Raw genomic sequence first — 103,873 nt, forward strand, 5'->3', positions numbered from 1 at the left:
GTACAGTAGTCAGCTTCCTTATGGCCACAGAAGAAAACAAATTTAAGATCCCGGTAAATGACACTCATTATATTTTGTTTAACTAGTTTGCGTTTTGGATCTCATGATGCTGTTGACAAACTTGAAAAATGATTTATTTTATTCATTGTGCCTGTGAAAACAGCTATAGTGAGCTACATATATGCTTTGTGTCATGTCTTACTTAATTTAAAGACTTTTTACTCACCCAGTTATATAAATGAGATTTTTTTTTTCACTCAAATGACTCGTTTTGATGCAGTGATTCCCGTATGTGCAATAATGCATGCATGCAGGTCTGAGTTTTAGTTCTATCATTCAGCCATCATTAAATTGTTAATCTTAAAATGACTGAGCTTCAGAGTGGTTTACATCCAAGAATCAATTATTTCTCCACCCCTTCCCTACATAGAGAAATTATAAGAATGTCATTAGTTTGAGTGAATTTTGGATAAAGTATTCCGCTTTGTTTTTATCATCTGCTTGTTTGGCAGGTAATGCTGAGGGTGAAGGAATCTGAGGTCCAATACTTAAAACAGGAAATCAACTCCTTGAAAGATGAACTCCAAGCTGCACAACGAGTATATCTTTATTGCTGCCTTCATTTTAGAAACCTTGTTCCGTAAATGTCTTTGTTAGAGTCACTCGTCGCTTGAGCTGCCCAACGTTGTCGTTTCAGGACAAAAAGTATGCGACAGATAAGTACAAAGACATCTACACAGAGCTGAGCATCGTCAAGGCCAAAGCCGAGCGGGACCTGGGTCGGCTCAGAGACCAGCTGCAGCTGGCTCACGAGGCACTTGGTGAACCATCGCTGGAGGAAGTGGACCGTGGAGGAGGATATGGTAGATAGAAACATATCGGCTATTTCGGATATTTAGTTATGGGGCCTTTTGCTGCGACATACTTTAAAAGAGATTTTATTTATAGCACCTCTTAATAGCTAGAGCACTCTCGTGTTTTCCAACCAGAAAATATCAAGAATGTAGCAATGTCTGTTATGGTTTTAGGGGTTCTTAAAGAAATAAATTAACATTATGAGCTAATTGGTGCAGATGATGCCGTACAGTAGGTGTAATGGGCAAAAGTAAAACTGCAAACTGTATTTTTACTTTATTACAAGTCATTATGTCTTAAATCATTCAATGTTTTGGCCAAAATAGACTTTTCTAATGACCATAGTTAAGGATCGACTACACCCAAGTTCCTAATACATATAAGTCCTGTTTTCATTTAATTTATTTCTGTCATTTTCCCTCCCAGACATAATGAAGTCCAAAAGCAACCCTGACATTCTAAAGATGGCGGCTGCTGCGGCCAAACGTTCCGAACGCACCATGAGATCAAAGGTGGGTTTCCTGTTAATGCTGAAGTCACTTCCACATCCCGTAATTGTGTTAATTCAGGATTTCTTCTGAAAGAGCCTCACCCACCCATTGTGTCTACAGTAGTCAATTGCACAAAAGGAATTGACAGTGGGTGATTCCAGCAGTGTCCTACTGCCACCTTTTGGCCAGAGTGGCCGCTTACAATTTGCGGCAGCATCACCAGCTGACCTGTTTTGTTTACTCCTCTTGTGACTATCGAAAATGCGTGGTGCCCAGCTTTCTTCAAAGCAGTGTAACGCACACTTACCGGTCTGTTTTCCCCCCTATGTCCCCAGTCTGTGAGTCGTGACATGCCCTGGGACAGTTAGTGTTGCTGAGGACGTGTAGGCCTCCCTCCCCTCTCCTTAGGTACGACGTGCATTTTGAGCAAATCCTCTCGTTGTCAGCCTTCAAAGCACCAGACAAATCTGAGTCACCCCTGCACATTCCACTGCACAAATAATCACTGCACAGATGCATGGTGGTGAAGGACACTGTTGTGGAGCACTGAATGTGTATCTGTCTGTCTTGTCTGTCGACGATGATGATAAACCTTTGTGGAATGACACCTTAGCAGATGTGCATTTTGTGAATGACTTGCTTGTAGTGCTACTGTGGACCCCAAAATAACTCAACGAGCTTATTATTTGGTTTTGTTCTCCACGTTGGTAGCAAAAAGGCAGGTTTACCAGCGTTTTGACTTACTGGCTTGAGTAGGTTGTAATAATGGCCTAAACCCCAAAAAGACAAGTTGGCTTCCCTTGTATAGTGCTTAGTGCCAGGTCTGTGAAGAATGATCACGAGTTTGATGCGCTTTTAATGTGAGTCTAGTTTAAGTAGCTTTAAAAGCATAGATTTCTCCGAAGATTTTGGACAACCTCCAACTCAATACAGGCTCAACTGTACATTGGAGGCGATTAACCTGGCAAAGACATTTGCAGTAATGCACATCTCTCTAGTCTCAATAATTGATATATTTTATATTAACATCTGCTGCCCTTTCAATCCCAACAGAGTCTAAAGGAAGGACTGACACCTGAGCAAAGACTCCACCTGTTTGAAAATAAGGACACTAAGGAGTTTTGAATGTGACACGTCACCTCCTCCTACCTTGCTGCATGCTTAAAAGTCCCCTATTTTAGCTCTGTAATGGCTTATTTGGTAACACTACACACTGGTCACTAAAGAAACATTTATTATTAAAGGACACATGGTATGAAGTTCGGATTTCATGTTTAGAATTTGCATTCTGTGCACTTCAGTTAACTGTGACAATTTTTGTATCGTTTTTTTTTCTCTCATTGTCTTACTGTAAATATTGTTTTAATTGAGCATTTGCCACGCATACACTAATACTATGACTGTGTAAGCTACTGTTTTAACTCCTAGACTGTTGCGAGCCAAGAATGTGACGTCTAAACGGCCCGGCATTTTCGGCGACTAATACATGCATAAAACGTAGGAATGGTTCAGATGTGCATGTGAAACGCTGGGTCTTTGTCAGCATTCCAGCGCAGATGGAAGTGGGAAGAAAAAGTACAGATTTGGATTATCAGTTACTATGTTGCTCCATCGCTTGACTTCAAAGTAAACATCATAGATGTTCTCTGCCATCCTTGGTTTGATCCCCATGGAAAGACTGCACCTGAATGCACAAGGAATGAGGTTCTCTGACTATAATTTATATATATTAAATTTTATATAGTTTTTTTTTCCTCACTGCAGTCATTGTTCCAGTCGTTTAGAAGTTGGTTGTGTTTTTAGTTCTGTTCAGTGACAGTCTGTATTTATTTAAATGGTTGGGATTTTTCTTTCACATTCCCCTTCCTCTGTACTCTAATTTTGTAAATATAAACCGAATACACATATTCACCAACTGATTACAGGTTATTAGCAATAAATATTTTTGCACCCTCTGACTGTGTTGTTGTTTACTCCAAGATTTACTTTTTCAATCAGCAGCTGACCAGGTTATATTGTATGTATATGCAGTTGACACTCTCTCCTTGGTTTGGCACTTGGCAGTGCTTGAATTTTTACAAAGTTATTGAATGAGTGTAACACTTTTAAATACTGTATCGTACTTTTTGTACACCGCTAATCGTCTTACTACCGCATCTAATCAAATTTCCTTACCACTTCTGTTGTATCTTTTTGTCAACCGTTGTAATAGACACAGTCTGTTAACAAATACGAATTTTACTAAATAAATAAAGGGCACTGTATTGAGTTTAGTAACTAATACAATATCTGAATGGGCTACACGTTATTTCAAGATTCTTCCTGCATTCGGGGTTTCTGCAGAAACGTGCAGTTAAACATATTTTATTGTGGAGGGGTGCGTCAGGAAATTAAAAATGTATGAGACAACTTGACGCTGCGGTCATCAGCGTTCCGGGAAAATCTAAGGGTTTAATTTGGGGCATTTATAATTTTGTTCAAATAGTTGGGATCTTGAAGGAGATGCAGGGTGGAAGTGTCTTTCAGCTGGACGTTTAAAACGCGACGACCCCTGCCTGGGTAAGTTTGAGCTTCCTCGGTTCCGCCTATCCGTCTTTGTTTCAACCAGTCGGGCCTTGCCCTGATACGTTCACTACTCTGAAAACACGTTGCCAAACTCAATGAAAATAAACTCTCAACTTCATAAATAACGCGTTTCGTTGGGTTTGTATACACCCTAGAAGTAACTTTAACAAGCTCATACATATTTACATCCACTTTTTGATTCGGGGTGAGTATTTTAGCTATAACTCTGGTCGAATGAGCCAAACATTTAAAATCGTTTGCCGTCCTTCCTTTAACTAAGTTACTAAGCACAGAGACTTAACGTTAAACTATTGAGCAATAAAAATTGTAATTTTAGAAGAATAGTATATTTCTGGTGTAGGCACACCTCGCCGAATTTAATTTTGGACAATGCAAATCGCTCCATTTTCCAAAACACTCGTGTATACTTCACGATTTTCTGACATAATTTCAAACAAATTAAAACTGATAATTAGTCGTCGTGGTTCAGCGCAGGCCTAGCAAGCTAACGTTAGCGTTGGCTAAGCTGTAGCCATCGAGTTGGCATACCATACCTGACCTGTCAACGTTGTTGGTAAATTGACTGTCGTTTCCAAGAAAACAATCTTTTGAACTTGAGTAGTTCCCTGTAAACATTTGGTGACGTTTATGACAAAAAAAATGTAAAACGTGTACTTGAGGCGATATCGTGTATTTTAAAATGTGAACGTTATCCTCTTACGCGTCAGTTATTATGTCAGCTGAACGTTTATGACTCATTTCTTGCTTTATCTGTATATACGCGTTTGATGTATGGAAACATACTAAGTAATTTAGGTTAAGAGTAAAAAAGTTATATTCTAAGTGGAGACTCAAAAGAGTAGCTTGTAGTATGTGTCAAGGTTACTCCCAAGTTGCGCTTCAGTGACTGGACTACAAAAAATGTAAAACTTTTTTTTTACTTGAAATTCTATCAAAGGTTAATTGATGACACAATCTTTGTGTGTTTTACAGTTGCTATGGAGCAACCACCAGGGAGCTTGGATGATCTTCAACCTCAGGACCTCTCCACCTCGAGTAACCCAAGGGTGGTTGACCTGACCAAGAAAGGTAGCCTGAATGTCATGTCCTGCGATGTCCAGCATCTAGTTCACAGCCCGGACTGGCACCCAAACTCTGGATTACCCTCTTCAGAGACCACCTCCTCTAATGCCTCACACCAACCAGCGGATCAAATTCAACCAGACAATGCCTTGTCCCACACCACAGTGACCCTATCCTATGTGAGCAGGTCTCACATTTATTCAGCATCTCAGCCTCTAACTGCTTTGCCGCCTGTCAGCAAGTTCTCCCTTCTCCCCTCTTGTGAGGCTGACAAAGGGCTTGGGGAGACCCTGAACCAGCTTTACTTGGAACATATTGACACACCAGTGGACCTCGCCACCAAGGCTTTCTCTAAGGCTCCAGAGGTTGATGGAGTTTGTCTACCACAGGAGTTTTGTAAATTAAATGGAGCAGTAAGTCCGAGCTTGACCCTCAAAGAGGAACACAGCATTCCCAGCAGAGAGGAAACGAGTGAAAGGTTGGACAATGGCCAAGATGACAGCTGGTCAACTTTAGGTGTGGTTTCTGAAATGTCTCCAGCGAATGATGAGAGGAAGGTAAGCTCTGAGATGTTGCTACAAGTTTCTAAAATAGAGGAGCCGGCGGTCCTTCAGAACAAAATGGCTGCAATAGAGCTGTGTACACTGACCATGGACTATAAAAGCCCTCTAGAAGACCCAGTTTCTCCCTCTGCTACCTCACTGGGTGATGTCGAGGATGTGTTCATGCTGCCACAGGCTTCCAGCTCACCAAGCGGCGACAACTCTTTTCAAGCATTTGAGGTTGCTTGGGATGACTCAATCACAGAAACTGACATTCAGCTCAGGTCCGGCATTGGGGACACTGCCACAAGTTTCGATTCAAGTGATGAAAATACAAGGAGACCAGAGCTGAAGCCTTTGATTGACTTGACAGATAATGTTTGTTTGTCAGGAATTTCAGAGGACAAACCCAAAATTCTCACCCCTCACATGAACGGCAATGTCGGTGCACTCCAGAGAACTGTAAAGGAAAGGAAGCTGCCTTTGCGTTCAAATAGAGGGGTTCGCTTAGAATCACTTGTTATGAATTTAAAATCAAGCACTTATAAAGTATCTGGATTCATTAACACTAATGTGGATGCTTCCAAAATGAGAGCACAGGCTTCTTATGCAACAAATCCAAAGAGGAATGACATCTCGTTTAATGGAAAAAGGAGAAGCAGAGTGAAAATGAAACAAAAAGTAGTAAATGAGCTTAAAAAAGGTAAAGCCAATAGCATTAAAACTCATCAATGCAAAAATACTACCTCTGATTGTGTTAATAATTCTAAAAAATCATACAGAAAAAGCGTTAGGTTTACAAAGTTTGTGCCAGAGGACGTACCATACCCTGGACATTCACCACAGGTGAGCCCTGTGAGGTCAAAGAGGAGACATCAATTAACATCAAGTCCTCTGTTTAAAAACTCAAAAAAAGAGCCTGAGCCTCCTGTACACTCTGAGCCCTTGTTAGAAAAACAACAAGCAAGATGTCCCCCACCAGCACCTAAAGAAACTCCAAAGAAAAGCCCACGTTCAGCTAAAGCTAAAGGTACGCAAAAATCGTCAGCTGCAAAAACAAAGGTTGCTCGCACTCCCAAGAGGCGGCGGAAGAAGCAAGAACCAAGACCATTTTCTTCCATCTTCGCTCCCAAGGAGCCTGAGATCAAATTGAAGTATGTCCACTACAGGCAGGAAAAAAAGGACTTGAGGATCAATAATTTCTCCCCCATCATCCGCATGCAGCGCCAGCAGTCATCGACGTCACTATGCACTGTAGTCAACCACCCGGAAGATGTCAGGACACAGCCCGAAAAGGGCCAAGGAGAGCTACAGAATTACCACAGTAGCTTTATTTCTGGAACTGTACCCAGCAGTTCCTGTCTCCATCTGGGTCAGGTGTCCACTCAGGGTCAGCATCAGGGCTCCCTCATCTGTTGCCTGTGCGGGCTCTCTGCCAATGCCATTGACTTGGGGGATCTCCACGGTCCCTACTATCCTGAAGGGTACCGGATATCGACCACCAAGGCGTCAGCACGTACGTCCGTTCTCCAAGGTGACAAGGGTGACTTCAGTGATTCAGATTCTTCGTCCTGTAACGTCGGGGCCAGGGGGAGGAAACGGACTACTCTACTCTCGACCAGGAGCCACAGGTCAGTGAATCTGTGGAAGAAGGGCCCCCCGCCAAGCCGCCAGAGGACTGCTGACAACACTGGCAGCCCTGCAGCAAAATGTGCTCGTTCGGAAATGTGGCCAACAGATGTGGAGGACTGGTACAGCCCCCCGGTGTTGTCCATGGAGCCCTGTGAGTACTGGCTCCACGAAGACTGCGGCATCTGGTCTACTGGCGTGTTCTTGGTGAAGGGCAGAGTCTATGGCCTGGAGGAATCTGTCAAAGTGGCCCAGGAGACGGTAAAGCAGCAATTTAAGGCTGTAATGTCAATATACATAAAGTGTCTTTGTTAACGGCTGTGTAATAGTTTTCTGATGTTAGGCTTGTTTGTAAGCATTTCGTTTGATGTGCAGGGTGACTGAGGAGTACACTTACAAAGTCTTAAATTAACCATATATTTCAGACTAAGTTGCTCCAGTCCGGAGTACAAGTCACACCAGTCAAAAAAAATGCATCCTGAAGAACAACTAAATATAAATATTGTTTGTTCTAGAAATCATATTAAACTGTTGCTAGACCATAGTTTCTGTTATACAGTTACATTTCAAACTATTAATATTGGCATTTGGCAGTTTTTGAGGGGTGGGGGTCAATTTCTTTACAATTTGCAGCTAGCGCTATTCCCCACAAATAATGCTGGCTTTCTACAAGTATTGACTATTTGCATCAACGTCACGTGATCACGTGACTGCCCTATGACGGACGGCGGAAGGAAATGATTGTTGCATGGAAGTGGACATGACCCGCAAAAAATGATCGCTGCAACTCAGTGAATACTTTGTGGGCTGCCAGTCCTTTCTGTTGATTGCTGCTGTCAATCTACGTATTTTGTCTTCATTAGTAGTTATGTGATAAAAAGCAACATTTGGTTTACTCCTTTGTCTGTCTGTACAGCCGACTGCTCAGCAAGATATGACCATTTTATAAGATAATCGATTAGATAAAGGACTTTACGCTGTACGAGATTTAATGGTTGCACAGCATGAAGCTTGTATGGTCTTCACCTTGTGTGGGTGCTTTCCACCAAGATGTACAGTCAATTGGTTTTGATGCTAAACAGTTGATCTAGGTTGCATTTGCACTGTTGGTTGTTTAGGCTTACGTCATACCACTGCAGTTTTTCTCTTTTTTTGGCCAATAAAGTGACTGAGTTAATGGATTTTATAGTGCATAAGTGTGTTACACCGAAGTAACGTTTGGATTGTTTTTAGCTCATTGACTTAGAAATGAAACCCGACTAAACCACTTTTAACTAGTATCCATCTTTTATGATAAATGGTGTCAGCATGTATCAGTATAGAATACGAGTATGTTTCAAAAACCCTGAGATGCGCTGAAGTCACTTGTATCTTTGTGCAGATGTGCTCGGCCTGCTCTGCGCCAGGTGCAACACTAGGCTGCGTCTTCAAAGGTTGTCCCAGCAATTACCACTACAGGTGTGCTCTGGAGGCAGGTAAGGTCACACTACACCATATATTATTATTATTATTAGAAATCGGAGCTGAGGGACTCAAGTCATATGACTTGTCTCATGTCACAAATCAGCATAATTTCCTAGCGTCAAAAATTAGGGAACCTGTGAAAACAGCAACCTCAATATAATTTGCTATTGCTTAGTTATATATCCAATTCTCTTTGACAAGCAGAAAATAAACATGTACATTTTGCAAGAAAAATCTGTTTTCTCTTATCTGTCATTGCGACTTGCACTCAAGTTGACTTGAGTCACTTGTGACTTGGCATAAATTAAAATACTTGAGGTTTGTCTTGGATTTGGGAGGTTACGTTTAAGACTTGACTGGAGAATGGTTGTCTTGACAGACTTGATTGTTCATTTTCTACATTTGGCTTCAATTATATGTATATATTTTTTACTTTATACGTTTTGTGTCAATAGCCCTTTTTTTGGGGGGGGGGGGACACAGCTCATCTAGTGGGTTGCACCGATAGCTCGTCAGATTTTGATGTCACAGCAAAATGTGCATATTTGTGAAAATGTTTCAAGCTCTAAAGGTGTTAAACTACAGCTTTTTATTCATGTCAACATACCTTTACATGTTGCCACTTTTGTCAAGACTGTGTTTGTGATCTACTTGAGCTAAACATGTACATAGCTCATATTGGGACAAAATGTTTGCTTACGCCCACTTAATGTTCCATGGGTGCTTTTGTTTGCTGTTGGCACTGTCCACGTGTGGGGTGACTTACCTTCTCTTCTTATTTTTGCAGACTGTGTTCTAATTGAAGAAAACTTTTCCATGAAGTGTAAAAAGCACAAGGTGAGTGCAAAACACCTTTTAATGTACTGACAGGTACTTGTCTGCTCAGTAGATACCGGTGCTCTCGGCATTCACGTCAAACTTTCCATTCTATCCTAGAATAAGACATTCAAAACCCCAGTGGGGCTGTACAGTGATCCCAGGAGAAAAAGACCCTCTTGGTGAGTAAAATTCATGTGTATGTGGCGAAACCACGTGGAGAAATCAATTTAGATAGCAATCAAATGGCCGGTTTCATCTTTACACAAATTTAAGAGTTCCTTAGTGTCTTAATATTTCTCCAGTATGCTTTGCTTTCATCAAAATATCCATGTTCAAATATCAGCTTATTGTAATATTAAAAAATTAAACCAAGATAAATAATTTTCAAAACGTTCTCCACCATTAATGTAACTTATAACCTGTGCAACTTAATTACCCCAGCATGCACGTCATAAGTGGTATGCAGGCCAATGTTATTTTAGTTAACGAAATAACTAAAACTAAAATAAAAAATCATTAACAAATAAAAATACAAATGAAAATGCTTTTTAAAAAAAAACGAAAACTAACAAAATACATTTACACTATAATTAGAGTGAAAATGCCCTTCGTTTTAGTCTTTGGTAATTCATGTAATACATGATCATTTGAGGTTGATTTTAATGTGACTTCAAGTATATTTATTTCAATATTAACCGGAATAAGGAAGTTTGAAAGTGTGTCACTCTGAAGTGACGTCATCTAGCAGCAGCCAATAGAAAAGTACATTCAGATGACGTCGTTCGTAGCCGACAATTTTGCGTGCTTGACTTTTGGCTTCAATTGCTTGGCTCGCCTGCTTTTTCATTTAACACAGCCAAAATGCGACACTGGGTAAGAAATGCGTAACTTTTTTTCATTTTACTACGGTGTTTATTGCACAAGAGTAATACACTTTAAAAAAACAAAACAAATGAAAACTAATACTGATACTAAACCAAAACTAAGCATTTTTTAAAACCGAAAACTAATTAAAAAAAAAAAAACTGACAGAGTCGCTGAGAAAACTAATTAAAATTAACCAAATTTCAAAAAAGGGGCATTCATTTTGTAAATTAGGATGTCTTTCTGAAATTGTAATGGCTCAAAAATGGGCAGATTTGAATGTTTACTTTCAAACTTTATGGGGGGGAGATCTATTTCTATACAGTTAAAAAATATATATATATAAAAAAAGAAATTGGAAAAAAATCCACCTCCAAGCATTATTTGGATACTGTATTGATCACACAAGGGTAATTATTGTGAACAAAATGAAATATGTAGGCTTGCTCTTGATGAGATGGCAGATGGCTGGCACAGACCGCCCTCGCCGAGGGCGTGATTTTTTAAAATTTATTTTTTATGACAGTTTGGGCAGAAACAGGCAGTGGTCCTGCTGGAAGGTTATAGCGTTGAATTTCAACTACTGCATTGTTACGTGTCTTGCAGTGTCTACTCCACACTGTTGACACTGCTGTGTGAGAGCGCAAACATTCTGGCCGCAGCTATACATTAACAGTATGGGCCAACGTGGAGGAACGGCACCACTTGAGCACCTTCTGTGAGGTGCAGATACCACCTCATACTACCACTAGTCACACTGCAATGCAAAAATAGCCAATATGTTATTTTTAACACAAAGATAGTCCAAAACATTGAATATATTGAAAGACAAAAATATTGTACTGAAACTGTACCGAATCTGTGTTTACAGTTTTACAAAAATATATTTTTTTTTTTTTCCAAGCCTACAGACCTAACTTAAAAGCTTATTATAGGCACCATTCTCCCGTCACGTGTGTAACATTATCACAATAATACTGTTGTTCATCCGGTCTTCAAACTCAGGCCATAATTGAAATCTCATAAATTTTAGTATTTGTCAACATAGCAGTTAAACTTTTCCACTTCCCTTATCAGAGATGTTGAGGCGTCCTGTGTGTGACGTGATGTCATGTGTGTTTGTGAGTCACACATGTGACTATCCTATAATTTATAAGGTCTCAATTATTACCTAAGCTTGAAGCCCGGAAGAAAAACAGTATATATTCTGTGAGAATGTCGCACACGTTGACAGGAGTATGGTGCATTCATATTGATCAATAATCTTGCCCAAAAATGTAGATTATAAAATGAACCAGCAGCCGTTGTTTTCTGAATGCCTAAAATGCAGGTTGGGAGAGGATTGAGGCATTTAATAATCTCTTTCTAAAAATCTGTCAATAAAAAATGAGGCTGATACTTCCTGATTTCTTCTTCCAAATTTACACAACAGAAGTACAGTGGTTCTTTTCTGATTCGGTTGTAGTGGTGAACACTGTGCTTAAATCTTTAAGCGGCTCCTCTCCGCCCATCACTGACACAGAGTGACATGATGAAATAGTGTTTTAAATCATTAAACAGTTTGCATCATGATTAAATGCTTCAATTCAATTTGTTGTGCATGGCCACCGGGAGGCAGTATAATACTATCAAGAAGACTCTTTGAGTTGAAAGGCGTTGACCGTAAACTCCATCACAGTGGCTCAGTTTCCCCATGCCTTTTTATGAACTATTTTTGCCTGCCAAGCATGAAGACCACCTGTTATGTGTAAGTTTTCGACATGTTTTGGTACCAGTAGCCTTCAATGCTTTTGCTTCACAGCAGCACTCTCAACCTCCCTTTCTTTCTACAAGCTTCAATATTATTCAGCTTTTCATATAAGATTAAGAATATATGCATGTTAGTTGTTTTAAATAAACATGTACTGCCAACACCACAGCATAGGATAATCTTTCAGAGACATCCAATAATTGTAGGTTTTGATCAGAAGTATGTTCAGCTCAATTATCACTATTTGGCTCAACTATTTTGTCATTTTGTCTCTCTTCTTTTCTGCAGACATTCACCTGCCAACTGGTGCGGGGGCTGACTGGCCCTCTGGACTTTGTGGACATCTAGCACCCTTAAACCTTAACTCGTCTTTTCTGGTTAGACTTATAAATTGCCAGTTTGTAGAAATTATTTATATGGATAATTTTTTTTTTAACAACAATCAAGATATTTAATTTAAAGAAATCATTGATTATATTTGGTTTTATTTATTCCAGAAGCATAGAATTTTGCTTCTCTTGTCAAAAAGTGCTTTTAAGTTATTGGCGAAGCCAGTTCAGGTTTGAACAAAGTAGCTGCAGCAGAGGAAATGGTGAAGAGTGGAGCCACAGAAGGTACCTTTTCTGCTAAGAAATATATGCATTAGATTTTTTTCTTTAAACAACAGAATATGATTTCCAGCTCACGTTTGTAGAGGCAAGTAAGTAATCACGGTGTGCTTGAATGTATCCTCATGTTTGTCTGTATGTGTTGGCGGTGGGGGGGTTCACAGGGAGCACTTTACAGTGGCTGCAGTATTAGTTGACCACGCCCCCTCCTCATCTTCTACACGTTAGACGGGAAGAAGCAGTTCTTAGGCTGGATTTACACTGCATGGTATATGTGACACAAGTACAGTGAAATCATACAGTATGAAAAATGATCCAAGTATGCTACTTTCCCACACGTGTCCAAAAGGCAGGAAGAGGCCAGCTAAATAGTATAGAGCATTTAATATTTGTATTATTTATAAAATATAGTCTACTTCTGTGTTGTTGCTGTCCAGTGCTGAAGTGTCCAGTGGCGTTACAATTTGGTCGTCTGTGCATGCAGGTTGTTCAATATGTTCCGTCATATTAGTTATTTGTCACTAAGTTGAAATGTACATGAAATAGACAGTCAAAAAATGCAAACACTGTCATAATTAAATCGGAAACAAGCACTTAATTGGACCTGCAGTGTAATTCCAGCCTTAGCAAAATAATGTGTTTTGATATATATTTAGTTTTTTACTCTCATCTAGCTAAAAGCACCTTGGGAGCGTGGCAAAGCTTCTTGTATTGTGTTGTCATGGATTGTGAATCAGCAGAACATTAAACGCCCTGTTTTACAAGTTCAGCCACTCTCCACAAACTGCAAAAATAAAATATCAGTTAACATTGATTACAATTTCAAAAGGCCGCTCTTATCCACTATAGTTTGTCATTGATTTACAAGATGCAGCGTGGTACCTCATAAGCCTTATCTGTCGTAAGAGGGGCGCACACACTGTTTGCAGTGCAGAGACAAATCGGATCTGCTAGGGGCAGCATTGTGCTGTGAGAGACGTTTGAACAGTTCACCGAAAGACACAACTGGCCATAAAGAGACATGAACGTTCATTCGTGTCATGTCTCACTTGGGTTTGCATACTTTTAACTGTTTTCCAAGGGTCACACAACTGCGCAAAATGCATTTTTCATTTGTTTGTGTTGTACAATACAACTTTTTAATGATGTGTGATTATTATGAAATATTTTTAATTTGTTGTGTGTTATCTCAGGGATAAATTTACTTGTTTTTGTTGGGTTAATGGACAGGAATTATAAAAGCCTTTTGTTTCTGGTCCGGACATTCCAGCACCACCTAGTATCTGTCGTTGTTTGGGTTTAACAAGTGACTGCGAGTCGTGCCACGTTTATTTTATTTTTCATTGTCACATTTATTTTATTTTTATTTTTTACATCCCTGCTCTCCTCTTGTAGCATTGAAGTTATTTGAGTGTCCAAATAAAAATATTTTGTTTGAAAATCAAACACATCTGTGCTTTGTTTTTATATTTATATATAGATATATATATATATATATATATATATATATATAGATATATATATATATATATATAGATATATATATATATATATAGATATATATATATCTATATCTATATATATATATCTATATATATATATATATATATATATAGATATATATATAGATATATATATATATATATATATATATATAATGTATATAATCTGCATTAATTCATGATTAATGTGATATTTTTTTGTGATTAATCAGTTAACGCTTTAACTTTGACAGCACTAATATATATATATATATATATATATATATATATATTAATCACAATTAATCGCTTAATAAAAAAGACTTTTTCATCAACATTTTTTCCCTGACAAATTTGAAGAGCACCAGTACAACGTGGACTTTTGCGTGCTTATTTCCATCAATTTAGCCCTTTTATAAGCGTTGTTTTATGCTACTGACTATCAAATTATATATGTGTAATGTGACTGCCCAATAATGGCAGCGATGTACTGTATATGCAGCGATATACTGTATATCGTGACACATTTATTGTCTAGGGCGCATTAATCTTTTACCAATTGACTCTTGTTAAAAGTTTCACATGCAGTAGTAGTTCCTTTTTAAATCGATAGAAAGGACCAAATTGGGGCGCAGCGCTCCTATGTTGCCATGGCAACTTGACGTCTCATTGTATTGCAATTTTAAAGTTAAGTTGGCTAACATTGGTTGCTACCTTATGCTCATGCTGATTTGTTTTGTTGTTTGGCAAAGATACCAGTAACCATTGTTGAGTATATTCATAGCTAGAGAATTGCTCTTGAACTATTTGTAAAATGTAAGTCAGGCAGGACTAAATTGGATTTATAGTGTTTTTGAATATTTCATATCAAATCAATTAGAATGAAGCTAAAAAATTGAAACAAAATAGATGACTTCAACGAGAATTCTCAATTTTATTGACTAAATCTGATTTAACAGGAAGACAGTTGTATTGCAGAGACACAACAAAGTTGGAGACAGTGCTTGTGGCCATCTACTCACAAAAAGTCACAAAAATGATAAAGTTGGGAAATTTGCCACTGGACACAGACACCGAAGCTCAGCTACCACGCGTGAATGAAAATGGTGAGATGATGAAAACAGGAGGATGGCCAGAGGCAAACTGTTTGGATCTTTTATTTCCAGTTTGAATCAAGTCTCCTCCCACCTCGAACCTTTAAATGTTTCAGGCAAGTTGAAAAATAAAATAAACACAATAATTGTTTATTTTTCTTCCAATAATAATTTTAATGTTGGATTAAGATTTCCATTCAAGTAGCTATTGTTTACACCATTGATTCCCAACCAGTTATCCAATATCACTTAATTAGTCAGAATTCTTTATGTATTTTCTACAACAAAAAATAGATCTCCACTATCTATGCCAGTGACATAAAGTGACAGGCAGAACAATTAAATGCGCTTCCGCTAGATGATGGCACCAGGTACATCACCCAAGTATGCACTTTTAGTGGTGACAGTCTAAAGCTTAACGAAAAAAAAATCTCAATCAAAACACATTCATATCTTGGATTTTATGGAAGTGTTTTCCTCTCCTTGGAAATCAAGCGTCACCAAAATGTATTTGGGCATCTCTACTTATGCCCACTTCAACATCTGAAACTATCAGAACTGTTCTGACAGAACAGAACGATTTGCCCAATATTTTTATGGGCGTTAAGCCTTTTTCTCTTTATAGACGCTCAGTATAGAGAAAAACTAACGTCAGAAATCTGCAATCAATCGTCACCGAAATGAATGTGTACATCTTGTGCTTATGCTTACTTCAATCTCTAAATTATTAGAAAAACCGGCCCAATATGTTGCTTGTTATGGTTGTTAAGCATTTTCCTTATTTTGTTAAGAGGTGGATAACATTTTGCTGGTCCGTCATTTGTCAGCACCCTTCCGTCATCGTTAGTCTGGCTTTTTTTTTCAAGCCTAACCGAACTGTTATCGTCAGGCCGTCATTCTATTTTACTTTGTCACCACCATTTTAGGACCGACAGAAAGAAGGTGGGCATTCCATCATTACTTCCGTCATTTGTCAACAAAACGGGCGTCTGGGCAGTGGCGGACTGAAGGGTCCGTCGGTACTTGACCCGGTTAGTGACGATTACACTGGTGGACTGAAATCCACTTATGTCAGTGCTTAGTTCGTCATTTTTTTGTCAAGTTGATCATCATTCATCAGAAAAACGGGCAACCGACAGTGAAGGACTGACAGTCCGTCAGTACTGATGACATATCCACCTCTGTTAACAAGTCTCTATGGAGAGTAAATAAACTGCAAAAATACTGGGGGTGGCTGTTGTAATATTTGCAGCTGTTAACGATAGATTGCCGTTTTCTGACATTAAATGATGTAAAGCTTTTTGTATGGAGAGGAAGAAATTTAGTCTATAAAATGCCCCAAAAAGATGCAATTGCTTTAATTCTGCCAGAGGTTGGTGTGGGCATGAATTGCGATGTTAAACTTTTAAAGGGGAAGTCAACCATTTATTTTATTTTTTTTGGACAATATTTTCTATGCAGCCCCACTGTTCTAAATACGTTTGTATGCATCTCAGGGGTGGGGGGGCTATTTTGCTACTTGTTGTCGACTGAAGATGACATCAATGTTGCTTAGGTCTCAAGCAACCAATCACAGGTCAGCTTCAGAAAACAGGTGAGCTGTGATTGGTCGTTATCTGAGCCCTGAGCAACTGTGATGTCATGTTCAGTAGACAGCAAGTGGCAAAATGGCCGCCCACTGAGATGGATGGACAAAAACGGGTGTATTTTGCTGCATAACTCATGTTCCACAAATGTAATATTAATCAGAATGACAAGTTTAGACTAGTGAGGTCACCTATAACATATTATTGTCCAAAAATGTTTAAGTTTGACTTCCACTTCAAGCAATTTTGACTGTCCCATTATTGTGACATATTTGTTTGATGATTTTTCTAATGTAACGTATGCGCCTTGGCTCAATAAAGGTTGGTCACCACTGATTTACAGGCCTGTAATAAATTGTCTCTTTGCGGTAGCCTGGATAACTTGTTAATACTCATTTGAAGTCACTGTCAGAACTCAAAATGTGAGGCTTACTACAGTGGATTGTTAGCAAACGGTGCTGGTTCTGATGATGAGGTAATGCTCTTCTTAATGCGGTCATGTGAGCGAGTCTAAAGTGCTGCAGCGGCAGTAAACAACGTACAGCTGCATGATGGGGAAAACAGCGCGTCCACAGTGTCCGCGTCCCTCCTTTGTCCTTTTGTTCAGAGTCCGATGAGGTCAGAGATTGTCACAAGATGGACATTTTTGCATACTCGCTGGCTGATCTGGGAGCAGCTGGGATGATGACGAAGATGATACTCCAAGCGGGTCGTAATGTACACAACCATGTTGCTTGCGTCTACTCAGCTTGTTTTTACGGTTAGCTTTAGCGTTTAGTACACACATGCAAATTTGTGAGGAAAGACAACAGGCTCAATCCAAATGCAGGATCCAGTGTTTTTTCTTCTTTCAAATGGTTGAGTTTGAGAAAGGATGTTTGTTTGTTTTTTTGCTGTTTAAAAACAAATTCCATGCCACTGTTACCTAAAAGTGACCATTTAGAAGCTCCTAAAGTTTTTATTCCCTACCCTTATGAGCACTATCTAGTCATGCTTTGCTTTTTTTTTTTGTTACAGTTCCTGAAAGTGGTGATGTGAATACAAGACATTAATACAAACACACTAAAACACACAGAATAGAAACTAATTTTGAGATTTTTTTGTTTGTTTTAGTTTTTTGTGTTTTTTTGTTTGTTTTAGCCCTGAAACGTCAAGAGATCGTACCTTTTGAACGTAATGCGAAAGTTGTGTGACATCAAAAGATTCCACAACATTTTTTCTTTGTATGTAGTCGCTGAGCTACTCATCATGCATTATTTACTTGAAATTTTTTTTTTTTTTTTTGAAGGGGCAGAGTGAATATAAAGAAAGATGTGTATTTTGAGTAACACAATAGTGAGTAGAAAATTGTGTGAAGTCGATATGTTAAAAGCAGACAGTTCTAAACCATCACACGACAGCCAATAAGTAGTTGAATTTGAGTCCGAATCATCTCACAGAAAATCACCCCCTGAATGCATTTGTTACAAAAAATGGACCCAGTTAATGAAACACACTTGATGTATTTAAAAGCATTTCCTCTTTCAAATGTGTCTTTTTTTATGTGAGTTTCACACTTGGCGGTGCCGCTTCAAGCCCCTGAAGACGTCATGTTCCTACCTGACTTCTTTTTTTTTTTTTGCTTTTTTGGAAATATTGCTTTAGGAAGGACGTTTTGGTCTTCTGTTGTACTTTCCCGCTTTGTAGAGCTCGTCTGTCATGTGCTCCTACCACAACGACGACGGTATTCAGTGTCTCGTTCTCCGTTGCATGCACATCAACTGTACGTGGGTGGATGAGTGGTAGAAGAAGAGCACACCGGTGAGACGGAATTAACATAGAAAATTTCGACGAGGTGCTCAGACACATATCTCGATGGGCGTGGCCACGAGCATGCGGCCTCCCGGCGAGCTTTTCTCCCGCGGCATCCGGTCGTAGCTATTGGTGGACGACACCGAGCTGTTGGTGGAGACGGACACAAAATGGTGGCCCCCGCCCAGTTCCATCGTAGCACCCTTGGCCGCACCACCGCCTCGCTCGGCGGCAATGGGTGACACCGGTGAGAGGGGGGACAGAGTCTGCTGCTTCATCCGCTCCACTAGGACTTCCTCGTCTTCCTCCCCAGATGAAGATGAGGACATATTGTCGTTCACCTCTGCTCGCCCGTTACCGCCGCCGCCACTTCCCCCGTTGCCGTTGTTGTTGTTGTTTTCGCCGTCAAGCATCCACGAATGGCTGAAATATCCAAACACCTCTTTAACGGAGCAGCGGCGCTCCTGCTCCACCGAAAGCAAGCGGCGGAACATGCGCAGGGCCTGCTCGGTGAAGCGTCTCCACTGTGAAGGCACCGTGTTGGTCCTCCTCCTCTGCCAGCGGATAAACTCCTGGTAGAAAGAGTCGGTGGCCAGCGCCTTCTCCCACGGGAAGTTGCCGGTCAGCATGCAGAAGAGGAGCACGCCAAAGGCCCACACGTCGGTACTATAGTCTACGCAGAAACCCTCGTGACGAGACACGTCGCACAACTCGGGGGCCGTGTACGGGATGGTGCCGCTGACCTGGAGACACGCGGCAAAATGGATCATTCGCAAACAGAGTGGGGGGTAATTTTTCAGACTGGAGAATTTTCTTACTCGTTTCACTGGCGATCCGGCGCGACGGGTCATGCCGAAGTCAGACAGTTTGACTTTACGGCACTCCCGGTCAAAAATGAGAATATTTTCAGGCTTGATGTCCCTGTGGACCAGCTTCTTACAGTGCAGGTAGTCCAGTGCAATGGCTACTTGGTGTACACATCGCTTCGCCACTGCTTCTGGAAGACCAACCTGAAAGAGCAGAAAGGGGGAAATCAGGAGGAAAAAAAGGAAAGGGTGGGGGGGAATCGTTGAGTACATATAGCACATAAACCATGCTGTCAAGTAAGGAGTCATGTTCGTCTTCCTATGCTCCACTTAGATATTTACTGGTCATTTGCTTTATAATTCTGAATTCAAATCACTGCTAAACAAAACAAACCTAAAAAAAACATGTGTTTTAATTTTAGCAGCTAGCTAACAAAGTTAGCTCAGAGCAACAGCAGATGTGTAGACGCTGGTTCAATGTCAGTTATATTCAGTGTTGGAAATAACGGCGTTCGTTTTTTTCATAAACTGACTAATGTAATTATTCTCCCCGTATTTAAAACGCCGTTATTGTATGTAAAATGCGTTGCGTTACAATTCATTTATTAGTTTTCAAGGCTCGAAATAAGCTGCAAGACGTGCAGTCGTGTGTTGCGCTTTGGCTGAAATTTTGCTATGTCATTTGCGCACAATTAGAGGCACTGTTGTTGTCGGACCTTGTCACAATAAAAGTGTCTTGACAGCTGAAAGGTATAGTGACTTATTTTGGAGGTGCGGCGGGAAGCGTGTCACGGCGTGACGGACATGTCTTCCTTTTGGAGCTTAGCTCGCATTGATCAAAATAACAGTAGAGGTTTGCCGAAAAACGGCCGCCATAAGGAGCGATTTGTTGACAATTCTGTTCAACAAGGACCATTAACATCGCGACTCTACAAGCAAGCACCATAACAGCACTAAAGAAAATATACCGGTGTTTGGTAAGTCATAGCGAGATGCTCGCCTAGTGTAATTAATAGCGTCAACAATTGTATTTCTCTTATTTCATGAGTGCTTAAAGTGTTGAAAGAAATATCCAGTCTCGGCAAATCACACTGATAGAGGCCATGGAGTCAAGGTCACAAAATACTTTTTACTTTTACTTGAGTAGATGTGTGAAGAAACACTACTCTTTATTGCGCAATATTGGGCTACACTTTACTACAGCATACAGATAGCTTTAATACAGCTTCTGATATGAGAAGGTCACTTAAACAATGGTAGTTATTGCAAAAAGCGGCCAACAGGCGGCAGCAGAGTATAAGAGATCAGCCGGCGGCCATGTTGCAATAAGCTCTTTTTGCCAGTGTTTTCAACAGGTTTGTGAATAATGATAATGCTTAGCTATATTCCAATGCTAATTGCTGCAAAATGGAAACAGATACAAATATATTTTTTTTCCTGATGAAAGAATAGACTCTAATCTTTCTTTTGGTAGGTCCCATGTTTTTATAGCAATAGAACAGAATATTCTTGGGCCTTGCAAAAAGTTATACTAGCAACAACTACCAACACCAGCCATGTTTATTTTTTCCGTACATTAAAATAAGACACCTTTCTCAGAGTTATTTTTGCGAATGAATTCAGACTTACACTAGGAATGAGCAAATAATTGATTGCTGCCGTTTGTTTCTATTTGATCGGATTTTTGTAATCTTTTTTTTTGTGGCTTCCGTAGTTTAAAGTTTACTGACTGTGCTGCTTCCACTCAGAGCTGGCTTGCCCATTAGGCAGTACAGTTCCTTAGGTTGCGATGATTCAATTCACTTTTACATTGTTGTGTGACAAGAAAGGATCCTAGAACGCAATCACGGAGTCGTCGCTCTGACCACTGCAACAAACATGCTCCCCATGAATAACATTTGACTTTCACTAATCCTAATAATGTGCTCATTAGTAATTAGAAACAACATGATGAAGCACCTGCGGAGGTATGATGTCGAAGAGGTCCCCTGCAAGTGCGTACTCTTGTGCGAAGACGTAGTACTCGTCCGTCTCGAATGCGATGCCAAACATGTTGATGATGAAAGGGCAAGGAGAAAGATAGAGCGAGATGCTGTACTCGCGCAGGAACGACTTCAGCTTGGTGGTCTTTTTCTTCAAGAACTTCAGTGCCATTTTTGTACCTTTGAGGTGAGAAAACAATCATGATTTATCAGAATGTATATTTTTGATTATTTCTGTGTTTGAAGTGAGTTCCTCACCTCTGATCTTGTGTATGACCAGATCCACCTTGCCATAGGTGCCCTTGCCCAGCTCTCTGATGACTTCGTAATACTTGTTGACTTCCACCTTCTCCAGGTTCTGGGCTGCGATCAGCTGCAACTCGTCCAGGATGTCCATGTTAGCTCGTGATGTCAGCGGAGAAGAACTCAGGCCGAGGACTGTGGGTCACGGAGGACGCAGCGAGAGGACGGAGTGAGGAAGGGATGGATGCCGAGGCGGGACAAGAGCAGCAGCAGCTAACCGTTGACGTTACTGGAGAAACACACGAGTTGAGGCACGAATTAAGTCAAGGTACCACTGTAGGTGACAAAGTGGATTTACAGTCCACCAGGAGAGAAGCATCAAGTGTATTTTTAGCTCAAGCCTGTCGGATGGGCCACCATTTTGAGTGTTACAAACAACTGGAATCCAACCAATAAAAAGTCAACAAAAACCAAGAGACCTTTATCTAAGTTGGATGTTCTTGCTAATGCACCTGGAAACTTTGTAAGTAAACAACTTTGGAGTTTTTTTGTTTTATCTCAACACCATTCAGAGTCACAGTACAGTAACTGCCACTGTCAAACTTGTAAATGACTACACTGGACTACAAAAAGCAGTGATTTAAAATCATCCAAAGCCAAATACAGTGGACCATGGTCTTTATCCTGTCGGACCTAAATATATTTATGTTGGTCCTCCAATTACTTGTCTGGAAGATAATTATGTATCAAAATTGCTCTTGTGTCCTTTCTGTGTAGAAAGGTGTGCCTCAGGGCTCAATGTTGGGGCCTCTGTTGTTCTGCTCGTATGTAAACAGTCCCTGTAACAATCATTCTAATGCTGCTTTTCATTTTTACACTGATAATGCAGTTATACAGGATCTCTCTACAAACTAGGGGCCACTGCAGGGCATGCGAGCTGCTGATTGTCTATTTTGATTGTTAATCATTCTCACAAGACAATGAACAGTGTGCTTCCTTACGTAATAGAATAAACTTTATATATTATTATTTAGTCTTAAACTACATTAAACATTACATTAAATTATTATTTAGTCATTGAACTGAAGCAATTGGTCGTGAATATTAAGTTTTTGTGTGGCCCAAAAAATTTTTTCCAATATGCCCTACATATTGGTTACTACACTGTAAAAAAACAGAATTTCGATATTTTATTTTATTTACAGATTTTTACCATACTTGTAAAATATCATGTAATTTAAAAAATAGACTGTAATCTCATATGCTGAATGTAAAATAACATTAAGTCCTGTAACTGTAAAAACACAATATTTTTGTTCTTTTATTGAGAAATGCATTAGAAATGTGTATATTTACTGCCAAAAATCCATTCACAAACGCATCCTAATTTCACAAATATTTGTTTGTTATTTAAGGGAATAAACTATAAAATGCAACCTTAAAAATCTTAAGAATAAAAGGAGAAAAGCATTTAAAATTACTGGAAAATTAATAGTAAAAAAATATATATTTTACGATAAATTCTTAGTTATTTGACAATTTTTTATTTTTTTTATTGAAAATAACAATTACTGTCATTTCCTTGATGTAACATTCATTGTATTAACATTTCTTTTGAAAGGACATCCAACACAAATTATTATACAACCTCTTTCCATAAAATTGTGTCATTAAAAGCAACACATTTCTGTAATTTTAAGCATTACTATTTGTGATACGACTACAATATTTCTAGGTAATTTCTTAAAAGATTTGATGTTTCTAATTAAACATTACAAACATCCTGTAAATAAGGCAAAGATATTGTTGAAATTACAAATACAAACTGTATTTTTATTATTTTTGTTTTTTATTTTTATGAGAAGTAAGTAAAAAATAAGTTTCTGTTATTTCACTTTTTTTTCTTCTTTTTTTGTGTGAAAATAACTACAGTTACTGTCATGTCCTAGATGGTAACATTCATTGACATTGTACTAAATTTTATTTTAAAAGGATATTGAACACAAATTATTATGCAACCTCATTCCATAAAATCGTGTCACTAAAAGCAACACATTTCTGCAGTTTTAAATATTACTATTCATAATACAACGTTTACTATATTTATAGGTCATTTCTTTTAAAATGTGATAATGTTTCTAATTAAACATTACGAACATGCTGTAAATTAGGCAAAATCTTGTTGAACTTAGAAATACAAAGTGTATTTAAATTATGGGGGGAAAAAAATTATGAGAAGAATAGGTTTCTGTTATTTCACTGTATTTTTTTTGTGCCCCAGGCTGCCGGAAAATTATCAATTTTTTAAACGTTTATTTATTTATTTTTACAGTGTACTCTTATGGAAATAGAATTCATCAATGAAGTCAATATTCCTCTCCAGCTACAGTGCGTCAATGTCCTTTTACGACGATAATGGCTTGTCACAATGTGGACCCCTAGAAGGCAATGCTTGAGCACTTTTGACTCTTTTACAGCATGGCAAGATGCTGACATCCACTTGATACTGGCCTCCGAGTAGCTTGGCTTTAAATAATTAGCCCGTTTGGAGAGATTAGTGTAGCTTTTAAGGAACAGAAAATACCTCCTTAATATACTGACATTGTAGTGTAATGTGTGCACACTGCATTCAACTCCAGTGACCTTAACGCTGGTTGCACCTTGCACAGGAAATAAATCTATTATCGTAAACTGCATGAGTGCATCGGAATCATGAGAAGTTCGAAAAGTATGAAAGCCTCAGGGCGCAGTCACACTGGGCCAGTTCAATCATACAGCGCTTCGGCGGGCTTACTCATCCCCCCCTGGCCTGCGCGCTCACTGCGCCGCACTCATCCGGGCTCCAGCATGCTTAAGTGCTACAGGGAGAGACAAATGCGGCACTACGATCATTGTTTTACAAAAGCAGATGTTTTATTTTGATTCAGAACAAAGCTAATCAGTCTGCTTTCATGGAAGACTACAGAATATATATATATATATATATATATATATATATATATATATATATATATATTAATGATAGATAACTTGCAAAACTCAATGTTATAACTTATGACACATCATGACAGTTTTAAATTCTTGTACAGATTTGATCAGGGATCATAGAAGTTGACACAAGATTTGCTTTTGTGGGCCGCATGAAATGATGTAGCGGGCCAGATTTGGCCCCCGGGTCTTGAGTTTGACACCTGTACATTATCACATTAGTTTTTGCATTTGGGAGGGAAAATAAAACCTTTTGTAATCCATGAACAACAATTCTATTTAATAGTTATGCTTGTATTTTGAAGGTTATCAAATGCCAACAAATTTTGCAAATGCTATCACCTGCAGCGTTGCTTGTCAACAAAACATTAGTCACTAATTAGCTGACGTGACGGCTGAAGATGTTGAAAATGCCACTTGCCCGGGGACTACATTACAAACACACGCACACACATTTATTGCATAACCCAAAGCACCAGAGAACAGCTTCTAAACAGGCACTCAATATTCATACTGCTATCCAATGATTCATCAGCGCACACGTTCAACATCCAACTATTCTCTCATCCTTTCCAATAATACACAAAGACACGGGCAGAGCAGCTGCAAATCGCACACTAAGGTAACAACTTTGTGAACAAACACACTGGCGTAAGTACCTTGCCATCACCTTCCAATGGTTCTGAAAGATATTATAACATTTTTAATACCTAATTTCATATATCAACTATTGTTACACATTATGAACATTCCAATTCTTTATATTAGCCTTGTCGAAATATTTTGTGTGCTGTGCAGAGCAGATGGTGTTGATTTCGGTATAATCTGACCTAAACTGGGTCATACTATTTAGTCTAAAAAAGTTCCTTCTCAGCGCTTTGTGCGAAAACACATTTGGTCCTTGAGAACAGAATCTGTTTAGAACACCCACATCTGACTCTGTTTTCGCCACTGCCCACGGAAAAGTACCAGAGAGTATGTTTTGTCTACAAATGAAAGAGAGGAGGTCTTTTTAACTATAAGAAACCGTTGTACACGTAGAAGAGCACATTTGACGCTCTAAATCCCACGATGTTTAAGTGATGATAGAGGTGTTATTTGTCCAGAGATTCTCTGTTTTTTATTAAATCATTTTTGCAAAGGTGTATTTTTCTTACATTAAATCTATCTTCATTTTTGGAACACGCAAAGAGGACAAAATTCTTTTATTCCTCTTCAAAATGGTGACACCCGACGTAGCGACGTTTTACAACGGGGCGTTCAAAGACGGGCAGAATTCCCCGGCCACATATTAATTATGGTAAGTGGACACTTTATCCACGTTTTAGGAATTCTGTCTGTTTCAGAACGCTGCGGCTGATAAATTCGTCTTGCAAAATTATATTGAGGATGGAATTTGTGTAAGAAAAATAGTGATACATTTTGAAATCGTGTGTTTGGACGCGAAGTCACAGATTTCGGATTTTACCACGGTGTTTGAACTGTACACGTGGTGACGTAGCATTGTATACGGAAATGCTGTCACGCATTTTTGTTTTTACAAACGTTGGATATTTGGAAAATTGGTTTGAAGTCCATATATATGTGTTGAAGTTGAGGGGAAGTCAGCTTGAAAAGCATTTTGTCTTTACAAGAAAAGCATTTTGTTTTTACAAGCGATAGATTCTTAATTAGTAATTCGTAATTAGAAATGATCCTTGAATAAAATAAAGTCAGTGGATAGACACAGCAGACAGTACGGCTGCTGTTATGTAATCGTGACAAGATATTTGCTCAACTTATGGAAGTCAGATTGACATAAAACGGACTTAATACGCCGCTTTAAGATCAATCGATAGGTCTTTTGAATAATTGGTTATTAATATTCTTAGACAAGATATATTTGCTCAACTTGGGGAAGTCAGTTTGACATAAAGCACATTTGATACGCCGCTTTTAGATCATACGATAGGTCTATGAATATTCGTTATTAAAATTCTTAGACAAGACTGTTTAGCTGAGGAAAGCACAGTTATCCGGATTTTATATGTTTTGGTATGTCGCACAAAAGCGACATATCTTGTCTGTCCCTTGTAAGTGTTTGTTTGTATGCCGTCTTGTGCTGATAAAGAAAAATCTTACGTCACGGTAAAATCTTAAAGTGACCGCGATGAAATAAGGTGTTGACTAATTCTGTTATAAGTGAGACGTCACTGCATTTATAAATATTAATACGACGTAACGTCAATATAATATAATATAATATAATATAATAAGTTATAAAATACGGGCAATAATTAATAGAAAGTATGGACACTATTTGAGAACTACAAAAATGGTTGGAGCCGAATGCCGCGTCATGAGGCGACAGGGAGTTGCGAGCGCATGCGCATCTGCGATCGGGGAAATGCCCACTATACATATCCAGGGTTTGAAAAACTAATAAAATGGATATACGATTGCGGTGGAATAAATCTTATGGCGCCGTTATAAACTACGGTAAATTAATTTTATTAATGGGGGACGTTGAGGCTTGCGCCACCGGGCGTTCGAAGTAAAATACGAGATATAAAAACGCGTTTACGAGTGGAATAAAAAAGACACATAATCGTGTAGTTTTGGATAAGATGATGATGAATAATGCTAGAATACTAGCTTTAGGTATTTTTGTGAAGTTATAACCATTTATATAACTTTAAATAATGACTTAAAATGTTGGGGCTACGGTACGCTTTTATTCTGAAGGACTAAATGATTTGACCTGATATTGCGTCCGCTAGTCGTAACTAAAGCTTCTGGATTAAATATTACCGTAAAATAATGACATAAAATCAATTTAATACTGAACGACGGGACTTGATTATATTGTGGAAAAGGTTAGTTTATTCTAATAAGATATGGCATTTGTTTGATGGTTTTAGTGACGGCAATTTAACTTTGAATGTGCGTAGAAGACGAGCGCTCGTTAATAATGTTATGAGTGTATGTAATTTTTATATAGAGGAGAGTCCCGGACGTAGCCTTAAGAAAAGTGTATTAAATAATGATTAATGCTGAAATGTTGCTTTGCAAATAAAATAACTGTATAATACAAATTTACGTAATAAAACAGATGAAACAGTTTACTAAACGCTAAACGGGATAAATTAATTAGAATTTTTATATAGAGGAGAGTCCCGGACGTAGCCTTAAGAAAAGTGTATTAAATAATGATTAATGCTGAAATGTTGCTTTGCAAATAAAATAACTGTATAATACAAATTTACGTAATAAAACAGATGAAACAGTTTAATAAACGCTAAACGGGATAAATTAATTAGACGGTAAAATTACTAAGATTTTCACTCTAAAACGACGAGCTTCAGGGTCTGCGTCAAATAATTAAGCGACATTACATGAACTATTAGCGTAACTAATTTTATGAGCCCTCATTTAAATCTCCTAGCTGACCGCTAGGTGTCACCCTTTAATAAATTGATGACGTGAGGTCAATTTGAAAATTATAGTTGTTGTGACTCATTTTGACCACCAGATGTCCCCCTTTTTCAAATTAAAAATGCCAACAGCCATCAACCTTTGTAATGAGGTCAAATAAAATGTTTTTATAAAAGGTAATGTTAATTGTGTGATTGTTAATCTGCTTTTAAAGTTTAATGAGAAAATATATATTAATTTTTTCTGGGATTGAATTAGATTAATTAGTTTAGTCTCTACTCTCCTATTTTAATAATAATAATAACTAAAAACGAATAATTTGGATGGCAACTAATGTGGAATATTTTGTTATAAGATGATTGTTTCTTCTATTATGATTTTTCTCGTACGCGAGAACATGATTTAACCTTGAAATATTTTTTCAGAAGCGGCTATCACCCATTAGAAGGAGTGGAGACGACAAATTCCTTATCTCCCGTCCTGGGGATGAAGTAATGTGTTAATTATAATTTAAAATGGAGTTTTTTCCCATGTTTATAAATAGAAAAATAATTTTAATCTCTCCTGAATATATTTAACCTTTGAATTCGACATTTGAAGTGCCATTCCAGAATTGGAGTCCATGCGAGTCCTGGAAGAATCAACAGACCGTTCCATGAGGAGCCATTTGGGAGAATCACATTTTTGACATAATTTGAGGTGCTATGTAATTAAAAAATCATTCCTGCTTTGATGTTTGACCAAAGGCTGACTTTACGGGCTGCGGCCTTCATTGAGAAAACATTAATTGAAAACTACACACTTATTAATTGACTATATTTGTAAATTGTTAGAGTATAGCTGTCCTATCTCATACTAAGTATTATTTATGAAGGTATGCAAAACATATTAAATTAAATATTGTAAACCATAACAAATATTGATATATAATTAGCAATTATTTAAAATTGTAAACTTTCATTGTTTTAATTATTTTATTTTTTATTTCTTTAAATTATTTTTTATTTTTTAAATTATTATTTTTTTTTCTCTCTTCCCCCTCCTCAAAATTTTTTGAATTTTTTTTAATAAAGGAAGTTTTTGTTTTTAATATTTACTGACATGTTATAACCTAAATACTGTTGGGGCAGATTTTAATGTTTTCAGTCGAGTGAGGGTCATTGGTCGGGGTCATTATTTCAAAACAAAGTCAACGAGCGGGACACAGATCTCTTCAAAACAAAACTCCCACCAACAAAGACCACCAGAGGGGCGTGATGCAGCCATCATCACAAAATATACCTGACTCCACCTGCTCGGCCATGCCACTAACTGATGGACAACAGAAGTTCCTAGCGCCACCTGATGCCACAATGACTGTGCCGTCATATACAAATGTGATAAAAGAAAACTGCAAAAGTCTTAAATGAAAAACTGCTCCAATGCTTCCTTAATGCATTCCTGCGTCCAGAACTGTCCTGTGAAAAACTGCTTCACTACGACGGTGACTCCGCCCACACCAACAATGATCCCTTGAGTTAGTGATACCAGACCATATGATGTGATACTGACTGTTTACACTGCACTCTACATTTTTTTGACAGATATAAGGTGATAACATTTACAGTAAAACATTTCGTAAAAATAACGAACTGATTGACAACACTATATACGCACAGATTTATTACATTTTAAAAACGTTTGATGTCTATTTTGATTTGATCTGATTTGTTTATCTCTGTCTATTTTAAAACAGTCAGCTTTTTGGACAAACATCAACAAGGGGGACTAGCAAGCTTAATGATAACATTAAAACTAAGGGCAACTTTATGTATTAATAATATTTGATGGATTGGCTGAAAACTGAGATTCTTTGTAAAATTCATTAAGGTTAGGCTACAATATTTTTATAGTACAAAAGATAATACTGGTAAATTTCGTCTGGTTTCAGAAATTGAAAACAGCTAATATGAATACAGATAAGATACAATTTATTTCAATCTCAATTATTATATTTTACTTTGGTTAAATTTGGTCTTTTAATATTTTCCAAAATTTCTTTTGAAATTTGAATAGTTGCTTAGGGCGCATTGTCGAAGTTACTGGTTAAATGTAAAATTTTCCCCTCTTTCTAAACAAAAAGCAAGCAAAATTTATTTACTGCAGAACTTGTATATTATTAGAGTCTGAAAAATTCTCTAAGTCGATTTTTTCAGATGGGGAATTATTGGTCGGTCTGGGTATATCGTTGCGAAGGACACAAACAGTCCATGTTGAATTTAATAAATATAAAATTAAAAGTTAGTCTTAATGTGATAATTATAGATAGACCTTGAGAATGAATTTTACAGGAGGACAATTGGGGATTTCCTTGACCATGGAGAAGGAGTAAGTTTTGGCAGGGACGGCGAAAATGAGGTGAATATGTTCCATTTCTATTTTCCCCTGGGGCCCTGGGGTTAGATGTTATTTTTTGATTTTATTTGTTGGCGAAAGTTGCATTTATTTAATGGCTGGGAGCACATCCATGCTATATCTATAACAATAAATATTATAATAAAACATTCCAATAATTATTACATTCTGTAAACAAAATTGGCCTCGTCAGATTTGAACTGGCTAAAGATTTTCATTTTTTGCATTTAAGAATGTGCTCAGGTCATTAAAGTCAGCCAAAGGCTGGATCCTAATTGAATGTCACAACAAACAGAATTTTTTCCCACAGGACAGGCCTACAGAACTTTACTAACATTTACTAACTCCTAACTTATAACACTACCAAAATGCTCTTTCAAAAAGAAGGGATGTGAATAAATGTTTATTAGTGACTAATGAAAATATTTTGCACCCAGATGAGGTGATGAAAAGGTCAATCTAGTCCAGTCCACGGGGCACCTGGTTCCACATCTTGCCTATTAGACCAGCCGGAGGTCCGCCTTCTGCTCAACCCCCACCTTCAGGAGCGAGCCACCAGACGTGCCAGCTGAGAGGCCATTCAACTGCTTCCAGTTCCCACCAGACGACCTGAGGATTACCCAATGGAGAGAGGAGGAATGTGTCCCTTTTCCGGGGCGTTCCACAAAGAATGAGTCACACCTTGGGCCCGGTGATCATCTCTGGCAGTTGATGTGGGTTCTAAAAAAGCTGAAGGATCCATCCATTCCCTTGACCGCTTGTCCTCACAAGGATTGTGAGGGTACTGGAGCCTATCCCAACTGGCTTCGGGCAGTAGGCGGGGTGCAACCTGAATAGGTTGCCAGCCAATCGTAAAGCTGAAGGATTCGGTTTGAAAAAACAAACGCAAGAATGAAAACGGAACTGACAAACGTCAACAAAAACTTCCCTAGCCCAAACGACAACAAGTCTTCAATCGCGTCTCCAATTGCACGTACATAATGACACTCCTTCTCATACTGACTGCCATGCCAATTTTCTATTTCTGGGATCCCCCAACACAAATTTTGAACATAATCACAACACACTGTCTTCATATATGATATGCTTATTTTACTGAGAAAAAAAACAAAAAAATATTTTAATGAATTTGACATATGACTGACCTCCTCTCCTGCTAAAAAGAATGTTTCCTCTTCCTATGTTGCAACTGCCATTGCGATGATGAAGATCCCGCGGGAATCCTTTGGTAAAAATGTTTAAATATTTAGTTATTGGGCTTTATTTTAAATAAGCCCAAAGGACGGACGGAAAGATATTATAACATTTTTAATACCTAATTTCATATATCAACTATTGTTACACATTATGAACATTCCAATTCTTTATATTAGCCTTGTCGAAATATTTTGTGTGCTGTGCAGAGCAGATGGTGTTGATTTCGGTATAATCTGACCTAAACTGGGTCATACTATTTAGTCTAAAAAAGTTCCTTCTCAGCGCTTTGTGCGAAAACACATTTGGTCCTTGAGAACAGAATCTGTTTAGAACACCCACATCTGACTCTGTTTTCGCCACTGCCCACGGAAAAGTACCAGAGAGTATGTTTTGTCTACAAATGAAAGAGAGGAGGTCTTTTTAACTATAAGAAACCGTTGTACACGTAGAAGAGCACATTTGACGCTCAGAATCCCACGATGTTTAAGTGATTATAGAGGCGTTATTTGTCCAGAGATTCTCTGTTTTTTATTAAATCATTTTTGCAAAGGTGTATTTTTCTTACATTAAATCTATCTTCATTTTTGGAACACGCAAAGAGGACAAATTCCTTTATTCCTCTTCAGTTCCAATGTCGGAGTGTACCGGTAACCGTTTTAGTGTGATGTACAGAGGAAGAGCATGTGACACAGCAGCAGGTACTGAGAAATGACTCCGTTAGGGTGACAAATGGCCACGCAGGGAGGATCGCAACCGTCTTGCTCCAAAATAAAAGTGTGTAATAAAGGCGCACATCCACAGGGTTCCCGGCCGTTTGTTTCTGTCCGGGATTTGAAGTGCTTTCTGTAGCATTATGCTGCTGCACCATGTGTGGCAACATTGAGTGTGCTGGTAATTAATGCAGGGACATTAAAGTTTAAGCTACTGAACGCTAAAAATTGAATTTTGAATCGCTACTGCCATCCGTGGCTGAAAAATGAAACAGTATTTTTCCCCCCTTTTTTATTGTTTATTTTCAATATTTTTATTAGTATTTTTTTTAAACATTTATCGACCCTTGTGAGGAAAAGCGGTTAAGAAAATGGATGGATGGATATTGAACATAGAGGAATAATACAAATACCAGTCAATCCATGAATTCACGAATTACATGAATCACATAATAAAATCAAATTAAAAGTAAAAGTAAAAATGGAAAAAAGAAAAAAAGAGAGAGAAAAAAAACCATAAACAATAACATGCAAGAGTTTTTTTTAAATAATAATAATAATTCTGCATGGATATTAATTATCAAATGACATTTCTTGTTTGATACAAATTTAAAAGACTTAAAATAATTTTCAATTTTAATCAAAAATAATTTGGTTTGAAGTTTAGAAATTTACATTTATGGATATAAAATGTTCCCAATAAAACAACAAATTAACCAAAGTTGACAATTGAAACATGCATTTTTTCTTCCTCACGTACACAAAGCGCACATTAGCACGCAGATATAGGGCGTGAAAATCAAACCCGAATCCAGTCTGAAAACGATTGGCCAGAGGCTTGCAGGAGTTCCCATTGTGAAAAAATTAAAAAATTTAAAAATGTTTCAGTTATAAATGCTCACATAAAAAGGCTATTGTAAAGATATTTATGAATAAATTGTTACAAAATGCATCGTTAAATGAATCACTAATGTCCTCCATATTGTCTAAATTAAGACAGGGTGCCATCAAAATGGTTGTAAAAAAATTACTGTATCCTTTAGTATTAATCGTTTTAACAAATGAACACCTCTCCTCCAAAACATCTTTATTCCGCTCACGTTCTCCAATTACAAGTTGGAAAATATTTACGTGTCAAAATTGCTGCAGCTTCTCCTTCTGTCCTTTCTGTGGAGAGAGGTGTGCCTCAGGGTTCAATGATGGGGCCTCTTTTGTTTTGCTGGTATGTAAACAACACTGCCCCGTGACATTAGTTCTAATGCTGACTCATCAGGATCTCTTTACAAACTGCTGGCCGCTAGAGGGCGAGTGAGCTCCCGCTTGTTGTCTTAATCATTCCCACTAGGCAATGAATCAATAATGAATCATCTGATTAGAGAAAAGACTTGATTGTCTCATTTTATGTGAAGAAAGGCCACTAAGAATTCATTTTGCCATCAGGCAGCTGAATGATTGGTTGGAATGCACAATGGTAATTGACCGGCCACACCTATCAGAGACATACTGTAAATAGAGAGATTCCATACCTTGAAATGTATTAACTTTCTGGATGAAATGTGAAACAACAAAGTGTCCAATAAGAGTACAGTCGCAGACTACAAATGAAAAATATTACTGTGAGGAATTGATTACGTCTTTCTGTTTTAACAAGGCTTTTTTTCACTGCAACATCAGAGATGGTGAATTTAATCATCTGGCTTGTGTCTGTGACAAAAGTGAGTCACGGCGTAAGAATCAATTTCACACAATATATTATTGAGCTATAAACATGACTCAAATTCATATCCATCTGTGTTACTGAAATGACATTTAAAGCGTGAATTGGCAATTTAAAAACAACAAATTTTTAATCATATTTTTTTAATAACTTAATCCGGCAATATTTTTGTGCTCATTTTTGCTTATCATACCATCAGAAATTAATATCAGTTCATGCCTATGAGATGTCAAGCGCAAGATGAGAAGTCAATAATACTGCAAATTTTCTCTGTAACATCATTTATAACAGAACGATCTAACATACCAAATGATTGACTTTTTTTTCCCTTCTACAAATAGTTACGGCTAGAAAATGGCTGGAGTATGATTACGTCTCTGACAAAATTCTGCCAATTCCAATTTTTAATTTTGTGACTAATCTGAGTTAAATAAGCGGCCAAGCAACTATAATAGGATTGTAGTAATGTCAAAAAAAAAAAAGAAAAAAAAAAGGATTGTAGTAATGTCATAAGAGCTCTTATATATCTATATACAAAGGTGGAAAATCCAGGTCCAGAAAGTAAAAACCCTGCCACAGTTTGGCTTTAGTTCCTGATGCTAGCTAGCTAGCTCCCTATCAGGTAAACAAGCACCATCGGAGCTAGCTAGGGTGCTAGCTAGCTAGCACCTGGGGCTAAAGCCAAATTGTGGCAGGGGTTTTACTATATATATATATATATATATATATATATATATATATATATATATTTTTTTTTTTAATTTTTTTTTAACCAGTATTTTAAATTGATGAAGCAAATACACACAGCGCTGTGGCTTCAGCTTGCTAAACCCCCTGGACCTCGAACCCTTATGCAAGCAGAGCCGATCAGCATATTCATTGAGCCAGGTCACCCACCCACATCCATTTCGAGCAACGCCATCTTCAGTCTCCGAAAGCCTTTTTCCATTGCACTGACCTTTGAGTTTGAGTTTTGAGAGGCTTGCAGGAGTACCCATTGTGAACAGCTAAAGTGTTAATCTACTAATTAGAAGCCATTTCAGTCATAAATGGTCAAATAAAAACCTTATTGCGAAATTATTTTTGCAAAAAAAGTTCCATATTGCAACTTTAACTAATTTAAAATATCATAAATGATGCTGTTTCTACCAAGTACTGTCTCAAATGTTCATATAATTTAGCTTTAGCTTTCATGTCAACGTTTCCATTGCCACTTGTTAGGCAGAGTTGATAGGTCTCAATCAGCGTCCCCATTGGCATAATAATAATAATAATAATAATAATAATAAAATCACGCCTGTTATGATGCTTAGGCCAAAGAAACAGCAGTGCAATGAAAAAAATATAAATTACCCATTGGAGAGAAAGAAAAACAGTGCTGTGATCGGGCACTGCAACCGTGTCCATAATGCAGAACTCAAATATCACCTGGTAGTACCTTAACTACCCTTATGCAGTGCTAATGTGTACGGTAAGCGTTCTCACCCCACCCCAAAAAAAGAGAAAAGAAATCCAAACAGGTGAATCCGCTAGTCCACTGAATAGAGCAGCCAAATTGTTAGTCTCATAGATGTTGCTAAATATTGTCAGTCCTATTCACCACAGCAGATCCTTTAAACACACACACACAAACATACATCATGTTCACAGCTGCTCAGTCCACAAGTAGATCGTGATGACGTGTGTGTGTGTGTGTGTATTTTGAGAGGAGTGGCAACAAAAGCGAGCGCTGCCAGCCAACATGGCCGCCGGCGTCATCTTGCCGTTTGTGTTTGTGTCCCGCCGTGTGAGCTGTGACTCATCACGCTGGAGTCGATCAGCTTTTTCATATCCACCAAGTGGCACATTTTAATCCCACTTTGATCAGATGTCTCTCACGCACATGCGCACAGACGAGGACGCACGGGCACACACACGTGACCTGCCTCAATCAATGCCTCCATACATGAAGCATTGACATTAATCAGACAAGAATTAATTTCAATTCACTTGTGCGTGCTTGGTGATTTATCATTTTATTCTGGTGGTTAAAACCAAGAAGAAACAATAAAGAAACAGTTTTAACATTTTGTTTTTGTTTTTCTGATTTAGAAAAGGACGTAAAAATATTAACATCTAGGGATTTTTTATACCATTTTTTTTCAAGTTTAGTCTACACAACTCTTGAGGATGTCACTGATACCAATACCACTAGTAATTTTGATACATACAATTTTTGAGAAACAAAAGACCCATATATTCCAATATAGCCTTTTTCCCTTAAAATTTTATTAAAAATAAATACATTTTCTAGTCTTCTAATTTGTAGTTCTTGATCGTAAAACAGCCACCAGTTTCGACCGCACACATTTTTTAAATTAAATTTTATGTCTTCTTCTTCTTTTTCTTCTTATCATTATTATTATTATTATTATATTAAACTTCTGCAGAAGTGCAGAAATGTAAGAATATGTGTTAAGAGGCTGACATTCGGCAATTTCAAATTAAATGATTAGTTATTTCAAATTAAATGACGATGATCAAAATAGTTGTCAATTAATTTTACAATCAATACAATAGATATTTTTCTTTTTTCAATTAACAACAATTTTAAGTTGAACTCTAAATTATCCAAATAGATACTTGTCAAATAATGACTTGAATAAATAAATAAAAGCAAATTAAACATAATAAAACACATGTAGCTGTGACTATTGTTATTTCATCTGTCTGCATGTGTTGCTCCAGCACTTCTGTTCATAAATATTAAGAGACTTAAATTGCATGGATTTTTTTTCAGAATTTTTGGGGGGAACAATGGTTCTAAATTATTAATTATTAATCAAAATTCAAATCAGTTAATTTGATAATCAATTGCACCTCCCACCATTATACTTGCCCCTTTATTTTTTAATTAATATTTTTTAAATCAAAAAATTGTAATATATATATATATGCCCCTCAGCATTCACAATGCTCCCCCACCTGCAGTGTCCTCAGACTGCACTGACTCAGAGGAAACACAGCTGAGTGACACACAGACACACGCACACGCACGCACACGCACACAAACACACACAATGCTGCAGACACCTGGCTACCCCCACATTCAAAGGGATGGAGCGCTTGATACCAATGACAAAAGAGGACAATATCTTTTGTGCATTGATGTCTGCTTGGAGATGCTGTTGATGCTCGTATTCAAACAAACACACCCTAACGCAAAAATGCCAATTTGTCATGTAAACAGGCATGTCATGTCATGCAACGTTATAGAGGATGCCGGTGAAAGCAAAACCGCTCACCATTGATGAGATGCTCATAACGGGGCTGAGGAGTCCGCCCTGCTGACTGTGCGTCCAAGCGGCTACTAAACAAAGCGGACGGCGGTGAGGGGCCGGGCGCATACTAGAGGCGGGTGAGGCGAGGAAAAGGGCGAGTCCGAGCGCATGTCGACGTCCACCGGGCGGCTCTGACCGTCAGCATCCACGGCAGCCTCCTCCACCAGCTTCCTGTGGCTTTCTATTGTCTCCGCATCGCTCTGTCCTCCAGGAGGGGAGGAGAATGGAGGGAGGCGGGCAGCAGGAGAAGCGGCGTGCCTGACTGGTGGAAGAAGGAAGAAAGCCCCGCCTCCTCGCCCGAACGCTAGCCAATGGCAGCGAGGCTCCGCTGGAGAGCCGCGGCTGCTCGCTGTCTCCGTACAGAAAAACGCCGCCATCGTGCTATAAATCTTGCTTTTATTGTCACAGCAAGTGAAGCTATATGGATCATTCAGCAACATGACCTGACGTGGAAATTAGGAGGAAAAAAACAAACAAAAACAAAACCTTAAATAAAAACATCGCTGTTTTTCCGATTTTTTTGTTGTTGAAAAAATAATAATAAAAAAAATAAAAAATATATATATATATATATATATAGCGCTGCACGGTGGCTGACTGGTTAGCACGTCCGCCTCCCAGCAACACATAAAAATCTGACAGAAAATATTCAGAAAAAGAAGAATATTCAGAAAAATAAAAGGCAATTAAAAAAAAAAGACTAAAAACAGAGCATCAGTATAGATGCATATTGCATTCATCTGAAAAAAAATCCCTATTTTTTAAATAATAATTTAAAAAAAATACCCCCCCCCCCTTCCTCCAAAAAACAAATAAACTAAAAAATCCTCAGGAAAAACTAGAGAACTACCCATTATTAATATGCACATTTGTTTTGAATCCAGCGGTGAGCAGGTCAGGCCTTCTCTGATGGCCTAAACATACGCTTACAACTTAAATTCTAGCATTTGTTCAATGAAATTAATATTAATCATGTGTCCTCTTCATTTTGTAGTGTTTCTATCAGCTACACTGCTTTCTCTATACTTATTTTTGTCCAATCAGATTTTATCCTCAATATCCTGCCACATGACAAACAAGATTAAAAATGGGATGTTTCTTTGACCAATCAGAACTCGCCTCACAGGAGGTCCATATAAACCTCAGCATTTTTCTGTCCTCTGATTGGTTGGTCAGAGTAAGCCAAATTTGACTAGCAAAACACATTATTATTATATATATTATTATACATTATTATTCAGCATTTATAGTGGATCTTTTTTATTTATTTAACAGTTTGTTGTTTTTGTTTTTTTGTATAATACTGATAGTTTCTATGAAGGATGTTCAATAACACTTTTTTTTAGAACCATATGAAACTGATATTGAGTATTGTTGCCTCTAGTATGAGTTTGATAAATACGATTTTATTTCATAAAATGACAAAAATATTGTGAACAAAGACTGCCGTAGTATAGCGCCACCTACTGCTGAGGAGGAATTACTCAATGTCAGTTTTTTTGCCTTAAGTATTGGTGGTTGGTATCGGCGGCCTCCATGAGTACCAATACCTTCAAATAAGACCTGTATCGCACCAACACTCAAACCTGATGTTAATATTATTATTGTATTCTCAAATATTACACCATAAAAAGTCTCACGTGCTGCCAATAAAGCACTCGCTTTCATTTGAACTTAAATCTACTGTTGCCATGGTATTGCATCAGAACAAAAAGTCTCACAAGGCCTTTTCCTGCCCGTGCATCACCTCCCTAGCTCCTCGTGTGCGTGCCTGGAGAGATGGCGGAGGATGTCTAATAGGTGAAAGGCAAGTGACGGGATTGTGCCGTGTAATTACCAAAGAAAATGAACACCTGCAAGGAAGTCTTCAGCTCTGTTTCCACTTGGCTTGACTCAGCAAAAATCACTTCATCTGTCAGTTAGACTCTTGTCACACTGCACATTATGGCGTAGGCTTAAAAAAAAAAACTAGGAGAAATCGTAGTAACATGGAAATGATTTTATCTAAAAGGTGTACAGATTGAAAAGGTGAGATCCGAATTGGGTTAAAACATCAATGTGCCCTAGCGTCATCTCATAAAATAATACATAAAAAAATGAAACATTGTAAAAAAGAAGAGAGAAAAAAGAAGTGATTTATCAAGAACAAGGAACCAGAGGTGGCCAATCCAGGTCCAAGTAAAAAAAAAAACTGCTACAGTTTGGCTTTAGGAGAAGCTAGCTAGCTAGCTAGCTCCCATGGTGCTCGTTTACCTGCTAAGGAGATAGCTAGCTAGCTAGCACCAGAAGCTAAAGCCAAACTGTGGCAGGGTTTTTACTTTCTGGACCTGGATTTGCCACCTGTGCAAGGAACATTATTAGTAAAATCCCACACAGTAGATTAAAATAGTCTATCAAATACGCATAATAAAAGTGCATGAAGTTGCAATCAGTGCAGTAAGAGTGAAATTCCAAAGGCAGTATTTTCCTCACACAAAGAGAAAGAGTTCAAGCTTCTTGGTGTGAAGATGCTGCGCCAGGTTGTGAATGCGACACAGGCGCACGTTCTCCGCGTCTCCCGCGCTGTATATGCGGAAGATCTGGTAGTGCTCTTTCCTGGTCAGCGCAAAGTGCAGCTCGTTGGCCGACAGCACGATGAACGACCTCTCTTTCTTGGTGGTGGACTTCACCTCCACGTACACCACCTCCTCCCCCGTCGGCCCGAAGGTCAGCTCAAAGTCGTACGGCTGCCCGCTCTCGCCGCTCTGATTGCACCACACCACCCGCGTGGGCCGGCTTGGGTCGGCGCCGTCTCTCCAGTGGCAGAGGAAGGAGTTGACCATGCGCTCGCCCCATTCACCGATGGCTGTCAAGTCCATGTGGCCTTCACTTAGCACCACCTGGGTGAGAAAGTGCCACATGTAGTTAGTAAGCTAAACCTTCTGACATGATTTTGAGCTTCCTGGTGTTAGTCACATGACACTGGGCAAGGAAAATGACTAACTATGCTCAATTTGGGCATTTTCACTTAGGGGTCTACTCACTTTTGTTGCTATTAATGGCTGTATTTTTGAGTTATTTTAAGAGAACAATAACTTAATTTGTATTAAATAAGCTGTACACTGACAACATTTTATTGTGTCATTTCTTCAGAGTTGTCTCATTAAAAAATGTAAAATTAAATATCTGCAGAAATGTGAGGGGTGCATTCACTTTTCACACTACCACTGCCAATGTTTGCTCTGTGCATTTGACTATCTTTAAATTAAACCTACAGTGACACCATACGATAAAAGGTAAATTTGTTCCGTGATGGAGATTAACTCGAAAACACTCGTACTTCATGCATTTTTCTTTATCACAACACATATGAACTGGGCTAGCCCGCAAATACTTATAATCTGCGTATAATTGGCGCCCAATTTAAATGCATTGAAAACTTTTTTTCCCTTCAAAAAGGAGATAAACCTCTGGTTATTGTTTTGCATTAAAGAAAAAAAAAACGGGGGTTGGCTGACATTAAAAAAAACTAACAAAAAAGGGGAAAAAACTAATAAACAAATGAAAAAAACTATAATCTGCAAGATTTCTTTCGGTTTCTTAGTATGGCATTAATATTAGTTGCTCTTCACAGAGGATTAAGAATATATGCCCGTGAGTATAGTGAAACTCCACGATTTGTATTTGTATTCCCGCATAATTGACACCCATTACACTGGGGAACACAATTTCTGTTGAGTAAGCTGTTTCATTACATTTTTGGTGCGGAATCCAAAACTGATTTTAGTCTTTCACTATCACGTCAAGTTTTTAACTATAGGATTTTTGTTTTCTAAAAATTGTAGTTATCATGAAATTTTAAACCCATATCTCATTGGGGGCAAACAAATGTGGATTTCACGTCAGGGTTCATTCAAGGTCACAACACTTTTTAAGCATTCTCTAAACAGTTTTAAAGGTTTTCCTTATTTTGTCTACTTACAGAATAACGCTGCCATGGTGCTATAAATCTTGCTTCTATTGAAACAGCAAGTAAAGCTAAGCTAAGCACCAGAATACTCAGGTCATTTAACCTAACGTGAAAATATATTTAAAAAAAAAAACATCACTGCTGTTTTTCAGATTTTTTTGGGGTGTGGGGGTTGAGTTATTATTATTATTATTATTATTTTCATTTTATTTTTCCGGTTTTATTGTTTTGTATACTGTATATTCTGAAAAGCAACACAAAAACAAATCAGAAAAAAATACTCAGAAAACAGACAACATTCAGAAAAACAAAAGGAAATAAAATATAAAACAAACAAACAGAATAAGACAAAAGAAAAAACGAGAGCATGTTCAAAAGTTCCTTACGAGCTGAGTCGGGGCAAGAGTGTAAAATGAGCAAGAGCATCACATCTAATGAAGCATTGAAAAGTACTGACAGTGGAGGGTTTCTGGCAGGTGACATCCAAGTCCTCAAGCGTGGCCTGTGGGGGCTGGAGTTCGTTCCAAAGTGGAAAGTTCAGGTTCAAAAGGGGTCTCTGGGTCTCCGCAGCCGCTTGTGAGCCTTTGAACACGCTGGGCATCACCACCGCCTCTGGCACAACACTGGAGGAAACACAAATAGAGGATGACTGGAATCAAGTGGACGTGAATATGGACTTTTGAGGACTTGAAGCGTACAGGCTGTCTGAAGTGGCTTGCTCGCCCGCCGCCTCGATGGGCTGCACACATGGAGCACTTGGAGCCGGTTCGGGATCAGTGAGGCTCTCCTCTCTCGTCTCCTTTCCGCTCTCTTTGTGGCCAGATGTCGATGTTTCGCTTGGTTGATGGCGTCCTGCACATGACGGTGGAGACCACATGGAGAATGAACATCGAAATCTATTGTTTTTTGTTTGTTTTGGTGTTTAGATTATTACTATTAATAGTAGACATACATCACACTTGCGTATCATCATACTCCTCCCTTCCACCGATCCATCCATCCATCCTCAGTGGCTCTCTTGCCTAGCTATTTTCTTTCCTCTCTCTTATCAATGGAGGCAGATGGCGACTCCACAACAAGTCTTTTTTTTGTTTTTAAGTTTCTCACCAAGATGGAAGTTTTACATTTGTCGCTACCATACTCACTCATATGGGGTTGTGGCTTGAGATGATTTTTCTTGTCAAGAGATCCTATTAAAATAAATACAAACTATTTTTTAAGGGCATTTTTTTAACCTATTTTCAGCTTGCAGTGTGCAGCTTTCAAACAGCCACATCTTTCTTTTTCTTTTAAGAAGGCCAGAATGGTGGATGGTAATGTGTTAACCCCGTTCAATTGTTGAGTCCCGCACTGCCCCACTCTCTTTGGGTGTTCCACAGGGTTCAATTCTGGGGCCTCTGATGTTTTCAAGTAAGTGCCTCGATATATATATAAAAATGTAATATAATGTTCATAATAGTTTTATATTTTTCATTGCTGTAATGTACAAAACGCAATATTGTGTGTTTATTTTAATATGAGCTTATTGTTTTTACAATATTGTGACCGTTTTTTATATCGCTAGCCTCCCCACAATATCGTGATAATTATCGTATCGTGATGTTTCGATATCGTTACTTCCCTACTAATAATCGGTATCGTATCGGTCTTGAAAAAAACATATCGTCTATCTCTACTTTGAATCTCACTTGATTGGACTTTAATTTTGTGTTCTCTCTCTCTCTCTCTCTCTCTCTCTCTCTCTCTCTCTCTCTCTCGCTCTCTCTGTAGCACTGACATAGTAAGAGAAGTGAACATTATTATAGCAGTAATTTTCTTCCTAATGTAAAATATGTGCCTTAGCTCAATCAAGTGTTGGGAAACGTGTTAGCCTGATGCAAGTATAACCTGCAGGTTTTGTTGTGCAGCTAGCAGCAGCAGCATTAGACTGGCTAATAGTTCTCGGAGGTCCTGGTTGTTCTGCTGTTCTGCTGTTGGCTTTATCACCCTCAATGTTGCCGTCGTCAGATTTCCGTGGAACAAATTGGCCGCTCCCTTTGGCGGAGACATCTTTCTCCGGGTCTTTGTCCTTGGGCGTGGCAGGAGGTGGCCACATCTTCAAGGCAGCTTCTACTGCGGATTCATCGGCACGGCCTGTTGCAAAAATGTGAAAAAATGTGAGGATGTAGTTTCTGCTGAATGGAAATATTACACCAATCCCTTACAGAGTGTGCCTCACACCTGAGTTTTGGCTTCCTGTATTGACAACGGATGCTCGTGGAGGCCAGGAAATTAACGTCAGCTCTCCGTCTTGTTGTTCAGGGCGTGATAATGCTAATGGATAACTCGTGGAAGGAGGATATCTAGGTGGTGCTGGAAAAAAACAACACTTTCATGATAAAGATCAAATCTAATCAATTTCCTCTCTTCCTGAACTTTGAGGTCTGTGAACAGTTGCTCTTTTGAGCCGCCGTGCTGAAAATGTGAACAAAGCCACAATTTACATTTGTAAGGAACAAGCCAGGTAAACGCGGCATCTGTGTGTGTGTGTGGTGTTTTGTTGCTGAAAATGCAGATATGGGATTATGCTGGCAATCAAGGGAACAGGATACACTACAGACAGAAGAGAAATGAGCCGTATGTTGCTACAATTGGATTTCATGCTCCAGTTGCCATGCAAAAGTTACATGCAAGTGATCTCGCACAATTCTTCTGCGTCACATCGACAGACACTTTTAGAACATCTTCTAAAATTAATTCATATGATTAATTTACGCTAAGGATGAAGTGAAATACAGTTGTGTGCCTTGAGATACAAGTTGGTTTCATTTTAATGAGAAGAATAGCACCTGATAAAATAAAAACATACAGTAGTGACACAATTAGAATGAAAAAGAATAAAAACTCAGGTAACCATATTGCAGTGGCCTAAAACTGAAGTGAGATTCATAATTTAATAGTGCAAAGTGGCAACATTCTTTGCCGAGGATAAAGAATAGTATATGATCCGTTACTGTTATACTGCATTGTCTGGCAAAATGTGTTAATGCACTCTTCGTGTTCAAATATAATGGAGGTGCAAGGTTTTGGTCCGACGCCAGTGATAGGTAAATGCGCAATTCTCTTTGTTTGGTTGAGTTTGAGAGTTAATTGAAAGGGACTCTGTTGAATGGGCTGAATGTTGGCAAAATTTATGTTAGCACTAAAATCCCCGCCCCCAGAGAATCTCAATAGTGATTTAAGGTTTTTTTTTTGTATGGAGAAACTGGATGACATAAATTGTCAGAATTATTCAGCAGAAAACAAGGAAAACCCTTTCTTATTCTAAGTACTTTTATTTTCTCATTTGTAGTAAATAGTGGCCTATCATCGCCAACTACAACATCAATCAGATTGAGGAAAGGTGTTTTCATTACATTTTGGTGAATATTTTTGTCACTTAAATGTCACCTATTTCCAGGGGCGTAGCCAGAAATTTTTCATTGGAGTGGCCAGAGTGAAACCATGACTCATATAGGGGTGGCCATAAGTTCATACCTGAAATGTAAAAGTGGTTCTTAACCATGCAGCCATACTGTTTGGATACTGACCTTGGGCTGCGAGCACCGACTAGTGGGCAGCATAAAATAATTTTTGTGTTATGAATTCATTGCATTGGAGCTGTTACAATTGTCAATGAGTTGCTCAGTTACAATAGAGCTTTCTGCCACTTTATGGCAATAAGGCAAATGTCAGAAAAGGAAACCGAACAGCAAAATTCATGACTAAGTATTAAAAAAACACCCCTGGCCACCACGTGCCTCCGCCATTGCCTATTTCTCCATAATGACAAATACCAAGAAATATTGAACTGTAGTAAGCAATGCCCTATCATTGCCAGGCGTTAAAATAGATTTCTGGTGAACATTTTTGACAATATATTTCATCCAGTTTCTCCATAATGAGAAATATCAGCATGTCATATTCCAGAGCAGAAAGAGGTGTTACAATTTAGCTATCTATTGATTTTTCCAAAACTAATTGATTCAATATCCCGATCAAAAAAATACATAGAAACAGTTTTGAGTGAAAAATGGGCCATCCTGGCAAAATAGTTCCTTTAAACTCAGAGTTGCAATCAAAAGTTTGAGGCCTCTTTTTTTTTAAGAAAAGAAAAAGAAAACACCCTAATGATGGATTAATCTAAAAAAACAAAACAAAAAAACCCCACAACATTAGAGGTGCCTTTACTGCACAATTTGAGGGTTCCAAGGCTGTGAATACGTCCTTACGTTTTTCCAGGGTGACCTCTGGCCGAGGAGGCTCTGGGACTTCCCACTGCTCCTCTTCACTGGGCAGCTCTCTGATGTCCTCCTTCACTAAGAACCTCTTCAGGGATGCTGGGTCCTATTTTGGTTAGAATGCATTGTTAGAATCGTGCAACTACATAAGGTTACCCACCTATCAAGCTACCAAGCACTTACTCACCTACCTACCATTAATTTATGAATTTAACATCATAGTCATCATTTCAGTCATCCGTTTGCAGATTATGAACCAAGAAGAAGAGTCAACATTAAACTAAAGTATAGTAATATATTCTATGTCACAGCTGCATTTAACTTCCGAATCCCATTATAGGGACTTTGAAGTTTCTTATGCTGGCACATCTACTGTAGAGCGAAGGCTCAATTATTTTAATCAAACATCCAGCTGGGTCTTCGCCAAAGTGGATTATCATTGATTATAATGCGACCCAATTGCGCCACACATGTCTGCAGCTGCTGCACAAACGGTCCACACAAGGGTATTCAAGGATGTTGGATGGTGTAAGACCGATGATTAATGTCTAACTTTCACACTTGGCAAAGCCTCTTGCTACTGCATCGTCCTCATGGGAATGTCAACAAGTCGCCATGTAATGTGACCAAGCCCCCTCTACGGAAATCTCACATTAGTTCTACTTAGGCTTGTGTGTGTGTGTGTGTGTGTGTGTGTGTGTGTGTGTGTGTGTGTGTGTGTGTGTGTGTGTGAGAGAGAGAGAGAGAGAGCGAGAGAGAGAGAGAGAGAGAAAGAGAGAGAGAGAGAGAGAGAGGTTAACAGGCTGAAAGAGCGTGAGCAAGCAAAGTCTCATTTCCCTGAATATGGATTACTGGTCAATGCGTGAATAGGTCACATATCACTTACATTGAGGGACGTGATCAGGCCACTCAGGAAATTCATCAGCTCTTTTCTGTGTCCGCTCTCGGTGCAGAACAGTTTCACCAGCTCCCTGAAAGACACATGCACAAACAAAGAGATGGAAATTTGACTTGTATATAAAAATGTGGGTCTCTTGGGGTGGTTGCCTTTGGTCATTTTATTGTGGCTTAGCATGCTACATTTCTCTGGTGGGAAGCGTCACTTGATTTTGAAGTCAACCCAAAACATTTATTTTCAATATGTCCTGCGCAGCCCCACTAGTCTAAACCCGGTAGTCTGATTAATATTTCACTCTAAAAACAGTTGGGTCAAAAATAATCCAATTAAAAAATGGACAGGTCCTCTATTTAGGGTCAATTTGACCAAACATTAGGTCAAAAATTGGGTCATATTGTATAAAACAACCCAGAGTGCTGGGTGCAAAAAACAACAAAAAAAATCCAGAAAGTTGGGCAAGATCCTTTACTTGGGTCAACTTTCAGTTTGTTCGTTTTTTTCTTTAAAAAAAAAAAGGATCATTTTGTATAAAACAACCCAGAAAGTTGGGTCTGATCCTCTACTTGGGTCAATTTGACCAAACATTAGGTCAAAAATTGGGTTATATTGTATACAACAACCCAGAAAGTTGGGTCATCTACTTGGATCAGTTTGAGCCACCTTTGGGTCAAAAATGGGGTCATATTGTATAAAACAACCCAGACTGCTGGGTGCAAAAAAAAATAAAAAATAAAATAAAATCCAGAAAGTTGGGCAAGATCCTTTACTTGGGTCAATTTGGCCCAACTTTAAGTTTGTTGTTTTTTTTTCATTAAAAGAAAAAGGTTCATTCTGTATAAAACAACCCAGAAAGTTGGGTCAGATCCTCTACTTCGGTCAATTTGACCAAACATTAGGTCAAAAATTGGGTTATATTGCATAAAACAACCCAGAAAGTTGGGTCCTCTACTTGGATCAGTTTGAGCCACCTTTGGGTCAAAAATGGGGTCATATTGTATAAAACAACCCAGACTGCTGGGTGCAAAAAAAATAAAAATAAAAAATAAAATCCAGAAAGTTGGGCAAGATCCTTTACTTGGGTCAATTTACTTTCAGTTTGTTGTTTTTTTTCATTAAAAGAAAAAGGATCATTCTGTATAAAACAACCCAGAAAGTTGGGTCTGATCCTCTACTTGGGTCAATTTGACCAAACATTAGGTCAAAAATTGGGTTATATTGTATACAACAACCCAGAAAGTTGGGTCATCTACTTGGATCAGTTTGAGCCACCTTTGGGTCAAAAATGGGGTCATATTGTATAAAACAACCCAGACTGCTGGGTGCAAAAAAAGTAAAATAAAAAATAATCCAGAAAGTTTGGTAAGATCCTTTTCTTTGGTCAATTTGACCCAACCTTCAGTTTTGTTTTGTTTTTTTCATTAAAAAAAGGATCATTCTGTATAAAACAACCCAGAAAGTAGGATCAGATCCTCTACTAGGGTCAATTTCACCCATAAAGAGGATCGGCCCATTTTTTAATTTATTTTTTAACCATAATAGGGTTAAAATACTTAAAACTCAAAATAGCATCCCAGTTGCTCAGGTAACGACCAATCATCTGTTTTCTTGAATTTGGTCATGTGATGTTTGCAAGCTTAGCCGTAATTAGTTGTTACCTGAGACCTGAGCAACTGGGATGCTATTTTGAGTCAACAGTAAGTGGCAAAATGGCCGCCGATGGATAAAACTAAGTCCATTTGGCTGCTTTATTCATATAAGACAATATTAACCAGAATGTCGTGCTTAGACTAGTGGGTGTAGTTGGGAAACATTATTGCAAAGAAAAAATTTGGGATGACTTTCCTTTTATTTAAAATAACTTTATTCGACTGTTCAAGCTGTGGCCCCTCGTTAACTGGGCCACTGGTAGATGGGGAGAGTAAACAGTTGCTCATTTCCATTAGCGAGAGTTCCTTTAAATGGACTAAGAGAAGAAAAGAGGGTGCGTAAAAAGTGCGGTAATTCTTCAACTTTTGTTTTTAAACCACATTGCAGACATGCTATTAAAAAAAGTGGGAACTCTTATTATATGTGAAAAAAAAACACCTTTAATTTTCTTTCGTCTGTTACTGACTGTATAATACTTTGTCATCAATTCACGAGGTAAGAAGGAAGGTGTAGTAGTGTATGAATCTATAATCACCTCCATTGGGGCAGGAATAATAAATGAAGCATCACACACAAACCTGCAGATGTCCAACTTGGCTGTGAGATGATCTTTTTGGATGTACAATTCCTTCTTATCCTTTAACAGACAAATGACGTCTGTGGACTCCACCACAGCACCCTCGTAGTTATCCAAATCCAGCTGGTAGTGTATGTACAGTTTACCCACCTGTAAATAAGCATCAAGAAAATCAAAACCCAACTCGCAATTTAGATTTCAATTTGAGCCCTTTGTATTTTCAAGAACTCTGACTGACTTGTGCAAATTTAAGTCGCTTGATCTTTTCTGCAATGTTGTCCTCAATCAGCTCTGAATAAATGTCCGCCAGCTCCTCATGGTGGTAGAGGAACTTCTGGACATAAGGGATGAGTGATCGCACCATGGCCTGCATGGGGGCACAGGGCCTCCAGCTCTCAGTGACGGCCTCCATCTTGACACACTGAGATAGCAGACGGATACCGCAGATGTTCATGAATGCCAATCTGTCATTCTCATTGAAGGCGGGAATGGCTGCTTCGCTTGGCGCTGTCCTCCCTGGCAATCAAAACATGAAGGTCACATGTACAGTACTCCCATAATGTGTGTTGGTTTAGTAATACAGTAATATATTAGTTGTAGGTGACCACAATGTATCCCTCCATGAATCCTTAAATTAGGATAATCTCCATGCAATCAGAGTTTTTTTTGCCTATTGCTTTGTTGTGTGTTCTTTTTTCTTTTCTTTTTCTTAGCGTTTCAATGGAAACCACATGTATTAATGTGATTGTTATTCAATAGGAAGTAAAAATTACATCACTGAAAGGCGTTTTATAAAACCAAAAATCTTAGCTTTAGCACCATAAATAAGAATGTAATTTTTCACAGTGCCACAGTGTAATTTAGGGGAGACTATGGCTTGTTGTCACATGGGTATGTTGTCACATTGCAATGTTCTTATGTTCTCCACCAGAAAGCGCAACTAAAACGTGGACTACTGGTTTTCTTCCTTTATATGATCAGGGGTCGTGTTGTGTCTGAGAAGAGAATCGCACGTTGAAATATGAGATGAGCACCAATTAACCATTTTGCACAAATCAATGTAAAAAATGTTACCTGTATATTTTGAATCCTAGCAGCTATTCATGTGCAATTATTAGAGGAGAGATTCAGGCATCTTGTTATACTTCAGTCATTGCTCTGTTTAAGTTAAACTAGAGCTATAATATGTCTTTGTCATTTAAGGGTTAGTTGTCACGTGACATAGCAGAGAATAGGCCAATGGAAATGCTTCCCTGGCAAATTGGTTTTACGCGTGTGGCAGAATTGTTATTCGGCTGATGAGTCTGACTAGTGAGCACATTCGTTTGTCAGATTTTGTGTTTAAGAATAGGTCTTCCGGTTGTTGATAGATCTATGTCCACATTTCGGGACTGATAAGAGTCTGGTCTCTTCTTTTTTGGATGCCAATTTAATCTTGACATTTTAGTTTAAGGAAGGTAAACGAGGCAGTTGAGACTGAGAGCCATGGTCTCAGCCAACAATTCCAAAGGACTTTAATACAGGGCATTATTATTTTTGTTTATGTTAATTCAACGGGGATGTTCAACAAATTTTTCAAGCTCAATGATAAAAAATTTCTTTGGCTGACTTTAATGTTCACTTATGAGAAGAAAAAAAAGAACAACAATAAATGTGTCCTTGTTTTATTACAAAATCCAGTGTGACATCTTACCGCGTGTAGTGAGACAACTTACCTGATGCTGGGGCACGTGCAAGAGAATGTTTAGAATTTGTTATAGAATCAGTCAATAAAGCCCATCTAGACAGTATATCAGTGCTTTTATCATTACTGTGCTTTACTGTTGGCCTCTGACACTGAGTGTGCAAACTTGGACGCCGGACCTGAGGGACAAACCCTCCCAGGTTAGCTTTGCGCTAGCTAACTGGTATGATAGAACACGGATGGCTTTAAAACGTTACCAAAAGCGAAATACCACACTGGAGTCTGCAGTTGCAAGTAAGTTGCTTTAAGCTAAAAAAGACGCAGCTGTGTTAGCGCGTGGGACTCTTGATCTTACTAAAGTGCTTTGGACAACATACACATATACACGTGCATTTTTTGGACTGTGACGTGTTTTACAATATTTAATAACCCATTCAAATTGATTTGCGATTCGCTGCTTAAATGGTAAACGAATAGCGAAAGCGGATTTTGGGTGCAAGTCCGAGCTTTATTTATAACTCTGCACCACACAAAATATTAAAATGAAATTAATACAAAATGCATACCCGAGACTATAATCTTTCATCTTGTGTATATGTTGTTTTTATATGATGTATTCAAGAAATGTATGTATCTAGCCTCGGTCTCCACAACATGTTGATTTTGTTGGTTAATGGCTTCCAATAGAGAACGTGACGTTTAAAGTGGAAGTCAACCTTAAACATTTCTTGACAATAATATGTTATATGTGACCTCACTAGTCTAAACATGACATTCTGATTAAGACTACATTTGTTGAATATATATTAAGCAGCAAAATCCAGGTGTTTTTAGCGATCTCAGGGGGTGGCCATTTTGCCACTTGTTGTCGACTGAAGATGACATTACAGTTGCTCAGGGCTCAGGCAACGACCAATCACAGCTCCCCTGTTTTCTGAAGCTGAGCTGTGATTGGTTGTTACCCGAGACCTGAGCAACATTGATGTAATCTTCAGTCGACAGCAAGTGGTAAAATGGCCGCCCCCTGAGATGGATAAAAACGGCTGGATTTTGCTGCTTAATTCATATTCCACTAACACAATATCAACCATAAAACCATATTTAGACTTGTGGGACTGAAATATAACATATTATTGTCCCCAAAAAATTGGGTTGACTTCCCTTTAAAGTTAGCAGGGACAGCTAACAATGGAACACTCAACTCAACACATTATCAAATCACCACATTAATGTTTTACAATAAAATCAGCATCATGCAGGTAAAATGGTTAATTTAGCCAAAAATTATTTTTTTAACTTAGCTCAAAACTCTAAAGAGTTTGGACAGTTGATGTATTACTACAGAGTAAGGCTGCCTTCTTTTATTCTGAAATTATGCTCGGTGCTCATACTTTGCTGCTTCGACCACGGATGGGCGACTGCGAACCAATGTACTGACCTTTGACCTCAATTACATGTGTCATCTGGCTTCAGATTAAAATCAATATAACTGGTGCAGCAAAGCAGAGCGGAAAAAAATGAGGAAATGGAACGGCCAATTTGACTTAACTTCTGTGTTCAAATCTCTTCAAGATATCAAATACTTAATGATAGATCAAATACTTCGTAAACATTGAAAGAATCAGCAGCATACCGGAGAACCCAGTATTTTTCCGTAGCGTTGTCTTCTTCTCTGCTGGCGGTAGATTGAGGAGGCAGATTTCCTTGTGAGATTTAAAGATCTTCTCCAGCTCTTTACTGTCCGCTATCATGGGTTTACATGCCAGGCTCACCCAGTTCTTATCCTTGGAGGGGAAGACCCTCTTGTCAAACACCATACCTAAATGGAAGGAATAAGTGTGAATCAGCAACTAAGAAGATTTCTCTGTCCTATCTATCAACAGGCGGTCAAATAAAACGTAATACTGCATCTGAACAGATCATGCCTTGTTACAGTTTCCTGTATTACCAATTTATGGGAAATATTTTTCAAAGGGTGTAAGAGAGTGACTGGGAGAAAACATCAACAATATGAAGGCTTCACTCACCTTTCAAAGTGGAGGAGTAATTGCCATCGAGTATGGTCTGAGGCGCGTCCTCATGTTCGCCAGACACTTGAATTTTACACTTGTCAGCTGTCAGACATGCAGATAAATGATTGTATATGAGGCCAGGTGGAAGAAATTGCCTACGAGACAAATTCCATCGCAGCGGTCTTACCAAGTGTAGCGTAGAGCACAGACACATCCTGAAGCACTTCAGCAGTTGGGATGGGAGATGATGAAGCGATGATTTCCAAAAGAGCGACATATTGCCTCATGTTGGGGCTGCCATCCACATTCAGTAGCTGTTTTAATAAAAATAAAAAATCTTCAGAATACTGTTACAGATTTATCTCATGGTGATCCGGCACTGTGCACATTATTGAGTGTAAGCTGATGTGAGCTAAAAACAGTGGCACCTTTGTTTGAACACCCCAATAGTTGTATTTGTATTTTTGTGGAAAAATAGTTCAAAGAAGTTCAAAACGTCATCATACATGAAGTGAATATCACCTGAGTTGACCTCATTTTATTCAACATCAAGGAGGAACTTTTGCCTTTTCTTCTGTCTTTTGAGATATTTTCAGAAACAATTTACAATGGTTTTGAATTGGTAGTGTTTGTTTCTCCTTTTTTTTGTTTAATTCATGTTGAATCTAGTATCAAGCAATTGTGTTCTTGTAATTTTAGCTATATATTTTATTAGGGGTGTCAGGTGATTACAATTTTTAATCGTTATTAATCATGACTTGAATAGTTAACTCATGATTAATTACAAATTGTATATCTGTACAGTAAAATACTCATACTCATACTCTTGTTAACATAAAAGTGGAAAAAAAAATGTTAAACTGATAGAAATATGGCCGCATCTTTTAGTAATTGATACAGTAATTTCATAATAATTAATAAAAATTGAGTTACCATTAAAAAGATGTGCTATACTGTAAAAACTAAGTGTGATATTGATTTGTGTTGAGGTAATCCTTCTGCCACTAGATGGCATAATTGCATTTTTAAGACTTTGGTGACAGCTCAGTGCATTTTTCTTTTCATATTAAGTGCAATCTAATCTTTAACATGAAGTAACTTGTGAAATTGTGCATTTGTAAAATACAACTTGACCCCAGTCTCCACAAATGTATGCATTATTAATTAATTATTAAATGTATTACTGCTAAATTTTGACGTGGACACATCTGCTGCGTTGAGACGGGATTTCCCCCAGTACAGACTTTCCAAATAAGGGCCGGCCATTAATCGTGTGTTAAAACAATTATTGGCATTAAAGGAACTTTAAATTAACTCAAAATGAACGCACTAATTTTGACACCCATAATGTTTGTGCATTTCAGTCCTGCTTATATGCCGTTTAACAAGAAGGAGCACCAAGTAAGGATGTAGATTAGGCTTTACAACGTTCAGATCAGCTTAATCGTAGCTCTGCAACAATAATGGCAATATTGTGATATCGCAATATTAAAATGCCACAATATATCAACGTTGTCATGTCACGATATTAAAAGCAGCACATCTGTTAATACGGCCAGGCTGTATTCCATTTGTGTAGTTCTAGCACCCTCTGGTGGCTAGTTTATTAGTGCAGTATAAGAAATATTGCTGCATCTTGTAGTCATCGATACAGTAATATCATAATTCATAAAATTGAGATAAAATTAAAAAGATGTACTGTACTGTCAAAAACGAGTGTGATATTGATTTGTGGTGAGGTCATATCTCTGCCACTAGATGGCATAAGTGTATTTGTAAGACATGACAGCTCAGTGCATTTTTCTTGTCATATTAAGAGCTTTCTAATCCTTAACGCGAAGTAACTTATAAAATTCTGCACATTTTAAAATTGTAAAATGGAACTTGGCCCCATTCTCCACAAATATATGCATTATTATAAAATTTATTACTGCTAAATTTTGACGTGGTCATGTCCGCTGCGTTATGACTGGAATTCCCCCAGTACAGGCTTTCCAAGAAAGCAGCGGTTATTAATCGCGCATTAAAAAAATCAGTGGCGTTAAAGGAACTTTAACTCAAAATGAACACAATAATTTTGACACTAGCTATTTCATTAGTTTCTGGTATTTATAATAACCTTGATTGTGAGTGTACCAAAAGTCACCTGTTATAGACTCCACCTCACCTGCTACCCTGATGTGAAAAATTTACTCCAAAAATGACAAATCTTAATATTGTGCATATTGCCTGTGCAGTTAAAGGATGTGTGGCAGGTGCCAGTTTGGACTCTGTGAATAAACATATCAAGTATTTCATCTCTATCACAAATTTTGTTATCACAGTCAATCAAATCAAAGTTGCACCAGCATCACGGTCATCATTGTTGAACTTTACAGTACCACTGAAATTAGACATCAGCTAAAGATGTGATATTAAAGTCCAAGCTTACTCTGATGAAAAAGTCTTTCATGCCTCCCAATTTGCTGTAAAAAGCAGCCAGGACTTTGGGCTCCTCAATGGGGCTCTCTGGTCCACGCACCAGTGGCTTGTAGCGCAGGAACATGTTAGTGGGGTCACTCCAGCACACCTCCCTCAGGTGGTAGAAGCGTCCTGAACACCACTCATTACTTTGCTTGCGGAAAGCCAAAATGTGATTAGTGACAGTCAATGGATACAAACAATCAATATATATTGATCCTACCAGTGGCATACCTACGGCACTCCATTGGTATAAAAACAGCTGGATTATGTTGGAAGAGCTCCTTTAGGCTGCTCTGGGGACAGTTTGTGTGCAGGTAGGCGTAGATGTTGTGGATGTGCGGAATTGTGGATGTGAAATTTGCCCCTCCTGGCACATCAAGGAACTCTTGTTTATCGGCTGCGGGTTTGGTACACCACTCCTTCAGATAGGTAATCAGATCATCCACTGACACATTTTGTCTTATTCCTAAAAAAAAAGAAAAGAAAGGCAAACGTGTTAGAATGACTAGTGAATTTGTCATGTACATTGACTTTGAAAATTTGAGTAGAAGGACCTAACCTATCAAGAATGTAGCTCCAGAATAGAGTGTTTTTATTTTTTTTTTAAGGCAATATTCCACAACAGATTCTTACCCAGGGCTTTGCTGAACTCGCTTGGATCCATGTTCACATAATAGACATGCGTCCCAAGCAATCTGGTGATTTCAGGTGCGTTCAAGTAGATTATGTTTGGACACAGGTACTTAATCTCGTGTTTTTCATCTTCCTGTGGGCAGAAGGCTGGCACCCATTTGAGACGACACAACAAGTGGTAAAAGGAAGACTTGGTGGTTCTGATGGGCCGAGCATCTCTGTCCAGCACCTGAGCGGTGAGGTACTGAGAGTAGCAATGCCTGGAACAATATGTCATGAGTTTAAAACAATGTCAATTAAATCTAAAAACATACACATATGACACATTCCAACAAAGTTTCTTATTTGAGCGGTCAGATTCAAAATGTTGGTTCAGTGATGTTGTCACTTTGCATTGCTCAGCAAAGTGGCAGACCTGTGAGATCAGATTATTTTGCAGCATGGGGCATTCCGAGTCAAATGCACAAAGAAAACGCTTCAGTGAAAAATTATATCATGTGCAATTAACCACAAGTTAAATCGTGTATCCTGACAAGGTCCATTGTTTTCAAAGGAAACTTTTACAATTAACTAATTCAAACCCAACAACTTATAAATACGTTATTTAATATGTTCTCCTTCACTGCCAAAAATGTATTAATATGTTTTTCTGTGTGTGTTTTTTATGCTAGAGCATACAGAAGGCTTTGATACAGCTTCTGACATGAAGAGGTCACTTAAAGCAATAGTAATTATTACAATAAAACAGCCAACAGGTGGCAGCAGAGTATAAGAGATCGGCCAGGGTCATGTGGCAACAAGCTTTTTGTGAATAATGATGAAACTTAGCTAAATTCTAATGCTAATTACTGCAAAACGGAAACAGATACAAATATTTTTTTTCAATAATAATATTTTTTGTCCTGATAAAAGAAGAGACTCTAATCATTATTTTTGTAGGTTCAGGAACAGAATATTCTGTGGACCTTGAAAAATCAGTCAAAATCCAGTAAAACAACCGGGAGCGAAGGGTGTTGCTTCAGTGAAAATGGCTGGGAGTGAATGAGTTAATGGGCTAAACTTTGCTTGCCCTGTCAGGTCCATTAGTCAGTTTCCTTGACACCTGTTATCTAGCAACAGACTTCACTGTATTGGCTATGCTCAGCTCTACTTGGCGTGGGCTGTCTATTTCAAATTGTACAGACTTGGTAGCTATTAAACTGTTAAAAAAACACAAACCCAATTAATCACAATAAGATACACTAAAAGGTCTCTTGGAGTTATGACGATTCCAGCTGACATGAGCGATATACTAACAAACAGCAAGAGCTGCGTGGCTCAGGGAGTAGATCGGCTGTATCCCAAGCTGAAGGTCGTGAGTTTGTTCCTCAACTCTTGAGTGACTTTTATTTATATTTTCCAATTCTTTGTTTTACTTTCTTCCAAGTGTAAATACTCCAAAACTGAGTCTATTTGGTCCCACTCTAAATGGAGTAAAATTTACTCTACAGAATCTAATATGTAGCCGATTCTAGTAGTTGCATCCCTCTTTTGCATTAAAATCAAGGCAATCGGATCACACGCCATGCTAGACATTGCAGAAGCAAATTGACTCGCCGGGCCCTGAGAGATTAGATTGGCATGCGCATAGTGCGTTTATTCAGGCAAACTGAGGCATCTGATGTGGGCAATTGGAGATTGCAACCCTAGATCGTGCATCCATGTGTGACCGCCCTCCCTGTTGTGTCGTGCGGCCAGGGGGGTGCTATTCAAATATTTTAAGATGATATTTTATTCAATTAATTAATTTCTACAACGATTCAGAGGAATTGTCCCATGCTGTTGTCATATATACATGAATGAAATACGTTGGCATCCACGACACGCGTCCGGAGCTCAGAATCTATTCTGCCTGCACCTCCATCTGATCCACTAAAATCGCGTTACACAAGCCAGCGCCAGAAGTTAGACGTGCTTTTACTGAGTCTAAAATCTTATTTACTTTTGGTCACCAAATAGTAAGATGCGTCGGCAGGTGGAGTGTAATAGAAAATGCACTTTGTGATGCGTAGTGCGTAGGGCTGCGCGATTACGGAAAAAATAATAATCCCGATTATTATGGCAATAATTGAAATCACGATTATTCAAACGATTATTTTTTGGTACAATAAGCAATAAAATGTTTACACATGTAAAAATATTAAGACCAATAACCAAAATAGAAACACTATAATTATATAAGTTCCTTTTGGACCAAACACAATTTATAATAATATATATTTATAATAATATTTATTTATTTATGTTGGCAAAATCTTGAAGTTGGAGTGCAGCATGTAGACTGTGCAGTAGGACAATCATTTAGCTTTTGGTACAAAACAAGAAAATGTTTAAAAAATAAAAAATAAATATTAACCAAATACAATTCCTTAAAACACTATAATTATTCAAGTTTCCTTTTGGATGAAACTAAATTTATTAAGTTAGGTATTTTAAATTTAAAAAAGGTGCAAATGTCAATTTTTTTCATGATTATGCTGATTTTGTAATTGTAGAGTGTAATAATTGAAATTGTAATTGAATTTCAATTATTGGCACAGCCCTAGTAGCGCGGTCTACCAAGTTCACTAAACTAGAAGATGCACCCATTGTTACGTTAAGCCCAGTGTACTTTCTGTGAGCAAAATATCAGGTGCGTTGGGGACGTGACAGTGGAATGCCTAGAGAGGCGCAACCCCAAACCTGCTCGTATTTACACCAAGCGCACAGGCACCAGTCTATAAAAATAGGGCCCCAAGAGTAATAAAGAATTAGACCGCCAAAACAAAGTGGAATCTGCAGAGTGTATTGCCTTGATCTAGGCCACAGCAACACACTAAGCTAACACTTGTTACAAGTGTATCCAGCGCACGTGTGGATTTTTCCAAAGGACAAAAACGAGCCCGAACAACACTTCATAATTGTTCCAGTAATCGCCAAATGGCCACATTAGAGAGGATTACAACCTACTCATTAGAACCATTATCTTGTTCAGTCTAGACACTATCGTGAAGTATTACTTCTTTAAAACTGTCAAGTAGAATGCATCTGTTCTTCATGGAACAATATTCATTTAACGGAATGTGACACAGAGGGACAAACGTGTTACCCTGTGTTCCAGTTGGTCGCCAGCAGATTTAGCAAAGCCTCTCTCTGTGCCAGAAGGCAGGGAGCAGTCAGCTGGGCCGTGGCCAGGGCATGGAACTCTTCGCATGGGTAGTCGTCAAGCACACAGTCCTCCCCAGGAGTTTGGTGCCACATTGTGCTTTCCACTGACCACGGACTGCAATTCTGGAAGTGTGCATGAGAAACGGAAAATGTATCATTACAGGTTCAAAATGGATTTTGATATTTATCCGCCATATCCCATGTATGAAAGCAGCACAATAAATCTACAAACAATGAGTTGTGGTGGCAGTCCAAGCTAAAACAGGCATCTGGAATTACATCCTGCTGACGTGTCTCTTTTGTCACCTGCTCTTCCTGCTCACTCTCAAAACAGCTTGTGATCTCAGGAGTTTTCGTGTACCCCCTGCCCTCATATATGGACACTTACTTTTAAAACCATACCACTGTGAGTTAAGAAATATTCCTCATCAACACTCAGGTTGGGAATAAGAGTAACATCCATTCATCCCAGCTGACTTTTGGATATGTGGTAGGGCACACCATGGATTGGTCGCCAAACAATCATTGAGACTCACATTCACACCTATAGACAATTCTCCTGCTTCCAATAACCTAACATTAATGTTATTGGAATGCGCGAAGCAGCCTGAGTACAATGGGGAAACTAACGAAAGCACGGTGTGATAACCATTAGCCCACCATGCTGCCCTTAGGAACATGTGATGCAATGTAAATAAAGTCACAGTATTTTTTTTTTTTTTTGGTCATTGATACAGCAATGTTATGCGCTAATTAGGGATGGGCAAGTACTGATACCAGGTATTAGTATCGGGATGATACCTGGCCTTATTTCAAGGTATTGGTACTCGCGTTTATGATCAGGCACTGGATTATTATCCATCCAATTTCGGAACTGCTTGGTCCTCACAAGGGTCGTGAGGGTGCAGGAGCCTATCCCAGCTGTCTACGGGCAGTAGGCGGGGTACACCCTGAACTGGTTGCTTGTCAATCGCAGGGCGCTCATAGACGAGCAACTATCCACACACAATCACACCTAGGGACAATTTAGACACTTCGATTAACTCATTCAAACCCAAAAACATGTAAACACGTTTTTTTAATACTTTGTCCTGCACTCCCAAAAACGTATATTTATAAGTTTGTTCAATGTTTTTTTTATGCTAGAACATACAGAAGGCTTTGATGCAGCTTCTGACATGAAGAGGTGGCTTAAAGCAATTGTAGTTACGGCCAGCAGGTGGCAGCAGAGTATAAGAGATCAGCCAGGGCCATGTTGCAACAAGCTCTTTTTGCCAGTGTTTTCACCAGGAAAGTGAATAATGATGAAACTTAGCTATACAGGGAGTCCACAAGTTATGTCGTTTCACCTCGTCTGTAGCACATTCTTTTTCGTTAATTTTCCACAGTAATCACGCGATTGTAAAGTTATTTAAACAGATACCAATATACTTTTTCTCCTGATGAAAGAAGAGACTCTAATGTTTTGGTAGGTTCCATGTTTTTATAGCAATAGAACACAGTATTCTGTGGGCCTTGCAAAATCAGTAAAAATCCAGTAAAACAACCGGGAGCAAAGTGGGTTGCTTCAGTGAAAGTGGTTGGGAGTGAATGAGTTAGCATACCATGCATGTTTTTGTTATGTGGAAGGAAACCGAAGTACCTGGAGAAAACCCACGCAGGTATGGGGAGAACATGCACTCAGGAGGGCCGGAGCCCGGAGTCGATACGGGATTATTAGTTTAATTAATTAATTAATTAAAATTTATTTTATTGTGTGTACGATATAAAATATGTATTTTATGAACAAATGAAAAAAATATCATAGAAAATTATCATTAATTTCAAGGAAAAATGCTATACAGTATTTGGATAACTACGTCTTTCTTTAAAATTATCTGTCATTGTTTTTTGGGAAATGTTCTGTATCAAAAGTACGAGTGGTATCAGAGCTTGTTATCGGTATGGGTGAGTACTCAAGAGTTGAGTATTCGTACACCCTTATGGTAATCAATACATTGCAAGGAATTAATCTTGAACACATGATATCTATGCCACAGAAGAGCATTTCTGTCATAAAAATAACAAGGCTGATATTTCCAGTCCATTCAGTCCACAGATTTGAACACGAAATGTAGTAATGTACTGTACTATGAGAAATCACGATAGAATAAAGATGAAGTATAACCTGAGTTATTGTGAGCCAGCGTGGTAGCATATTTAGAGCATGACTTGAGAATGATGACAAAACAGATGAAGTGAAAGTTGAACGATGTCATCCTCACCAGTTCTATGGGTGTGAGCGTCTGTCTCTCTTTTCGGATGATGAGGCCATCACTGACACCCAGTCTGCTGAACAGTTGTCTCCAACCTGCCAGGTCATTGTCTTCCTGCAAGTAGTTGCGACTCAGCAGGATCCATTCATAGCCTGGTTGATGAGTAGCAACGTAGATAGTCATGGAAACATTATCCACGAGGATCACAACATGAGAATACACATCATAAAGTGTACAACTAAAGCAATGGATAAAATAACTGTGATGCCAATAGAAATGAAGATCTAAATGTGAATGTCAAAGTCAATTTTATTTGTATAGCGCATTTCATATGGCAATCATACATTCAATGTAATTCAGGATAAAAAGCAAGATGGTCCCCAATCACCGGGATGCTGTTATTTGTTTTTATTTTTTTCTGCGTCAGTCCATCAGTATGTATTTATGTGAAGTGAGCTTTAATTCTTAATCCTTTGGGTATTTATTTGGACAAAAGAAAGCCACAGAAGTGCTATTAACGACACCTGGGAAGTGGAAAATGTTTTAAATTGAGGGGAAGAGTCAAAGTGTTATGGTCTCCTTATCTTTTACTATTATATTAATTTAGAAGACTTAAACTCTACATGCAACAATGTCTTTAGGATGGCAATACTCTGACTCTGTAAATTAATAATTCAGTTTCATTTATTCCAGAGAAAAATTGCTCGTGTCCCAGAACATTTAACTGTAGTTATTCTAAAATTTTAACCATCTTGCAACAATAGCATCATGCAGGGTGAGAGTCTTGAGTGTATACCGGGCAGTGTCTTTGACAGGTCTACGTTGTCATATGCTTCCGAGAAGTGCACCCGGCTTTGCCCCGGGCATAGCAGACCCCTGTTGGTGAGGACGGGTACTGCAATGTCTGCATACTCCTGGCTGGAGATGCAGTGCTGCTTGATGAAAACTAGGTAACTCACAACCACCGCCTCTGGCTTTGACTAAGTGAGATTAAAGGATCAAAGAAGAGAGGCAGTAAGATAGTAATACAATAAGTTTGATTATAAAAAAAACAGACATACGAATCAACATAAAATCACGAAGTGCTTTTCTCAGAACTCTAAGGTGCACACACAGCTGATGCAGTATATAAAATATCTACCTTCCATTTTTCGTTTTGTAACGCAGGGTAGATGTGCTGCTCCAGCAGGTCTTGTGGCTCAAGTTGATGAACTCCCAGTCTTCTCAGTAGCTCCCGCACCTGCTGACTCTCCAAAGGTTCCACACAGCTCAGCAGAGACGGGTGAACTATGCTCACATCTTTATACAATACGGACAAATGTCCTGTCGGTGGAAAAAAAGAAATATGTAAGGAAAACTTCATTTTTTTTGTGCCAGTTACAAGCTGTGGAGCAGCATTCTTAACCAGCTGCAGTTGGGAAAGTGACGTCTGTCCAAGCCCAAAATAAAGTGCACTTCAGTGGTCTAAACGATTGATGATGAAAATCTCAAATTAAAATCGCAAATTGATTCTGAGAGAGGACTGGTGTAACTTCGGCCAGTTGAAAGAAGCTTGACTTGACAACTGAGCATGTCGCAGCATCGACTTTTAGACCATATATCTAAAGCAGCTGTTGAACGACCACAATCATTAAAAACTCTCAGGAGTGTTTTCTTGGTGCCCGTGATTCCTGCACCTGTTGGTGAACACTAGCGGTGCTAGGCTTCCATGCTTAGGTTACCCCTGAGACCAAGCCCGACATAAGCGCAAGATGGATGGATGAATGAATTAAACCATGCAAATGTATTACAGTGAACACTACGGAAGAGGATTAGGGCTGGTGAAGAGAAAAAAGGTTGTCAGGATTCTGACTTTATTCTCAGAATTCTGACTTTTAAGTCAGAATTCTGAGAATTCACAGCACACAATATTCTGTTTGCCTTGAAAGATGAGTTAAAATGCTTGAAATCGGTTGGCACTGTCGGGGTTGTTTTTTGGATAACGTGTGGCAGTAAAAGACTTAAAGTCAGAATCCTGAGAATAAAGTGAGAATCCTGCCAACCCTTTTTTTCCACTTCACTGGCCCAAACCCTCTTCCGTAGAACACAGACGTGCAAACGAAAACCAAATAATGTCGTGATATATGTTTCTCTATGTGCACCTAAAAAGATAGCACTGCCCACACATTTAGAGAAGGCCCATCAGTGGCCTACATTCCAAGGCAGGCACTTTGTCTCCTTACTGCTGAATATTTTAAACGAGTTCACAGTGATTCACTCTGTAGTCTCTCTGCTATCACACTCAACTTTGTACACTTGACTTCCCCTCAAAGCAGGAGAGTTCAACATTCCAAGCGAATACTGCAACTCACTCCACTCGCTGACCTGGAAACAGAACTTCACTCTTATCATTACATGCCTATTGTCATATCCATTCTTCATTCAATGCTGAGTTTATATCTTAAAGAGGGGGATGACAAATCAGCCAACACAAAGCGAGTCCTGGCAATTACATGCGTCCTTAATGTCAAACATGATGTGCCTCTACTATTGCAGTACTTATTTAGAGGCAAAAACGACTCCTCCATGATGTTTGTGACTCATAAGAAATACATAAGGTGAAGTCAAAATGGAAGAATGCTGGAGAGCTCATCTTTCCAAAAGTAAAATGTGTATCCTGTATTTAGGTATGATGACGCACCAGTGTCCAGTGATATTCTTTACTCTGTCTATTCTGAGTGCAATGTAAGTGATTTGAAAAACTGTCATACGCTCACTACCTGCAGCAAAAGTCAATGTGATGACTAATAAATCCGCTAATCTATTTTATTGTCAAAATAAGCCTTTCAGTTAAATTGAAAATAGAAACCTGAGATCAAACTGACCTACATTCTGACAGGTTTTCCTTTTGTGCAAGGCATACACATTTACACACGATGCTTGTACAGCACATTGCAATGTGGTGCCCCTGTTCTTGTTTTGTTTCAGGCTTTCAGCTTTTATTTCCAAATGTTTGCATCTGGATCTGATACACAAGTTAGAGTTACCTTTTGTTTCAATCCACCCAAGTATTGGAACATGTGACTGTATTTGTTGTCCTCATTTGCAGATTTGGATTTTGCCACTGAAGAGTACCTGAGGTTTTTTTGGTTAGAGGCCCTGTCGGGCCATTTTGAGCCAAATTGTGCTGGCCCTGCCCGAGCTGGAAATGGTCCTTAATATAACCTCATTGGTCATTTCATATGTAAGCCTATCTGTGGATACAAATCCAAATATTGAATATCACAAAGCAAGAACATGTTGATTTTATCACCATGTATTTATGAAATTTGTACTGGTTGCCTGGTCGAACCAGCATCAGTAAACTTCCCCATTAATGTCTGACCCTGTACTGTATATTAATCATAGTAAGAGGACCAATACAATGTATCAAAGAAGAAGAAAAAAAGGAGTAGACTCAGAAGTAAACATCAAAGTGGTGAATCAAGGAAAACAAGAACCGTTTAGAACCATTGTGAGAGGTGGAAAGAAAGACCCTATAATAACTGTTAGTTGCCGTCAGCATCAACCTCAACGTGGAGTGACGTTATCTGCAGTTCACTTCATGAATAAAAGTACAGAGCTACACCATTGCTGGATTTTGGCAAAAAGCACAGAGATGAGCCTTACAAATTCTGGAAAAAAAGAAAAGATTAACCTTTACCAAAGTGATGTAAAGGTTAAAGCTTTGAGAACGAACGAGTCTGCACATAATCCTCAACATGCAAGCTCATCTGAAAAACTCATCGCAGGTAATGGTGTCATCTGGAACAAGCTCATTAATCTTTAATGATGAATTACATGAAGGCAGCAGCAAAATGACTGTCTGCAGAAAGACAGATACGCCCCCTACCAAACTGACTGGAAGATAATTGGGCTATTATCTTACACATTTCCAAACAAAAAAAAATGTGTTCATCAGGGGAAGAATCGGAAGGTTTTGGACTGGACAAATTCACCTCCAGACCTAAATCCTATGGAGCATGAATTTTATACCCGCTAAAGGGAAGGAAATGAGCAATGTTATGGAAAAGCATCACGAAAGAAGAATGCATACAGTAAGTTTGGATTGAGCACCACTTTCACTTCAATTGTATGTTTGTTTAGAAGAAAAAAAATGACCAAACAAATTCCTATGAAAAATTATAGAGGGGTGACTAAGTGGGTCAAAAAAACAAAAACATTAATTTGTTTTTTGTTTTTTTTAGGCATTGGATGAAAGTGTAGCTACAGGAGTGTATTTTGAGGTCAATACATGTCTAGTAAGAAGTGTCTGATTAAATCAGAGCTAGGCAGTGTAAAACAACCTATATCAAAAAAGGACATCATGGGTTCACTGTTCCACCACAGGACGGAACACTACTGTTTGGTAGAAATATGGACGGAACACTACTGTTTGGTAGAAATATGGACGGAACACTACTGTTTGGTAGAAATATGGTACTAAGTAAACTTAGAAGTGACAGAAAATAGCAATTAAGCATGATCTTAGTCTGCGAGAACGTCAAACACGGATCAATTACAGTACCCGTTTGGGCTTCTGTTTTCCTTTTCTTCGTCTTGCTTTGCTCCAGTGGGAAGAACACGCCGTCTCCATCTAGTGACACCACGCGTCCATCAGCCAGAGGAATTATGGGTAGAGTCCTAAGAGTTTGCAAAATTGCATCCCCATCCCCATAACCATGTTCCACAGCCCTGAAGTTGCAAACAAGAAGTCTGGCCAACTGACGCAGGCCAGCATCTAGAAGAGTGGAAGAGTTGCTTACAGTATATGCTTTGGTGCAATGATTTACAAATTAGTCCGAAAACAGTTTAAATAAACAACTATGAATGCATATGCATTAATAAATTGATAACTTATTTTTGTTGTAAAATGTAATTAAAAAAACAAAATACTTTTAACAAAGCAGTCGCCAGTGAGTATGGGTAATAAATAAATAAATAAACAAACAAAATGAACAAAATCAAAATAAATAAATAAATAGAAATTACGGTTTAGCAGCTGTACCAATTGCTGCTAATAAAAAAAAAATTGTCTATTTTTTTTTTACATTTTTCATGTCCACTTTTTCACCTTAAATACTCATCATCTGCTCACATGGCAACATATATGCATGGTAATATAATAATTCATTTAAATGTTTTTGATGAAAAAAAAAACATGTTGACAAAAAATCCTCCACTCACCTGTGTGGATAGTCTCTTCTTTCATCAGCTCTTTGGCCATGGCTGTGGTTACCGTGGTAACATCAGAGCCCCTCAGGTTACGAACTCCCAGGTGGGAAAGAAGAGAGGTAGGCGGGGCAGGGCTTAGACTGGGGTGCAGATATGAGAGCAACAGATGCTTTTCCAGCTCATCCTGGTTGATAACCTTGCGAATCACAGCATCCTTACAGACCGCCACTTGGGACGGTAGCTTGTACACAACCTGACCATCTGTAAAGCAAGAACATAATGTAAACAGTAAATGGCACTTGAAACAAATGATAGACAGGACTTTTCAGTCCCAAACAAATGAGATACTCAGCATAGATTGGATGTAATTTTGTGAATGCTGAAATGTTAATTTATATTTTCATTTTTTATTATCCTCACTTTTTTTAATGCATTTTAACTCCCACATAATACAGCCGATTTACGTACACTGTTACAATTTCAAAATGTTCCAAAAATTCATGCCTCCCAGAATATTATTTTTTTCAATCCACATACGTAGTTTTCCCACAATTGAATACTTTACATAAAAAAAAATCCCATTAATTTTCAATAGGACAGAGTTTCAGCATTCCACTTATTTAAATACTATGGCGCAGTTAGTGAAAGTGCATTGTCTATTGACCAAGGGGTCGGGGGTTTAAATCTTCACGCCGACTGTGCATTGCAAATGGATCCATGGGCATGAAGTGATATGCATATATACCTACTGTATTACCTATTAAAGATAGATATCACATAAATGATGATTACCCCCCCCCCACCAATAAAAAAAACACAACAACATTAGTTTTCACTAGCATTCAATTTGGCGATCAGCAACACATCCTACAATACCATTTCACAACATGTCAAGCTTTTTAGCAAGTCACTTATAGCTCAGTGGTTAAAGCAGATCAATTTCATTTCACATCATTAAAGGGACTGTAACATGAAAAATCTACTTTATAGAGCTTTTAGTCATGTTAAAATGCTAATTCCTCACCAAAAACATTACCAAAGTTGTGTTTTCCTCCATTCGTCCATGTATGAAAAATTCGAGGTTATTCTGCTCTCCAAGCACTAGCCCCTCCCAAACTGAGAAAACGAGCTGTTGGCACGGTTTGACGTCATTGCATGCGGCCTCACCCCTGCACCGCCTCTGCGGCCCACTTTCTCTGAGACCTCTCTCCACGGGATAATGACAAAAGTAGCCTTTATCAATAAACATTCTGTCCATATGAATTCAAAGCAATCAATTATTCTTCACATTTGCAATGTCAAAGTGCAATGGAATGACAATTGGCTGTCTTAAAATCCATTGGCTGACACTGGTGTAAACTACAAGTAAAACATTTGCGCTGATGAATTTAAATGAATGGATGGTGTAGTGGATAGTGTGCTTGTCCCATAAGCAACAGGACACAGGTTCGTTATCTGCTGTGGTGCTTTTTTTCCCCACAAGTCGACTGAAACTCGTTTGACAAACAGTAGCAGGTCAACAGTATGTGGGAGAGCAGGGTTCAAATCCCATCTTAGAATGTTTCTATTTTATTTAATATCATTCAATTATATTTAATAATTAATAATGCTCACATAATTTATCTTTTGATATATTTCATAACTATTCCACAAAAATTCAAATATTAGCATTCGGCATTTACATACAATTTTTCCAGAAATTGCACGTCTAGGTCCTATATGGCAATTTACATTTTTATGTAAAACATCTTAAAATTAAGATGTGTTATTTCTATCCACTGGTTTTAATTAAGTAAGGTGATATATATAACAAAATAATCCCAACATGCTTTCCCATGCTGTCCCAATACATACAGTAAATACTGGACTGAAATGTTATATGAGATTGCTGTTGACACAACACCTGAGTTATAGTATCATATTCAGAGATGTGTGGTTGCCATGGTAATGGCAATGATGCTATTCTCCATATCGCAAGCCAGCGTACAATCAAAACATTAGAATTAATCATCATATTAAAGTTGTGTTTGTACAAAGTCGTTTTTTTAAGTGGCCCTAGCATTTACCATTCTATTTAATGTTCAATTAAAATAGGCGGGTGAGTAATACCTGAGTTGAGTGTAGGCAGGAAGGCCTTGCCCTTGAGCAACTGGATAATCTGACTGGCGACGGGTTTAAAGAAGTCCATCACCTCATCAGGCAGGGGGATAAACTGCAGGAACTGGCAGAGACCCCTAAGGCCCGTGAACTCTGGGTGATCCTGGAAAAGCAACAATAAAACATAAGTTAACATCAAAACATGGAAGTTGGACTGCACATTCCAAACAAGATTCTAGTGGTCCTTCTCTATCATGTGATCTATCAGATATGAGAACATTTAAATTCTGCAGATGCTGACTTACATGGAAGGCTTTCATGGCCTCAAGGAAGAGTTGTGGAATCTCAGATCGGAGCCACTGGTTCCATGAGCTGTCTCTGTCAACATCCTCTCGAGAAGAAGGGATGTCAAAATCACCTGAATTGGGGGGGAGGGGAAAACTTGCTTGGCTGATTGTATACAAGAATGCACAGTTGATACCTTTCTTTTGCACTTCCTGTGTTAATTTAATGTCATACAAAAACTTTTATCTATAACTACACACATGCATACAAATAAAGGGAAATACAATTATTATTTATATTATTATAATTATTCATTAGGAGCCATTATTGTAAAAAGGACATTTAATTTTTTTATTTTGATCTCCAGCCATCCATCTATTTATTTTCTGTTATGCTTGTTCTCATTAAGGTCATGAGTAAGGACTTTGAGTGACATGAATTTTTGGAATGTGGGAGAAAGCGGAATATCTGGAGAAAACTAACATAAACATGGTGAGAAGACCATGCAAACTAAAATGGAGGACCTAATGCAAAATTAATAATATGTTTAAATTAGAAATGAGAAATATTTACCATTATTGTGGTACTTCACTGTAAATTACACACATTGTATATTAATGAATAAAAAAATAGTCATTATTATCTAGCTATTTTACTGGTTCTCATTGCAGTACTACATCATGGAAATTCAACTTTCTTCACTTACATTGTGATTTTACATTATTTATTGAAGTGGAATCTTATTTTGTATGTTGTAGTATACAATTTTGCATATTCTACTTTCCCCCCCAATGTTTGACTTTTTTTTTTTTGTCATGATCACAATTTTTGCAAGTCACATAAGGTCATGTGATTTGCCAGTACTGTAATGATTGGCATTGCTGAACCTTACTGGTACACTTGAGTACTGCATGTGTACAATGAAATTACTAGCTTCATATTTTTTTGGTATGGTTTTTACTTAGAAACAAATCATATTTTGAGGGAAAAATGCATACCTGTAATACAAATAACTACATTGGCAGGTCTGTTACTCTACTTGACAGGCGTACTTACCGTTACGGTTACCTTCAAATTTGCTAATATACTTTATTTTTTTTATCTTTGGGGCCAGTTTGAACCGAGATATCAAAAACTCCAGGGAATGATTAAAAACTGATAACAATTTTTTTTAAATCCAAGAATATATGTGAGTGACTTTGTGTTTGTATTGCCTGTTGACTTCATACATCACACATATTGCTTGTGTGTTATATACAGTTAAGATGCTTAAATGGTCAAATTGTGGTTGATTGGTACATTTCTCTCACATTACAAAATGAATAAAGGTTTATTATTGTCACAAAAAATAAGAATAAACCAACCTTGTATGATGAATCGGAAGCCAAAGCTGCGAAGAGGCAGGTAGGCGAAGACGGGCTGTTTCTGTGGTTGGCCTATAATGTCACCTCCGGAGTTGTCACAGTTAAGTTGGAAGGCGAGGGCAAGCTCGGTCAATTCAACATTCTCTTTAAGCTTCAGGAAAAAGAAAAAATATATATTGTCAAGATGGAACAATAATATGGTAATGGAAGAATTGTATACTGTACTGGGAAGTTGGATGACATGGAATCAACCCACACCAATTAAATTGAAAGATGTATTAGTATTAGCCACATATTGACAACATGGACTGTAAACTGCTTAACAACCATACATATCTCTCAGCCGTTAAGTCATATATTTAGAAATAGCCATCGTTAAGTAAATTGCTAGAAAAAAAATCAGATACAAGACTATTTTTCAAGAAATGACCTGATCACAAGTTACCAACATGCATATAGAAAAATAGACATTCCACAAACACAGTACTTGCAGAAATGGCAGACGAGTGGCTGAAAAATGCTGATGACAAGAGGCTTGTGGGGCTGTTAATGCTGGACTTCATTCAGTGCTGCTTTTGGTTTTGATTGATCATAAGCTATTGAGTTTTGGGTTTTCTTTATTGTCATTGCACATGCACAAGTACAGAGCAACGAAAAGGTGTTAACAGGCTCAACCGTCTAAAAAACACAAAAAAAACAATGACAAAACAGGGGATACGAGTTGGAAGGCCCGTTGGCATACGCTGTAAGCGCTCCGAGATCTTAGCTAAGGAAATGGGGAGGGAAAAAAAGGTCAAGCTTTCATCATGTTCCAACAGGGAGCATGTTAAAAAAAATAAAAAAAACGCACATCCAGCATGTGACATCTAGACATAACAGACATGGTGGAATGAGGGAGGGGAGGACGGGGGAAGGGGGGGTGTCCTGCGATAACACAGCAGGGCAGTAGCCCAACGAGAGCGCTCACCAACATCTGTGACCTTCGCGGGGGGAAGATATGAGCACCAACAGAGGTGTTGAAAAGAGGAATGTGTATGTGTGTGTGCGATGTCAGTGTCGTTCGTATCAGAACACCGACTCAAAACAGGGGAAGCGTCCAGCCGTATTTCTTGATTCAGGAGAAAAGTCCAGATAACATGTTTTGGGAGCAGGCTGACATTTATTTGGTTCGGCCTTGAGTCACTTTAGCTGACGACTGTGTCGCGCTTCAATTAGCCAAATTAGCAATCATTTTGTTCAAGACGAGACGCCAACTTTTCATTGGTTAATTTAAAGTTCCTTTAACACCACAATTTTTTTTAAAGCGCGAATAATGACCGGCCCTTACTTGGAAAGCCTGTACTCGGGGAATTCCAACTGCAACGCAGCAGACACGACCATGTCAAAATTTAGCAGTAATAGATTTAATAATAATGCATATATTTGTGGAGACTGGGGTCAAGTTGTATTTTACAATTTTAAATATGTGCAGAATTTCACAAGTTACTTCATGTTAAAGATTTGATAGCTCTTAATATGAAAAGAAAAATGCACTGAGCTGTCACCAATGTCTTACAAATGCAATTATGCCATTTAGTGGCAGAAAAATGACCTAAAAACAAATTAATATCACACTTATTTTTTTACAGTACAGTACACCTTTATAATTTGAATTAAATTTTGTGAATTATTATGAAATTACTGTATCAATGACTAAAAACATGCAGCCATATTTCTATTACTTTTTTTTCACTTTTATGTTAACAAGATTATGAAAACTTAGAAAAAAATATTTCATTCTACATTTAAAACAGATATAAAATTTGCAATTAATCGTGAATTAACTATTGAAGTCATGTGATTAATAACGATTAATAATGTTAATCGACTTACACCCCTAAAAAAATATATAAATATATTATAAAATTTGTTTGGCTGTGGGCATCAAACACAAAGTTAGCAGTGATACACAAGCGCCTTGTTAGTAGTAGCCGTTAGTTGTTGTACCAGATCATGCTGTTAGAGTATTTTATGCATTGTTTATTAGTCAAATGCTTATGCTAAGCTACTTGCGCTACCAGAAGTGGGATACCTTATATTTCAGAATAAGAGCATAATACACAAACATTCTTGATATCGTTCCGAAAGTGTTCATGTATAAATGGTAAAAGGAATACACTTATATAGCATACATGTAATATTGATCCTACGTTAATTTATCAATCTGTATTTGGTTATTATTTCTTACAGTTGAAGTGTTAGGCCCCAATATATATTTTCTTCTTTATTATGATCCTTTGTGTTTAAATTGGGGATTGGATTCATGATGGGGTCAAGTTTTGTTTTATTCACCTACTTATTTTATGTTAAAATGGATAGTACATTTTTGGTTTGTATTTTTGTTGTTTTAAACGAAAATGACTTGAATATGATTGACAAATGTGGTCTAACCAACTTAAATAAATAAACCTTTAAGTACCAGTGCACATTCCTGTAAATCTTAATCTTATTTCCCAAGAGGAATCCCTTCATGAATTTATGCTACCATTTTATTCTACATCAGAGTGTGTCTGTGCACTGCATAACATATGAATGTGTGAGCAGTGTGCAAATCACCATATTGGGCTGCAGTGTAGTCTTGACGACAAGCCAGCGGTCAGTGCCATCTGAGTGATCCACCTCAAGCACATTATGATTTAGGTCTTTACGTGTCATTGTTACAAGGCGGTTCTCAGCCTGCAGGATTACAGATCGAGCAGAAAGCACATCAAGAAAAAACAGGTTAGACTTCAAACAAAAAAACGATGCTCATAAAAACAAGTAGCATGAAAGTGCCGGAGGTACCTGATTGTAGATGGTGATCGAACGTAGCCGGTGCAAAAACAGCAGCAGGGAAGGGTGTACGTCATGGAACAGGTTTCGGGTCTGATGGCTCTCAGAGCGTAGAGGAAGGCAGATCTTGGTTGTCCAGCTGGTAAGAAATCAAATGTAGCGATTCATAAGTGGCTTATTGCAACATTAAGGCTTGAGACAAGTGGTTTCAATATGCTCTATGAAATGGTATGTGAACAAAAAAAGTCAAAAAGGCCGTTTTGTCATGAATATCACTAATGTAAGTTTTTTGTCACTTTATTGTGATATTTATAAAATATTAAGGAAGCCAGTGATACCTTATTGACCAAATAAAAATGCTAACTCAAAAGTTAGGCCACGGTATGAATCATTTGGGCTTCATTCATTAGTGATATGGCAAATAAGTCACAATTATTTTTTATTTATTTTGTCCAATCTTGATTATTAACACGATTTTATATATTGTTTTTAAAATTGGCAGTTTTAATGCATCCATACTGAAAACTACAGTGCTTCAACATTACATTAATAAAATGTACCACTTAATAATAGTCATGGCTGATATCTACATTGTTACCCTCAGCTGCGCGTTTAGCTGCATGATTGGTCTTTGTTTATTTCTTATTATTACTTTCTGTTTACGTCTTTAAGATCAACTCTGATTGGCTGTTGCTATGCACATTTCCACCGCATCTGATCGAGTAAATACGATCACAGCTGATCATCCTGAAATTTAGCATGACCACTTATCAAAGTCAAAGCCTGGTCACCACATCATACCTGTGAAGAAATGGCTCATGTAATTGTGGGTCGAAGGGCCTCTCATCATCCATCCAGTGGGGGAGGATGTATCCCATGGGGCCGCACGTCTTGTCAAAAAATAAATGGAAGCCATTGGAGTGAATCTCTGGACGATCTGTGACCTTGAACACTGACTTAAAGCCAATACCCTTTTGTCCTGCAGAGATCAAAAGGACAGTCTTACACATATAGTAAGCTTATGACTCATTCTTCACGAGTGCTAACCACGTGAAAAGTGTTGAAAGAAAAATCCAGTCTCTGCAAATCACACTCATGGAGGGGAGTCGAGGTCTGTCGGGAGCACCCAACTAATTAAAGTGAGAAACGGCGCAGTTATATAACAATTGTATGATGCAAGAGTTAGGCCGTTTTCTGACGTAATTCAATCAATTAACATGTCTTTAAATGTGTAGAATTATAAACTGAAGATATATCACCATACTCTCTTAATTAAAAGTGTACAAAAGTATGTTTTTCAGAGAAATCAAGTGGAAGCTGATGATTTTGAGGAGGAAATGGAGTAGTAGTTATGACAATTATTTTGGCCATGATATAATTAAGCACTATATTTCATAGCATTGGCAATTTATTTGATATATTATTGATTATTTTAGCCTGCAACAATCATAAAAAATGCCCGTGAAATCCTGGAAGAACTTTGCTAAGACTGTCTACAAATTACCTATCGATGACATAAGTGCCACAAATCACCATATATCCAGTATTTATTTTATTTTTTATTATTATTATGATTGCTGTAGTAATTGCCAGTGGTAGAACATACATCACCACTCCAAATTTAATTTATTATTATTATTATTATTATTATTATTATTATTATTATTATTATTATTATTATATGATATGTCATTTTGGAGTGAGGCATTTGTGTGCTACAAATATTCACAGCAATAAATGAAAAAAACCTATAGCCTGGACATAATTTTAATTCCTTGTATAAAAAAATAATAATAATAATGATAATAATAATAATATAAAAAAATCCAATTTATTTGATGTAAAACTTTTGTTTTTTAATTAGTGAAAATAGTTACTTTGCCTGGTAATGAGTTACTTTTATTATGAAGTTACTAACTCAGTTACTTTTTTAAGCAAGTAATGAGTAACTATAACTACAGTAATTACTTTTTTTAAAGAAACGTTCAAACACTGCCCATGATCTAGCATATTTACAGGTAAATGTTGATTAACCCTTTTAAATAAATCAAATAAAAATATATACATTGCCGTTCAAAAGTTTGGGGTCACCAAGAAATTTGCTTTATATTTACAAGAAATGCACTATTTATCAATGATGATAACTTGAAACTAATCAGAAATGCACCCCATATATTGTAAATGTGGTAAATGACTATTCTAGCTGTAAATGTCTGTTTTTTGGTGTAATATCTACATAGGTGTATAAGAGGCCCATATCTAGCAACTATCACGGCAGTGTTCAAGGTACAAGGTGTTTGCTCATTGCATCAGAAGGCTAATGGATATTAGAAAACATTTGTGCAATAATGTTCACATAGGCTATTACTCCATGCGAGAAATTGCCAAGAAATACAGAATTGCCTGGGTAACCCCAAACTTTTGAACGGTAGGGTATATATTTTTAGATATACAGTAAATAGAAAGTTAATTGACATATTGCTGCATCTAGTGAATTGATCAGTGATTGACTATCATTTTTTGATAAGCGATCAGTAATCGTGTAAAGCCTAATACATACCTATGTATCCATATTTGTGTTTGCCCTTGGTACTTTGGCCCACATCACATATAGCCTTTATGTTTGTCTCCTGGAAGCCAGCTTCATTGTTGAGAACAGTGATGCAGTCTCTCTCAACCACAAAAGCCAATGCTGGAACACCATCAGACTCTGATGGGTAACTGTTGTCATCTGCATTCTGGAAACAGTGTGGTTAGAATCAGTGAGTCATGGTTGCATATGCAATACTGGGTTCTTCTTTAGTCTACCACAGCTACCACATCTAAAGAATGTCTCCTCTGCACACTCGTCAAAGTCATGGAGCGAAAACACAGCTTCATCACGTACATAAGTCAAAACAAGCCTAATTAAAATAAATCATAGCATGTGTATTACATAATCAAACAGTTTAGAAGCTTAATGTGCCATAGCTTGTTTTAATGATGAAATAATTTTTCTTTAAAGTACTATGTAATTGTATGTATTTTTTACAATAAATTAATTTACATTATAATGTTAAGATTAACATTAAAAATGAATAAACCCATCTTAAGTACCCTTTTTCGGGGGTTGATAAATTAATGTAACTCATATTAGAGGATTGTTGATAATGTAAATACTAAGTAGGCTGCATTATAGTTACATATAATGTGCAAGGTTTACCCACACTGGTTTAAGACACATTGCAAATACCACACACCTATAAAAAAAGTTATAATCTTAATGATGGGAAAAGTAAGCTTTATGAAGATTCATGAAGCTTCATGAAGCACATACGATATTTTTTTTTATTCCTCTAGATGGTGCCCTTGGTTAAAAAAAAAAAGGACAGTGCAATGGAAAGTGATTACATTTCCACTGCATCTTTAAACTAAGAATACCATCTAGAGTCAAAAAATGAAATCAAGTACTTCATGAACCTTCATTTAAGGTGTTGTTAGTAGTTAGTATTAAAGGGAACAACACCTGAATGAGTTCCAAAACAAAATGCGTGTCTTTGCTGTACAGCTCAGTTGAGAGTCGGTCCAAGCTTCTGCCAAGTCGGTCCTGGTGGACCTGCATCAACTTCTGACCTTCAGCTGTGAGTTCTACACCAATCCCAAACTCTTTTTTTCTGTCATAAAAAGGGAAAAGAGAAGAAACACACTGATTAAGCTTTACTTTTGGGAAACTGCTACAAAAAAGTAAGGGGAAAAAAGTATGACAACAAACCTTATTTCCTCAATTATGGTTCTGTGGACATCTAAAGGGGGTTGTGGTTGACAGGTGGCCATCTCCTCTTCATTCAAATCCATAAATTCTGGCTTATTGTCACACACACCTTGGAGCTTGTTGCAACTGTCTGACATCTCACTGTCTGACCGTGAAGCAAACAGCTCTTCTTCAGCTGATTCTCCCTCCTCTGGCTCTTCTCCTTCTTGCGCTTCATTACCTTAAGCCAATTAAAATATTATAATAAGTATTTGTATAATATTAGATCTCGTCAATCCAATTAAAAACAATCAATTTAACACACAACACATAATGTATTCCTGTAACACCTTGTTGAGGGCTGTGGTTGAGATGACAGGGGGATAGACTGCTGTCTGTTGCATTGACTTCAAGACCCTCATCTTCACTCATATTCACACCTGACAGACTACTACTGCTCTCAGGCTGAAATCATAAAGCACATCAAATCATAACTTTGTCAAAGCTGAATAGAGAAAAAGGACTGACAATGATTGAATTCAATCATGATAGCAAAACTCAAAATTATTCCAGTCACGCATACTTCATAAAACTGGCATGATTTCCTGTATCAGTCAATTTATATCTATTTTTAATACAAATGTAATTCACAGCCAGTGTGAGTCAAATATATTGTATATGGAGGACCAAAACTTCCCAAAATTAAAAAATAAGTAAATAAAAGTGAAAATAAAAATGAAAATTAAAATTAAATATAATAACAAAATAAATATAAATGGAAATAAAAACAACTAAAAAAATATGTAAATAAAAGTCAAAATGAATACGGAAATAAAAAAAGACAAAAAAATTAAAAATACAAAAATATATATAAAAAGAATTAAATATAAATCAATCAATAAAAACGCTGCACTCTCATATTTATTTATTTCATGCTGCTGTCAGCATTTTAACATTTACATATTTTTTTAATCTTCTTTTTTATTTTTGTATTAGTTTTATTTGTATTTATTTGTGTATATATTTAGCTGTTTTTATTTCCATGTATATTATTATTATTATTTTGTGTTAGATTTTTGAATTATGTTTTTTATATTTGTTTTTATTTTCAATTTTATTTACTTATTTGTTTGCTTTATTTTATTGGCAGATTTGGTCCTCCATACATATATTTGTATTGGTACATATTCAGTGTGTTACTTTTGAGTAATATCAGCATTCACCTGTGTTTGGACTTTGTTCTGATGAAAGGGTCCTGGGGATAAGGTGCCATTTCGGGTCTGTGATGTTGTCAGCTTTTTTTGGTAGTCCTTCACCCACTCTGTGATGCCCAGAAGGATTCCGAGTCGATGCAAACGGTTTATGTGTCTCGGGTTTGACTGGGCTGCGGTGATTAGGACCAATTTTGACTTTGTTTGGCCCAAAACTCTAGACAAAGGCTCTAAAAACACCTGAAGGCCACATTAAGTTTAGAGCAATTACACCACTTTATCAAATGCATACAATGCTTTATTTCATTATTTTTAGGAGACATCAATGTTATTCCGAAATAAGAATTGTTCTACTGAACTAAACTATGAATAGGATTAATCTAATAACACTAATAAACTGACAATTCAACTGGTACATTTACACTACAAAACATTGTGAAATCTCCAAGTCCAACACAATCCAGTTTTTCTGACTTCCAAGTGTTTTAAATATAAGGATAGCTAGACAGTTTGTTTACAGAGTTACAGTATAGTGTGACCTACTGGTAATGCCATTCTATACATATTGCAATTGCAAAAACATTTTCAATTTAACGGACAATCGGCTTTAACGGACGAAGCATCCGCCATATTAGTCAGTTAAATCGATTTCCCACTGTATAAAGACTTCCTACATTCTACTTGTGCAATGCAGTGCAACTAACCTGCTGCAAAAGAGCCTGACATATTCTGTTTGGAATTCGAACCAAACAATCCAAAACAAAATTAGCCACTGTGCAGTAACATGACATGTCCTCTTCAGCTCGAGACAAATCTAAAACACAAAAGCTCATTTTAGCAACACAGCAAGGTTGCATTTTCAAATATAATACAATTGAGACTTCAATATTGCTCTGCTACCTTCTTTAGCCACAGCTGCAGCTAGGGAACTCTGAATATGATTAGCCAGGAGGGCCGTGGGAGCATTTGTGATCCCATCGGCTACAACAATGGACACTAGGTGGCCAGCTGTCCCCACGGGGTCAAGGGTCATTGCGGCATTGGAGAAATACTTGTCTCCTGTGTCTGAAGTGATCTTGAGCATCAAATTCGGTCCCACCTCCAATGCTGCTAAGCCTGTATTTGCTATTATATGTCAAAATGGAAGGTGTCAGGTCATTGTATCCTCCATTGGTTACAGAAATTTCCGACAATATCTGTACAAACACCTACCTGCATTTATTTCAATAAAATCTTTGAGGGAGCCATGCAAAGGTTTGAATATAAGCTCCCATTGACTCCATTCACTTAAATCCTCTAACAGAGGACATGAATTCAAACTGGCCATTGCCTGGACCTTTGACATCTCCCCAAGCCGCCCCACTGCTTCACACTCACTTTCGGCGCTGGTGATAGCGAAGAGAAAAGGCATTGGTAAAACTAGTTCGTCTGTCAGGGGTTCAACAGCAACGGACAAGCTTTTGTGTGGGTTTGAGACCTAACCTTAAAATTCCATGTCTGGCAAACAATGTAGACTCATAAAAGACTTGGCTCAGTCCACCTCCAGCTAGATCTTTCTGGCAATGTACTAGTCTGGCCAGTGTCTGTATCGAGCCATAGCCCAAATCCCGACTGTCCTGCACTCCATAGTGGGACCGCAGTGCCAACTCGATGTGGGACAACTGAGAATATTGAAAGGAGAGCAGTATGTTTCAACTTCAAAATCATGTATAGTAAAGGGGGTCCTCAGTTTACAACAGCGTTCTGTTCCTATATTGGCGACATATATGGATTTGTACATTGAGTACAAGCGCCCTAGTTTATCACTCAATTACCAGAGGTGGGCATCAGTGACGTCAGTGACGGACAACCATTTTGTTGGCGATTAACAAATGACGGAAAACGTTGAAAATTCGACAGACTCAGTGTTGCCTGATGTTTTTCTCTGTCAATGCAACCATTAATAACCAGGTCCGTACCAATAGACCCTCTCAAGTCTGTCAATGACATTTCGCTGACAAATAACGGAAGCACTGATGGTCGCCTATTTCACTACACTGATGAACCGTTGAAAATTCGACAGACTCAGTGTTGCCTGATGTTTTTCTCTGTCAATGCAACCATTAATAACCAGGTCCGTACCAATAGACCCTCTCAAGTCTGTCAATGACATTTCGCTGACAAATAACGGAAGCACTGATGGTCGCCTATTTCACTACACTGATGAACCGTTGAGTACTTACAGTTCTTTCCTGGGACTGCGGCTGAGCCACTCTTTTTCTAATACAGTAAACAAGTAAATATACACTTACCATGTATGCTAACTTCCTCGCTCATCATTCTCCAAGAATTCTCTCTTTTGACTGTGTCCCAATACTGATAACTTGACCGTGTTGTAGAGCTCGGGTGACTACAGACCGTGATGATAATGTTTTACTCCTGTTATAAATTCCTTGTTATTGCTATGTTTATTATGCAAGCATTAGTTTTGTGTTTAGTTTGTTTGTTTTACATCAGGCAGGTTATTGAACAGCTAAGGGGTCCTAAAAAGGTGAAGTGTTGGGTCCGTTGGCCCTGCACGGCAGTATTTCCGGAATCTACGACCATGTGCACATACTATATGTGGCGACATTACTAAAGAAAAGAATTGTAACATAACAAAAAATGTTAAGCGGAAAATAGTGTAGGCAAAATGGAATTGCACGATGAAAGCGTGGTTAAAATAACGTTGACACGTTGGCCATTGACGGACTGCACCCATGAAATTTACTGTCGTTCCGACTTCTAGAATAGCGATTGTAATTTAGCAATGACGGAAGCCCGGTTTAAATAAAGTTGTCGGATTGGCGGACTGACTGTTTGGTTCGGCATGAAATATTGACGGATTGACGATAATGAAAGCATATCCCGGCTATTGACGATTGCCAAATGACGGACTCTCAAAATTCACTGACGCGCCCACCTCTGTAAACTCTGTTAATGCAAAGTTTTAATTATCCTAGGTGCTTGAAAGAAAAACACTTCTAAAATAATCTATTAAAAACGGTAAATTTGGCGGTAACTGAGCGTGCCTTCTTGTGCACTGTGAGAACATATTCTCACGCAATACAAGTACGCATGTAACGAAGTGAGCATTCTTGTGCCGTGTGATAACGTAGTCTTAAGATGAAGCTGTTAGTTACCTTAAAATGTTGCATTTAAACCATCATAAACTGAGGAACAACTGCATAGAAAAAAAGAGTGAGGAGCTTTGTTGTACTTAGATGTGGACTCACTTCATCTTGACCACCAGATGTATTTTGCCCACACTGTTTGATGAACTCAAATATGTCCTGTTTGGTGGGTCTGAAAAAACATCTTTCACATTTCATGCCACTACTTCTCAGAATCAATGCTGAACCAAGCACGTCCTGCAGTAGCTGCATTCAACACAAACATAAATTTGTTTGATCAAGGATTGAAATAGCCAAGATCAACGGCTGGCATCTAAATACACACAGCGAGAGTTAAAAGTGCTCTTGGTACCTGAATGTGTTTAACCAAGAACTCCAAGAAGGTGCCTTGACCCAAGGAATGAAAATTTTTGACCTTGAAGTGCTTGGTCAACTTCCCCTCTAAGATGGCAATATCAGCCAAATGAATGGCTGAGTTCACTGAGGAGAGGCTATCTTTTAGGTACTGCTTCACTTTGGCTGAAAAATTCAATCATAATTAAGGGACTTAGTTGCAAGAATGAGAAGCAAAAATACATCTTATCCTACCCTTTAACCATCTTGAATTAATACCTTGACTGGGATTTGATGTGGCAGGTCTGTCTTCCATTGGGTCTGTTTTTTTAGAGGTTTGAGGAGTTTTCTCCTTTGCCACTTGGTCCTGTGGTATAGCTAGCGAGCCACCACAGATTGCCAACTGAAAGAGAGCTGCTGCCAGCTTGTTGCCTGACACTTGAGTTAGGAATCTCCGGACAACCATCTATAAACAATAAAATAACACAATTAGCAAAATACATGAATAGGGGGTTGAGGTGTGTCTTTGTTCAAAATCTCACATTATGCCATTGTCCCTCGCTTCTGGATAAAATAAGTAACTAAAAACATCACAACTTGGACCAGAGGAATGTGGGGCCCTGAGACTTCTCCACTCTTATATCAGGATTCGCCTGTGATGAGAGGAATCCAGAGAGGAAGTCCCAGAACAGTGGTGAAAGAAACGTGGCGAGGCATGGGGACAAGGCTAGCAGCAAAGATCAACAATAACGCCAAAATATGCTAACTAGACAACACAACGAACCTCATACAGCTTACAAGGTCTGAGAAGCATGATGTTAAGGACTGTTGCGTTTTCATTTTATCGAGACGCGGCTTAACGACAACAACCCAGGCTCGTTAAAAATGGCACAAAGTGCACCTGTCGTTTTGTCACTTAAGATTTAAAGCCGTTTAACAATGCTTGCAAGCTTTAAGGTGTACAGTTACGCAAACACTTTCAGCACTCTAATCTCATTCAAATGAAGGCTACTTTGGTATCCACTTTTTTTTTTTAACTTGATTGTCACGCATGCACAAACGTAAAGCGCACTTCGTTTATTAGAATCTTTGTTGTTATAGCAAAATCAAAGACCATCCCAAAGAGCACAGGCGCTCCGCTAATTTAAGTGCTCAGCCCACTGCTAACCCACGACTGTGCTTAACGCCAGCAACAAACACATCACCAGAATTGCACATGACTGGGGTTGGGCCTTAATACCAATACTAATAAATCCAAGTTCAAAAATGTATGTTACAGCTGTCAGTTGTACTGTAATTTACTGTGAACCGAGCAAGCTAGCAATAGCATGAGCAAGTTTTAACACAGCCACCTCGCACTGATTTGAGTATGGCGAGAATGAAGTGAATTCACGTTTGTTCCGCACACAACTCCTGAGTAACGTGAGGCGGAAGTTATTTAGGAGTTGTGAATGCAGCAGTCACATAAGCATTTTGATATGGCCCTCGACAACTGTTCCACTTGCCCACCGCTACTTTAATAAAAGCACATACCTTTAAATGTCTTCCACCTACCCTTAGCGCTGCAGAGCTGAACACATTTTCTGCATTTGTGAAGACTGCTAGCACTACTTCTGCTGCAGTCAAGGAGGCATATTTTTTTCTGAGGTCCAAGTTCCCTGCAAAGACAGAGCTTGTGCCTTTTACTGGGTCCAGGACACTCTTCTTTATCTTAAACAAATGCTCCCGGGTCTCTTCTTCCAGCTCTTTCTGAATGGTTTCTTTGATCTGGTCCATTACGCTATGCTCACAACGACCCACTTTATTTAATGTCTGCAGGAAACACAGAAAAAAACTTTCATCCACATGCTGTAATATTTGTTTTTAATTTCAATGATTACTGTACAAAGCATCTCACTAAGAAAAAGACTATATTAAGTACATTTAAAAAAAGTCTACTAAATCCTTACCGCTATGGGCAGTCCAAGACTGTGTATCCTGATGCCCAGTTCGTAAGGAGACCCACAGTTATAATGATCAGCGAGATACTTCATAAACTCAGCCAGGTCTACTATGGGTTTGCTTGACTTTCTCCTGTAATTGCGAAGTTGCTAGAAACAACAAAACATTTTAACATGTAGATTGGGCACAGAAACTGGCTTTACATACAAGTGATGGAAAAAATGACTAGACTACCCTTGTTTCTTCAGTTTCTTGTTCATTTTAAACACAACATGGTTTTGTTGATAGTACCCAAAATCACCAAGTTCTTACATTAATTGCTATGGTTAAAGGTTAAAGTACCACTGATTGTCAGACCCACCTAAGTGGGGCGAAATTCGTTCTCCGCATTTGACCCATCCCCTGAGGGAACGGTGAGCAGCAGCAGGGGCCGCGCTGGCATTGTACTGCCAAAAACAGTGCTTTTTAGAATTTTCTTTTTTTTCTTTTCTGTCCGTAAGGTACATTGTGGTTGTCTAGGATAATAAATTTGTTTACATTTGTTTCTGTATGGATGCATTACTTAAATCAAATAAGTTAATTAAAGGCTTAGTCAACCTTGAAAATTTGACAATAATGTATGTGACCTCACTAGTCTAAACATTCTGATTAATACATTTGAGGAATTTGAGTTATGCAGCAAAATCCAGCCATTTTTATCCATCTCAGGGGGCGGCCATTTTGCCACTTGCTGTCGACTGAAGATGATATCACAGTTGCTCAGGGCTCAGACAACAATTAATCACAGCTCATCTGTTTTCTGAAGCTGAGTTGTGATTGTTTTTTACCTGAGACCTGAGCAACTGTGATGTCATTTTTCCTCAGTAAGTGGCAAAATGGCCGCCTTCTGACATTGATAAAAACTGTTGGATTTTGCTGCTTAACTCATATTCCATTAACACAATATTAACCAGAATATCGTATTTGGACTAGTGGGGCTGCATAGAACATATTATAGTCCAAAAATTTTTTTTAGGTTGACTTCCCCCTTAAAATGTTGCCCTAGTAATTTTAAGTATATTTCGTGAGGACATGCATGCGGGGAAAATTCATCTTTGTTGCTGCTATTTACAATTTCTAATTATAAAAGTGTAGATGATTTTGCTGATCAATATTTTGCAATGCTTTCAGAGTGACTGATACAGTAATCATTTCAGTCACTATTTTATTTCTACATGGCATCCATCCACGCCAAGTACAGTAAATGATGCATAGCTTAACAATGTTAGAATGCAAACATGTTTACATGCTGAAAACAGTTTCATCAATGTAATAATTAGGCACACCTTTAAAATATCCACTGTCTCAATCTGCGGGATATCGTCATCCTTGGTGTTACTGTCAATCTTGAACATGCGGTGGATGATGGGGATCTTGCAAAGGGGTCCCAGGTTCAGCTCTTCATAGCGTTTCTTGTTCTTTAGACCAGCCAAAGTCTGTCCCAGCTCATACAGGGTAAGGACAGATGCCACTGCTTCCGTGGACTGACAAAGAAAAATACTTCAAAACAATGGATGAAATAGGAAACTTCTGATTTGATATGAGTGGCTGCTAACCTGTATGTACATTGTTATCTCTTTCACCAAGTAGTGAAGGTCGTTCAGGGCCTGAATACCACGATAATTTAGCCTTTCTGATTCTTTAGAAGTAAGTTGCATTAACCTGCATGTCCTTGAGATCACCTGAGAAGAGTAATAGGGAAAAATGTGCAATATTTCACAGCAATGCTACACAATGTTATGAGACGAACATTTTCGGGACTCTACTACTTTTAAACTAATCCATTCATCCTTCAAGTCTCCAAAACAAAAATCTAAATTTACAACCAACAGTGAGTATACATGTTTGCAGTTTAGTGTTCATTGTTTTTGTTTCCTCTCCGAAGTCAAAATTTGGCAAATTTAATATTTTTTCAAAAATCTATGTTTGGTCAGTCCACACGTGTTTTACAAATTATTGACCAATATAAAGAATTGAAAATGGCTTGTCCTCTTTGATAAGGCAATGTTATTGGTTGAAAAATATGTCATCTTTGGGGTCGCGATTTTGGTGGTGTGGGTGTTAGGCCTGACGCCAGCGATATGCAACGTGATTATCAGTTCTATCTTATTTTCACCAACAATTAATTTTTCATTTATTTCTATTTTGTGATTGATTTTAATGGATGTATGGGTTTTTTTCCAAGGCCAATATTGAATATTAGTAGTCAAGGAAGCTGATAACCAATATTTAGAGACAATATTTACTTGAACTAAAGGGAAAAATATATGTGTAAAAGTTTTCCAAAATTTCAAAATATCTTCAATGTAGAATTTTCACTTTTATCTTAGTTTTAACTTCAAACAATAAAGAAGGTGCAGAGCGTTCCCAGGGTCAGCAGCATCTCTATATTATAAAGTTGACTGTAAATGTAAATAAACGGTTCCCTGAAGTGAACAGGTTTAAATTGATCTATTATCTGCCGTCAGATTTATTAAAAAAAAATAATTTGATGCCGAATTCGTGAAAATGTTGAATATTGGCGCCTACTCCTAATATTTGTGTTTGCTGTGATGTTTACTAGCGACTTTTACTTTTTCAATGTCACTTATAATCTTTTCACGTAGGTCTCCTCACAGCCTGGCTCCATATGGACTCAAACTATATTTTACTATATTTACGCTATCTGATTTGCTTCAAGCACAGGGCTAATGACGATTTCATTCCACATTTTCACAAGCAAGGTTCAAAGTGTATTACATTTCGAAAGCTCGAACATTTCAAAAACATAATTTTGCTTTTCACCTTTTCTTTGGTAACGAGCTCTCCCTCTCTTGCAAGGTCTCGTATAACATCCTCCATCAGACTGCTGACCATGTCTGGATCCAGATCTCTTTTCCTTTTACCTTGGACTTCATCATCCACCATATCTTCTATGGCCCGCACATTATCTCTATGAACCTCCCTCAACTGAGCATTAAAAGCTTCTCTAAACACACTGCTCTTGCTCCAAGCTGTGTCACTCATTTTGCTTGTATTGGCTGCAACGGATTGCTGTACTGTACAAAAAAAAAACATTAAAAAATGGTTTACTAAAAATGAGTGCATATTTTTCTCAGTACAATCATATCATATCAGCATCACCGTACCAGCAGTTCTAGTGTCAGATGGAATAGGCAGGTTGTTTTGGCAAGATGATTCCAAACTGTCATACATGGATAAGTACAGTTGAAATGGAAGCTTTTTGCCATGGTGATGAAAATAGCTAACTTCCAGTCGATCCATGCATGGTTCAGTTAGCTGGTATTTTTCAGCTACCTGAAACACAGTAATAACTTTTAAAAGACCCATTCACGGAGGTACAATGGCATAATTTGTGTGTTTTCAATGAAATGTTGAATATAAATCATATTTAGTTTATAATTATTACTTTCTTCAAACTCTTACAATCAACATTACAATCTATAAATATATTAACTGTTAGTACACCTCTTATATTTAATGGGATGGGACAATCTCGCTCTGGTTATTTTGAATTCCTGATTCTCATACCAGTGTCTTATTGAGCACAATAATGCCACCTGGAGTAGTCGTCATAAGTCTTTGAGGGTGTAGCTCAACTTTCCATAACATCATGAAATCATTTTAAACTTCTGTGTTTGAGAGCAAACTAGTTGAGACTGACTCAACAGTGCCTCTGCTGGTTGCACCCAAGTAGTGCACTCAGTTTTACACATGATTAATCAACAGACTGTTCCCCAAAAAAATTATATATATATATATATATATATATATATATATATATATATATATATATATATATATATATATATATATATATATCTATCTATATATCTATATATATATATATATGCTAAAATCAACAATTAACAAATGCATTAAAGGCCAAATGTTTGGACACAAGGTACCTTCTCATTCAATACATTTGCTTTATTTTCATGACTATGTACATTGTTGATTCTCAATGAAGGCAACAAAACTATGATGACAACTATGACAACTAACGAACACATGTGGAGTTATGTACTTAACAAAAAAAAAGAGAACATAATAAAAGAAGTACATAAATAAATTGCCCCCCTTTTCTCTGATTACTTGTTTGCACATTCTTGGCATTCTCCCGATGAGTCACCTGAAAGGGTTTTCCAACAGTCTTTAAGGAGTTACCAGAGGTAAAAATGCCAAGAGCAGGGGTGGGCAAACTTTTTGACTTGCGGGCCACAATGGGTTTGAAATTTTGACAGATGGGCCGGACCAGGAGCATTTGGACCTCATAGCACAGTAAAAACACACAGATAAATGTACAACCCAATTTACTTATAGTGTGCACTTAGGACTGCGTTTTTCAAATGTGCAAAATCCACATATTTAAAACAGCTTTTCCAATAGCTTCATTTTTATTGTTTTAGCTCAACTTTTGCTGTGTTTTTATGCTTTGTAAAGTGACCTTGGGTGTTCTGAAAGGTGCTGTTTTTAAATGAAATGTATTATTATTATTATTATGATTATTATAAAATAGCCCTAATCCAAGTAGTACGTTTGCCTCAATGAATATGCAAGATGCGGCATTTACACACTATTTGGCAAAGTGGGAGGAGAAATGTAAATAGATTATAATAGCACATACACTGTGATCCGTCAAACCTGGTGACTGCATCTATTATTAATAGATTTCAATTCAAGGCGTAAAGTTAAAGAATTTTTTTCCATTGGCCCAAACATTTTTAACCCGGGCCCACAGTACGTGTGACACATGCGGCTGCATGATAGCTGCTGCTGCCTGTCACGCGCTGAGGACAAAGCGCGTACATCCAATCCGTCTCTGACCACTTTTCCATCTCCGTGGGGGACGCATAGCACACGGTGTTTGTGCAGCAGCTCAAAAAGAAGCCAAAAGCCAACGAGGAAACGCTCATAGAAAAGCTCGACGCACGCCCCGGGGATGTATTCACCAATATCAACAGTCTCCTGCATGAGCGCTCCTCACCTCACCCATGACAACATGTAGAAAGACTATCTTCAGCTGTCAAAAGGATCAAAACACGCAACAGTGCCACAATGTTGACTGAGGGACTGAACTTTTTGTCCCTGCTTTCTTTCAAAAAAGAATTGACCGATTCTCTGGACTATCAGGACATTATTGCTGTGTTCAACACAAAACCGTGCCGTCTCCTGCTGTAAATGTCCAAATCCAGGAAGAATTGTATTTTATGAACCAGTTATCTTGAGTTAAGCTTACTGTCATTCTCCCGTTTATTTTAATAAATTGCAAACGTTGTTATGAATGTGCCCTGCGTATCTTTCTGTCCCCTTTCTGTGCGTAAACGAGCTTATCAGTGAGACCCCGACCCAGTGATCATATTTTCCGGGTGTGTAGAAGTTACACAGCAGTGACTCTGGTGTAAAACATAATCTGCACAGGAGTCTGAGGGAAGTGGATCCCAACACCAGTCATCCACTGCTCGTACTGCTGCAGCTGGAGAGCGCGTTCTCCAGCTGCACCCGTCACTTATAGGAATCCTTCACTTTACGTGAGACCGCGCCAGCGATTTTATTTTCTGCGCCCTCGTAATTAAAGAAGCGAAATAACGCCATAAAACCTTACCTAAATCTAACCTCCCAATTCCAACCCTTAATGCTAAGTGTCAAGCAGAGTGGCAATCGGTCCCATTTTTATAGTCTTCGGTATGACCCAGCCAGGAATTGAACCCACGACCTCCCAGTCTCAGGGCGGACACTCTAACCACTCGGCCCACTGAGCTGAACAAAAAAATAAATAAGTAAATTAAAAAAAATAAAAAATAAAAAAATGTTTTAAATGTTTTTTTATCTAGCCTTATTGGATAAGTTCGGCGGGCCGTATTTGGCCCGCAGGCCGGGGTTTGCCCATGTCTGGCCAAGGGCATGTAAAAAAATGTAAGCAGAGCAAAGGATGGCTATTTTTAAGAATCTATAATATAAAACGTTTTCAGTTATTTCACCCTTTTTTTTGTACATAACTACACATAAACTCATACATAGTTTTGATGCCTTCAGTGAGAAACTACAATGTAAATAGTCATGACAGTAAAGAAAACAAGGTGTGTCCAAACTTTTGGCCTATATTATATAATTTACTTCATATCTTACTTTTTTTTTCTTCTATGAGTGTAAGTGAGTAACCAGTCATGAGAATAAAGCAAATGCACCTGAATAAGAAAGTGTGTCCAAAATGTTGGCCTGTACTGTATATATATAGCGCTTTATCTACACCATGTAGTGCCCAAATTGCTTTACAATGTCTGACATTGACATGGTTACCAGGGGTGAGGATCGGACCCACAACCTCACGGATGGGAGACGACCACTCTACCACTGAGCCATGCCACCAATGGTGGCAAATCCAGGTCCAGAAAGTAAAAACCCTGCCACAGTTTGGCTTTAGCCCCAGGTGCTAGCGATCAAGCTATCTAGCTAGCAGCCTAGCACCAGGGGCTAAAGTCAAACTAAGATAGAGTTTTTACTTTCTGGACCTGGATTTGCCACCTGTGCATGCCACCCACATGATTATTGTTATTTTTCTAGATTTAAGTAAATAAATTTAAATATATCTTAACAGTTGTATATGCCCATACTTAGTAGAAATATACAGTACAGGCCAAAAGTTTGGACACACACATCTCTTTCAATGTGTTTGCTTTATTCTCATTACTATTTACATTGTAGATTGTCACTGAAGGCATCAAAACTAAGAATGAACACGTGGAGATACATACTTCACAAAAAAAGGTGAAAAACTGAAAACATGTTTTAGATTCTAGCCACCATTTGCTCTGATTATTGCTTTGCACACTTTCTCACCTCTGGTAACTCCTTCAATACGGTTGGAAAACCATTTCAGGCGAATACTCTTGAAGCTCATCGAGGGAATTACAAGAGTGTGCAAAAAAAATCATCAGAGCAAAGAGTGACTATTTTAAAGAAACTAGAATATAATTTTCTTTTTTCAATTATTTCACCATTTTTTAAGGACATGACTCCACATGTGTTCATTTATAGTTTTGATGCTTTCAGTGAGAATCTACAATGTAAATAGTCATGGCAGTAAAGAAAACAAGGTGTGTCCAAACTTTTGGCCTATATTATATTATTTATTTCATATTTTACTTTTTTTTTTCTATGAGTGTATTGACTCACCTCTAAAACCCTCTTGTGCAGATGCTGTTCTTCCTCAGTAAGCTTGGATCCTGTGGTTGGAGGTTTATCAGGAATGTGCTGTGCTGATGAAGATATTTCTGAATTTAATTGTGTACTTGTTGCTGATACTCCAGATCCATGTGGATCTTGAGGCGAGTGGATCTTGTGGATCACGTTGTTCCCTATCACCACAAGATCACTGTCTAAGGTTGCTACCAGGGCAACAATAGAATTGAAGCCCAAAGAGCTCACTTTCAGTTTATGGTGGTATTTCAGCCTGTAGGCTGTTGACAGATTCTTCATAGGAATCCCTTCCGGATGTTCTACCATCATGGCCACTAGACTTTCCAGCTTTTTGACCTTCTTTTTTTCCTTTTTCGGTTTGCCAGATTCACAAGCCGCAGCTACAGGTAAAGCACTCGCACTGGTTCCAGGTTTAGTTTCATCTGTCCCGTTATTACACTTGGAATCCTTGTGAAACACCACATTTCCTTCTACAACCAAGTCCTCATTCAGATGGGCTAACAGAGAAGCATTGGACTTGAATCCCAGGTCGGATATTGATAGGTTGCAATGGTATTTCTTGTTATAGTACATACTAAGTTTTTTTATGGGGATCCCTGCTGGATGCTGCTTCACCAAGGCCACAATATCTTCAAGAACATTCTCCATCTTGATTAGTTCTGCCAAGTGAAAAAACACATCAGCATACATTATTAAAACCACAAAACAGTTACAAAAAACTACAGTGGCATCTTGCCTATACTACAAAGGTCGTACAATTCGGAAAACCAACAACCATCATTGTGCCCCTAAGGTTTGTCGAAAGGTAAAAAAAAAAAAAAATCCCTCTCACTAGACCGCAATGGTCATCACTAGAATTCAAAACTGGTTTGTAAGGATTAACTGACCAGATAACAAAAATTGTTTGCCAATGTAAATCTTTCTGAAAACAAATCTGTCTTTGGCAATTTTTTGTGTAATTTCCAGCTTAAAGACACCCATTTAAAATTCACTCCCACTCAAAATGTCAAAAGAATATGAAAGATATGTTTATTTACAACTGTTACCATGAATGACCGAGGTAGGGCAGTGCCCAAATAATTGAGCCAGATTGGGGCAAGTCATACTCTTAAATCATTGTCTTCTGGGGTTTCATTCTATCACACACTTGTATAAAATCAAGCACTGAGCCGTGATGATTTGGATACATTTTATTTTTATTTTTGGACAAAACACTAACTCTTGCATCTGACTTTGCATACACAAATCAGTGGTGACTTCAACTCAATTGAAAAATGTCCGGTAAAAACCAACACCCAATCTGAATTTTTGGATACGATTCATAATGCTACATTCACGTGCGACACATGGAAGTGTTTGTGTGTGTATAGAAATATTAAATTAAAAGTTAAAGTACAACTGATTGTCACACCCACCTAAGTGGGGCGAAATTTGCTCTCTGCATTTGACCCATCCGCTGAGGGAGCAGTGAGCAGCAGCAGGGCCCGCGCTTGAGTTGGGAATCATTGTCCATCAAAGCATTAAATTCAACTGTTTAACAGCCACTCAATAAAGCACATGCAGCAAGACATTGTTTGAAGGTTGTTACTTTGCTGGTTGCCTCTCACGCCATCCTAGCAATAAACTAAGGGAGCTTGCAAACTTGGACGTCGGACGTGAGAGATAAACTAGCTTAGCGCTAGCTAGGATGAGGCTAGTTGCACAACGGGGATAGATCTCAAATGGGACCAAAGGCAGAAAAACACCCTGGGTTCAGGGTACTACAAGGGATTGTGGATGTTAAGATAAATTACTTTAAATTAAAAAGGAAAAACTTTCCGAGGGTTGACATGCTGCGTCAATGTGCCAGTGTAGGCTACACTTTTTATATATTTTCAAAAAAGTGTATATGAGGCTTTATAAAGTGCTTTGGACAACATATGGTATAGATCAGGACTACACATTTTTATTTATTTATTTTTTACAAACACCAAAAATTGAAAAAACAAACAAAACAACAACAACTCTGATATAAGGAAAAGGAAAAAATAAATCATCTGCTTTGATATACAAACACCAAAAATTGAAAAAACAAACAAAACAACAACAACTCTGATATAAGGAAAAGGAAAAAATAAATCATCTGCTTTGATATCAGTGGATTTGGACGATTAAGTTTAACAATACCTGTAAACAATTACAGTACTCGATTATTAAAATATTTGTCAATTAATTTGATAATCGATTAGTTTTCGACACCTTTATTTACCACACAATTGTTTTTAACTCAATAATGCTCTTCAACTCATTTCTGTAACCAGGGCTTTAGACTGCAACCAATTTAGGCATGCAGGCGCCCTAATTTCACAATGGTGCAATTGAACAAAATTAGAGGTTGCACACATGCAAGCACCCGATACAGGGAGGAAAAAAGCCTACTCAACTCTAAAGGCCTCACTCAACAGACTAACATGGTGGCGGTGCAGATAATCCTTATTTTTTTCTTCTTGTTTACAGCTGTCGAGATTCGAGTAACTCGGTGCAACTTAGGCTGGCAAGCTAGCTAGCAATGAGCTTCGGGTGGCTACTTGTGTAGCTAAATGTTTTGGAGTTGCTCCTAAAACTGTAAGTATCGCCTCCGTGACGGTCAATAAGCTACAAGCCACGCTAATTGCTAAGCTAACCAACACCGCAATTAAATGCTTGGTTGATCAACAACACTTTTCACAGACGTCTGGAAAAATACAACTACTGCAAGAAAAAAAAAATCCAGCCTTGATTGTGAAACACTTTTCAACTACATCGTCCAGCCCTACCTCTATCAATAATATAGCTACTGTCTTGTGACTGCATTATAGTACTATATTAAGTACCAAGTCTTTTGTTTCCAGAAAAAAAGAAAAAGAAAAAAAGTACCAAGTCTTTTCAGTAAGTTACTTGTCTTGAGTAATTGTAAAGATAATATTAAACCTGTAAAACTGTAAAACAGATATTGTACCAAAACTAAACTAAACATACAAAACATAACCACCTTTACCCATCAATCCAAATGTGTCTTACCTTTTTCCTCTTCCGTATGTCCTGGTCCGCTCTGACTACTGAAAATGAGCCAGAAAGCCTCTTGGTTTACTTTATATAGCCCTTCCCATCCTGTTGTGTTTCAATCTCTGCAGACAGACAGAAATGAAACTGAAAGTAAGAGGCTTGCCTATTCAAATGTACTTATTGCTAATTGCATCACTCTCATGTTCCTGGAATATGTGATTGTGTTTATCTGTCTACGTGATCATAATAACCAAGGAATCAAGCAAAAGAAATCAACCAAACATTTTCACATATATACATACCAGTATGTAAACGAACGCTATAATGTATTTGAATACTGTTTCTTCTGACATAAGTTATACTGTAATATGACAAAAACTGAATAAAAGTATCTTCTCAGATAGATTATCATAGTTGTTAACATCAGTGGATGTGTAAACATTGAGGCTATTGATTTCTCCAAAACAATCAGAAAATACAGTAAGTACCACATGAAATTATATGATGATGTAATACCATAGAATACACCACATTTATTATAATACTCTACAGTTATCCATTTCTATATCATTAGTCCACTGTACTGTTCAGTCCCCAACCCCACCACGCCCCCACCCCGGAATGACCAAATATGCTTCCTTGTCTTATGATTTGAACAAGTAAAAAAAAAAAAGACAAAATAGAAAAGGGAGGGAAATAGGTCTTGCTTAAGACTAAGGAGAGATACTGTTTCTCTTTCCTGCCTGCTGAGTCATACATCATGTGATCTGAAAATGAAACTTACCAGGGCCTGGTGAAACGAAACAGAAACTGTAATAGACTGTGAGCTCCCACCTAAATATGTGTGTGTATTAATGTTCCTTAATTTCCTCTCGTCGGATCAATAAAGTTCCTTTTGTCCATGTAGGTTGCTGCCTAGTTATGAAATGCATCACCTTTGTCTGCATTGCTTCAAGATGCGGCAGCTACATTATAATTTTTTTTTGATAGAAACATTGAAAGTTGTGGTTGCTAAATCCAGACTACTGTATTAACATTTAATTAACCTTAACCTTTAATTCTAACCCTTCAAAGCGTGTGTCAAGTCATGTTACTTGTACAAAGTCAGTGTTCTTCATTGGTGCTATGTCCTTAACATCCTGTAGATCCACTTGATCGTGACCAACATCAGCAAAGGCAAAAGAAAAAGAAAAAAAACACCAAAACCAATCTCACTGAATAGTGGTGGGAATTTCTGCAGCTTTTTTATGCTCGGCTCTTAAGTTGTTGTTGCATCTAATAACTCATCACCAAGACATGTATAAAATTAACTATTAATTTACAAATACATTATAGGTATATTAATTATTTATATTGCTTTATTAATCCATATATTGAGAATGAAAGATAAACCATACAACTCAACTTTATTTATAGCGCACATTAAAAAACAACCTCAGATGTACATCAAAGCTAACATAAAAGACAATAAAAAATAATATAAATATAAAGACATCCATCCATTTTCTTAACCGCTTGTCCTCACAAGGGTCGCGGGGGGCGCTGGAGCCTATCCCAGCTGGCTTCGGGCAGTAGGCGGGGTACACCCTGAACTGGTTGCTAGCCAATCGCAGATATAAAGACATAATTCCCAAAAATAAATAATTACAGATTAGGTAAACTGTTATCATTAAAATATACAAATATTAAAAAAAGCTCCCATCACTTTGGCATTCTGCAAATAGAGGGTCCAGACTTTCTTTGGTTGGTTTCATGACAAACTGGAACAGTCGTTAAATGAATTAATAAATATGAAACACATTTGTGATTAGCATGTTGTCTTGGCCCTTTAGAATTTGTAAAAATACGACAACAAAAAATATAGGCAGTCTTACAAATTACATATATACACATACAGTACTTTATATAACTATTGAATCAACATGTACAAAAATAAATAGGATACAAGAATGTAGACTTGCTACAAAAATGTGGGCCCAAAAGGAGTCGATTTCAAAAGCAGTCCAAAAAATATCAGGCACCCTGTAGTCTGTCGAAAGATGCGTTTCAACACTTAACGTGTCTTCATCAAGTTAAACTTATATAAAAATAATAATAATAATCACATTAATTCATGTAAGCACAGTGTTCCACTTTTTGGAACATTCAGATGTGGTTATTGTACACACTGTGCCAACACCAAAGTGACACCCACCTTTTCGAACTCGATTTTTCCAAAACTTCCTACTGCAGACCATTTGCCAATAATTTCTAACACTACATTGAAGGAAAACATGGACTATCCCATTGCTAAACATTTAAAAGACTTGGGTCACGTGGATACTACGGTACTCTAGGTAGTACCCCCGAGATCCTAGAAGTGGGGACATAAATAAAAGACTGTTGCAGAGTGAAACTTTTTGGACCAACCAATAGATGCCACCTTCTACTCAGGGCTCATTGAAGATATTGATATCCCGGTTTTTGTCTTTACCTGCTTCTACAGTTGCCAGCACTTTATTATAGCCAACAGCACCTCTGTAACTCTTTTTTGAGCTATCTTATCAGTTCGTGTTTTTTAAATGTTTAGCACGAATGAAGTCGCCTGTCTTTCTGCTGCAGTGATCCAATTGAGTCTGTATTTTTATCATTCATACTTTTTGCTGTTGTCATTTTTTTTTCAAACAGTAGAGCCTTCCTTTGTCATTTAATAATGAAAGGCTTACATGTATGGATGTGTCTGCCATGTTTGCGGTTTTCTATGTCTCGTTTGTAACATGACTTACCATCACGTGACAAATATTTACTTATACGCACCAGCTTTGCCGTGATGAAGACAAGTTAAAGGTGTATTAAAGGATCTTCTCAAAAAGTAGAAGCCAAACGTCCGTTTGTCACTTTTTAAAAACTGCATGCAGAATACCATCCTACTAGCTCTCCTGCTCGTCCAGGGGAAACGCCTACCAAATGCCGGGAATGTGCGAGCTCATCTTCATCATCATCTTCATCAGTGCCTGCAGCCGGTCTCACTTCATAGACAGATGTCCTCTTGCGGCTCTCAGCCATTTTCAAAGTATGCGGTGAGTTCGGTGACGCTACAACGATGAATGGCTGAATCCAAAGTTCAGCGGCTACATGCTACAAACACTCGGAATATGCATGCGCAGCTAGGAACGAGCATGCGCGACGTCGTTACGGCAGATTGATTGACGGGATCAAGAACCAATAGTTAAGACGATCCACCCAAATGACGCAGCAACAAAAGATCACGCATCAGTAGTCCGTGCTCAATAAAGGACGTTTAACAAACTCTTGTTGTTTTTTTTGGACTGCTTTTGACATTCACACCGTATGTGTTTTTGCAGGAAGTCCACATTCTTCTAATTGTGATCCAGCCTTCATTTACAAAAATCATATCAACAATGCCCATCATTGTCAGGACTACCAAAGCATGTGGATATGTACGTATAGAAAGACAGACAGACAGATGATGTGATAACTATTAGAGATGCACCGAAATGAATTTTTTTGTCCGAAACCAAAAATGAGAAACACTTGGCCCAAAACCGAAACGGCAAAATAAATTATGCCAATTGTTATTATCATTGCATTTATTATAATTAATTAAAATTAGAATATTATTATAAAATATTTATTTAGCACTGGCATTCTAACAAAGCACAATATAAATTGAAATGCGTCCACATGTTGGCTAATGCTACATTGAATGAGTGAAAGTCGAGGAACTAATGTGTGAATTCCAAGGGGATATTTTTTGTGGGTGTTTGTTTTAGAAAATAAACTTAAAAGTACAATAAACAGATTGATACTGTGATTTACAAAAGGGAGTTCTCCACAATATAAATCTGGGACTCCTCCACGGTGATTTGCCCTTGTAAAGGCGGGACATTCTGTATAATACTTTGAGCTGATTGGACTATGCGGCATTGTGTACGTTTCGTTTTGACCAATCACGGCCGCGGATGAAAATGTAATCTTCATTCTCGTCGAAGGGGGGAAAAAAAGCACATACATCTTTACGAGCTAAAAATGCATGAAGCGCCTCTCACTGTTCAACATTCAACAAGGAAACAGTGAGTAATTCTGCAAGAACAGAATTAATTGCAGCGTCCATTCGTCCATGTTAGGTTTGTTTGATTGCCCCGGCAGCGGCGTTGGCATCCTGGTTTCGTCACAGCTACATATCACGCCCCAAACACAATGACGCTCTGTGATTGGTCCAAACCAGTAGAAATCAAAGGGCTCGGTATAAATTGTAATCTCCGGACTTTGTGAATTTACAAATATCGCAATAATTCATCTTGCAGAGCAAGGTTAAAGGTTTTCACTATTCGGGGCAGGGCTTGGTCTCTATTCTCCACAAAGTGTCTCTATCATGTGGAACTACAAACCGACAAAGATGACCAAGCAAGGCGGTGACATATTGGGCAAGCCCATTGCCCGTCCAGCATCCAGAAGTTTGTGAGCCCGTGCGGTCAGCTAGGTGGTGGCTAGCACCTCTCATAGCAGTGTGGAAAAGTCAAACTACAAGTCAGTGGAATGTATTCCATCCCCTTTGGTGGACACTTTTTCCCAGCTCTAAGATATAAACGTGTGGGAATAAGAAACATGCTAGCCATATGGGCGTATTTAATTGACAATGGAGAAGAGAGTGGTTTCAGAACATTAACATGTCCATATTGTTTGGTAGCTGACAGAACTACTTGACTTTTCATGATTTTAAAGCTTAATTTTGTATAATTGATGTGTCCAATTTAGAAGATGTTTCTGTTATGATTTTACTGGGACTTTAAAATGATGCTTGACTCATTTAGCCATTTTCAGCAATAAAAAGTTAATATTTTGACTAGAATTAATTTGATAACTAGTTTCCATGTACAATGAATACATTTTAAAACATATTTTGCCACTTGCTTTCACTTGAAAATGACATCACAGGGTGCTCAGAGCTCAGGCAACGACCAATCATGGATCACCCGTTTCTGGATTTGGTCATGAGAAATTTGCAAATGAGCCATGAGGTCACGTCATTTTCAGTCGACAGCAAATGTCAAAATGTGTTTTTAATGTTATTAATTGTACATGAAAAATAATGAAGTGATCAATTATAGACAAAATATTACCTTCTTACTGCTGGAAATGGCTAAGCGAGTCAAGCATCCCTTAAACCTGTTTCTTTATGTCGCCTTCATGGAGCATATATAGTTATTTACCAAAGCACACTGATTTGAAAAAATATATATAAAGACATTGCAAGTCTAAATTCATCAAATTGAAATCAAAATTTAAAAATAATAAAGTCAATACAACAAACAAAACTTACTGCCTAGATTTAGCACTATAATGATGAACCCAAAAAATTATATTGTGCTTTTCCAAGAGCATACGGTACCTTTCAGACATCACTTTGATGGTTTACTTTGGCTTCTCATAACGGGGTCTGCACATTCCTGCATTGTGGAGGCCCTGCAAAGGGGTCAGTAGAATTGTCAGATGAAAACAAACGATTGAGTGCCTTATGTGCGCCCTGCGTTGCTCGGCGTGGACGACAAATGAACGCATTTATTACTACGCTTATTTAAGTGCGTATTACTCCTTGCGGAAGTTGGATGGTGCACGGTTTTAAGAACAAACTTTCAGAACGCATTCAGTCCAGTCACATTAAAGTTACGTGTAATTATTGATAGAGGAGGATCGAACTTTGACTGACACCAGATATTTGGAATTGAATAGGAATTCAAAGACCATGGAAGGTGTATAGCGGACTGATCATGAGTAGAAGCCGGCCGGGTTCTGTGATGAAGCTCGCTGTCAGGGATGCTTTTGTTAGCTGAACAAGCTAACTGGCTATCGTTGCTCGCACGCTGCACAGCTTTACGTTGACATTCTAAACAGGTAAATAAAACGATGACTCACGTCACATTGATGATGTGTGAACCTTACCATGGTCAAAACGGCGACCTCAATACCACAGAGCACACTGCTGTTTATTTTGTTTGCTATACATATACAGTACAGTACTTCCTTGCTAGCATGGTGGTGCATTCAGGTTCACAAAAAAGTAGGACGTATTATTGCTCATTTGTGGTTGAGAACACCGTATAAATAAATGTATTATGACACATAATGAGGTACGTCGAAGACATGCTTATTAGAGTACTTTAGTAAACACTCGTTTCTTAATAATTTACTGTATATGGGTATAATATTACATACTATATAACAGCTTATTTAATTACAGACCACAAGGCTATGCATTTAATCACACTTTTGTTTCTGCACGCAAGAGAAACTGATTTTTTTTCCCTGTTACCTAATTTCTTGCACAACATATATTGATAACTATTTACCAAAGTCGGCACTACTTTCAGTCAATCTTGTCTTTTTTATGCCCAAATAAGAAAATAAATGAGCAAATAACAAAACTCACCAATATCATCAGTTTAATAATAATACAAAGAAAACTTCTGTGAGAACCTTTGCCTAGTTCTTGTATCTTTAACGCTCACTATGGTATTAGTAACTAATGTGAAATGTTCCCACAGAACTTTGCGCAATGTATTGATAATACAGTGTTGCTACAGTTTTGCATGTGTCTTATGTAAATTATTTTTCTTTGTTTCTGTCTTGAAGTGTAATAAAGTAATTATTTCTTTTAGGGTGACATATAGTTATGTTGTGTGCTCTTTCATCACAATAGTACAGATGCGATATAGTGGTATGACTTCTCTGTGGTTCTGATTGTGACTGCCAGAGCGGCTGTGTCTCTGGTGAGAGCATCGATCTTCATCATCAGACGCTTCTCTTGTTCTTCCTTCCTCACAGCAGACAACCCGGCTTCCTCCTCAGCCTCCAGGAAGTGGTGAAGCTCCTCGAACTCCTTCTTAATCTTTCTTTCTATCTGCTCCCTCTGGACCTTGATGTATTCTGCGAGTTCAATATGCTTGTCTCGAGCATATTTATGATCTCTGAAGCTTTTTTGCATGCCTGAAAAGTGAGTCAGGAGTTTCGCTCTAGGCTTTCGCGCAACTTCATCGAGGGGATAGAACTCATGGCCAGCATGGATTTGTTCATCTCTGCATCTGCACAAGCTCCTGGTGGTCCCAACAGAAGAGTTTGACTCTCTGCTTGTGCAAGCTGCAGGTGTCGTCCAATTCCACTGAGGTTTGTAAAAAAAAAAAAAAAAGACTCGCATACATTATTCAGCGCCAAGTTTGAATGTAGAGCCAACGATTCACACGTTCTTCTACAGACTGGATACTTTCGTTCTCCTTTCTCGTCCCGCCACTGCAGCACACACATGAGCGACAGAAGCTGTGAGTACACGGCAGGATGACAGGATCTTTAAAGATGTCCCAACAGGACGGACATTGGAGATTGTCCTCAACTTGTCCAGCCATGGTCCTGGTGAAGACACCACTGTCTTGTCTCCCAGCTTTGAATGTTCCCTTAAAGCAACTCAAAGTCTGTTTCTACCCGAGTGCATCTGCTTCCCAGTTTAGTTCTCTGAAAAGTGGTAGGTGTGTTCTTGTCTTCTGAAATAACATTTCAACAGACAATGGCATCAGGGAGTCAACCACATCTGCCAAGCAGACATTGAAGTTGTTCAGGTTGCCACTTGGAAACTTTTCATTTCTGATTCTTTAACTTGAAAGAACTTTAACACATGATTATGTTTGTGTTTACCTCAAGACCTTTGCAAATACATTCCTCAGTGGCAAGTTGAAAGGTACACAGCATCTTTAATAAAAAATAGTAGTTAGGCTGTACATATATTAGATAGAAAAAGAACATCTTTTTCACAACTTGTAGATATCAGTAAATGTCTATAAAATGTGACAAATTTGTATTATTTTGTAAAATCATGCATAATATCCCCCACCCCTTGATTTTGGATTTTCTCTTCTTTTTTTTTTTTTTAAACAAGAAATGTTATTCTCAAGAAATTATGTCAAATTAAAAATTATTTTAATCCCATGCAAATTTATAATCCACATCTTTCATGTTGTCTGCGTAAACAGCATCAAAGTACTCCACTTCTTCTTCTGTCATCTGGTTTTTCCAATCTCCAGCTATTCCTGAAACATGATATAAATACAATTGATTGTCATCTCATTCTATTTAAATAAAAAGCAATTTAAAAGTGCAATTTTAAACACACTTTGCTGTCTGTGATCTGCAATAAGGAATTCGCATGTGCAGTTTCATGAGATAATCATAGCTAGTAAGTTAAAAAGTAATACAAAGGGTCGTGTTTACAATGGAGTTCCGTAAAATACTGAACGAAACTAAAACATATATAAAATTATCAAATGAAAAACGATAAGTACGGCAAAGTGTGTTCAATTTACCCTAAACACATTTATGATTAACTAAGTCTGCTCTAGTTCTCGAGTTACAGCAATAAAATAATTTTATTAACTGCTTTTTACAAACTTTTGTGTGATGGGACTGGAATGGTTTCAGTCACAAATAACACCCATTGAAAGCACACTGACCGATTTACTGTTGTTCTGATGCTATATGTAAAGAAGCGCCCAACAACACACCTTTCCTGAGAAATTCCGACTTTGTGGTGTCCATGATTTCCTTGGGAACTACAGAGTAGTTGGACATGTTGTTCTTTTTCATGTTTTTGAACACACATCGCTCTGCTATCTTCTCAATCACATCTTTGCCCAATGATTTCTCCAGGAACTGAGCAATTCTGGCCACAGAGTCCTTAAGATCCTTCAATAAGCAAAAAGTCAAGAAGGATTACATTTGGAATGATTGTCACATAATAGCGGCTGTGAATTTTTTTCATCACCTTTATCATTTCTTCGTAGCAGATGTAAAATATCCGCTCTTTATAATCAAGCCAACCCTTTACGTGATCAAACCATGAGCCAAACATAACTAGAAAACAGAGATAGTGCAGTTTAGTTAATAACAAAAACGTGCATTATGTTATGATTACGAATTCACTTTACAGTACATCAGAAATGAATAACCTTCTCCTTTCAGAAACTTTTGGAGAAACTCGCTCTGTGATCCGGGGTCAACCAGGAAGGAGGCCATCGCACAATAATGGAAGGATGACGTGAATACATCTTTGGGGTTCCTCATGACATAGATGACCTAGAACAGGGATGGGAATTTTTTAAAAACTTTTCATCAGTGCCTATGAGGTGGCCACATAGGATCACACAGAAAAATGCAATTTTAAATATGGACAAAATCCGTGCTCATTTTTCATAATACATTTCTCAATGCATGTATAAAAGACCCCCCTTCCCCACACGAAAATCTAATCACTCAAAATGTTAATAAATATTCAGTGCTGTTTGTCCTGCATGTGATGAAATAATAAATCAGACTTACCTTGGGCTTAAATTCAAAGAAAGAGGGTGGCATCATATGGGGAAGGAAATGTGTGGTGAACATGCGTGGCGAAGGCCTGTCATCAAGATTGAGGCTGCAACTGCGAGCCTCCTCCAGCCAGGGAACACGATCCCAGTTGTGGAGGGTCTCCACTGAAGCAGGATCTCCACCACTCAGAATTAAAGGGAGGATCTCCTGCATCCAAGTTGTACCTTAAAAGATTTTTTAGATACGTTAGATACTGTGTAGAATGATAACGCGTTTTGTATCTTCTTTGTTGTAGTAGGTTTGCAAGTAAGGTTAAAAATGGTTGCAAGTGACTCACCCGCCTCCCTTGCATTATTATTTTTTTTTTTAACGAGTTACGCCGAATGCACTCACATAATCACAGCCTTTTAGTTAGGAATGTTTTTGTGCCTTTCGGTTTGTACTCTGTTTGCAAAAACTTTCTATCTAGCAGTGCTGGTGGAAAACAAGCTCGACTTACCTGACTTGGGGTACGTTACAACGAGAATGTCATCTGGGCGAAACGTGAACGTCTCGAAGCGCATTAAACTCTGCGGAGGGTGTATAAGAGTGGGCAGCAAAACCCCTTTGTACACCTTGTACAAGCCCGCCTCGGTCATTGAGTAAAACTGCACAAATTACAAAAACAAAATCTCAGCAGCTGTCGTTTTGGTCAAGTGCGATTTATTCTCGGGTACTTCCGGTGTCTTCTCTTTTTGAAGCAAGCCAAGGGAAGGAGAAACGACATGCCAGCCATTAGTCACGCCTACCTGAAAAAGTATTTAAAACGTTTTGATTGAACGCCATAACTTAAGTAAATTTATTAAAAAAAAAAAAAAAGTACGTTTTAAAAAAACGGTAATTTTGCGGCAACTGGGACGCCAAGAAAAAAAATACAGTGAAATAACAGAAAACTACTTCTCATAAAAATAGTTTCCCCCCCATAATTAAAGTCTGTAGTAGTAGTTTTATTTATTTATTTTCCGGTTGTTTTTAATGTTTAATCAGAAAATTCTATTAGTTGTTTTCAATGACATGATCATTTGTTTGATGTAATAGAACAGTATATGACACAAAAATAATAATACACCATCTTTCAAAACATGTCAAACAACTGGCGAAAAAAACAACTGATATTGGGTTTAAAATAGCAACAATTTACTGTTAT

General features: G+C 38.0%; 5 protein-coding genes and 1 long non-coding RNA gene across 11 annotated transcripts in view; 3 read left to right on the forward strand and 3 right to left on the reverse strand.

Moving 5' to 3' along the window:
- mprip (myosin phosphatase Rho interacting protein) overlaps positions 1 to 3,301 on the forward strand; it is a 63,420-nt gene extending 60,119 nt beyond the window's left edge. Inside the window, exons 21-25 of one of the 2 annotated variants that reach the window (XM_077550403.1) lie at positions 513 to 599; positions 698 to 863; positions 1,282 to 1,367; positions 1,682 to 1,754; positions 2,400 to 3,301. In XM_077550403.1, coding sequence (XP_077406529.1) covers positions 513 to 599; positions 698 to 863; positions 1,282 to 1,367; positions 1,682 to 1,714 — 372 coding nt within the window. In that variant the 3' untranslated portion in view covers positions 1,715 to 1,754; positions 2,400 to 3,301. The remainder of the gene's footprint in view (positions 1 to 512; positions 600 to 697; positions 864 to 1,281; positions 1,368 to 1,681; positions 1,755 to 2,399) is intronic. The other variant, XM_077550402.1, reaches the window with a different exon arrangement.
- Positions 3,302 to 3,746: 445 nt separating this feature from the next.
- On the forward strand, positions 3,747 to 14,116 carry LOC144038730 (uncharacterized). 2 transcript variants are annotated; one of them, XM_077551436.1, is made up of 6 exons: positions 3,747 to 3,905; positions 4,905 to 7,426; positions 8,547 to 8,640; positions 9,417 to 9,466; positions 9,566 to 9,627; positions 12,351 to 14,116. In XM_077551436.1, coding segments are annotated over exons 2-6 (2,724 nt in total). In that variant the 5' UTR covers positions 3,747 to 3,905; positions 4,905 to 4,909; the 3' UTR covers positions 12,352 to 14,116. The 2 variants fall into 2 exon arrangements, with proteins under 2 accessions (XP_077407562.1, XP_077407563.1); XM_077551437.1 differs by lacking the exon at positions 3,747 to 3,905 and adding an exon at positions 4,660 to 4,834.
- A 949-nt stretch (positions 14,117 to 15,065) lies between these two features.
- bsk146 (brain specific kinase 146) lies at positions 15,066 to 21,809 on the reverse strand. 2 transcript variants are annotated; one of them, XM_077551083.1, is made up of 4 exons: positions 21,669 to 21,809; positions 21,388 to 21,590; positions 19,441 to 19,632; positions 15,066 to 19,365 (listed from the first exon to the last, which is right to left on the reverse strand). In XM_077551083.1, exons 1-4 carry the CDS (start codon positions 21,805 to 21,807, stop codon positions 18,670 to 18,672), a joined length of 1,230 nt encoding a protein of 409 aa, XP_077407209.1. In that variant the 5' UTR covers positions 21,808 to 21,809; the 3' UTR covers positions 15,066 to 18,669. The 2 variants fall into 2 exon arrangements, with proteins under 2 accessions (XP_077407209.1, XP_077407208.1); XM_077551082.1 differs by having other exon boundaries at positions 15,066 to 19,632.
- A 17,568-nt stretch (positions 21,810 to 39,377) lies between these two features.
- Positions 39,378 to 96,495, reverse strand: LOC144038026 (uncharacterized). Of its 3 annotated transcripts, none has more exons than XM_077550070.1 (48): positions 96,280 to 96,495; positions 93,352 to 93,458; positions 90,289 to 90,971; positions 86,241 to 86,409; positions 85,897 to 86,150; positions 84,669 to 84,794; positions 84,399 to 84,596; positions 83,082 to 83,222; positions 82,687 to 82,944; positions 81,412 to 81,598; positions 81,152 to 81,318; positions 80,902 to 81,045; positions 79,130 to 79,308; positions 78,860 to 79,032; positions 78,548 to 78,772; positions 78,352 to 78,461; positions 77,660 to 77,887; positions 76,787 to 76,901; positions 76,458 to 76,677; positions 76,212 to 76,359; positions 75,267 to 75,444; positions 73,508 to 73,685; positions 72,719 to 72,845; positions 72,491 to 72,610; positions 69,896 to 70,046; positions 68,552 to 68,664; positions 68,259 to 68,409; positions 66,162 to 66,410; positions 65,503 to 65,715; positions 62,098 to 62,279; positions 61,753 to 61,936; positions 60,966 to 61,108; positions 58,643 to 58,824; positions 55,516 to 55,775; positions 55,114 to 55,348; positions 54,851 to 55,028; positions 52,607 to 52,733; positions 52,435 to 52,521; positions 52,041 to 52,226; positions 48,962 to 49,239; positions 48,725 to 48,873; positions 46,488 to 46,572; positions 45,593 to 45,707; positions 43,563 to 43,694; positions 43,230 to 43,475; positions 42,041 to 42,194; positions 41,800 to 41,965; positions 39,378 to 40,272 (listed from the first exon to the last, which is right to left on the reverse strand). In XM_077550070.1, the coding sequence occupies exons 3-48, from the start codon at positions 90,958 to 90,960 to the stop codon at positions 39,862 to 39,864; spliced, it is 8,694 nt and encodes a 2,897-aa protein (XP_077406196.1). In that variant the 5' UTR covers positions 90,961 to 90,971; positions 93,352 to 93,458; positions 96,280 to 96,495; the 3' UTR covers positions 39,378 to 39,861. The 3 variants fall into 3 exon arrangements, with proteins under 3 accessions (XP_077406196.1, XP_077406197.1, XP_077406198.1); XM_077550071.1 differs by lacking the exon at positions 96,280 to 96,495 and adding an exon at positions 96,133 to 96,278; XM_077550072.1 differs by lacking the exons at positions 82,687 to 82,944; positions 83,082 to 83,222; positions 84,399 to 84,596; ... (4 more) ...; positions 93,352 to 93,458; positions 96,280 to 96,495 and adding an exon at positions 81,675 to 81,787.
- LOC144038027 (sulfotransferase 2B1-like) lies at positions 94,726 to 103,443 on the reverse strand. The gene is made up of 8 exons (XM_077550073.1): positions 103,187 to 103,443; positions 102,700 to 102,911; positions 102,330 to 102,456; positions 102,146 to 102,234; positions 101,886 to 102,066; positions 99,767 to 101,414; positions 98,729 to 98,802; positions 94,726 to 94,935 (listed from the first exon to the last, which is right to left on the reverse strand). The coding sequence occupies exons 1-6, from the start codon at positions 103,323 to 103,325 to the stop codon at positions 101,305 to 101,307; spliced, it is 858 nt and encodes a 285-aa protein (XP_077406199.1). The 5' UTR covers positions 103,326 to 103,443; the 3' UTR covers positions 94,726 to 94,935; positions 98,729 to 98,802; positions 99,767 to 101,304.
- Positions 100,320 to 103,019, forward strand: LOC144038028 (uncharacterized). The gene is made up of 3 exons (XR_013289127.1): positions 100,320 to 100,500; positions 100,589 to 100,852; positions 102,343 to 103,019. It is a non-coding gene; the product is annotated as an uncharacterized LOC144038028 (long non-coding RNA).
- Positions 103,444 to 103,873: the final 430 nt, after the last annotated feature.

This window comes from Vanacampus margaritifer, chromosome 18 (assembly GCF_051991255.1).
Source record: "Vanacampus margaritifer isolate UIUO_Vmar chromosome 18, RoL_Vmar_1.0, whole genome shotgun sequence".
Lineage (NCBI taxonomy): Eukaryota > Metazoa > Chordata > Actinopteri > Syngnathiformes > Syngnathidae > Vanacampus > Vanacampus margaritifer.

Excerpts from the sequence above, each read along its gene's own strand:
- LOC144038026 (XM_077550070.1), bottom strand. The coding sequence starts at position 90,960 with ATGGAGAATGTTCTTGAAGATATTGTGGCCTTGGTGAAGCAGCATCCA. Across the intron at positions 78,773-78,859 it reads TTTTATTGAAATAAATGCAG|CAAATACAGGCTTAGCAGCA; the intron begins GTAGGTGTTTGT and ends GACATATAATAG. Across the intron at positions 49,240-52,040 it reads GAAAAATACTGGGTTCTCCG|GGAGGACAGCGCCAAGCGAA; the intron begins GTATGCTGCTGA and ends TTTGATTGCCAG.
- bsk146 (XM_077551082.1), bottom strand. The coding sequence starts at position 21,807 with ATGGACATCCTGGACGAGTTGCAGCTGATCGCAGCCCAGAACCTGGAG. Across the intron at positions 21,591-21,668 it reads GGTCATACACAAGATCAGAG|GTACAAAAATGGCACTGAAG; the intron begins GTGAGGAACTCA and ends CTCACCTCAAAG. Across the intron at positions 19,633-21,387 it reads TCGACATCATACCTCCGCAG|GTTGGTCTTCCAGAAGCAGT; the intron begins GTGCTTCATCAT and ends CTGCTCTTTCAG.
- LOC144038730 (XM_077551436.1), top strand. The coding sequence starts at position 4,910 with ATGGAGCAACCACCAGGGAGCTTGGATGATCTTCAACCTCAGGACCTC. Across the intron at positions 7,427-8,546 it reads TCAAAGTGGCCCAGGAGACG|ATGTGCTCGGCCTGCTCTGC; the intron begins GTAAAGCAGCAA and ends ATCTTTGTGCAG. Across the intron at positions 9,467-9,565 it reads TGAAGTGTAAAAAGCACAAG|AATAAGACATTCAAAACCCC; the intron begins GTGAGTGCAAAA and ends ATTCTATCCTAG.
- LOC144038027 (XM_077550073.1), bottom strand. The coding sequence starts at position 103,325 with ATGACCGAGGCGGGCTTGTACAAGGTGTACAAAGGGGTTTTGCTGCCC. Across the intron at positions 102,235-102,329 it reads AAAGTTTCTGAAAGGAGAAG|TTATGTTTGGCTCATGGTTT; the intron begins GTTATTCATTTC and ends TCTGTTTTCTAG. Across the intron at positions 102,067-102,145 it reads GCTACGAAGAAATGATAAAG|GATCTTAAGGACTCTGTGGC; the intron begins GTGATGAAAAAA and ends TGCTTATTGAAG.